At 61.2% G+C, this 125,450-nt stretch overlaps 10 protein-coding genes and 1 long non-coding RNA gene across 30 annotated transcripts; 7 read left to right on the forward strand and 4 right to left on the reverse strand.

Annotated features, from left to right (window-relative positions):
* Positions 1-27,904: 27,904 nt before the first annotated feature.
* LOC134524551 (uncharacterized) lies at positions 27,905-34,116 on the reverse strand. 2 transcript variants are annotated; one of them, XR_010073603.1, is made up of 6 exons: positions 33,541-34,113; positions 32,806-32,864; positions 31,606-31,677; positions 30,279-30,375; positions 29,724-29,852; positions 27,905-28,747 (listed from the first exon to the last, which is right to left on the reverse strand). It is a non-coding gene; the product is annotated as an uncharacterized LOC134524551 (long non-coding RNA). The 2 variants fall into 2 exon arrangements; XR_010073602.1 differs by having other exon boundaries at positions 27,905-29,852; positions 33,541-34,116.
* A 2,562-nt stretch (positions 34,117-36,678) lies between these two features.
* ASB16 (ankyrin repeat and SOCS box containing 16) lies at positions 36,679-40,058 on the reverse strand. 2 transcript variants are annotated; one of them, XM_063354715.1, is made up of 6 exons: positions 39,926-40,058; positions 39,005-39,382; positions 38,343-38,610; positions 37,241-37,733; positions 37,052-37,165; positions 36,679-36,969 (listed from the first exon to the last, which is right to left on the reverse strand). In XM_063354715.1, the coding sequence occupies exons 2-6, from the start codon at positions 39,312-39,314 to the stop codon at positions 36,784-36,786; spliced, it is 1,371 nt and encodes a 456-aa protein (XP_063210785.1). In that variant the 5' UTR covers positions 39,315-39,382; positions 39,926-40,058; the 3' UTR covers positions 36,679-36,783. The 2 variants fall into 2 exon arrangements, with proteins under 2 accessions (XP_063210785.1, XP_063210784.1); XM_063354714.1 differs by having other exon boundaries at positions 39,005-39,359; positions 39,926-40,051.
* On the reverse strand, positions 39,729-43,661 carry HROB (homologous recombination factor with OB-fold). 2 transcript variants are annotated; one of them, XM_063354712.1, is made up of 10 exons: positions 43,555-43,661; positions 43,185-43,235; positions 41,957-42,871; positions 41,744-41,827; positions 41,412-41,552; positions 41,109-41,217; positions 40,944-41,029; positions 40,616-40,738; positions 40,259-40,451; positions 39,729-40,060 (listed from the first exon to the last, which is right to left on the reverse strand). In XM_063354712.1, exons 1-10 carry the CDS (start codon positions 43,555-43,557, stop codon positions 39,987-39,989), a joined length of 1,779 nt encoding a protein of 592 aa, XP_063210782.1. In that variant the 5' UTR covers positions 43,558-43,661; the 3' UTR covers positions 39,729-39,986. The 2 variants fall into 2 exon arrangements, with proteins under 2 accessions (XP_063210782.1, XP_063210781.1); XM_063354711.1 differs by lacking the exon at positions 43,555-43,661 and having other exon boundaries at positions 43,185-43,527.
* A 1,995-nt stretch (positions 43,662-45,656) lies between these two features.
* HDAC5 (histone deacetylase 5) lies at positions 45,657-66,952 on the forward strand. 7 transcript variants are annotated; one of them, XM_063354231.1, is made up of 27 exons: positions 45,657-45,784; positions 46,927-47,058; positions 49,609-49,683; positions 51,842-52,062; positions 52,387-52,525; positions 52,765-52,879; positions 53,034-53,161; positions 53,284-53,415; positions 54,312-54,424; positions 55,401-55,532; positions 56,418-56,637; positions 56,767-56,972; positions 57,659-57,925; positions 58,372-58,528; positions 59,985-60,118; positions 60,202-60,322; positions 60,430-60,479; positions 60,568-60,675; positions 61,328-61,383; positions 61,494-61,581; positions 61,700-61,819; positions 61,911-62,008; positions 62,467-62,585; positions 62,673-62,806; positions 63,015-63,099; positions 64,106-64,259; positions 65,295-66,952. In XM_063354231.1, the coding sequence occupies exons 1-27, from the start codon at positions 45,697-45,699 to the stop codon at positions 65,335-65,337; spliced, it is 3,435 nt and encodes a 1,144-aa protein (XP_063210301.1). In that variant the 5' UTR covers positions 45,657-45,696; the 3' UTR covers positions 65,338-66,952. The 7 variants fall into 7 exon arrangements, with proteins under 7 accessions (XP_063210301.1, XP_063210304.1, XP_063210302.1 ...); XM_063354234.1 differs by having other exon boundaries at positions 57,671-57,925; XM_063354232.1 differs by having other exon boundaries at positions 55,404-55,532.
* Positions 66,953-67,130: 178 nt separating this feature from the next.
* On the reverse strand, positions 67,131-71,714 carry G6PC3 (glucose-6-phosphatase catalytic subunit 3). Its single transcript, XM_063354238.1, has 7 exons — positions 71,655-71,714; positions 70,308-70,534; positions 69,850-69,956; positions 69,177-69,267; positions 68,701-68,819; positions 68,412-68,553; positions 67,131-68,023 (listed from the first exon to the last, which is right to left on the reverse strand). The coding sequence occupies exons 2-7, from the start codon at positions 70,526-70,528 to the stop codon at positions 67,672-67,674; spliced, it is 1,032 nt and encodes a 343-aa protein (XP_063210308.1). The 5' UTR covers positions 70,529-70,534; positions 71,655-71,714; the 3' UTR covers positions 67,131-67,671.
* Positions 71,715-71,851: 137 nt separating this feature from the next.
* Positions 71,852-82,492, forward strand: LSM12 (LSM12 homolog). Its single transcript, XM_063354639.1, has 5 exons — positions 71,852-72,022; positions 76,100-76,233; positions 80,551-80,660; positions 81,116-81,242; positions 81,366-82,492. The coding sequence occupies exons 1-5, from the start codon at positions 71,902-71,904 to the stop codon at positions 81,456-81,458; spliced, it is 585 nt and encodes a 194-aa protein (XP_063210709.1). The 5' UTR covers positions 71,852-71,901; the 3' UTR covers positions 81,459-82,492.
* A 201-nt stretch (positions 82,493-82,693) lies between these two features.
* TMEM101 (transmembrane protein 101) lies at positions 82,694-84,771 on the forward strand. The gene is made up of 4 exons (XM_063354467.1): positions 82,694-82,860; positions 83,566-83,746; positions 83,828-83,974; positions 84,171-84,771. The coding sequence occupies exons 1-4, from the start codon at positions 82,724-82,726 to the stop codon at positions 84,477-84,479; spliced, it is 774 nt and encodes a 257-aa protein (XP_063210537.1). The 5' UTR covers positions 82,694-82,723; the 3' UTR covers positions 84,480-84,771.
* A 3,354-nt stretch (positions 84,772-88,125) lies between these two features.
* On the forward strand, positions 88,126-88,912 carry LOC134524442 (peptide YY-like). 2 transcript variants are annotated; one of them, XM_063354482.1, is made up of 3 exons: positions 88,126-88,352; positions 88,524-88,595; positions 88,762-88,912. In XM_063354482.1, exons 1-3 carry the CDS (start codon positions 88,126-88,128, stop codon positions 88,784-88,786), a joined length of 324 nt encoding a protein of 107 aa, XP_063210552.1. In that variant the 3' UTR covers positions 88,787-88,912. The 2 variants fall into 2 exon arrangements, with proteins under 2 accessions (XP_063210552.1, XP_063210553.1); XM_063354483.1 differs by having other exon boundaries at positions 88,135-88,352; positions 88,749-88,888.
* A 2,305-nt stretch (positions 88,913-91,217) lies between these two features.
* On the forward strand, positions 91,218-91,989 carry LOC134524325 (pancreatic polypeptide-like). Its single transcript, XM_063354261.1, has 2 exons — positions 91,218-91,396; positions 91,926-91,989. Exons 1-2 carry the CDS (start codon positions 91,218-91,220, stop codon positions 91,987-91,989), a joined length of 243 nt encoding a protein of 80 aa, XP_063210331.1.
* Positions 91,990-92,933: 944 nt separating this feature from the next.
* MPP2 (MAGUK p55 scaffold protein 2) lies at positions 92,934-102,267 on the forward strand. Of its 10 annotated transcripts, none has more exons than XM_063354632.1 (12): positions 92,934-93,056; positions 95,444-95,562; positions 96,733-96,885; positions 96,973-97,122; positions 97,477-97,704; positions 98,601-98,732; positions 99,284-99,389; positions 99,651-99,746; positions 99,909-100,070; positions 100,553-100,755; positions 100,844-100,972; positions 101,056-102,267. In XM_063354632.1, the coding sequence occupies exons 1-12, from the start codon at positions 93,026-93,028 to the stop codon at positions 101,230-101,232; spliced, it is 1,686 nt and encodes a 561-aa protein (XP_063210702.1). In that variant the 5' UTR covers positions 92,934-93,025; the 3' UTR covers positions 101,233-102,267. The 10 variants fall into 10 exon arrangements, with proteins under 10 accessions (XP_063210702.1, XP_063210703.1, XP_063210704.1 ...); XM_063354633.1 differs by having other exon boundaries at positions 95,444-95,544; XM_063354634.1 differs by having other exon boundaries at positions 92,990-93,056; positions 99,678-99,746.
* Positions 102,268-102,720: 453 nt separating this feature from the next.
* LOC134524612 (all-trans-retinol 13,14-reductase-like) lies at positions 102,721-109,231 on the forward strand. The gene is made up of 11 exons (XM_063354785.1): positions 102,721-103,490; positions 103,579-103,761; positions 104,863-105,092; positions 105,566-105,761; positions 106,258-106,455; positions 106,555-106,680; positions 107,125-107,263; positions 107,495-107,604; positions 107,812-107,978; positions 108,731-108,890; positions 109,040-109,231. Exons 1-11 carry the CDS (start codon positions 103,325-103,327, stop codon positions 109,183-109,185), a joined length of 1,821 nt encoding a protein of 606 aa, XP_063210855.1. The 5' UTR covers positions 102,721-103,324; the 3' UTR covers positions 109,186-109,231.
* The last annotated feature ends 16,219 nt before the right edge of the window (positions 109,232-125,450 follow it).

Below are 125,450 nucleotides of genomic sequence, written 5' to 3' on the forward strand. Positions count from 1 at the left end.
CTACTGCCAAACCACCAGTCCCGTGCTCCTCCTCGATACTATCTGGCTCGCCTCAAATGCGAGAGCCTAGAGCACACCAGGCTCCGACGACACCCGAACCCATCTGCAAAACCTGTCCAAGAAGGACTCATGAACCCGGCTACCTTTTCTAGCCCTCCCCCAGTGCCAAAACTTTAGAAACCCCTTCTCTTCTCCCTGAGCTGCCAGGGAAGGAGCCCCACTTCTTCCCCATAGATCCCACCCTTTATTTGCCAGCCCGAACACCCGGCGTTGGACACTTCTTGAGAGCCACTCTTCCCAGCCTCTCCCTGCGTCCCACCACCACCTCCTATCTTCTGTCTTCCCACGGACTCTGGGCTCTGCTGCAGACCCACAGAGTCAGTGAAGCCCTGATCTGACCTATACCAGGGGCCTGCCACAAGCCGCACAGGCTCCAGGGACACGGCAAAACCCTGAGCACGGTGGGGGAAGGTGACAAGGCACCCCACATCCTGAAATACGTTATGCTTTATGGCCCTGCTGCTTTCCTGAGAAATGCGGAAACTCCATCTACAGCTGCAGACAAGGTGCTCACCCAGTCCCTGCAAAGTAATCTCATCATCTGCCCGATTGAGACAAATTCTATTGGCATCTTATCTGGGATACAGCAAAGCTAGTGGGGAAAAAAAAAAAAACCACAAACAAGAAAGTTCCGTCTTCAATACAGTCAGGGATTCCAGGAAAATGCGCCATGCCTGGAAGAGAGAAAACCATACCCTTAAACTATCTCACCGCCCCCTAAGACTCATTACCAGGCGACTCACCTGAAAAACCACAAGGAAGAGAACCGGCACATGAGGCCGCTCTCTACTATACACGCTGCCAAACCTCACCTGGTCCTGAAGGTCTTGCCACCTCCAGCTTCTTACCTGCTATTCTCTAAATGGGATAACATCTCCACCCAAGGAGCTGAGCCGCCTCCAAAGCTGCAATCGACTGAAGGACAGGCAGAGCTCTGACCCTGGAGACACCTGGTAGCAGAATGAGCTGCCCCAGCAGAGGCTGTGGGTTATATACCCCGGGCCCCGCCCAACGCCCTTCCCACCAGCACCTGGGAAAGGGCCTGGCTGACCTCCACAAGGCATAGAGCCTGCCAGAGGAAAAGCTGCTCCTTTCCTCACAGGCCTGAGAAGTACAGCATGCAAAACACCAAAACGGAGAAAGCGACCCTTAGAGGAACGGACAATATGTGCTCTTTTATTACAACTACATCAACTGTGTCAGCAACAGGGCCCGGTAGGTAAGTAAACTTAATTAAACTTCTGCAGGGCGTAGACATAAAGAGAAAGACATCATCCTAACCTAAATAGGCCAGAAGATCATGAAGCACAATAACAATATTTTTATCAAGACTCAATGTGCTTTAGTTTCCTTGTAAAAGAAACCCCACAACGAGTCATACAGCATTTCTAGCAAGACGACGCATATTATCCGACTTCTGCCAGAACTGTGTTCTGGATCGGACCGACAGACAGAGTGCAAGCAGAGGCTTGTGTGCCGCCTGTAATGCAGTGGCTGAGAAAGAACCAAGGCTTGGGGCCGCCGCTCTCCTCGGCCGAGTCTGCTCCGGTGCCCTGTCTGTCATCATTGCTGTTGTGCCTTAGGCCATGCAGTAAAACAAGTGACACATGCTCCCTTTTAACTTCTCTCCTGAGGCAGAAAAGAACAAGAGAGAGAGACTTAGGGACTGAAAGATAAACTGAACTGTAATGAAATCTTAACAGCAAAATAATACCAAGAAAAGACAACAGTAACAAGAAAACAATTAAATATATACAGGACATACACAACCCGATACAGAGCTCCCAGGATGACCGCTGCTTCACTGGCAAAGTCCGGAACCAGACTCCGTGACAGACCGGAACCAGACTCCGTGACAGACCGGAACCAGACTCCGGACCTGGTTGCATAAATGCACGGATCGAGGTCAAAGGACAATGAACAGACAGAGGAGTCTTCAGAGGCCAGACAACAGGTACCGACCCCTTTGATCCCTCCGCTTTTATACTGAGCGTGATGAGGATGGGATGGAATACCCTATCAGTCAGATTCGGGTCACCGGTCCCGTCTACTCTTCACTATGGGTACAACCCCTCTACGCTTTTCTGCTTCCAACCCTCCAACAGGGCATATATAAAAGTTAGCTGGGCTGTGCTGTTGTAGGAATAAGTATAAGCAAGAGCCTCTCTGCACGGCATCCCTTCGCATTAAGTGTAAATATAAGTTCTTGGTGCTCTGAAGGCAGATACTACCTGAAAAATACGTCATTATTTTCAGAGAGTTCACTTCATTGGAAGAGACTTACTTGAAAAGTAAAGTGACTGCAAACAACACCAGTTCTGTTGTACCTCAGACCAGCACTTCCACACATGGCTACGTAACCTCACATTCACATGAAAAAAAGAAGAAGTGGCCAAATGTATTCATGGAGCCGCCGGTCACATCTTCCCTTTAAGACCTCGGGCTCAGCCACCTTTGTCCTGCGCCCCCATCAGCTCCCCTGTGTATCCCTGGCCACCTCATCTCTCTGCATCTGAAAAAAAAGCAACACACCAACATCAAACATTACCCTAATGCAGAGCAGTAGCTTAATTCCAAAGGTCTTGTTTCTACTTAGGAACCCTGTTCACATAAGTCCAACTACAGCCTGTCATCCAAAGAAGAGACGCCTGCAAACATTACACCCCACACAATGCAGGTTTACCATCTTTGAGATACTGTCCCCTTCACTAGCCATGAACACCCTCTCCAACTTGTCTCCGCTTATGCCAGCGCCCACTAATGAAACACCCGTCCACACAGCCTCTCGAAAGCTAATCAATTCGAGACGACTGCGCAACCTTTGCCTGGGTCTAGACAGATCCTCATATTCAGTACAGACTGCTGTCGTGATTCTGCCTACCCTGGACGCTACACACCCAGGCAGGGCAGCCCCAAGCCAAACACACACAGACTGACGCTACACAGAACACAACAAACGACGCGCCTCAAGGATGAGAGAAAACTCTCAGCAAGAAGGATGACACCGGGACCAAAGTCATCGTCGGGCAAGACAGCCTGCAGGACTGTCATGGAGACAATGTGAAGAGGCTCCACAGAACCCCCTGAAACAAAGTGTAGAACTTCACAGTTCCTGAGAAGGGACTGTTGAGCCTGACAAGATGGACACACAGGAAGCCTAGCTTCAAGACCTAAGAACTTAACGACACAGGGAAGAAGCCCCAGTCGCTGACGCGGGCCATCCAGAAAGTTCCAAGATGCAAGACCGATGCACGCTTTAAGATGCTAATGCAAGAAGAGAGGCAGACGGTTGGTGCTACACCCGCGGGTGCAGGTGTTCGACACCATAAGGATGGCACCCAATGCACATTCCGTGCTCCTGGAGCTTAAAGATGATCTCAAGACCCAAAAAAAGGGTCTAGGATGCAAAACACAGACCACACGAACGACACGACAACACACACAGGCTGCAACTGCCCTGCCTAGGATGCGCTAACATCACACTGGACAGTAAGCTACATTGTTTACCTGCCCAAAGGAGACTGTGCCCCAGAACAGCCCTCCCCCCTACACTAACGTCAAAGACCCCATTACACAATTGTCAGCCTCCACCCCTCTCCAGTGCTGGTCTCTCAACTTAGCTTTTGGAGGGCTAGCATCTGATTCCATCCTCGACGTAGTCCACAAAACACAACCATCCGATACGTTCCTGCAGTCACCGGCTTACTCTTCCTCTGCAAAAGGAAAAGGAAAAGAGAAAGTCATCACAAAAGCAGCCACAACACCAGCAATAAGCATCCTGAGAGGAGATGATGACCTCCTCCACAAAACCCCTCAAGCCTCCTGAATGCTGATGCAGTCTGATTGCCTGCTCCACACAGATTCTACAGTCGGATGCTGTAGCGACAGTTATTCACGGCACCTAAGATACCAAGAAACACAGCATTTGCACTGCGCTTCTGCCAAACCACCAGTCCTGTGCTCCTCCTCAATACTATCTGTCTTGCCTCAAATGCGAGAGCCTAGAGCAGACTAGATACCATCAACAACCAAACCCAATTACAAAACTGGTTTGAGAAAGACACAGGAACCCGCCTCTCTTTCCTAGCCATCCCCCTCCTGAACCATCAGGGAAGGAGGCCCACTGCTTCCCCACACCTCCTGCCCCTTATTTTCCAACTGCTCCTCAGGACCTGCTGTTCTGAGCCCTGCCCTGTGTTTGGCAGGCACCTCCTGTCTTCCGCCTTCATAGAGACTCCGGGCTCTGCTACAGACCTGGAAAGCCGGGAAAACAGTTACAGAACCTACTGGTAGCCTCCCGCAAGAGCTTTAGGGCCACCGTGATACCCTGCATGCTCTGGGGGAAAATGATGAGCCATCCCTGCTGCTTCCTCAAAACAAACAAACTCAATATATAGATACGTACAAAACACTCACCCTAAATCCTACTCCAGTATCTCATAACACACACAATTAAGACTAATAAAAACACCAACTAACATAGTGTACATCAAAATTGGAAAAAAACACAAGATTTTATCTTCAATGAAGTCAGAAATTATAGTAAAACACGCCACCTGCCATAAGCAAAAAAAAAAAAAGATACATACTATTAAGCCATTTAAACAAACCAAATGCTCCCTACAAAACTAAAGATATGGGGGGAAAAAAAAAAGATAACATACAACTCCACTTTCTATGGCAACCACCCTTACATTGAGAAGTCTTACCTCTGATGTCTTACCTATGCTAGTTTAAACGCTAAAACAAGCCTTCCCAAACAGCTGCACAAGCTCCAAAACAACACTTAAGAAGCTCCAGAGCTCTGACCCTGGAAAAGACCAGCAGCAGAACAAGGTCCTGCCCTGAAGCTGTGGCTCATATACCCCGGGCCCCACCTGAGGCCCTCAGGCCCCACCCACCACCTTTCCCACAATCCCCTGGGTAAAGGGTGGGGCCAACCCCCAGAAGCATAAAAGCACCTGAAGGTGCAGCAGGTGTTGTTATTCGCTTTAAGTTTACTATTTACAAAGTAGTGAAGAGTGACCCTTGATAGAAAAAGCATTATCTGCTCCTCCCTTGCAGCTACACCTATTGCATCAATGACGTGTCCAGGTGAGCAATTAAGTTATTTTTTTATGGAATGTAAATAGAAAAAAAATAAACATCAGACTTATCTCTATAGAAAAGTAGCTTATTCAATGCAATGATAACATTATTATTAAAATTTATGTACTTGAGTGTCCTTCAAAAAAAAAATACAAACCCAAACACAATCTATTACTATGGGGTCATTCCTTATTTCTAGCAAGACCGTGTGTACTAACGAACTTCTGCCAGAACCCCTTTTTGGATGGGAGTGAATAACAAAACAGAATCAGATTCTATGAGAAAACTTTCTCAAAAACATTTTCCTCTGTGAAATAAGTTATTTATTGTAAATTGCTAGCAATTTAAAGTCATATTGATAATCTCATTTTGACCTGTTACTCAACAGCACTACTTGAGTCCCAAAATACAGAAAGCAACAAAAAAGCATGGAATTACAAGTCATGTATTTCCTGAACCTGCATAAAGCACCCTAATTAACATCTAAGTAGCTAGAACAAAAACAAACTTATATACATAAACTCATATTTTACAATAGGTATAAAAATGAGAAATTCTTCTTTATTTCAATGCCTCATGCCCATATAGACAGGTTTTATTCCATTTTTAAACACACATTCCCCCCATGAATTTTCAGGCATTTTTAGGTTGTGAACTGCCTCTTTTGGGGGGGACCCAGTGTGACAACCCACACCCCCCCGGAAAAGGTCTTCTTTTGACTTAGAAATACCATCTGGAGTACAATTACAGCCTGACATTAAAAAAAAAAAACAAACTACACAAGCATCACACCCCACACAAAGCAGCTTTAACATCTTTGAGATGCAGTCTGCTTCACTACTGCTGAACAGCCCCTCCCACATAGCTCTGCTCATCCCAAAAAAACCCTTAATTAAAGAGCTGCCCACACCACCTGCTGATGGCTAACTTGATGGGAGTTGACTGTACCACCTTGGCCTCAACAGTCTCATTAGATCAATGTATTAACCATATACTCTTACTGCTGTTCCCCCTACCCCTGACTCTACAGCCCCAGGCAGCGCAGCTCCAAGCCAAACACACCCACGTGCAGCCCAACACCACACAGCACTAGAGACAACGTGACTCCAAGATGAGAGAAAACTCTCCACAAGAAGAGCGACTTTCAGACAAGAGACGCTGTCGGGCAAGAAGAGCGACTTTCAGACAAGAGACGCTGTCGGGCAAGAAGAGCGACTTTCAGACAAGAGACGCTGTCGGGCAAGAAGAGCGACAGGGCTGCAGCGCTGACACGACCAGGCTCTACAGCCAAGCCATAAAAGAGTCAAATGTAACGGACCATTCCAAGAAGTTCCTGTCAAAACGGAGATGACGTATGTGCAGGAAGCATGGCTTCAAGACCCGAGAACGTAAGGATGCAGGGAAGAAATCCCAGTGCGTAACAGCAGGTGGCTAGAACGGCTAGGGCTCAGAGAAGAGAGCTGCTCAGGCAGCCGGGAACGACGCTGCAGAAGAGGACCATTCAGAAACTCCTGAGAGGCAAGTCCTATCTGCACTTTAAAATTGTTATGCAAGAAAAGAAGTGCCCATTGGGCACTCTGCCAATTAGCACAGGCATTTGAGACCCTACAGGTGGTGCCCGAGGCACATGCTGTGCTCCTTGAGTGCAAAGAGAAATAAGGACACCAAAACTTAAGGAAAGTCCAAGACACAGAAGACAGAGCACACAAACTACACAACCAAAGACACAGGCCAGAACTGCCCTGCCCAGCACACGCTAGCTTTGTGCTGAAGAGTAACCCACTCCCTTTACCTACTCAGAGGAGACTGCTCCCGCATAGCCCTCTGCTCTAGCCTGACTTTAAAACTCCTCCCCGAAACTGTCAACCTTGGCCCCCCTCCAGCACCTGTCCCTCTACTTCGCTTTCAGAGGGCCAGTGGTCTGAATTCATCCTTGACAAAAAAAAACACAACAAACAGCTAACTGATGTGTTCCTGCAGTCACCATGTTCCTCTTCATCAGCAAAACAAAAAGAAATCACAGCTCCAGCAGTGACCACCATGACAGTAGATGCCAACCTCTTCCACAACACCCTCATCCTCAGAGGTGCCATGGCAATCCACTCACCTGCTTCACGTCGATTCCAGTCGGAGGCTGCAGCAACAATTATTTATGGCACCTAAGATACCAACAAACACAAAATTACCATTGCATTTCTGCAAAATCATCAGTCCCGTGCTCCTCCTCCACACTGTCCAGCTCACCTCAAATGCAAGAGACTAGAACAGACCAGACCCTGTCGACACCCAAATCCAAATGCAAAACCGATATGACAGAGACTGATGAACCCACCTCCTTTTCCTAGCCAGCCCCCAGCGCCAAAACTTTAGAAACCCCTTCTCTTCTCCTCAACCGTCAGGGAAGGAGCCTCACTTCTTCCTGACAGCTCCCATCCTGTATTTGCAACCCTGAACCCCCTACGCCGGCTGCTTCTCAGGAGCAGCTCTTCTGAGCTGTGCCCTGCGTTTGGCAGGCACCTCCTATCTTCTGTCTTCCCACAGACTCTGGGCTCTGCTATAGACCCACAAAACAAATAATGTCCTGACACAATCTATGAGGGGCCTGCTGCCCGCTGCAAAAACTCTAGGGACACCGTGGCACTCCATGGGCAACGGGGAAAGGTGATGAGCCATGCCATACCCTGAACGACGCTATGCCTTACATCCCTGCTGCTTTCTTGAGAAATGCTAGTGCCATATATGCAGATGCATACAAAACGCTCACCCTAACCCCCATAAGATAATCTCATCATCAACCCAATTAAGAGAAACAATATCAGCAATTTACACAGCATACTGCAAAACTGGTGAAAAACCCACAGTTCTATCTTCAATAAAGTCAGAAATTCTAGGAAAATGCAGTGCTCCTAGAACAAAGAAAAGCATACTATTAAACCATCTGGGCACCCCCTAAACACTCATCACAAAGTTATGACCCGAAAAAAAAAGGAGCATACCAGTCAACTTTCTACCATACAGGCAGCTGGATGTTTACTGCTCCCGAAGGTCTCAGCTCAGCCTTCTCACCTCTGCCTCCCTAAATGCCGAAACACGCCTGCCCAAACAGCTGAGCCTGTCCCAAAGCTGCAGCAAAGCGAGGGACCAGCAGAGCACCCACCCCACGGGGCCCAGCAGCAGAATGAGCTCCTGAGCCCGGGCCGGGGCTCGTGTACCCCGGGCCCCGCCCACCGCCCTCAGGCCCCGCCCACCGCCCTTCCCACAATCCCCTGGGAAAGGGGCAGGGCCAACCCCCAGAAGACGTGAAGGCGGGTGGCAGCGGGAGCAGCAGCTTCGCTTCTCCTGCCTTAAGTTCCCAGCAGGCGAAGCACCTCCCCTTTTTATTTCCATTTGGGACTAACCTCTGGTGATTCTCTTACCGCTTTTGTGTGATTTCTGTCCAGTTGTTGCTGTGGAGAAGAGAGCTCTGCAGGGGTTGCATTATTTTTGCGATCTTCAGATATTTTTGTGGTTAACTGATAATCGTGTTTTATCGTTTTGGAAGAGTGTTGGAAGCATATGATTTCCAGAAGACTTATGAGCATTTACGGGCTCCTGGAGGACTAAAGTGCCATAGAGATGCGCATCGGAGGACTGAGGGGGCACTTCCGGGGTCCTGGAGGACCGAAGTGCCACGGAGACGCGCGTCGGAGGACTGAGGGGGCACTTCCGGGGTCGTGGAGGACCGAAGTGCCACGGAGACGCGCGTCGGAGGGCTGAGGGGGCACTTCCGGGGTCGTGGAGGACCGAAGTGCCACGGAGACGCGCGTCGGAGGACTGAGGGGGCACTTCCGGGGTCCTGGAGGACCGCGAGGTCACGTAGATGGAAACCCGGAAAACTGCCGGGCACTGACGGGGCCGTGGTAACGTGTAAGAGCCGATGCGGAGGGGCCGATGGCCGCTCTGCAGGCCGGGCGGGCGGCACCGATGCCGCTCCAGGTGGCGCGGAGCTCGCCAGAGTCCCGGCGGTCCTGGTTCGCCCTCCGGCCGCCGCTCTCTTGAGACTGCGGCCGGACGGGCCTCCGCGAAGCCGCGCCTGCGCACGAGCTGCGGAACCCACGCGGCGCCGGCGGCGGGGGCCGAGGGGGGCCGGGAGGCGCGGGCACTGCGCATGCGCCGCCCCCCACCTGCAGGACGCGCCTTCAGCCGCCAGGCGGCAGCACCCGCTCCGGTATTGACACACATCTGTACGTTTAGGGAATTTACGTTGCCCATTTCCTACGTTAACGCTTTTGATACCGAATATCTATTTAGGCTGTCTGCCTACACACCTAGTTTGACACTAATATCTTTTTATAAACGCATCTAAGTATTTTTATATTCTAGGATCTTTCATATAACACAGAATCACAGAATCCTTAGAGACAGAGGTTTTTATTTTGAACTTTTACATACATAATTTATATATATGTATGTTTCTCATTCCCTATTTCAATGCATCCTGCCCATAGTTACAGGTTTTCACATTTTTTAATGCATCCCAAGAATTTTCAGACATTCTGGGGCCGCGACCCACTTCTTTTCGGGGGGCAACTCCACGTAACCCCCCCCCCATCTCCCACTCACCTGCTCCTCTGCTGCATCATCGCTGCCCCAGTGACATCGGGGTGCCCCAAATGACACCATCACCCCCCAAGACACACACACACAGACACCCTTCTATTCACCCCAAAAAAAGGCTTAAAACGCCCAGACCCAGGGCTGGCCCCTTCTCCTCAGGGGGGCTCCGCCACCGGCTGCAAACCTGGGCTGGGGCATCTCTCGAGCAGCACGAGACGCCTACGACGAGGCACCTGGAAAACAAAAATCCCCAATTATAGCTCAGCATCCCAAAAAAACAGCACAGAAGAGAGCAGAGGAATTCCGTCAGACGGAGGGACGGGACAGGAGCTGGGGAAACAGCTCAGCTCGAAATACAGCACAGCCTTCAAAAGCCAGCGCCATTTGAACTCTTAAAAGTCAGGATTAAGACTAATCAGTGCCATTTTGAACACGTTCTTAGCATAAGGGCGAACCCTCCGGCTGGTGCTGGGAAACACCTGGCCCTTTCCCTTTCACTGAGAAGGTGTGCATGAAGTTTACATCCACCCAGTGAAAATACTTACCCTGTGAAAGTACTTGGCTTTCCTTCGGCGCTAATTTAACTTGCACGGCTGTGAACGGATACTATTAAACTATCCGTCTCCAAAATACACAGCTATGATTTGACCACGGCGGGTTTTTTGTGTGCTACACGAGGAGGAGGAGGGACATCGGGGCAGCGGCGCTGCCCGAGAGAGACACTACTGGCTGCCGGGAAAAGGCGGCACTGAAAGCCAGACAGAAGTACTTCAGAGCACTCTGCCAAAAAAACGGGGGGAAAACCGTGTAACATTCAGTTGTCTCTCCTTTTAAACATTTCGAACAAATACCTAACTGCCCAGGTACACCTCATAAATTGTACACTACAGCCGTTTAGGCGGCTGCAGTTTAAACTACGCAAGTCAGTTTGTCGATTATACAACTCTCACTTTTTTTTTTTTAGCTTCATTTAACATAGAAAAATCAGTGAGAGAAAAAACTCCTCCAAATGGTTTTACTTTTGGGGGCGGGGAATCAAATCGCCGGCGCCGCGATCCGTAGGGCTACCAAAAAGGACCGGCAGATTCGCGAATGCTTTTGGCTGTGCTGAAGGCGCAGAGGAACGCGTTTTTATGGTATCTCGACTGTTCCAACCGAGAACCCAAAGGCCGGCGATGCCAGCAACTGGGGGGAGACGCGCGGCACTTGGGCCTGCGGAAGGAAATGAACTTCCTCCCGAGGTTACAGAAAAAGGACATTGTTGAAGCCGTAACTCACCAAAACCACAACCAAAACCACAGGATTCGCCGTCACGAGTTAAACGCTGCTGATGCTTCACGGCGAAGCCTGGAGAACACAGAGAGGCGATGCCCGTTTGTCCCGTTTTGTCCATGTCTCCTCTTTGACCTCAATCGCCTTTAGGACAGATGCCAGTATCTCAGTGAGGTTTTCGAGTACCGCTGTGAAATATTTTAAAGACTTATTGACTGAGAAAGCATAAAGTTTTTATCGTGAAAGCAAAGCCTGCTTCTTCTGGACATGTGAACTCTTACAAACAGTTCCTTCCCTCTTCTAGTACAGAATTATTTTCACAGTATCGTTTGACAGTGAGCACCCAGAAAGAGAAGAATATGCTTTCAGGAAGAGAAAAATAAATGGAGGGAAGTAAGCTTTGCAGAGGCGTAACGTGCTCCAGGACAGACTTTATTTTGTTTTTAGGATTGTGAGGGACGGACTGTAAATTCCCTGCCGAGGGGCAGGAGCCCCTCCAAGCCTTCAGTGGAACGCCTCAAACACTCGCAAGGAAATAAATAACGCAGGCCTGGCCTTCAAACAGCTGATGAGGCTCACACTTCTGGCGGCTGAAAGTGTGGGAGAACTGTCTTGTGAAGACAGGTCGGTTCTGCCACTCGTGCCGTGAGCTCGCTCGTTCTCAGTTCTCGAGGCCGTTGTGTCCCATGAGTGACCTTTGCTTCATTATCCGCGAAACGCACGTGAAAGCGCACGCCCTGCATGTGCTAATGAAGATTACAGAGATCACGCTAAACATGTGTGACCATGGCACTCGTCTCTCCACCCAAATCATGGCACACGTCACCGGGGAGAAGGGAGAAACCTGAGCTGAGCCCGTCCTCAGCAAGGAGGGCGGACCGTGCTGATTCAGCAAACGTAAAAGGGGAAAATAAGTGCCCCGAGGGAACAAAAAAGAAACAAAAGAAATAGATAGTGCCTGGGAAGATTCTTCCCAAGAAAGAAGAAGATTATGCCTGGGAAGAATCCCTGAAAAAGACGCTGGAACCAGGACCCGCGATCTCTTTATCTCTGTCTTTTTCTCTGTCTTTTCCTCTCTCTGTCCCTCAGTTTCTCTTTTCTCTTGGAATTGTTAAGTAACAGTTAGAGCTGTGAAGTGATGACCTTAAGATGACCTTAAGTACGACCTTAAGCACCGCTTGCCATAAGTTGTCCTACACCTGGTGTTAACTAACACAATGTACACCCCAACACCTGCCATAATTTTTTATATACCTAACCAATTATCGTGGGCTTGTTAAGATCTATACTAACCATTTTGGTAAGCTAATAAATGTTTCTGTATGGACCTTGAGATTTATCTCACCTTAGTCCGTGCCGCTGAGAATTTACAAATCTGAAGTCACTTACCCTCCCCTCTTTCCTGACAGCGGGAAGCGACAAGGATTTTGTTAAAATATTTCACAGAAAAACTATAGGAGGAGTGCTGGCACATCCTTCCCATTAACTTCAGAGTCCACACTACAAGTACCTCAGGAAAAAAGCAGACGCGCATCGCAGACGCACCTCGTACTCGCAGAGCACTCCGCATTCTTTCCGTCTGTCCTGTACCATCACGGCAGAAGGAAGGGCGACCACGGAGAAACGCTGGCAGCTGGAATTCTGCCAAGACAGGAAAAAAACTTCTGGCGTAAAGCTAGGTGGCACTCTAAAGCGTCCTTCTTTCGTGAAGGTCTGTGAAGACTGCAGCCAACGGAGGCTCCTGACGAGTGGGACACGGCCCCAAAGCCTGGGACTCACCGCAGCTCCTGCTTTCAGCGCTGCCCACAGAATTTTCCAGTTCAGGTGCCTCTCTCTTTCTCTGTCCCTTCCTCTTCTGCAGCGCTGGTCACTTGACCATCCTCCACCTAAGAGAACACAGCGGTGTCTTACAGCTCTTGCGATATGAAGCTTCCCAGATGTGCAGCCTTGCACGCACACAACCCTTCCCCATGGCCATACCGTGATTTTGGATACGCGTACGGACCCTGCGGTACATATCAGCAATCTGGTCTGCTGAGGACAACTCAGAGGGGACCCTTCCTCACCCAGAAATGCTTGGCTGTCTCTTCCCTGCCGCAGGAAGCACCTTCTGGCTCAATCACCTTGATGTTGTTCTCTGGCTGTTTCACGTTTTTCAAGCATCTTAAGCTTCACCCACAGCAGCTCCTGTTCAAAGCCAGTAAACGTCCACCAGTCCCAGGTCGCCCACACCAGGAGGGAGAACGGGGCTGAACGGAGACAGCCCAGGCAAGTCTGTGGCAAAGGCAGCCCACGACAACCCCGGGGAGGAGCGGACAACCGCGGCCTCCAGGAGAGAAAGAGAAGGGGCAGCAGTTCCCCGACCACTCGCCCCAGCGGGAGCCCCCCCTGCAGCAGGAGCTCCTGGAGACGCTGCTTTCCCCACCCGGATGCTCCTGGCACCTGCATCGAGAGGCGACCAAGCGCAGCCAGGGGCGGCCGCCGCTGTCGGGAACAGGACGGGGGGAGGACATCTGCCGGCAGTGCCTCGGCTGGGGAGGAGGGCCGGGGCCCGTCTCCTCGCAAAGGAACAGGGAGCGGGGGGGCTGCGGGCCCGGGAGCGGGGGGACGCCGGCCCGGGAGCAGGGGGGGGCCGGCCCGGGAGCCCGGGGATGCAGGGGGAGAACCGTCCCGATGGGGGGGGACGCGAGGGGGGGAGGGAGGGGGGGTCCGAGCCGGAGGACGCGGCAAGGGGGGGCCGGGGCCGGGGCCGGCCTGGGAGCCCGGGGACGGGACGCGGGGGGGGAACCGTCCCGGGAGCGGGGGGGTCCGAGCCGGAAGACGCAGGGGGGGTCCAAGCCGTAGGACGGGGCGGGTGGGGCCGGGGCCGGGCTGGGAGCCCAGGAACGCGGGGGGGGGGGACGCGGGGAGGGGGGGAACCGTCCCGGGAGCCGGGGGGGGTCCGTCCCGGGAGCGGGGGCCGCCTACCATCCTCCCGCCCGACGGAAACGTGGCCGGCAGACGCCGCTCCCCACGTGACCACCCGGAAGTAACGTACCGGAAAATACTTCGCAGGCTGGCGCGGCGGCGCAACGTGGGCGCCGATGGCGCCGAGGCTGACGGCCGCCGCAAAGCCCGCAGCCCCACGGGCTGTTTTGCCAGGCGAGCGGCTGCCAAATTGCTTTCCAAGGAGGCACGGCTTTCCCTCCTGGCTCTTCGGGCGTGGGAGCTGTGGCCAGAGCCGCGGCCCTACCGGAAAATGCTTTGCGGACAGGCGCGGCGGCGCCACGTGGGCGCCAGTGGCGCCAAGGCTGACGGCCGCTGCAAAGCCCGCAGCCCCACGGGCTGGGGGACCACGCGAGCGGCTGCCAAAGAGCTTTCCAACGAGGCACGGCTTTCCCTCCTGGCTCTTCGGGCGTGGGAGCTGTCGCCAGAGCCGCGGCCCTACCGGAAAATGCTTCGCAGGCTGGTGCGGTAGTGCCACTTGGGCGCCGGTGGCGCCGAGGCTGACGGCCGCCGCAAAGTCCGCAGCCCCACGGGCTGTGGGGCCACGCGAGCGGCTGCCAAAGAGCTTTCCAACGAGGCACGGCTTTCCCTCCTGGCTCTTCGGGCGTGGGAGCTGTGGCCAGAGCCGCGGCCCTACCGGAAAATGCTTCGCAGGCTGGCACGGCGGCGCCAGGTGGGCGCCGGTGGCGCCGAGGCTGACGGCCGCCGCAAAGCCCGCAGCCCCACAGGCTGTGGGGCCACGCGAGCGGCTGCCAAAGAGCTTTCCAACGAGGCACGGCTTTCCCTCCTGGCTCTACGGGCGTGGGAGCTGTGGCCAGAGCCGCGGCCCTACCGGAAAATGCTTCGCAGGCTGGCGCGGTGGCGCCACATGGGCGCCGGTGGAGCCGAGGCTGACGGCCGCCGCAAAGCCCGCAGCCCCACGCGCTGTGGGGCCACGCGAGCGGCTGCCAAAGAGCTTTCCAACGAGGCACGGCTTTCCCTCCTGGCTCTTCAGGCGTGGGAGCTGTGGCCAGAGCCGCGGCCCTACCGGAAAATGCTTCGCAGGCTGGTGCGGTAGTGGCACTTGGGCGCCGGTGGCGCCGAGGCTGACGGCCGCCGCAAAGTCCGCAGCCCCACGGGCTGTGGGGCCACGCGAGCGGCTGCCAAAGAGCTTTCCAACGAGGCACGGCTTTCCCTCCTGGCTCTTCGGGCGTGGGAGCTGTGGCCAGAGCCGCGGCCCTACCGGAAAATGCTTCGCAGGCTGGCACGGCGGCGCCAGGTGGGCGCCGGTGGCGCCGAGGCTGACGGCCGCCGCAAAGCCCGCAGCCCCACAGGCTGTGGGGCCACGCGAGCGGCTGCCAAAGAGCTTTCCAAAGAGGCATGGCTTTCCCTCCTGGCTCTACGGGCGTGGGAGCTGTGGCCAGAGCCGCGGCCCTGCCGGAAAATGCTTCGCGGGCTGGCGCGGCGGCGCCACGTGGGCGCCGGTGGCGCCAAGCCTGACGGCCGCCGCAAAGCCCGCAGCCTTACGGGATGTGGGGCCACGCGAGCGGCTGCCAAAGAGCTTTGCAACGAGGCACGGCTTCCCCTCCTGGCTCTTCGGGCGTGGGAGCTGTGGCCAGAGCCGCGGCCCTACAGGAAAATGCTTCACGGGCTGGCGCGGCGGCGCCACGTGGGCGCCGGTGGCGCCGAGGCTGACGGCCGCCGCAAAGCCCGCAGCCCCACGGGCTGTAGGGCCACGCGAGCGGCTGCCAAATAGCTTTCCAACGAGGCATGGCTTTCCCTCCTGGCTCTTCGGGCGTGGGAGCTGTGGCCAGAGCCGCAGCCCTACCAGAAAATGCTTCGCAGGCTGGCGCGGCGGCGCCACGTGGGCGCCGGTGGCGCCGAGGCTGACGGCCGCCGCAAAGCCCGCAGCCCCACGGGCTGTGGGGCCACGCGAGCGGCTGCCAAAGAGCTTTCCAACGAGGCACGGCTTTCCCTCCTGGCTCTTGAGGCGTGGGAGCTGTGGCCAGAGCCGCGGCCCTACCGGAAAATGCTTCGCAGGCTGGCGTGGCGACGTGACGTGGGTGCCGGTGTCGCCGAGGCTGACGGCCGCCGCAAAGCCCGCAGCCCCACGGGCTGTGGGGCCACGCGAGCGGCTGCCAAAGAGCTTTCCAACGAGGCACGGCTTTCCCTCCTGGCGCTTCAGGCGTGGGAGCTGTCGCCAGAGCCGCGGCCCTACCAGAAAATGCTTCGCAGGCTGGCGCAGCGGCCCCACGTGGGCGCCGGTGGCGCCGAGGCTGACGGCCGCCGGATACGCTTTCCCTTTACAAAGGCCGTGCATCGTTGTAAAGCTCTTTGGCAGCCGCTCGCGTAGCCCCACAGCCTGCGGGGCTGCGGGCTTTCCGGCGGCCGTCAGCCTCGGCGCCACCGGCGCCCACGTGGCGCCGTCGCACCAGCCTCCCAAGCATTTTCCGGTAGGGCCGCGGCTCTGGCCACAGCTCCCACGCCCGAAGAGCCAGGAGGGAAAGCCGTGCCTCGTTGGAAAGCTCTTTGGCAGCCGCTCGCGTGGCCCCACAGCCCATGGGGCTGTGGGCTTTCCGGCGGCCTTCAGCCTCAGCGCCACCCGCGCCCATGTGGCGCCGCCACGCCAGCCTCCAAAATTTCCGGTATCTTTCTGTGCTGTAGATGACCGAACCTGTTGCTACAGTGACGTACTACCTGTTCCCACTAGTCCTCCAGAACCGACCAAACCTCTGGCAGTAGCACTGTGTAACAGCAGTGTATGTCACACCTTGACCAATCCTTGTGAATGGTAGACTTCCCTAATCTCCTGTTGCTTAGCCAGCTTGTGTTGAGGTGAATCTGACTCTATGTACTCTATTGCAATACCTAAATGAATTAAACCCGTCACCTTACTTAATTCCTTATTAAAACACACAGCACACCAGAATTAAAATACTAGAATTAAAATACACAGCACACCGGATTTAAAACACACAGCATACCGGAATTAAAATACACAGCACACCCTGTCACCTTACTTAACTCCTTATTAAAACACACAGCACACCGGAATTAAAATACACAGCACACCGGATTAAAAACACACAGCATACCCTATCACTTTACCTAATTCCTTATAAAAACACACAGCACACTAGAATTAAAACACACAGCACACCGGATTAAAAACACACAGCACACCCTATCACTTTACCTAATTCCTTATAAAAATACACAGCACACCGGATTAAAAACACACAGCACACTGGGCCGCAGCACATGGTCTTTCAAACCACCACCGGCCTCAACAATACTCACAAGGCACAAGGATCTATGAGTCACAGTTCCACACCTAGGACACTGCACTTTTTCAGCCCTCATCGTTGTCGTTGGTATTGTGGGGTAACTCATTCGAATCCGTCTGCTCAAACCAGGGCTTTATCCACTTGGCTGGTACCCATCTGGTTCCGGCCTCTGTAACAATACAGGTATATCCTCGACCCCAGGTTAATAGTCTACACGGTCCTTCCCACTTCCCCGTCACACTGTTTTTAACTGCTACCATGCCATTTTCCTGCCTAAAATCTCCCAGGTCTCTCTGCAGGCCTGCGCCATGCCGCATGATTGGAGGTACAAGGCAGTGTTGAGGAAGGCGTAGGAAGTTCAGGACGTAAACGGCCTTGTTCAGTCGATCTACAGGACTCAGCCCTTGCTCTCCCCCTTTTTGTTTTTGAAGCAAATTTTTTAAAGACTGGTTCATGCATTCCACTATGGCTTGAGCCGTCGGAGAATGTGGTGTGCCAGTCACATGTGTAATGCCCCACAGCTGTAGAAATACCTGTGTTGAACGGGCTACGTACCCTGGGCCATTACCAGTCTTTATCACACGCGGTACACCTAAGGCCACAAACGCGGATCGCAAATGCTTTTGTACATGTTTGCTAGATTCACCAGTCTGCGCAGTTGCCCAAATTGCAGTTGAATAACAGTCTACACTCAGGTGTATAAATTTCAGTTTTCCAAATTCTGACATATGGGTTACATCAGTCTGCCAGAACTCCAAAGGTCCATGCCCTCGGGGACTGACGCCTGGGTCGAAGTTAGGTATAAATGGTTGACAATCAGCACACGTTTGCACTATACCTCGAGCATCAGACTCCAAGATCCCGAATTGTCTGCGCAGCATTTGTGCAGATTGATGGAAAAATGTATGAGATGCCCGTGCCTGTGCAAACTTATCTGGAGGTGGTGTGGCCCATGCAGGAGCCACAAGTTTACCAGCTCGTCTATTGCCCTCAGCTAAACCTTCTGGGAGCCCCGAATGGCTGCGAATATGGGTGATGAAATAAGGATCGTGCCGTTCATTAGGTAGTAGCAACAATTCATGGAGCAGGGTGAACAGCTGCTCATCTCTGACCTCCTTCAGCAAAGCACGCTCCATTCGTTGAACGATTCCAACCACATATAAGGAGTCACATACGATATTAATACCTCCTTTTGTCCACCTGCGAAACACTTCTAGTACAGCACGTAATTCTAGCTTTTGTATGGACCCTTTACAGTCCGTGATCACAATATCATGCCATTTATTGTCTGTGTACCATGTTATTGCTGCTTTCGGTGTCTTCCCCCTGGCATCTGTAAAGATTGTCAGCCCTCGGACAGGTCGTTGAGACAAAGCAGGAATTTCCTCAATGTGTCCTACTTGTAACACACTAAAAAACTTGTGCAGAGGCAAATGTACCTTAACTGTCCCAGCATAGTTCAAAAGTGCAATCTGTAACGCCCTAGAGTGTCGTAAGGCCCACTGCAAGTATTCAGCTACTAAAGGAATTACCGCATATTCAGGTTCCTGACCGGATATCTCAACAATCCTCTGACACCCCTTAATCACAAGTTGCGCCAGCGCCTCTATCCTCGGGATAAGCATACGTTTTGGTTGGAGAGACAAAAAAATCCACTCCAGAATTCGTAGCGGGTCCCTTTCCTGTACCCATTGCATTACTAAAGCGAAAGGATGTTCGTCATGATTTATAATTAATAAACCTATCGAATAATCAGGGTCCCATTGATGCACGTAGGCGTTGATGACCTTATCACTGACCATCTGCATCGCCTTCTGCGCATCCAAAGATAACTGTCTAGGGGCATCAACGCCAACACCTCCTCGCAACAAGCGCGTAAGAGGTGCTAAGTCTTCATTCGTAAGGCCACACAATGTATGAACCCAGTTTAGATCTCCTAAGAGCTTTTGAACATCATTCAGCGTCGAAATGTGTGTTCTAATCTCTAACTTCTGTGGCCTAACTGTAGTTTTAGATATATCCCATCCTAAATATTTCCAGGGTGGTTCTTTTTGAACTTTTTCTGGTGCAATTTGTAACCCTGCTTTCCCTAGTACCTGCTGCAGCTCCTCAATAGCCTTGTCACACTCTAATTGTTGTCCAGCTGTCAAGATGTCATCCATATAATGATAAATTATCCACTCAGGGTGTTTTTTTCGCACTGGTGCCAAAGCCCGTGCTACGTACATCTGGCACAAGGCGGGTGAATTTTTCATTCCTTGTGGCAACACTATCCAATGATATCTGCACATAGGCCCGTTCTTATTTGTTGTTGGCACAGAAAAAGCAAATTTCGGATAGTCATCGGGGTGCAAGGATATTGTAAAAAAGCAGTCCTTCAGATCTATTATCAGAATCTCCCACCCTTTAGGGATCATGATAGGGGATGGCAAACCTGGCTGTAAAGCACCCATGTCCTCCATAGCCTCATTGATTTTTCATAAATTGTGCAGTAACCGCCATTTGCCACTCTTTTTTGGGATGGTAAAAATAGGTGTATTCCACGGGCTGGTTGTTGGTTCTATATGCCCCTTCTCTAACTGTTCCTGTACTAACTGGTTAATGTGGGCGATTTTTTCCGAATTGAGCGGCCATTGGTCCACCCACACCGGGTCATTCGTTTTCCACTTCAATTTCAAAATAGGTCGCCCTTCCCCAATGGCCGCCCCGGAAAATCCATCCCCCCAGTCGTTAAATGAGGGCCCAGTTGACTTAAAGCATCCCGGCTGAGCAGGCATACCGGTGCTACTGTCACATACGGTCGAATTGAGCAAACTCCACCATCAGGCATTTGGCACTGAATGACCTCTTTGCTTATTTTTGTCGCCTGAGTTCCTCCGACCCCCATTATGGATATAGCTGGGTGTTCTAGGGGCCAAGAGGGTGGCCAACACTCTTGACTGATAACAGTCACATCAGCGCCGGTGTCTACAAGCATATCAAGCACACATTTTTGACCCCCTGGTGCTCTTAGGGCAACTCGCTGCAAGGGCTTTGTTTTACTGATTTCAAGGGCTAAATATATATCTGCATTACCTGTTGAGCCAAAACCTTTATTCCCCCTTATCTGATTTCCAGCCATCAGAACAGCAGCCTTAAATGGTACTAGTTGTCCAATGCGAGTACCCGCTGGGATATGCACCGGTGGAGTGGGTGTCCATACCATCATTTTAATTGGACCCGTATAATCAGCATCCATTACCCCAGGTAACACAAACAAACCCCATCTGGTAATGGAAGATCATCCTAATAATAGTGCACTCAGTCCATACCCCAGCGGCCCTTTCATATTAATAGGAATGCACTGCACTTGGGAGTCTGTAAGGGTAACCTCCTTTATTGTTGCCACGTCCACTCCGGCACTCCCTGTGGTGGCAGAGGCTGCACTACCCAAGCACCCTGACCCTGAGGCCTGGTTTGTGTCATCACGCTCGGGCCCCCCGCGCTCATCAGCCCATTTCCCAATGGTATGCCATTCTTACAAAATTTTGAGGGGCATTCAGATGCTCTATGTCCAAATTTCTGACACCGATTACATGTGCCTGTAAATCCTCCCATTCCTCTGCTCCTAACAGGCATCATATCTGTCTCTCCCCTCTGCTTTCCTGCTCTACACTATATCTTCAGATGACCAACCTTCCCACACTTAAAGCATTTCGGTCCCAAATTACGATTATTAATCAAGGGCTTGACAGCTGCAGCAAAAGCGGAGGCCAAAAATCGTGCCTGTTCTTCAGGTGTTCCTACCCTAGAGCATGCCTCTATCATGTCAGTAATGGTGGCATGTCGAGGCAAAGCTTGCAAAATACGCTTACAGGCTGAATTAGCGTTCTCTACGGCCAATGAATGAAAAACCGCCTCTTTGGCTGCCACTGGCAGTTCTCCCCGGTCTAACGCATTCCTTAGTCTATCAAGAAACTGCATATATCCCTTGCTGGGGCCCTGTTTTATCGTCGTATATGGGGGAGTGACCTTGCCATCCTCTGGCAAGGTCCTCAGTGCTTCGCGCGCCAACTCTGCAGACTGTTGTAAGATAGTGACATCTAGCCGCACTTGTAGCCAAGCATCAGTGAAAGGACCTGTTCCTGATAACATCTCCATAGTCGCCAACCGTAACGGATCCCCCTCTGCTCTACTCAAATTTGCTACAACCACACGTTGTACACCATCCTCCCACCTTGATCTCCACATTAGTTCTTGCATTGGTGTGAGGATAAGGGACAGTGTCCGGCTATCAAAAGGAGTCATAATAAAAATGAGAAATTGTTCTTTATTTCAATGCCTCATACCCATATATACAGCTTTTATTTTATTTTTTTTTTAAACACACATTCCCCACATGAATTTTCAGGCATTTTTTGGGCTGTGAACTGCATCTTTTAGGGGGAACCCCATGGACACGCACACACCCTCAAAAAGGTCTTGTTTTGCCTTAGAAATACCATCTGGAGTACAATTACAGTCTGACATTAAAAAAAAAACCACACAACATACAAATATTACACCCCACACAAAGCAGCCTTAGCATCTTCGTGATGTAGTCTGCTTCACTACTACTGAACAGCCCCTCCCACATAGCTCTGCTCATCCCAAAACAACCCCATTAATTAAAGAGCTGCCCACAGAACCTGCTGATGGCTACTTGATGGGAGTTGACTGTACCACCTTTGCCTCAACAGTCTTGGTAGATCAACAAACTAACCATAGACTCCTATTGATGTTCCACCTACCCCAGAGTTTACATGACCAGGCAGAGCAGCTCCGAGCCAAACACACACAAGCACAGACCGACATTACACAGAACACTACAAACAATGCACCTCACAAATGAGGGAAAACTCTCAGCAAGAAGGATGACACCAACATAAGCGACTGTCAGGCAAGAAGACCTGCAAGACCACAATGGTGACACAAGAAGGCTCTAGGGAAACCCCAAGAAATGAGTACAATGCAATGGTCCAGGAAAACAAGTGACTCAAACTGAGATGTACGTGCAGGAAGCCTGGCTTCAAGACCTAAGAACTTAAGGATGCAGGGAAGAAGTCCCAGTCACTGAAAATGGATGGCTAGAGAACAGAGCTGCTCACGCAGCCAGGAACAATGCTGCAGTTGAGGACCACCCAGAAACTTCCCAGATGCAAGGCCGATCCACTGTTTAAGCTTATAATGCAAGAAAAGTGGGGCCTGACTGGGGCAGTGCCGATGAGTACTGGCATTCAAGACTCTTGGGATAGTGTCTGAAGTACAGGCTGTGCTCCTCAAGTGTAAAGAGAACATCGAGACTCAGGGAAGGTTTAGGACACAGAAGACAGACCACACAAACAACACAACAGATGCAGGCTGGAACCGCCCTGCCCGGCTCATGCTAGCATTGTGCTGAAGACTAATCCACTCCCTTTACCTGCCCAAAGGGGATGGCTCCAGGACAGCCCTCTGCCCTTCTCTAACTTTAAGATGCCTCCCTGCAAATCACAAACTTTTCCCCTTCCAGCCCCTCCCCAGCCCTGGCCACTCAACTTAGCTTTCAGAGGGCTGGAGGTCTTAAATCCGATGTCGACAGAAAAAAAAAAAAACACAGCACATCGACTATCTGGGACATTCCTATAGTCACCAGGTTCATCATCATCGTCTACAATTAAAGAAAACCAAACAGTGACAGCAAAAAGTTTCAGAGAGGCCATCGCCAACCTCTTCCACAATTTCCCCTTCCTCAAAAGCACAATGGGATTCCACTCACCTGCTCCTTCCAGAGTCAAATGCTGTGGCCATCATTGCTTGAGATACCAAGAAACAAAATTACTGTTGCACATGTGAGAAATCACGAGCCACAAGCTCCTCCTCACTGCTGCCTCGGCTCACCTCTAATGCTCATCCACTTCCAAAGATGGCTCACAGGGCACCTGCAAAACCAGAAGATAAATAATTAACCAGGTTACCGTATAATACTTCACTATTAAGACACCAATGTGGCCCACAACCGCCTCACCTTCTCAGCATGCGGCTTAGTCCCTCTGAGCCTGCGTCCTGCACCTGAAAAAAAAAAAAAAAGCCAACCAAAAGACATATGCTGACATACTGCCCGACACCTCAGCCTGCCTACAGCCATTCCTGTCTCCTGCTCCTTTACCCTGGCCTCTCGCCCACCTGCCCTCCATGGTTTTGGGCTGCTGCTTTGAGGCTTACAGACTACCTGTAAAACAGACACAAAGGACACTAAAAACTTCACCCACAATATAACATCTGAGAAGAATTGCTGCTTCAGCCCACTATTCATTGACCACCTTGCCCAAGAGTCACATCCGGTGCCAATATCCTGCTTTACTCATCACTTCATACCTTCAAAATGAAAAAAAACACGCCCACACCCCACCACCAAACCATAATATAATGACATAGCCACCAGTCACATCTTCCCTCCAGCACCGTGAGCTGACCCACCTTCTTACAGGGTCCCGCTTGCCTTCTCCATGACTCTTTGGTGCACATCTTGTCCCTCTGCATCTGAAAAAAAAAAATCAGTAAACAAGTCACCCAGATGCTGATCAGTAGCTGAACAATTCCAGGGGTCTTGTTTCCATTTACGAATATCATCTAGGCTCCAACTAGAGCCTGCCATTAAAAAAAATTGGACCCAGCATTAATCCCCACATATACAAGCCTTAACACCTTCAATCTGCTTCACTACTGCCAAACAGGCCCTCCCAGGAGGCTCCAATCATCCCCATAAAACACTATGGAAATGACTGTCCCTGCCAATGGCTGCTTGATCCCAGATGACTGTACAACCTTTGGCTAAACAGTCTTGGCAGATCAACATATTACCCATAGACTGTTATTGCTATTCCACCTGCCCCTGACTCTACACCCCCAGGCAGGGCAGCTCCACACCAAACACACCCACGTGCAGCCGAACACCACACAGCACTAGAGACAACAACGTGACTCCAAGATGAGAGAAAACTCTCCACAAGAAGAATGACTTTCAGACAAGAGACGCTGTTGGGCAAGAAGACCGATGGCCACAGCACAGACGTGAGGAGGCTCTGTGGCAAAGTCGTAAAAATCATAAAAGAGTCAAATGTAACAACCCATTCCAAGAAGTTCCTGTCCAAATGGAGATGACATATGTGCAGGAAGCCTGGCTTCAAGACCTGAGAATGTAAGGATGCAGGGAAGAAATCCCAGTTCATAAAAGCAGATGGCTAGAGCTGCTATAGCTCAGAGAACAGAGCTGCTCATGCAGCCATGAACGATGCTGCAGAAGAGGACCATCCAGAAACTTCCAAGAGGCAAGTCCGATCTGCACTTTAAAATTGTTATGCAAGAAGTGCCCATTGGGCGCTCTGCCAATTAGCACAGGCATTTGAGACCCTACAGGGGCTGCCCAAGGCACATGCTGTGCCTCTTGAGTGCAAAGAGAAACGAGGATATCAAAACCTAAGGAAAGTCCAAGACACAGAAGACAGAGCACACAAACTACACAACCAAAGACACAGGCCAGAACTGCCCTGCCCAGCACACACTAGCTTTGTGCTGAAAAGTAACCCACTCCCTTTACCTACTCAGAGGAGACTGCTCCCGCATAGCCCTCTGCTCTACCCTGACTTTAAAACTCCTCCCCGAAACTGTCAACCTCGGCCCCCCTCCAGCGCCTGTGCCTCTACTTAGCTTTCAGAGGGCCAGTGGTCTGAATTCATCTTTGACAGAAAACCCACAACAAACAGCTAACTGATGTGTTCCTGCGGTCACCAGGTTCCTCTTCATCTGTAAAACAAAAAGAAACCATGGCTCCAGCAGTGACCACCCTGATAGTAGAGGCCAACCTCTTCTACAGCACCCTCCTCCTCAGAGGTGCCATGGCAATCCACTCACCTGCTTCACACTGATTCCAGAGTCAGAGGCTGCAGCAACAATTATTTATGATACCTAAGATACCAACAAACACAAAATTACCATTGCATTTCTCTGAAATCACCGGTCCCATGCTCCTCCTCAATACTATCCAGCTCACCTCAAATGCAAGAGACTAGAACAGACCAGACCCTCTTGACACCCAAATCCAAAACCGATATGACAAAGACTGATGAACCTGCCTCCATTTCCTAGCCAACCCCCAGCACCAAAACTTTTAGAAACCTCTTCTCCTCAACTGTCAGGGAAGGACCCCCACTTCTTCTTGACAGCTCCCATTCTATATTTGCAACCCTGAAACCCCTGTGTCAGCCACTCCTCAGGAGCAGCTCTTCTGAGCTGTGCCCTGCGTTTGGCAGGCACCTCCTATCTTCTGTCTTCCCACAGACTCTGGGCTCTGCATCAGACCCACAAAACAAATAATGTCCTGACACAATCTATGAGGGGCCTGCTGCCCGCTGCAAAAACTCTAGGTACACCGTGGCACTCCATGGGCAACGGGGAAAGGTGATGAGCCATGCCATACCCTGAACGACGCTATGCCTTACATCCCTGCTGCTTTCTTGAGAAGTGCTGAAGTACAATATGCAGATGCATACAAAATCCTCACCCTAACCCCTACAACATGATCTCTTCATCAACCCAATTAAGAGAAACAAGATCAGCAACTCACACAGCATACTGCAAAACCGGTGGAAAAAACCACAGGCCCATCTTCAATAAAGTCAGGAATTCTAGGAAAATGCAGCACTCCTAGAATAAAGAAAAGCACACTATTAAACCATCTGGGCACCCCTTAAACACTCATCACAAAGTTACTGACCTGAAAAATAGGAAACAAAAAAGCTGCATACCAGTCAACTTTCTACTATACAGGTGGCAGGATGTGTACTGGTCCTGAAGGTCTCAGCTCAGCCTTCTCACCTCTGCCTCCCTAAACACCAAACCATGCCTGCCCCAAAGCTGCAGCCAAGTGAAGGACCAGCAGAGCACCGACCCCAGAGGAGCCCAGCAGCAGAACGAGCTCCTGAGCGGAGCCTGTGGCTCATGTACCCCGGGCCCCGCCCACTGCCACCGGGCCCCGCCCACCGCCCTTCCCACAGTCCCCTGGGAAAGGGGCGGGGCCAACCCCCCAGAAGACAAAAAGGCGGCCACAGGAGCAGCAGGTCCTTTTCTTATGCCTTAAGTTCCCAGCAGGCAAAGCAACAGTCATTTTTATTTCCATTGGGCACTTGCCTCTGGTGATTCTCTTATCGCTTTTGTTTGAGTTCTGTCTACTTGTTGCTGTAAAGAAGAGAGTTCTGCAGGCATCACTTTATTTTTGCTATCTTCAGATATTTTCGTGGTTAATTGGTAATCGTGTTTTATGGTTTTAGAAGAGTGCTGGAAGCAGGTGATTTCCAGAAGACTGATGAGCACTTCCTGGAACCTGGAGGACTAAATCACCATGGAGAGGCGCGTCAGCCCATAGAGAGGCGCATCGGCGACTGCGGGACGTCCTGGAGGACTAAAGTGCCATAGAGACGCCCGTCGGCTGACTGAGCGGCGCCCTGGAGGACCAAAGTGCCATAGAGAGGCGCGTCGGCTGACTGAGGGGCGCCCGGGAGGACCAAAGTGCCATAGAGACGCCCGTCGGCTGACTGAGGGGCGCCCTGGAGGACTAAAGTGCCATAGAGACGCCCGTCGGCTGACTGAGGGGCGCCCTGGAGGACCAAAGTGCCATAGAGACGCCCGTCGGCTGACTGAGCGGCGCCCGGGAGGACCAAAGTGCCATAGAGACGCCCGTCGGCTGACTGAGCGGCGCCCTGGAGGACCAAAGTGCCATAGAGAGGCGCGTCGGCTGACTGAGCGGCGCCCTGGAGGACCAAAGTGCCATAGAGAGGCGCGTCGGCTGACTGAGGGGCGCCCGGGAGGACCAAAGTGCCATAGAGAGGCGCGTCGGCTGACTGAGCGGCGCCCGGGAGGACCAAAGTGCCATAGAGACGCCCGTCGGCTGACTGAGCGGCGCCCGGGAGGACCAAAGTGCCATAGAGACGCCCGTCGGCTGACTGAGCGGCGCCCGGGAGGACCAAAGTGCCATAGAGAGGCGCGTCGGCGGACTGAGGGGCGCCCGCGAGGACCAAAGTGCCATAGAGAGGCGCGTCGGCGGACTGAGGGGCCATGGAAATGGACACCCGGAAAACTGCCGGGCCCTGCCGGGGGCGCGGTAACGCGCAAGAGCCGATACTGGAGCGCCGACGGCCGCTCTCGAGGCCGGGCGGGCGGCACCGATCGCGCTCGAGGCGGCGGGGAGCTCGACGGAGTCCCGGCGGTCCTGGTTCGCTCTCCGGCCGCCGCGCTCTCGAGACCGGCCTCCGCGAAGCCGCGGAACCAACGCACAGCGCCGCCGGGGGCGGGGCACAGCGCACGGAGGAGCGCACACCTGCAGGACCCGCCTCCAGCCGCCGGGCGGCAGCACCCCCTCAGTTATTTACACAGTATCGATTTAGGGAATTTATATCACCTGTTTGCACTTATATAGAAAATATGCTTAGACTTATACATTAACATTTATGATACAGAATATCTATTTAGACTGTCTGCTTACACATCTATTTTGACACTAATATCTTTTTATAAATACATTTTTTTAAATATTTGTATATTCTAGGATCTTTTGTATAACACAGAAGAACAGAATCATAGAATCCTTAGACATAGAGGTTTTTATTTTGAACTTATTTTACATACATACTATTATTTCTCAATGTATATATTTATCATATATAAATGAGAGACTGTTCTCTATTTCAGTGCCTCACGCCCATAGTTACAGGTTTTCACATTTTTTTAATGCATCCCAAGATTTTCAGACGTTTTGGGGCTGTGAACCACCTCTTTTGGGAGACCCTCACGTAACCCCACATCCCCCACTCACCTGCTCCTCTGCCGCATCATCGCTGCCCCAATGACATCGAGGTACCCCAAATGACATCATCACAACCCTGAGACACACAGACGTCCTTCTATTCACTCCAAAAAAATGCCCAAAACGCCCAGACCCAGGGCTGGCCCCTTCCCCTCAGGGAGGCTCTGCCACCGGCTGCAAACCTGGGCTGGGGCGTCTCTCAAGCAGCACGAGACGCCTACGACGAGGCACCTGGAAAACAAAATCCCCAGTTATAGCTCAGCATCTTAAAAAATAGCCCGGAAGGGAGTAGAGGAATTCCGTCAGACCGAGGGACAGGACAGTCGCTGAGCTACAGGAGGATTCTGGGGAAGCAGCTCAGCTCCAAACACAGCACAGCCTGCAAAAGCCAGGGTGCCATTACGTTCTCAGCGTAAGGGCGAACACTCTGGCCGGCGCTGGGAAACGCCTGGCCCCTTCCTCCCAGCGCGGCTGCAGGGAGATCACCCAGCGGGGTGGCAGGAGCAGGCTGCGCTGTAACACCACAATCGATGCTGACAGACCCACCGCCGCAGGTACAGCCCTCACGCTGCCGCTGCCCACCTCGCTCGCTGGGTCAATGCAGCCGAGAAGGAAGGGTAAACTGTGAACAGCAGAAGGAACAATAAAGAACAAAGCTCGGTCATTCATGTTATGCTGAAAAGGTGTGCCTACATTTACATACACTCATTAAAAATACTTATACTGTAGAAGTATTTGACTTTCCTCTGGCACTAACTTAGCTCGCACAGCTATGAATTCATACCATTACATTATCTCTCTCCAAAATACATAGCTATAATTTGACTATAGGATTTTTGTGTGCTACACAAGGAGGAGGGACGTCTGGCCAGCTGCACTGCCCAGGAGAGATGCTACGGGACTGCTGAGGAAACAGGCCACTGAAAGCCAGACAGAAATAAAGTGCTTCAGAGCACGCCGTCTAAATAGCAGGAAAAAAAAAAACAAACGTTATATTCAGTTGCCTCTCTTTTTAAAGCGTTAGAACAAATACCTATCTGCTTAAGGACACCTCCTAAATTGTATGCTACAGCTCTACAGGCAGTTGCAGTTTAAACCATGCAAGTCAGTTTGCAAATCATACAATTTTAACTTTTTTGGTTTTCAAAGTTCCATTTAGCACAGAAAACCCAGTGAGATAAAAGATCCCCCATATGGTTTTAGGGGGCGGGGAGGGGGGGGGGGAAATCAAATCCCCGGCGCTGCAATCCATCAGGCTACCAAAAAAGACCGGCAGATTGGCTAATGCTTTTGTCTGTGTTGAACATGCAGAGGAATGTGTTTTTATGGTATCTCGACTGTTACAACCGAGAACCCAAAGACCGGCGATGCCACCAAACTGTTGGAAAATGTGCTGTGCTTGGGCCTTTGGAAGGAAATTTTTTTTCTTTTCCTTTTTTAGAAGGGAGCACAAAGGCTTGTTGCTGATGGGAATTCCATAAAATGCAACCGCTTTGAATGAACAACAGTCCCATTTTGGAAAAATCTCTTTCCAAGCAAAGCCAAAATGACACGCTGCAGGTTACAGACAAAGGACGTTATTGGAAGCCACAACTCACCAAAACCACATCAGGACTCGCCGTCAGCAGTTACGAGGCTGCTGATGCTTCGTGTCAAAGCCTGGAAAACATGCAGAAGCGACGCTGATTTGTCCTGTTTTGTCCATGTCTCTTCTTTGACCTGGATTGCTTTTAGGACAGATGCCGGTATCTCAGTAAGGTTTTTGAGTACCACCATAAGATATTTTTAAAATGTATTGACTGAAAAAGCATTAAGCTTTTATCACAAAAACAAAGTCTGCTTCTTCTGAACACGCGAACTCTTATGAACAGTTTCTTCCCTCTTTTAGTACAAAATTATTTTCACAGTATCATTTAACAGTAAGCGCACAGAAAGAGAAGATTATGCTCTCAGGAACAGAAAAATAAACAGAGGGAAGTAAGCTTTGCACAGGCATAACATGCTCCAGAACAGACCTTATTTTACTTTTAGGATTTTGTTAAAATATTTCATAGAAGAACTATAGAAGGAGAGCTGGCACCTCCTTCGTGTTAACTTCAAAGTCCACACGACAAGGACCTTAGGAAAAAAGCAAACGTGCATTGGAGACGTACCACATACTCACAGAGCACTCCGGATCCTTTCCATCTGTCCCGTACTGTCGTGGCAGAAGAAAGGGCGACCGCAGAAGAAACGCTGGCAGTTGACGTTCTGCCAAGAGAGGAAAAAACCCTTTAGCGTAAAGCTGGGTAGGAATCTAAAGCTCCCCTCTTTTGTGGAGGTTTGCAAGGACTACAGCCAAGCGGAGGAAAAAGTATTTGGCTTCATCTCTAGCACAGTTGTTGATATGGGACACTAGAGCTTTTGCATTTTTCAGACAAACCTGACTTTTTTTGACTCACTGGCAGCTTTAGTTGCCCTAGAGCCACTTTCCCAGATACACGCAGATACACGCTGCGACAGACACAGACGCCTAAGCACATTTTCTTCAGCCTATACAGAGACAGGGTTTCCTCACCCTACACATCCCGAGCTTAAGATTTTTGTTAAAGGGTACAGCAACCCACCTCTCCTTCTAAACCGCCTCCTTGCAAAAAAGCAGTGATTTCTTTCCAGGCCGTTTCTCCCAATGGTCAAGATCTTTTCAAACTGCCATTGTGCCACCAAACCTGCTCAGGGTCCCTCCCAGCTTTTGGATGCCCTTGGATTTACCGGGCACACGCTCATTTCCACCTCCCAGCAGCAAAAACACAGCACGCTCTCAGACCAGACTGCAACCCTGCGGGTGCCCGCGCACACCCGGCTGCTTTGATGAGGAGCCCCTGAGCGTCCCAGTGAGCGCAGGCTGCACGCCCAAGGTCAGCTTCACCTGCACCCATTTCAGGGCATGTGGTTTCTGAAACTGCGAACTGAAAACCGCATCTTGACACTTGGCCACAGCAGAAGTGATCCACAACGAGAACTCCACAAAAACCTAGCAACGCAAATTGCAAACCCGCATCAAGGGAGAAAAATAAAACAGCTTCACCTGGTGCACAGGAAAGCAGCAGAGGGAGAAAAGGGTCAGCGTTCATAGCCCTTACAGAAAACAGGCATTCTTCTTCCACTCCTAAACCTGTCTGTTAGGTCTAAATATCGCAGCACTACCACGGCCATACTGAGAATAGGGAAAAATGGCCCTGCTGCCAGACATTTACGGAGCAGGACACACAGACAGAGGGACTTCTTTTGCCATGCACAACCCTGAATTTCCTGAAAGTTTATGTTTAACAAAAACAACCACGTGTAACGTACTGCCAAACAATATTTAGCAATTAAACTTTGATGTGTTGGACACACAATTCTGGGGGAACTTGCCATTTGCTTCCTGCTGCTGCTGCTGTTCTTCCTTCAGAAATTCTACTTGTAGCCACGTTATTCACTACCGGTTCAAGTATTTACCTTCCCGGTATTGCCAGCACTTTTACACAGGCACGTCACTTAATTGCTCTTCTAAAATTATCCAAATGAAACCTGTAGCCACAAAAGAGAAGTGACAAAGAAAAGGAGAGGTCAGTCAGCAAAAGAGCTCTGCAGGCTGCCATGTGCAGCCAACAGTGCACTCTGGTTTTGAAAGCACACACACCCCCACAAAAGAAAACAAACAGACAAAAACCCCGGGACCTTGTATCTTTTCTGTCTGCCAGAGCTCACCCCTGTCTTAGTGTATTGTCTCGCGAGAGCACAAAGCGCAGACGATCTGTATCCCAAGGACATTTGCACGTGACGAATACGAGTTCAGAAATAGTCCAGATCTCTAAAAGTGGTGTCATTTTTCTGGTATTAATAATCATAACTCAATTTTAGTCACTGGCACGTTTGGGAGGAAACTAATTAACTCTTAAACGTAGCCTCTCCTTGGGGGGAAAAGAGCGTGTTAGAGACTGGAAAAAAAAGAAAATTACGATTCGGAGCTCCCATCCATGAGGTAGCTGTGGGGACATTAATGAAAGTAAAGAGTAACAGCAGCAACATCCAGTGAAATTTGGCTTTCATTCTGACCGTGTACTTAAGAGACCCTCCGAATCTGAACCTCAGTCCTAGGAAGGACCAGGCCTTTTCTGGAACGACAAACTTTTTTTGCTTAAAAGTCCTAGACTGAAGGCTCCACAGAACAATGTGGATTGAGCCACAGAAAAACATGCCTTCCACAGTCAATCAATAATAATAAAAAAGTGTAAAAATCAAGCAACACATCGGTTTCCATCACGTTTCATTCATTACATTTCTACTGGCCTCTAGGTGCTCAAACATTAACTAGATGGACACCACAGACTAGTAGAAATTGACTTATGCATAGGAAAAGAAAAGGCTATTTCCCACTTGCCCCTGGAATCAGTACGAACAGAAGAAAAACGCTTGACCCTAACAAAGGTAATTTACCAGAAGTGAAAGTTCAGGCTTTGATCCCAAAGGAAACCATTCCTAACTACCAAGGGACCAACTCAGGCAGGAGGCACGCTCTGTTAACTGCAACTCCTCGTCAGCTTTTCTGCACCGGCTGCAAATTTGCCTTTTCTCCGGCTTTGACAGGGAGTATCTGTAGCATCCCTGAACTCACAAATGTGTCTCCCCGCTCCCCGAGCCCCACATGTGCATTACCTGAGCCGCAAGCAGAATGAGCCGTGCAGGATTTTCTTGCCGTGCCGCAGAAGGTGACCCTGGGAAAAGAAGAGGAGAGAAATGAGCCTGTTTGTCACACACAGCCAACAGGGACGAGCCGAGGGACCCGCAACCCATACTGCCCTCGGAGCGGGGCCAGGACGGGACCCTCCGCGCAGAGAGAGGGGGCCTGGAGCAGATTTCATCTTGAATCCTGTTCCTGAGCCCAAAGCCACACAACTCCCTCTCCTTCTCAGCCCCAAAACCAGCCACACAAGCCTGTTCGCCAGACCGGGGAGCAGGAGACCTGGTCTCGGTGTCGGGCCCCAAACCGCCCCCCCCACTCTGCTTCCTCCCTCCCTCCCTCTGCAGCCCCCCTGGGCGACGCTGAGGGAGCGCAGCTACTCCACAGCCCGGCACCCCAGGGCCCCACGGGCATTTTGGGGGGAGCGCTGGGGAACTGCGGAGGGGCCGGCCCGGCGCCCCTGCGGGGCGGCAGCAGCACAGCCCGGACACTGCTTTCTTACCGCCGTTCCGGGCTTCATTCCTCCGGCATCGCCAGCACCGCACCCTAAACCCCGCAGGCGGAAGGGACCCCGCGGGGAAGCGCGCCCAGCCAGCCCCCTCCGACCCGACAATGCACCCCCTCAGGCCTCCCGCTCCCCCAGCCCCACCCAGGGCCCTCCCGGCCCCCCCATCAACCCTCGGGGACCCCTCAGGCCTTCCGCCGCTCACCTTGACGCGACCCAGCTGCCTCACGACGTGCTCGCGGCGGCCGCGCGGGCCGGGCCCGGCCCCGTCCGCTGAGCCCAGCTTTCCCCCCGGACCGCCCCGCTCCGGTTTCGAGCGGGCCCAGCCCGCCCATGGCGCACGCCTATTGGTCTTCGCTCTCCCCCCTTCCTCGGGCGGCCCCGCTCCATTGGCCCGTCGCCGCCGTCAATCCCCACCGGCGAGGCGATCCGACCAAAGGGAGCGCAGCGCCCGCGCTCTGATTGGCCCATCCTCCCGCCCATCCGCCCACGAGCGATTGCCATGGTGAAGACGCCCCGGAGGGGGCGGGGGGTCGTCACCGTGGCAACGGGGCCGTGCAGCCGGGCCCGCCGGCGGGGAATTTACCCAAACGCGGCTTTTCCTCCTTAAAAACTGTTGAGCTGTTTGCAACAGCACAAAAGAAACCCATTTCGCGGACCGGCCCCCTCCGCAGTGCTCCCTGCGGTCCGGCGTTTCTAGGGCGAGCCGGGGTCCCGCAGGTTGGCGGTGGCACCGGCCGCTGCAGCTGCGTGTGGGCCAGCACCTGCATGGCGGGGCGGGAGGCAGTTCCGGGAGGCGGGGCCAAGGGGTGGGGGCGGGACCGGGGAGGCGCAGCTGAGGGGCAAAGAAGAGGAGGGCGGAAAGACGGAGCCAGGGGGCCCGCAGGCACCTCCCCAGCTGCAGTACCGGCTTTTGGTCAAAAACTCTTGAGCTGGGACGACCAGTACCCCCAGCGCACAGCCGCACGCTGCCGCGTCCTTACGAGCATGAGGCGGCACTGCAGGCGGGGGGCCGCGCAAGCGCAGTACAGCGGGCTCCACAGCGCTCACTGCTGGCGAGCAGAAGCCAGTGCTGCAGCTCGGGGCGGGAGGCGGGACCGAGGAGGGTCCTATTTTCCCCAAACTGGTTTCCGGCTGCACAAATCGGGGTGGATTTGGCTTTCCCGGGAGCCCGAAATTGGTATATTATTTTTTTTGGCTTTCCTCCGCCGCCCAGGATGGTGCCCGGCAACAGCCCGTGCGGGGCCGGCGCTGCAGTACCGCGCTTGGGCCACGGGGGGGCAGCAGCAGCGAGCGTGCGGTGAGGCGTGGCCAGGGAGGGCCGGGGGCGTGGCCAAGACCGCCAGGGGGCAAGGCCATGGGCGTGGCAAGAGAGGGCAGGGGCGTGGCCAAGGAGGGCAGGGGCGTGGTCGAACCGTGCAGGGGGCGTGGCCAGTGAGGGCCGGGGGCGGTGATAACACGGGGCGGGAGGCGCGGCCACAGCGCGCGCGCGCTCCCCACCTACAAGAACGGCCGCCGGGCGGCAGCACCCCCTTCATTAACCCGCTCTTAGCGCTCACTGCGGTGATGAGCGCTGACCGCGCTCAACCCGCTTTAGTCCAGCCGGGGACCGGAACCACTTACCGGGCTGCGGGGCTCCCAGCTCTCGGTCCTGCCCGCACTCGCAGCCCTGGCAGCGACAGCCAGCGCCTCCGCACCAAAAACCTGCGGAACAGGGGCTTTCACCCCGGAATGACCCCAGGGACGCTGCATCGCTCCGCGCGGGGCACCAGGGCCGGGGGGGTGGCAGCAGTGGGTCCGAAGAGGACCAGGGTGGGAGGCAGGGATGGCGCCTCATCCACAACACAACACGGTGATTTTGGCTTTTCAGCATGAACATTTTTATTTATTTTTTCCTTTCTGGCTGCACAAATACATATATAGCACAGACATTTACACTCATGTATCTACTTGCACATATATATTTAGGGAATTTACATTATCTATTTACGTTTATATAGAAAACCTGTTTAGACTTAGATCTGCTTAGGCTTATACATTAACACTTATGATATAGAATATCTATCTAGACTGTCTGCTTACACATCTATTTTGACACCAATATCTTTTCAACACTTCATGCCCACAGTTAGATGTTTTAACATTTTTTTTAATGCATCCCAAGAACGTTCAGACATTCTGGGGCCGTGACCCACATCTTTTGGGGTGAACTGGATCCACTAACCTCAGGAAAACCAGCAACAAAATATCAGCGTTATGAAGGTAACATTCATTTTCTAAACAGCTCAAAACCTTTCCATCCCCTGGAGCTACTTCAAGAAATATTAATAATTAAATAAAAAGGAAATAATGAAATAGATACAATATTTACAAATACATATACAAAATCCGTCACCGGCAGGCGCTGGGGAAGCTCCAGCCTGGACTCAGGAAGGGACGGGAACTGGATTCCAGAGCAGACTGGTGGGGATGAAAGGCAGGTGAGTGGACAGGGTCTTCCACGGACGTCAGCCATTGCAGAAAGAAGGAAAAGAGGGGAGGGGAGGGGAGGGCCCCTGGAGAAGGCCCTTTACCGGCCCGGCCCGGCCCCTTCGAGCCCTCGGCTCTTGCACGCGCCGCGGCAGGCGGGATGGAGCACCCTATTGGTCAGCTTGGGTCACGTGACGCGCCCAGCCCTCCCGCAGCGGGAGCCGTCCGTGGGGCGGACGCCCGGGGCCCTGCCGCTGGCTGCCGCGGCACCCGGCCAGGGCGGGACCCTGCGGCGGAGGAGACAGCCGGCCCCGCTCCGCGCCCCACCCGGGCGCCACCTTTCTTCATTCTCCCCAGGGCCGGGCACAAAAATCGCAAACGTCCGGAGATTGCTCCCGCCCGCGCCCAAGGCGCCAGGAGGGAAAATCATGGCTTGTCCTCACGCTCTCTGGGAGCTGCTTTCCTCGCCCCACAAGCCTTGGGGCGCTGGGCTTTCCAAGCCATGTCAGCCTCCAGTCCACGTCCTCCGTTCACTGCAGTGCCCTGTCCCCTCCGAGGGCTTTGCTGTCACATCCTCCAGGTGCTGCCACCCCCCCACCCCCCGCAGGGCCTGGCTGTCACTTCTCTAGGGCCTGTCGCCCCCCTTCACAGGCCCTGTCCCCCCCGGGGCCTGTCTGTCAACCCCCCCCCACCCCTGGGGCCTGACACCTCCTCCCCAGGGCCTGGCAGTCACCTCCCTGAGGCATGTCACCCCCCCGGCCCTGTGACCCCCCCTTGGCTCTGTCCCCCCCTCCCTGGTCCCCCTGTCCCACCTGGTGCAGTGACCATTGCCCCAGCTGGTCCCTGCAGGGAAGGAGACACCCCAAGAGCCACCTCTGCCACGTCCTTTATTCACACTAGGGCGCTTGAGGGGGACACACAGAGGCACCGGCCCCCCCTTGGTCACTCCTGGCGGGAGACCTGGAGCGGGGGGCTGTTCTCAGGAGATGACCCCAGTGAGGGGCAGCTGGAGGTAGTGGCGCAGGGGGGCTGGCAGGGCCAGCTTGGGGACAGCAAGGTGACAGCGGGCGCCCAGGTGCCGCCGGACAGTACAGCGTGCCAGGTGCTGCAGGCGCCGCGGTGTGCCCGCCATGCACTGCGCTGAGGCATAGAACTCTTGGTGCTCCTGGGGAGGGGGGACACAGGGACAGAGAGGTGAGTGGGGTGTGGTGGCAATGGGGGACACACACACCGTGTCACCCCCTTACCTCCCACAGCTCCGGGGGCACAGATCCCACCCAGCTCTCGGGGGGTGGGATGCGGTCGTAGGCGTTGAGCACCATCTCCAGTGCTGGTGGGTGCCGGCAGCAGAACTTGAGCATCTAAGACAGAGAGGTGTCACCGAGGGAGGGGAGACATCGCCACCATGTCCCCATCACCCCCCCATGATTGCCCACCTTGGGGTGGACGGGGCCGGCGCCATGGTTGAGGAGGAGGGCGATGGTTTCCTCGGGGTGCTGGTGCCGATACTCCTCGACAGCGTGGAGGGCACAGTCCATGGGGGTGTACCCAGCGCAGTTGGGGATGGTGGCATCGGCCCCATGACGCAGCAGCAGCTGTGCCAGCCGGGGTTGCCCATTGCTGCAGGCATTGTGCAACGGCGTGTGGTCCTTGCGGCCAGCAGCCCCGGGGTTGGCGCCGGCAGCCAACAGCCGTTCGGCCACTCGGTAGTAGCGCTCGGCCTCCTCAGGGCGCTCAGCTGCAGCGCAGGCAGCATTGAGGGGGGTCTCGCCTTGGCGGGTGCGGCAGGAGGGGTCGGCACCATGGTGGAGGTACAGCTCCACATGGGCCACCAGCCCCTGCCGCGCCGCCACGTGCAGGGCCGTCAGCTGCTGGTCACGTGTCCCCAGGTTCACCCGTGCCCCATGAGCCAGCAGCAGCTCTGCGCACCTGGGGGAGGCGACACACGGCTGTGACACAGCTGGAGACAGCCTCGAAGACCTCTGTCACCCGCCCCGGGGACACCACCCCAGAGCCACCCCCCTGGGACTACTGGGATGAGGATGCTGGGGGGGCTCACGGCAGGGAGCCCAGGGCCTGGGAGGGGCGGGGCTTGGCTGGGGGGCGGGGCTTGTTGGTGCCCGGGACTGTATTTTTGGGTGGGGCTTGGTTTTGGGGGTGGGATTTGGTCAGGGGGAAGAGGGTGGGGCTTATCTTCGGAGGTGTGGCTTGGACGGGAGGTGGAGCCTAGCGTGGGGTGGGGCAGGGCTAGGGTGTAGGTGGGGCTTGGTATGCAGATGAGGGGGGGGTGGTTTGGTGTGTGGGCGGGACTTGGCATGCAGATGAGGCTGGGTGCGTGGCACGGTATGCAGAGCGGGGTGGGAGCAGCAAAGTATGCGGAGGAGGTGGGTGGAGCCCAGCATGCAGCTGAGCCCCACCCTTGCCCAGGGTCTGCCCAGGCAGCTGGGTGGAGCAGGGGCTGGGCATGCAATGGGGCATGGCCTTGTATGCAGATGAGGGTGGGCGTGGCAGGGCATGGCCCACGTGGGCGTGGCGTACAGAAGGCTTTCCGGCGCAGTGCAGAGGTGCAGGGGGGCCGAGCCCTCGGCGTTCAGTAGGTTGGGGTCTGCCCCAAAGGCCAGCAGCAGGCGGGCACAGTCGGGGCGGGGGGCAGCCACGCTGTCGTGCAGGGGGGCTCGGCCCCCCACCACTGCGTCCACCACCGCCCCCTGCAGCAGCAGGTGCCGGGCACAGTCGCTGTAACCCCGGCTGGCAGCGATGCGAAGGGCCGAGGTCTGCTGCCGGCGGGAGCTCAGCACCCACAGCCCTGCCAGATGGGGAGGTGTCAATGGGGGGGGCAGCGGGGGCACCCAGAGGGGCTGCTCCAGCCCTGCCCACCCACCCCTGACCCCACACCAGACCCCCCACCCACTCATATGCCAGCCCAGGGGGATGACTGTGAACCCCAACATCCCCCTGTCGCCAACCCCAGCCAGGAAAAGCCCTGGGGGGAGTAAACTGGGATCGTCCCGCCTTTCCCAGGGAAGTCCCACCACCCCCAAATGAGAGCAGCCAGCCCTCCTCCCCCCAGCCCATGAAGAGCTGCATCCTCAACCATCACTCCTCACCCTGTCTCCCCTTGGCACCCGGGGGGGGAGAAGGGGCGGGGGAGGAGAAGGGACCCCCCACACACACCCCATGCGGCTCCCCCAGTCCCGTACCCTGCTCGGGCGACCACACAAGCTCCTCGCTGACCATCTCCATGATCATATTCGTGGTGGTCTCATCCTTAAAGATGCTCTTGATGCGCAGGATGTCCCCAGTGTACAGGGCGTTGTGGACAGCGGGGTCCCGGCAGTACTTGGGCCGCCGGTGGGGGGTGAGGGGAGGCCGGGGGCTCAATGACAAGAACCGCCGCGTGGCCGATTCTCGAGCCAGGGCTCGACGGCGATCCTCCTGCTCCAGCAGCTCCTGCTGGAGCCGCAACGAGCGCAGCGCGGAGGAGCTGAAGGCGAAGGTTTCCTGGGCCATGGAGACCCCAGAAGGACTGGAGGGTCAGTGAGCTGCCTCCTGCGCCTGGGTGGGGGTTATAAATAGGGCTGTGCCCCACACACAAATGCTGAATCAAGAGCCCAGGCCAGGCCGCCCTATAAATAACTCCCACAGGGTGGTAAACAGTCACGCTAGCGCAAGGCTGCCAGGGAGTTTAACCTGTTGGTGGGTGCGAGATGGGGAGTCCCATGGGGCTGGGTTGGAGCCGGGTGCCCCCCCAACCCTGCAGGGCTCGGGCTGAGGCTGCACAGGAGCACTGCAAGAGGAGAGGGAGAGCGGGGACTCCCCCCACAAGAAGGGTTTGGGGTGCTGCAGCTCAGCAGAGAGGGGACAGAGGGGCACTGCTGGCCACGGTGGCAGAGGGGATGGTGACACACGAGCAGACAGGGTGAGGCAGGGACAAAACAGCCCTTTAATGCAGGTTTGGGAGCCGAGAGGGGCTGGCCTACCCAGAGGAGCAAGGACAGGCGCTGAGGCCATGTCCACCTGGGACTCCCCACGTCCCCGTAGCTCTCAGCTCCAGAACAAACACAACAGACATACAGAGAAAGGAGCAAGCGGTGTATCGCCTGCTTCCTGGGCATCCTCACCAGGCCATGGTGCAGCCCAGACTGTGCCAGCAGTAACCGTCTCCCTGGCCCCACGGCCATGTCAGCAGCAGTCAGCTTGGGCTGGAGCAGAGAAGAAGTCCTCAGGCAGCTCCCCCAGGAGCCCGTCCAGGTCATCTGCAAGGGCACAGGGAGGATGAAACACGAGTTTTACATGTGTATACAGAAGGAATAGACTCCACATACCGGGAATTGGATGGGATGGGATGAGACCCCTTTGGCTTTACAGGGGAGGGGAGACACTGTCCAAGCCCAGGACCTGTTTCCCATGGGACACAGAGCTTTTCCTCCCCACCTCGAGCAGGCCCAGCTCACCCATGTCGCAGCCGTCAGCTCCCACCGGCTCTTCTCGCCTGGGCCTGGGGCTCTGCGGGTGCAGGAAGAAGCCCCCAGGAGACTGTTCTGCGCTGTGGCTGCCCGTCCTCAACTGTCCCCAGTCCTGAGGTGCAGGGACACCCCGGAGGGGCTGGGCAGGGTGGTCTCGGAGTAGCTCAGCCTGGGCAGGAACCTGCAAAATCCAGCAGAGATTAATTGTTGGGGGCCCACAGGATGATTCAGCTCTCCCTCCCAAGCCTTCCCATTCCTCTTGAGGGTCCCTCCAGTCCAAACCCCCCTCGGGGGATCCCAGCATCCCTGTCCCTCCAGGGCCAGCAGCCCCATGCCCTCCCTCACCTGCTGCTGTGCTGACAAGGGCTGCGAAAAGCTGCCCTCGGGCTCCGGTGGGTAGATCTTGAGCAGGTTATTGGGAGTGACGTTGAGGTAGTGGTTGCGGTGGGATGGGGAGAAGACGCCCACCTGCGAGGACAGAACGGTCGGTCAGAGCCAGAGCTCTGGCTTCTGCTGGCCACAGCCTGGGGAGGAGCTGGCAGAGCCCCTTGTCCCACTCCCATGGGATGTGAGCCCGGCAGCTGGGCACAGTGACTGTGAGTTAGTGGCACCTGTGGCAGAACCAGCCCCAAACACCTTGCTGCTGCCAGAGATCTGCCTCCGCATCTCCTACCTGCTTCAGGAGCAGCACCGAGCCGGGTTTGAGCTCGCTCTGTCTCTCTTCCAGCAGCAGGCGATGCACCGTGCCCTGCATCTCTCCTGCAGATGAGGAGGGGACCCATTAGCCACAGGGAGCAATAGCTGGGAGCCCCAGCCTGACCCGGACAGCCACACTTACCGGTCGGGTCCCTGAACACAGCACCAGCGTCAACGTTGGTCCTGGTCAGGGTCTTGATCATTACCGCCATGCTGGGGACCTTGTTCTTGGGGAGCTGCTTCAAGGCTGCCTGCGCACAAAGACCCTCATCACACCGATGTCCCCGAGAGCAGCCCCGTGGGCCCACGTGATGTCTGCAGGCAGCCCCAGCTTGGCCCGCTCCCCACATTGATGCCCAGCTCTGGAAACAGCTACAAGTGGCAAAGGGAGAGCTGGGACACCAAATCCTTGGGACCAGTGCCCTCTGCCAGGGCCCCCCCTCACCTTCCGCAGCACCATGACCACGCTGTAGGTCCTGAGAAAGCAGCTTGGGTCTCTCTCATCCAGCCCCAGCTCCATCTTCATGGCAAGCCAGGGGCCCTTCCCGAAATCCTCTTCCGTGGGCGGTGAGGAGCTGGGCAGTCCCTGGAGTCACAGAACAACAGCGGTCACCACCCTGGTGCTGAGCCAGCGCATCCCCCCGCCCTGGCACAGCAAGGGGGGAGCCCCAGGGACCCCCTCCCCTTCCAGCATCACCCTCTGAAAGACCGGGGATTGCCTGCAGCAGCACCACCACCAGGATTCATACCCAAATCTGTGCTGCAGCAGGGGCTTACCTCTGTTCGTGGCTTTGCCACAGCCCCATGAGCTGGAGTTTGGGGAGCAGAAACCAGGATCTCCTCCAGGAGCTTCCCAGTGTGCTTGTGGGAGAGAGAACAAGAGATGTCATGGGATGCCCAGGGGAGGCTCTGAGGTTGCCCCAGAGTTTTGCATCTCTTCACCAGCTGCTCCCATCCTATCCCCTCCCCATCCCTATCCCCTGCACCCACCTGCTGGGGCAGGATCCCGGCAGGCCCTGGGAACCGGCGAGTCTTCCCCTGTGGTGGGAGTCGAGGGGTGGCCCCGGGCGCTTTGCTGGCTGCCGTCACCAGCTGCACCAGGTGGTTGGTGACCACTGGGGTCTGCAGGCTGGCCGGAGCTGGCTGCAGCGGCTGCCTCGGCACGGGCTCCACGCAGCTCATCAAGGCTGATGGGTTGGTGGGGGGCCACTGGGGTGGGGGGCAGCTCTGCCGGGGAGCCTGTGCCATGGGGGTCCGGGGCACCTGCAGCCCCACGGAGGAGCCACTCACTCCTGGCTGGTACGGGGATGCTTGGAAAGGCCTCAGGGCTGGACCCCCGGGAGTGGGGACAAAGCCACACAAGCCACCCGGCTTTCCCAGAGGGGTGGGGGGCCCAGGGGGGCAGGCACTGGCTGTGCTGGGCCGCAGCACCAGTTTGGGAGCTGCCTGTAGGGTGGGCAGGGGGTCCTGCCTGCCCTCCACCCCTCCGGAGCTGGGAGAGACCAGCTCCTCTCCCACCCGCAGCTTCTTGGGGGCTGCCCATTCCTGAGGGCTCTCCTGCCCCGTGTGTGTCTGGGGGGGCTTCTTCCACTGCCCGGGGGCTGGCCAGGCAGCACTGGTCCCCGCCGGCAGCTTGGGACCCTCCAGCTCCATGCAGGCAGCCAGGAAGAGGTCATTGTCCAGCTCATCCTGAGGGGCTGTCCCTCCGGCCGGGGTTCCCTGGCAGCCCATGGGCTGCTCCCCCTGCCCAGTGATGGGCCGCAGGCTGGGGGGATTACCAGAATGGTGACCCAGCTGGGGTCCCAGGGGGTGGAGAGGCTGCTGGCCGGGGGCCGGGGGCTGCCCATGAATTGGAGCAGGGACCATGAACTGGTTTTCTGCGTCCTCCACGGCAGAGAGGAAATCCTGCGGGAGGAGAAGGCAGCGGGCAGCCAAACAGCACCGTCTCCCCATCCCTGTCCCACCCCCACATCCCTGTCCCAATCCCACCCCACAGAGCCACAGGTGAGGTGTGCAAGCCAGCACAGGACCCTGCCCCGGTGGCCCCTGGGGATTAAAGCCATCTCTTAACGAGCTAACACCACTTAGCGAGTTACCACACCTAGATGGGTTAAAGCCTTCCCTCCCCCCCCCCCCCGCCTCATAGGGCAGCTCAGGGCATTGAGGTGGTGCTGGGACCTGGTGGTGTCCCCAGGGCTGTCACTGTCCGGTCCCTCACCTCGTCTGCCAGGTCCCCGTCAGCCCCAAACAGCTTCTGGAGGCGACAGGCCTGCGGAAGGAGGATAAAGCCAGAGAGGGGCTGGTCATGGGGGCCCCCCCCACCCTGCGGGGATCCCAGAGCCACCCTGTCCCACCGCTCCCCCCCCCTCCAGGGGACACCCCGCACCCCCATCGCCCGGCCCAGCCCGCGGGGGCCGGGGGAGACACCGAGGGCCCCATGGCGGAGACTTCGCCCCACCCCCTCCCCAGAGACCCCAAACCTCCCACTGGGCCGGGCCCACCCCACGAGGACCCCAAACGTGCGTCCCGGTCCCGGTCCCGGTCCCGGTCCCGGTCCCGGTCCCGGTCCCGGTCCCGGTCCCGGTTACCATGGCAGCAGCGCGGCCCAGGCCCCGGAGGCGGAAGTGTCCTGGGCCGGGCCGCGACCCCGCGGCCCCAGGAGAGCACGGCTCCTTTAAGGGCGCCGCGCCGCCAGTCGGAGGGCAGAAATGCGGCCGCGCCTCTTAAAGGGGAGGTGGCGCCGTCCGTCCCTCAGTCCCTCGGCCCGCCCCTCCCCAGCCCCGGGGGTCCCTCCCGCTCACCCCCCCGCGTGTGTCCCCGCGTGTCCCCTGCGCACACGCGTGTGCCCCGCGCCGCCCCGCCGGCTGACTCAGCGCCGCCCCGGCCCGCCGTGATTCATCCCCGCACGTCCCCGCGGGGGGACCGGTCCCCCATCACCACCCCGACCTCCCCGGCTGTCACGCACACGCGTGTGCAACTGCACGAGCAGTGACGGCAGCCGGCGGGGCGAGCACACGCGTGTGTGGGTGTGTCTTGCCCACCAACGCCCTGCGTGTACTCACACGCGTGTGCAGCTGCACACCAGCCCGTCACACGCGCGTGCCCAGGGGTATGTGGCTGCACACAGGCCTCCGTGCACAGAGCGCATGTGTGCCACTGCACACACATTTGTCACAGGTGCACACACACGTGTGTGATTCCCTGCCAGCATGTTCCATGCACATTCACACACATGGATTCACATACATGCAAGAGCGATCACACACCAGCTTCTGGTGCGTGCACATGTGTGTGCAGCTGCATACCAACCCGTGGCACACATGGATGTGCCGTTGCATGCCAGCCTGTCACACACACTCACACATGTGCGGCTGTTACACGCGTCTGTGCCTTTGCGCACCTACCCACAGCACACGCAGGCTCATACGTGTGTCATTGCACACCAGCCTAGGGTGCACGCATACTCAGGTTGTGTGCTATTGCACACTAATTTATCTCACACGCACATCATTGCACATTGCCGTGTGGGTCTTTGCCCACCAGCCTGCAGTGCACACACGCTCAGGTGTGTGCTGCTGCACGGTAGCTCATCACACACTCCCGCATGCGCTATTGCACACCAGCCTGCAGCTCACATATGTGCTCACATGTGTGTTATTCCACACTAGCACGTGACACAAGCTCCTGTGCCCTCACATGTGTGCCATTGTACGTCAGCCTGTAGCACACACGCTTTTACATGTGGGTCATTGCACAGTAGTGCACACTCACGTGTGTGTTACTGCACACCAACCTGTGGTGGGCACACACACACTCTTACATGTGTGCCATCGCACACCAGCACATGGTGCACGCTCACACACATGCCACTGCACACCAGTGTGTAGCACACACACTCTTACACATGGGTTATTGCACAGTAGTGCACAGTGTGCACTCACACGTGTGTCAATGCACACCAACAAGCAGTATGCACACACGCGCACACTTACCTGTATGTCAGTGCACATTAGCAGATGGCATGCACACTCACGCGTGTGCACTCCACACTGACCTATAGCTTACATACACACTCACGTGTGCCATTGCACACTAGCACATGATGCACACTCACTTGCACTTGTGCTGTTGTGCACCAACATGCCGCGTGCATACGTGCGCATGCTCACGCATGTGTCATTGCACAGTTGTATATAGTGCACACTCATACGTGTGCCGTTACACACCAGCCTGTAATGCACACACACTCTTACACGTGGATCATTGTGCAGTAGTGCACAGTGTATGCTCACGTGTGTGTGTTGTTGCACACTAACATGTGACGCACTCACAGCTGGTGCTACTACACACGAGCATACTTATGCACACGTGTGCACTATTTCACAAAAACAGATGAAACACGTGAAACGGTGGCACACGTGTTGTTGCCCACTGGTACATGACACACGCCCAGACACACACACGCATCACTGGACACACAGACACAATCACACGCGTGTGTGCACATGCACGCGGAGACACAAACACACGTACACACGCGTGTCATTGCACGCACGGTGACACAATCACACACACACGTGTGTGACACACCCCCACCCCCTCATCCCCGGCTCCTTTAAGCCCCACCCCCCCCACCCCGCGCCGCGCCCCGCCCCCAGGGAAGGGGCGGGGGGGGGCGAGTCTATTTTTAGCGCAGGGTTCCGTCACGTGATGGCGAGTGACGTCACCGAATGTTGTTGTCGGGGCGGGCGGGGCCCCGCTGCAAAGATGGAGGGGCGGCGGGGCGCGCGCGGGGCGGCGCGGCCGGGCACCGCGCAGGTACGATGGGGGGGCACGACGGCGGGGGGGAGCGCCTGTGATCGGGGGGACGGGAAATGGGGGGGGGGGGGGGACACGACGTGCAACGTGGGGGGGAGGGGAGTCGGTGCGGCGGGAGGGGGCACCGGCGGGGGGGCCGCAGCGCGGGGAGCGGGCGGGGGGGGGTCGTGCAGCGGGGCTTGCGCGGTGCAATGGGAGGGGGCCCCTGTGCAGTGTTGGGGGGCCCCGTGCAGTGGTGGGAGGATATGCCTTGGGGGGGGCTCTGTACAGTGTTGGGGGGGTCCCCGTGCAATGGGAGGTGGGGGAAATATGCGGCTGGGGGGGCCTGTGCGCCAGCCCGGCGGCGGCTCTGCAGCGCGGACCGTTTGCCGGCGGGGGGGGGGCCCCGCTGCACCGCACCGGGCTCGGGTCTGCCGATGGCTCTCCCCGAGCTTTTCCGCCACCCCATTTCCCCCCGCCGCGGGGTCTGTCGCGTCGCTGGGGAGCCGAGCGTGGGCCCCACGAGTGGCCCCTCCCGACCCCTATCTTGGGGGGAGGCGCTGCAGCACCGGGGGCCTCGCAGCGGGGGGGGCCCGGGTCAGCGCCGGGTGTCCCCCCCCTCCCGTGGGGCTGGGTCGGACATCGCTAGAAGAGGCCCTTGGGGTGGCGTGGGGGGATGCCCTTATAGGGTGGCACCGCGGGAGGGTCCTGGGCACCGGGCTCCCCCTTTGTGCCCCCCCCCCCCCCCCCTTTTCTTGCAGAGCCTTGTGTAACGCCGCCGGCCCCCCGCCCCCTCCATCTTGGTGGGGGTCCCCTTTCCCGGGGGGCAGCAGAGGGGCCGCATTCTGCCCGCAGATGCTCCAGTGCTGGGGGCGGGGAGGGGGGCACAGTGCTGGATTTGGCCCCGCACACATGTGCTGGGGTTTGGGGGGACCAAGAGGGGGGGTCACTCCATGGAGCCGGATCCGTCCCTTGGCTCTGCCGTTGGGTGGATGCTCAGGACCTTGGGGGGACACACGACACCCCCCCATGATGCTGGATCCAGCCCTTGGCTCCGGGATGCTCTGGGGGACCCCCAGTTTGGTGCTGAGGAGGGTGTGTGTGCATGTGTGTGTTTTCTCGGGGGGGGAACACTGGGTGCTGATGGTGCTTGGTCCCCGCAGGGCTCCCAGGCGGTGCAGGCACAGCCCCAGCACCCCAGCTGGTGCTGACGGCCCCCCCAGACAGCCACCTCTGCACATCCCCCCGCCTCTGCTGTCACCCACTGGCCACCATGGACCCCCAGAGTGACACAGGTGAGAGCGGGGGACATGGGGGTGGGGGGGGATGCTGTACCCAACCGGGTACCCTGCATATGGGGGTCAGGTCCCTGCTGTGACCCTGGGCACCCCGCCCAGTTCATCACCCATCGGCGGGATGGAGACCGATGTGACCCGGGACGGCACATAAATGCCGCGTGCCCGCCACTGCCACCGCCGCCGTCATTAGCACCCGTGTGGGTGTCACCGCGCGAGACGGGCGCGTGTGGAGTGGCGGCGGGCGCTGTGCCCAGCCACCCCCCCCCCCCTTCCCTGGTTACCCTGGACCCCCCCCGGCACCCACTTGCCACGGGGGGAAACTGAGGTGGGAGCTGGGGTCACCACCGTCCCCCCAGTGTGGCACGGGTCACACGCAGTGGCTCCTTTGGCTCTTTACGGGTGAAACGTGGTGGCACCACTCGGCGATGGGTCCCTGTGGACCCCGGGATGCGGGTCCCCTCGGTGACATCCCGTGGGGACAGCCTGGGTGACCGCGAGCCGCCACGAAGGCCGTGCCCGCGCTGCATCGCCTGGCTCCTCGTCAACGCCGCCCTGTAATTAGCCCGGTGGGAATTCCAGTGACATCTGGACGCGTCCCCGACGTTCAGCCGGGGACAAGTGGCTCCACCAATCCCCGTGGCCACCTGCAGCCTTGGGGGTGCTCGGGAGGGGAAACTGAGGCACGTGGCGGTGGCAGAGCCACTCCGTCCCACTGGCTGGGGCTGGGGACTCGCCGTCAGTTTAGGACGGGGCAGGGGGAGGGTGTCCCCTCTGTCTGCCCCCAGCGCTGCCGCTGCCTGTTTGCTGCCAGTTGGTATTTTTGGAGCGGCCGCAGGGCGGGAGCGGTGCCCGACCGTGCCTGGCACGGGGCTGGCACACGGCATGGTGGCACTGGGGGGTGGGGGGGACGCGACACATGGCCCCGCCACCTCTGCTTGTCCCCACCACGCTTTCCTCCGTGTCCCCTTCCTGGCTGTGGCTGAGCCTGGGGGAGGCTTTTGTGGGGATGAAGGCCTGCAGCGGGTGTGATGAGTTGGGCAGGTCTCAGCTGGGCATCCCCTGTTGGCTGTGTCCCTCACGTGTGTCATGTCCTCCCCCCCGCCCCCAAGCCTGAGGGTCCCCCTTTGGGTGCTGGGGGTCCCCCAGTGCTCCCCGATCACAACCCCTTTCCCATGGGGCTGCGCTGTGGAGGGGGTCCTGGTGAGGGTCACGTGGGTGGTGCTGCCATCCCTGGGGGCATAGGTGCCCTGCTCCTTCCATCCCTCCCCCTGCTTGGGGGGGTCCTCATCCCCCTGAGGGGGGGTGTGTGTCCCCTCATCCTAAAGATGTACCACTGCCTCTCCAAGGGGCTGCCAGCACTGGTGTGCCTGGGGCCGGGGGGGAGGTCTGGCAGCCGGGAGGGCTCGGTGCGTGCCCGGGGGGGTCCGGCAGCTGAGAGGGCTCATTCCCGTGGCCTCCTGCCCGCTGGCGGCACCAGAAATAGCTGGGCTGACGTCAAGCCCCAGAGCACCCCGGGGGGGGCGGGCAGGGGGCCACGGGGGGGTGGGGGGGGTAGCCCATAAATATCCTAGCTATTAAAAGTCTCGGCTTGGGATTAAGGTGCTGGTAAATAAACGTGGCTGCTGCCGGCGGGGGGGTTTACACACGGCTAGTGGGGTGTGGGAGGGTCCCCATCCCTGGGGGGTGGGGGCGTGTCCCCCCCTCAGCCCATTGTCACCCCCAGCCCCGCTGAGCTGCTTTGGGTCACTGATCCGGCAGAAGATGTGCTAAATTGGTGTCTGTGCCCCCCACCGGCTTAGGGACCCCCGACCCCCCTGGGGGCTCCTGGTGGGGGGGTCCCATGTGGGAGGGGCCCTTGCCTTCGCTTTCCCAGGGCAGGGACTAATCCCCCTTTGTGTATCCCAGATTTTATTCCCGGCAGTGCTGATGCGGATTAACGTCCCTGGCAATTAGGGGCTTGGAGAGGATGGGGTGGGGGGATGGGGGGGAGGTCGTGGGGATCCTAGCCCTGCTGCGAGTTGTCTCCGCCCGCCCCCCCACCCCCAGCAGGGGCAGCCCCTCTCCCCCCATCCCCGAAGCAGTTTGGGTGCAGGCGCCGTGGTCCCCGCATGTCCCCAGAGGGGGCTGTATGGCACGGGGGGGACACATGGCGCACCCCATCCCACGGGAGCCGTGGTGGCCCCCCCCGGGCACGCTGCCCTATTTATAGACGACTCCTCCTGTGCGCCAGCTATTTCCAGGCGCCAGAGAGAAGAGCCCGGCGGGAGGATGGGGGGGACAGGACGCGGGGGGGGGCTGTGGGTGGGGGGGGGGGGGGGGCACCCAGCCCCACCCTGCCCAGGATGGGGGGGCTAGATCTGCTCCCCTCACCCCCACCTCCGGAGGATGCTTGGTGCCCTCCTGGCTGGCAGCTCCCCCATCCCCCTGTGCTAAGGAGGGGGCTGGACTGGGGGCACTGAGGCTGTGGGGAAGGGGGGGACATGCCCCAGGGCCCCCCCTCGGCGATGCTGCAGCCCATTTGTGAGAGGGATGGGGGTTTTTCCACAGAGGGGGGGTCCAGCCGTGAGCCCTCGCTGGAGCTCCTGTCCCATGCCCAGCTCCACGCCACCCTCCCTGCCCCAGGTGAGTGCTGGGGGGGTGGGGGGGGCAGACCCCCTCCCCCCTCCCAAATCCGGTGGCATCCCACCTGGTCCTGTGCCCATGTGTCCCCTCGTGTTGGGACATTTTGGCTGCGTGTCCTGTACCCTCCCAGGGCTCTCCTGAACCCACGGTGGTCCTGGCTGTGCTGGGGGGGGTCATGGCATCTCCCTGCTGATGGGGGGGCATATTTGGGTGGTGGGTGCTGTTGTGGTGGCACATGGGGACAGAGGTGGGTGCAGAGAAGTGGCTGCGGTCTGTCACCGGGGGGGGAGGGCTGCGAAGGGGTACGGTGAGACAGTGTGAGGGGGGGCACACCCCCTCGTACGGGTGTGCAAGGGGGGGTACTGCTCTGCTTGCGATGGCAGTGGTGTTCCAGCCCCCCCGTGTCCCCATTACCTACAGGACCCCCCAACGTTGCACCCCCGTGGGGATAGTGCCAGCCATGTCAGGGGACATCCTACACTGGCCTGGGAGCACTTTGGTTTGGGGGGGTTTGTGGGCACCGAAGGGTTAAGCAGCCCCCGTGCATCCCAGGGGGACGGGGTGGTGGCCCCCCCCCGGCAGGGTGGTGGCCCCGGCCCCTCGCCAGCCCAAAGCCACTTCTGAGCCCCTAAGTGGAGGTTTGGCTGGGGCTGGGCTCACTCCTGCCCTGGCCCCTCCCGGGGCTATTTTTAGTCCCCCTCCCACCCACTCCCCCCAGCACGGGGTGCTGCCGACCCCTCTCCTTGCACACCAACACCCACTGGGGTGGTTTTGCAGCCCCCAAAGTGAGGGGCTGTCAGATCTTGGGGAGCTGCAGGGGCACCCCCTTCCCCCCCCCCCCGTACAAATCTGCCTTCCCCCCCCTCCCTGAGCGTGGGGCAGCCCCAGGGCCACCCCCCCAGGGCTGAATGGGGATGGTGAGGGGGGGTTGGGGGTTCCCCCTGTCCCACGGCCCCTCTTACATGTCGAGGGGGGGCTGGCACTAACTGTGGGGACTGGTACGTACTGGGGGGGCTGCTTGGTGCTGGGTGTCCTGATTGGTACTGGGGAAGGGGGCTGGCACTGGGGGGCTCTTTTTTTAAGGGGGGCTGGCACTGGGGGGACTGGTTGTCACTGGGGAGTGCAGCGTGGTACTGGGGAAGGGGGGCTGGCAGGTTTCTGGGGGGCTGGCAGTGGGGAGGGGGGGCTGGCAGAGCCGGGGGGGTTGGTGCCCGAGCTCCGCGGCTTGGTGACGTCCGCGGGTCTGTCCTGGGCACACGTCAGTGCCCGACGTGCAGCCGCGGCGTGTGCCGGGGCGGGGGGGGGCCGGGGCGCATTAGCATGCAGCACATGCCCCCCCGCCCCCGCCTTCCTGTTTGCGTGGAGATGGGATGCCCCCCCTCGGCCCCGGTACCCCTCTGTGCGGGGGGGGGGACACACAGGGGGCCTGGATGCCTGGGTTTATTTGCTACTGGAGAAGGGGATGTGTGTTCCTCCCCCCCTCCCCGTTTTCTGTGGATTCTTGGTGGATGCTGTCGGGTTTATGCCTATGTGTAGGTTGGGGCTTTAGCGGACATGCTCTGGGGGGGTGCTCAATCCTGCCCACCCCCGGCTGCCCTCTGGGCTGTTTGTTGCAGATGTGGGGGCTTGGCTTGGGGTGACTGCCCCTGTTTTTTGAGTGTGGGGGGAAACCAAAGCACAGGGACAATCTAGGGTGGCTTGGAGCTGGTGGGAGACCCCCCGGGAGCCCCCCAACTGCCCCCCGTTGCTGGGAATGCCCAGCCAGCCCCCTGAGCATGCCCCAGCTGCCCCCCCATTGCCAGGACAGCCCCCCATCTGCCCTCTAACTGCCCCCACCCCCCAATCCAGGGACACCCCCAAATTACCCACTAAGGGTGCCCTAGCTGTCCCCCATCACCTGGACAGCCCCCCCAGCTTCTCCCTAACTGCCCCCGCACCAGGACACCTCTAAACTATCCTCTAAACATGTTCCAGGTTCCCCCCGCTCCCGGGATACCCCAGACTCCTCCCTAGCTGCCTCCCATCCCTAGGCCATCCCCAAACTGCCCCTAAGCCTGCCCGGCTTCCCCTATATCTGGGACACCCCCAACCTGCTCCCAGCGCCCCCATCCCTGGGACACCCCCAGACTGCCCCCCCTGAGCCTGTGGGTGCCCGCAGGGGCGGAGGGGCCGGCAGAGGTGTGTGGGGCACCCGAAGCGTGCGGGGAGCGCCGGGGGCCAGGGCTGGATGCGGCGGCGCGGGAGCGGCAGCTGCAGCGGGAGCTGCTGGCCCTCAAGCAGCAGCAGCAGCTCCAGAAGCAGCTGCTCTTCGCCGAGTTCCAGAAGCAGCACGAGCACCTCACCCGCCAGCATGAGGTCCAGCTCCAGAAGCACCTCAAGGTGGGCTGGGGGCGATGGAACCGGTGGGGCACCACCTGTTTGGGGTGCTGGAGATGTGGGGCATCACCTGTCTGGGGTGATGGAGCCATGGGGTAAGACCTCCCGGGTGCAGGAGCCATTGGGGGCAGGTTGGGGGTGATGGAGCCGTGGGGCATCACGTTCCTAGGGGTGCTGGAGCTGTGGGGTGTCCTACCTCAGGGTGACGGAGCTACAAGGGGGGGATCAGGGTGGGGTGTCACGTACCCCCTCAGCCCCTGATGCATGGAGGGGGGTGGGAGATGGGGGGTGCCCATCCCCGAGCCCCCCCCGGCTCCGTCCCCGCAGCAGCAGCAGGAAGCGCTGGCCGCCCGGCGGCAGCAGGAGCTGGAGCAGCAGCGGCAGCGGGAGCGGCAGGAGGCCCTGGAGCAGCAGCAGCGCCTGGAGCAGCTCCATGCCCTGCGCACCAAGGACAAGAGCCGCGAGAGTGAGCTGGGGGGGGACACGTTGGGAGGGGGAGGCTGGTTGGGACCAGGGGGGCTGGATGGAACATGGGGGGCTGGATGGGACTGGTGAGCAGAGAAGGGGACTGGGGGGCAATAGGGACTATGGGGGCTGGGGTGATATGGGGCACTGGGGGGCGGATGTGTGTGTCCCAGTGGGGCTGGGGGCTGTCTGTATGTGCTGTGTGTGTCCCCCCCATCCCAGCTGTCCCCCCCGCCCCAGGTGCCATAGCCAGCACAGAGGTGAAGCTGAAGCTGCAGGAGTTCCTGCTCAGCAAGACGAAGGAGCCGGGCACCGGCCCCCCCAACCATTCCCTCCCCCAGCACCCCAAATGTTGGTAGGTCAGACACACAAACCCCCCCCCACTTCCCCCAAACCCAGACACACACACGCCCCCCTCCCCCCCAGAGTGGGGCCGGGGGGGACACGACCCAGGCGTCCTAGCGGGGTCTCTGCTGCCTTCGCCCCCCACTCCCTCCCCCCCCCACCAGGGCTCACCACACCTCGTTGGACCAGAGTTCCCCCCCCCAGACCGGCAGCCCGGGGACCCCCCCATCCTACAAACTCCCCCTCCTCGGCACCTACGACGGCCGGGATGATTTCCCGCTCCGCAAAACCGGTGGGTGCCGGAGCGCCGGCGGGAAGAGGTTGGGGGGGGCACGGGGGTGCCGGGAGCCATACCGGGGCTAACGCCGCTTCCGGGTACCCCCCCCCCCGGTGTCCCGTCCGCCCCCCCCGCAGCCTCCGAACCCAACCTGAAAGTGCGCTCGCGGTTAAAACAGAAGGTGGCGGAGCGGAGGAGCAGCCCCCTCCTGCGCAGGAAGGACGGCACCGTCATCAGCACCTTCAAGAAGCGCGCCATCGAGATCACGGGTGAGCCCCGCCCTGCGGACCCTGCCTCAGTTTCCCCAGGTTGCCGGCTGGCCCCCCCCCTCCCCCCCCAGTGATGGGGGCTGCCAGCAAGGACACGGAGTCCTCCCCTGGCTGCCGGGGCATGGACATGTTCCTGCAACATGTGTGCACGTGTGTGATTGTGTAACGTGTGCGTACATGTGCTTGTGGACAGACGTGCTTGTGCCACGTGTGCGCACACATTTGATTCTGTAGCGTGTGTGCACACATGTGCTTGTGTACAGACATGCTTGTGCCACGTGTCCACAAACGTTCTTGTGCACAGATGTGCTTGTGGAATACACATGTGCCTGTGCACAGACACGCTTATTCAACACGTGCACATGTGCTGGTGCACAGATACGATTGTGCAACGTGTGTGCGCACATCTGCTTGTGCACATACATGCTTGTCCAGCACGGGTGCACAGATGTGTATGTGCTACATGAGTGCACAGGTGTGTTTGCGCACATATATATGGTTGTGTGACATGAGTACACACGTGTGCTTGCACACATGCATGGCTGTGCAACATGTGTGCATATATATGCACACACATGGTTGTGCAATATACGTGTACGTATGCTGGTGCACATACATGCTTGTGTAGCACATGCACATGGGTGGTTGTGCACAGATGTGTTTGTGCTACACAAACGTACATGTGCTTGTGCACACATAAGCTTGCATGACAAATGCACACGTATGCTTGTGCAGCACATGCATGTGTGCTACACGTGCCCATGCTTGCACATGCCTGTGCATGGGCACACGGTTGGTTTGCAGCGGCGCAGGCTGCCCCTTCCCTGGGGCAGTGTGTGCTGGCAGGGGACACGGGGACGGTGGCGTGTCCCCCCCTCACGCGGGTGGCCCCGCAGTGTCCTCGGTGTGCAGCAGCGCCCCCGGCTCCGGGCCCAGCTCCCCCAACAGCTCCCACAGCGCCATCGCCGAGAACGGCTTCACCGGCTCTGTCCCCAACATCCACGCGGAGGTAGGAGCCGCCGGGGGCACACGCGTGTGCGGGGCGTGTGCGGTGAGTGCTCAGCGTGCACACGTGTGTGCTGTGAGCATGCTCAGGGTGCACATGTGCATTAAGGTGTGCACTGTTGGCGTGCTCATGGTGCACATGTATGGTCAGGTGTGTGCTGTGAGCATGTTTAGGGTGCACATGTGCATTCAGGTATGTGCTGTGTGTACAGGGTGTACATGTGTGTACAGGCGTGTGCTCTGTGTTCAGGGTGCACATATATGTTCAGGTGTGTGCTGTGCGTATGCTCAGGTTGCACATGTGTCCATATACGTAGCCAGGGTGTGTGTTCAGTGAGCACACGTGTGTTCAGGTGTGTGTTATTAGCATGCTCAGGGTGCACATACATGCTTGTGTATGCTGTGAGTATGTTCAGGGTGCACATACGTGTTTGGGTATGTGCTATAAGCACCCTCAAGGTGCATGTATATGTTCAGGGCGACCCCGTGTGTTCAGCTGTGTGCTGTGAGCGTGTTCAGGGTACATGCATGTTCATGTGTGCAGCCAGGGTGCGTGCTCAGGGTGCACACGTGTTCAGGTGCGTGGAACCAGGGTACTCAGTGGGCACATGTATATTCAGGTGTGTGCTGTGAGTGTGTTCAGGGTGCCCCTGTGTTCACACGTATGCTGTGAGTGTGCTCCGGGTACACGTGTGTTCAGGTATGCGCAGACAGGGTGTGTGCTCAGTGTGTGCGTGCAGGCGTGTGGTACGAGCATGCTCAGGTCACACACATGTGTTCAGATGCATGCAGGCAGCGTGTTCAGCGCACACATGTGTGCTCAGATGCGTGCAGCCGGTGTGTGCACGTTTGGGGTGCACGTGTGTGCTCGGGCGCGTGCAGCCGGTGTATGCTCCCAGGTCGTGCATGCCCATGGCATGTGTGGGCACATGTGTGCCCGTGCTCATGGCATGTGCCTGGTGTGTCCTCCCGCCCCACAGCAGCTCCTGCCCCAGCACCGAGCCCTGACGCTGGACGGCGCCAGCCAGCTCAGCCTCTACACGTCCCCGTCCCTCCCCAACATCTCCCTGGGGCTGCAGGCCACCGTCACCGTCACCAACTCCCACCTCAACGTGAGTGGGGCTGGCACGGGGACCTGCAACACTATAGCGGGGGTGTGGGGACCCCCATGGTGGGGTGGCACAGGGACCTGGAATCTCATAGTGGGGGATGTGTGGACCCCATGGGGATGGCATAAGGACCTGGAACCCCAAAAGGTCAATATGGGGGCCTTGCGCGCCGTGGGGTGGTACGTGGACCTGGAACCCTGTGGGGGGTGTTTGGGGACCCCATGGGGAGGTGGTACAGGCAGCTGGAATCCTGTGGGGGGGATGTGGGCACCCCATGGGGAAGTGGCACAGGGACCTGGAACCCCAAAGGGTCGATATGGGGACCCTGCGCCCTGTGGGGAGGCACAGGGACCTGGAACCCATAGGGTGGCAGTGGGGACCCTGCAGTGAAGTGGAATGAGGACCTGGAACTCCAAAGGGTCGATGTGGGGACCCAGCACCCCATATGGTGTCTGGGAACCTGCAGCCCTACAGGGGCCACGTAGGGACGCTGTGGGGGGTGGCACAAAGACCTGATGTCCCATAGGGGTGGCCTGGGGACCTGGCACCTCGCAGGCTTGGTGTGGAGACCCTGTGGGGTGACTGTAGGGCAGGAGGGGGGGCTCCAAGTCAGGAACCCCAGCATCTGGCCCCCCCATATCCCCCCAGGCTGGGTTTGTGCCTCAGTTTCCCTGCAGGAGAGAAGCTGAGGCTCATGGGGGGAGGACTGGCAGCGCCCCACTGTCCCCAGGTCAGGGTGCTCCCAGTCTGGGGGGCACAGGGTTGGGATGGGGGTGTCACCCAGCACCTCGAGGGCTAGGTGGCAGCATCCCTCTTCCCCCTGCAGTTGAGGGCTGGGGTGGTGGGGTTGGAGCGGGGGGGACACAGTGCCATTCTCTGTCCCCACAGGCGTCCCCCAAGCTGTCACCGCAGGCGGAGGCTGAGCGGCCAGCTGTGGCCACCCTGCGCCCTGGGGCCGCCCTCACTGGCAAGTTCCTGAGCACGTCCTCCATCCCGGGCTGCCTGCTGGGGGTGGCCCTGGAAGGAGACCCTCCCGCCGGCCCCGCGTCCCTGCTGCAGCACGTCCTGCTGCTGGAGCAAGCGCGCCAGCAGAGCACCCTCATTGCTGGTGAGTCCCCTGCTCTGCCTCAGTTCCCTTTGCTTGCAACCCTCACCCCCCGCGCCCCCCCCCCAGATGGATCTGGGGGGGACTTGGGGGGGTTCAGGGTGCCCCACTGATGATGGCCGGCTCCTTCAGTGCCTCTGCACGGGCAGTCGCCACTGGTGACAGGGGAGCGCGCGGGGAGCGTGCGGACGGTGAGCAAGCTGCCGCGGCACCGGCCCCTGAGCCGCACGCAGTCGTCCCCGCTGCCCCAGAGCCCCCAGGCCCTGCCCCACGGCGCCCTGCCCCACGGCACCCTCCAGCACCACTTCCTTGACAAGCAGCAGGTCCAGCTGGGCAAGGTGGGGCAGGGGCTGCCGTGGGGCTGGGAGAGGGAGCGGTGTAGGGTATGGGGTGGGTATGGGGCTGGTGTGGGTCGGAAATGGGGTGGGCTTGGGGCAGGGGCTGGTGTGGGGTGGCCATGGGTTATGGGATGGGTGTGGGCTGGGTATGGCGTGGCTATGGGGCACGGGGTGGGTATAGGTTGTATGTGGGGTGGGGATGGGATGGGTATAGGGTACGGGCTATATGTGCGGTGGGAATGGGGTGAATATGGGGTATGGGATGGGTATAGGGTATGGGCTCTACGTGGGGTGTATAGGGGGTGGCTATAGCATATGCGCTGTATGTGGAGTGGGTGTGGGGTGGCTATGGGGCAAGGGATGGGTATAGGGTGTGGCGTGGATGTGGGGCACAGGAATGGGTATAGGGTTTTGGCTGTACATGGGGTGGATATGGGGTGACTATAGGACATGACGTCACTGTGGGGTGCATATAGGGTGGCTATAGGGTGTGGGGTATGGGGTGGGTATAGGGTTTGGGATGTATGTGGGGTGGGTATGGAGTAGCTGTAGGGCTTGGGATGGGTGTGAGGTGGCTATGGGGTGTCTGTGGGACATGGGGGGCATGGGGCAGGGGCTGGCCCAGGGTGGCCATGGGGAGTTGGGGGATCAGTTTGGCCCCCCGCACCCACCGCCCCCCCTCCCAGCTGCTCCCCAAGGCGGGGGAGCTAGCGCGGCAGCCCCCCACCCACCCCGAGGAGACGGAGGAGGAGTTGACGGAGCAGCAGTCGCCCCCCCCAGGCGACGGGGTCCCCCCTGGCCCCCCTGTTGCCATCGCCTCCCCGGACGCCAGCGACCCCCCAGAGCGGCTGCAGGACCCTGAAATGCCTCACGAGGAGCCGGGTGACAGCGGGGACGAAGCCGAGGGCTCTGGGGTCTCCGATGTCACTGAGCTGGGGGTCACATACAAGCAGGTGAGACCTTGGGGGCCCCATGGATTGGTACCCAGGGAGGGGGGCGCCCAAATATCCCTAAATGTCCCCCCCCCAACTTTTAAACGAGCGTTGCCTTTGCACGAGCATCCCTTGCCCCAGCGCCTGGTCCCCGGCCAGCCGTTCCCCTCCGCCCCCCCCCGCCCCCCGACTACCTAGGGGCCTGCCCCCCCCCGCCACTGCCGCAGCGATGACTCGGAGGGGCCAGTGACTCATCCCCCCCCTGCTCTGGCCTCCCAGCTCCGCCACCCCCGCACTGCAGCGCCCCCCCCCCCCGGCCCCCGCCGTGACTCATCCTCCCCCCCCACAACTCGGACGTGGCCACCCCCTCCCCGGCCGGGACATGGTGACATGGCCGTGCCTCGTGCCAGGCGATGGCCAGGAGGGGGTGATGGTGTGGCTGACGGGGGGCGTCGGGGCCCCCCCAGGTGTTCCCCGAGGCGCCGCTGCAGCTGTATCCTGCCCCCACCCTGGGCATCCTGGCGCTGCCCCACCCGGCCCTCGCCCGCACCCAGTCGTCCCCCGCCAGCGCCGCCATCAAGCCCCCCGCACCTGATGGGCCCCCCAAGCATCTCTTCACCACAGGTACGGGGCCGGGGGGGTGCCTCATCGCTTGGGGGTGACCTGTGTCCCATGGCCTGTCCCCTCTCCCACGGGCTGCCCCTACCCCACAGGGTGCCCTGTCCCTCGGTAGACCCCCAAGGGTGCCCATGTCCCCCGGGGTGCCACATCCCTCAGGGTACCCAGAGGTGCCCCTGACCGTGGGGTGTCCCATCCCTCGGTGGGGTCAGGGGTGTCCTTGTCCCATGGGGTGTCCCTGTCTCTCGGGGTGCCCAGGGGTGCCCCTGCTCCCCAGGATGCCCCATCCCTCGGTGGGGTCAGGGGTGCCCCTGTCTCCTGGGGTGCCCAGGAGAGCCTTGTCCCATGGGGTGTCCCTATCCCACGGGTTGCCCTGTCCCGTGGTGTGCCCAGGGGTGCCCCTGCTCCCCAGGGTGCCCCATACCTTAGGGTGCCCAGGGATCCTCCTGTCCTGTGGGTGCTCCATCCCTTGGTGTGCCCAGAGGTGTCCCTGTCCCATGCAGTTCCCCATTCCTTGACGTGCCCAGGTTGCCTGTGTCCCACGGGGTCCCCCATCCTTCAGGATGATGTGGGGTGCTCCTATCCCATGGGATCCCCCTGTCCTGTAGGGTGCCCCATCCTTTGGGGGGCCCAGGAGAGCCCTTGTCCCGTGAGGTGTCCCTGTCCCATGGGATGCCCTGTCCCTTAGCGTGCCCAGGAGTGCCCCTGCTGCCTTGGGTGCCCCATCCCTTGGTGCATCTGTGTCCTGTGTGGTTCCTAATCCCTTGGGGTGCCCAGATATCTCTGTATCCCATGGGATCCCCCTGCTCCTTGGGGTGCCCCATGCCTCGGGGTGCCCTGGAGTGCCCATGTCCCACAGGGTCCCCTTCTCCCATAGGGCTTCCCATCCTTCAGGGATCTCTGTGTTGCATGGGGTTCCCAATCCCTTGGGGTGTCAAAGGGCGCCCCTATCCCATGGGATGTCCCATCCCTCAGGGTGCCCAGGAGCACCCATGTCCCACAGGGCCCCCTTTGCCCGTAGGGTTTCCCATTTCTTGGGGTGCCTGGAGATCCCTGTGTCTCATGGGATCCCCCTGTCCCCTGGGGTTCCCAATCCCTTGGGTTGCCCAGGAGTGCCCATGTCCTACAAGGTCACCTTCACCCATAAGCTTTCCCATCCCTCGGGGTGTGTGGGGATCCCCATGTCCCATGGGGTTCCCAATTCCTTGGGGTGCCCAAGGATCCCCGTATCCCATGGGATGTCCAAGGGTTCCCCTACCCCATGGGGTGCCCAGGAGTGCCTGCGTCTTGCAAGGTCCCCTTCGCCCATAGTGTTTCCCTTCCTTTGGGGTTCCTGGGGATCCTGGTGTCCCACGGGATCCCAGTTTCCCATGGGTTCCCCATGTCCTGGGAGGTATGTGTGTGTCCTGGGGGGGCTGTGGGGGGGCCGGTCCCAGGTGTGCCATTATGGTGCCTGGCACAGGTGTGGTGTACGACACCTTCATGCTGAAGCACCAGTGCACCTGTGGGAACACCAACATCCACCCCGAGCACGCTGGTCGCATCCAGAGCATCTGGTCCCGCCTGCAGGAGACCGGACTCCTTGGCAAGTGCGAGGTGAGGCATCCCGCCATCCCGGGGCTCCCCTCCTCGCCTTGGGGTGGGGGGCTCACCCCTGTGTCTCCCCTCCCCATCCCCAGCGCATCCGGGGCAGGAAGGCGACACTGGAGGAGATCCAAACGGTGCACTCGGAGCATCACACGCTGCTCTATGGCACCAGCCCCCTCAACCGCCAGAAACTCGACAGCAAGAAGCTCCTGGGTAGGTGCTTGGAGGGAGGGACACCCAGAGGCCTGGGTCCCCTTTTGGAGTTGGGGGGACACTATCCCCCCCTGCCCCCCTCGTCATGGCACTCTCTGCCCCACCAGGTCCCATTAGCCAGAAGATGTACGCAGTGCTGCCGTGCGGGGGCATCGGGGTGAGTACGTGGTGGGGGGGGGGGGTCCCTGGCCTGGCCCGGCCCGGCTCCGCTGACATGTCCCTGTGTGTGTCCCCCCCCACCGCAGGTGGACAGTGACACGGTGTGGAATGAGATGCACTCCTCCAGCGCCGTGCGCATGGCAGTGGGCTGCCTGGTGGAGCTTGCCTTCAAGGTGGCCGCTGGGGAGATCAAGGTGAGCGGGGAGGGCTGGCACACCGGCTGGCACACTGGCCCGCGTCCTTACACGCGGCCCCTGTGCCACCTGCATGCTCGGGGTGTGCACACCTACCTGAGGAGCAGCCCCTGTGCACGCTTGCATGCGTGTGCACCACCCATGTGCATGCTCACCGGGGGTGTCATAGCCCTGTGCGAGCTTGTGTGTGTGCGCACCACTTCTGTGCACACTTACCTCTGTGTGTGATGGTCTGCAAGCAGGCGTGCATGCACGCCTACCTGAGTGTGCGCGATGGCACTCCCGCACGCTTGCATGTGTGTGCATGTGTGCACTGTCTTGTGCATGCTTGCGCAGGTGTGCGTGGCAGCCCTTGTGTGTGCTTGCACACGTGCAGTGTCCTCATGCACGCTTACCCAGGGGCGTGATGGCTCCTGTGCAAGCGTGCACATGTGTGCACCACTCGTGCACGCTTGCCTGTGGGTGCGACGGTCCCCAAGCACGCTTGCATGCACGCTTGTCACTCCTGCATGTGTGCGCACCATGCGTGTGCGTGGCAGCCCTTGTGCGTGCTCCTGTGTGCGCTGCTCCCCTGTATGCTCACCTGGGTGTGCACGGGCGCCCTCGTGCCCACATGGGCAGGTGCCACACGTGTCCCCCTCTGTCCCTGCAGAACGGCTTCGCCGTCATCCGCCCCCCCGGACACCATGCGGAGGAGTCCACGGCCATGTGAGCATGGGGCTGCACCGGCGGGAGGGACCCCTGCCTGGGGGTGGGGACAGGGGGAGACACCAGTGACCCGGGGACACCCCGGCACTCACCCTGGCCCCCCTCCCCAGGGGCTTCTGCTTCTTCAACTCGGTGGCCATCTCGGCCAAACTGCTCCAGCAGAAGCTGAGCGTGGGCAGGATCCTCATTGTGGACTGGGTAAGGCGCACACACGCCCCCCTCCCGGGGAAAGGGAGACAGGGACCTCCCCTGGGTGACAGGGACCCCGTGGCATGGGTGCGGGGGGGGTTCCCTGATTCCGCTGGCCCCCTGGCAGGACATCCACCACGGGAACGGGACCCAGCAAGCCTTCTACAGCGACCCCAATGTCCTCTACATCTCCCTGCACCGCTATGATGACGGCAACTTCTTCCCAGGCAGTGGAGCGCCCGAGGAGGTACAGGGGGGCTGCTGCGGGGCGGGGTGGGTCACCCTGTGTCCCTCCCACCCCGCCTGTGGCGTTGGGGGTCACTCGTGGCTGTGCCCAGGTCGGCAGCGGGATGGGAGTGGGCTACAACATCAACATCGCCTGGACCGGGGGCGTTGACCCCCCCATCGGGGATGTGGAGTATCTTACCGCCTTCAGGTGGGGGTCCTGAGGGCGTCCCTGTGCCCTTGAGAGGGGAATCCCTGTGCCCTGGGGGGGTCCCTGCACCCTTGGGGGTGTCGCTGTGTCCTGGGAGGGGTGGTTCCCATGCCATTGACAGGGTCCATACACCCTTGGCGGGGGGAACTTTGTGTCCTGGCGGGGGGTGTCCCTGCATCCTTTGGGGTGTCCCTGTACCCTTTGGGGTGTCCCTGTGTCGTGGGGGGGGGGTGTCCCTGTGGTCTTGAGAGGGATCTCTGTGTCCTGGGGCGGGGGGGGGGTGCAGGTCCTGCACCCTGGGGAGTATCCCTGTGTCTTGGGAGGGGTCCCCGTGTCCTGGGGCGGTCCTTGCACCCTGGGGAGGGTCCCTGCATCCTTGGGGGAGTCTTTGTGTCCTGGAGGGGTCCCTGCACCCTGGGGGGGTCCCCGTGCCCGGCCCTGACCCTCTGCCCCCCCAGGACCGTGGTGATGCCCATCGCCAATGAGTTCTCCCCAGATGTGGTGCTGGTCTCAGCCGGCTTCGACGCTGTCGAGGGTCACCTCTCCCCACTCGGTGGCTACTCCGTCACCGCCAAATGTGAGTGGGGGTGTCCCCGGGGGTATCCCCAGGGTGGGGACCTCGGCCGAGCCGCTTGTCACCCCCCCCTCCTTTGGTGTCGCCCAGGTTTTGGCCACTTGACGAAGCAGCTGATGATGCTGGCAGGGGGCCGGGTGGTGCTGGCACTGGAGGGGGGGCACGACCTGACGGCCATCTGCGACGCCTCGGAGGCCTGCGTCTCCGCTCTGCTCGGCCTGGAGGTAGGGGGGTCACCCGTGGGGACCCCCCCTCACCCATGGGGATCCCCCTTGCCACCCCCTGGGGTGCAGGGTGTGTCAAGGTGCATGCCCTGCGCTGTGCCTCAGTTTCCCCCAGTCAAGGAGAGGGCCTCCTGTCCCTGCTGTTTAGGGGGGGTTGGGGGTGCTGGTGACAGGTTTGGGGGTCTTGATGTTGTTCCCCCCCACCCAGCTGGAGCCGCTGGATCCGTCCCTGCTGCAGCAGAAGCCAAACGTGAACGCGGTGGCCACCCTGGAGAAGGTCATCGAGATCCAGAGTGAGACCCTGCGGCCGGGGTCAGAGGGGGGGACATGGACCCTGCCAGGATCCCTGGGGCTGTCACTGACACCGGGGAACACAGAGGGGCCCCCGGGGCTGATTCTGTCATGGGGGGGCACAGAGGGGTCTCTGGAGCTGCCTTTGCCGTCGGGGGATCCCAGGGGGTCTGTCCCTGACATGGGTGGGGACCAGGGGACTGTCCTTGCCTTGGGGGGACCTGGAGGGGTCTCCAGTGCTGTCACTGGGATTCTGGGGGAGTTCCTGGGGCTGTCACTGCCTTGGGGGGGGGGCCCAGAGGTGACCTGCCATGGGGGTCCCATGGGTCCTCCTGAGTTGCCCCTGCCACGAACGTCATGGGGGTTCCCCAGGTTGTCCCTGCCATGGGGGGGGTCCCCAGGGCTATCCCCTCCATGGGGGTCTCACAAGGTCCCTAGGGTTGTCCTGGCTGTGGGTGACACAGAGGGTCCCTTGGACTGTCCCTGCCACGGGGGTCCTAGGAGGTCCCTGGGCTGTCTTTGCTGTGGGTGTCCCCAGGGCTGTCCCCTCCACAGGGGTCCCAGGGGAGGTCCCCATTGCTGTCCCAGCTGTGGGTGGCACAGGGGTCCCATAGGTCCCCCCCAGCTTGTCCCTACCATGGTGGGTGTTGTGGGTTCCCCAGGGCTGTCCACGTAGTGGGGGTCCTGGAAGGTCCCCAGGGCTGTGCTGGTTGGGGGTGACACAGCGGGTCCCTTGGACTGTCCCCACAATGCTGTTCTCATGAGTCACCCTGGCTGTCCCCACCGTGGGGATCCTGAGGATTCCCTGGATCATCCCTGGGGACCATGGGGATCCCCAGTGCTGCCCCCCTGTGGGGGTTCCAGGGGTGATCCCCAGGGCTGTCCCAGCTGTGGGTGGCACAGGGGGTTCCCTTGGACTGTCCCCACCATGGCAGTCCCATGTGTACCCCGGGTTGTCCCTGCCGCGTGGGTGCCGGGGGCCGTGCCCAGCGCTGCCGGTGCCCGCAGGCAAGCACTGGGGCTCGGTGAAGCGCTTCGCGACGGCCGTGGGCTGCTCCCTGCTGGAGGCGCAGAAGGGGGAGGCGGAGGAGGCCGAGACGGTGACGGCCATGGCCCTGCTCTCGGTGGGTGCCGAGCAGGGGAGCGCCGACCCCCAGCCCAGGTATGGCCCCCCGGGAGCCCCCACTGTGCATGGAGACACGCATGTCCCTGGGGGTGTGCATGGAGCCACCCGTGTCCTTGGGGGGCTGCATGTCCCTGGGGGTGTGCATGGAGCCACCCGTGTCCTTGGGGGGCTGCATGTCCCTGGGGGTGTGCATGGAGCCACCCGTGTCCTTGGGGGGCTGCATGTCCCTGGGGGTGTGCATGGAGCCACACGCGTCCTCAGGGGCATGTGTGTCCCTGGGGCTGTGCACGGAGCCACATGTGTTGTCGCGGGTGGTGCATGTCCCTTGGGCTGTGCATGCAGCCACGTGTGTCCTCGGGGGGATGCATGTTCCCTGGGCTCTACATGGAGCCACATGTGTCCTCGGGGGGCTGTACGTCCCCTGGGCTGTGCATGGACCCACATGTGTCCTCGGGGCGATGTATGTCCCTGGGGCTGTGCACGGAGCTACGTGTGTCCTCAGGGAGGGGCGGGGTGGGGGGGAGCTGCATGTCCCTTGGGCTGTGCATGGAGCCACATGTTTCGTCATGGGAATGCATGTCCTTGGGGGTGTGCATGGAACCATGCATGTCCTCAGGGGGCTGCATGTCCCCTGGGCTCTTTATGGAGCCACATGTGTCCTTGCGGGGCTGCGTGTCCCCTGGGCTGTGCACAGACCTGTGCATGTCCTTGGGGGGGCTGTGTGTCCCTGGGGGTGTGCGTGGAGCCACGTGAGTTCTCGGGGGGATGTCTGTGGGGTGTGCATGGAGCCACACGTGTCCACTGGGTTGTGCAGGGAGCCACGTGTGTCCTTGGGTGGGTGATGGACATGTGTGTCCCCAAATTGCCATGTCCCACCCTGAGGATGAAGGGGAACGGCGGCGGGGTGACAGTGCCATGACTTCGGGGGGGGCTGTAGGCAGCTGTGCCTGGTGCTGAGCTCCAGGTGCCGAGCTCCCACCATCGCTGCCTCAGTTTCCCCGGCCGGGGCTGGGGGCCGGGTCCCCGCTGCAGGGACCATCCCCGCTCATGCCCCGCTCTGTCCCTGGCCAGGCCCGCGGCGGAGGAGCCGATGGAGGCCGAGCCCACGCTGTGACCCGCTGGCCCCTCACCACAGAGATTTATTCCGTTTCCAAGAAAGAAAGAAACACCGAGAAGAAAAACACACACAAAAAAATCACCTTAAAAAACAAAAAAAAACACATAAAAAAAGGACAAAAAAAAACCGTGGAAGAAACCAGGAGGAGAAACAGAAAAAAGAGGAAAATATTTTCTTTTTCTATTAAAAAGAGGAGAAAAACACAAAAAAATACCCCACGCCCCCACCTGCCCTGTCCTGTTGGACCCCAGCTCCACGCGGTGTTTGCGGTCGTGTCTCTTGTGAAGCATCGGTTCCACCAGCACCCCCCGCTCCTCCCGCCCTGTCCGTGCTCCGTCCGTTGGGTTTCCCGTCGCTGCCCCGGGCTCCCCCCGGCCCCCGCTGCGGCTCCTCTCTTTAATTTTCCTTTTTTTTTTTTTTTTTTTTTTTTTTTTCCTTGAGTGGGGGGGTGTCCTTATTTTCTCCCCCCCCTTTTTTTTTTCTTTTCCCCACTCATTCCCTCCCCGGCTCCAGCGTCCGCCCCCCACCCCGGGGGGAGGCGATGGGAAATATTTGTGCCTTTAATTAAGTCAGTTGTTGGTGTTTTTTTTTTTTAATGCCTTAATTTGCCTCTGATTTTTTCGGTTTTCTCAATTTTCTTCCCCCCCTTTTTTTTCCCCCCTTGACGTCCCCGTTTCGGAGGGGGACACAAGAGGCAGGGGATGAGCCCCATCCCTTTGTCACATTGGGTCAATGGGTGATGGATCCTGGCGCCTTCGTTGGGATAAAACTTTGTCCCTTCCTAAAAGAGAGGAGGAAAAAAAGGGAAAAAAAGAAAAGACAAAAAAAAGGAAAAAACCACTTCATTTTCCTGTTACTTCACCAGCCGGAGGGGACTTGGAGCGATTTTAGCTTTAAAAGAGAGAAAAAACAAACCCACGCAAAACAAAGGTATATAATTTTATTACAGATGTATTATTTAATAGTATTTTTTTAATGGGTGGCACTGGCCGTGGGTCCCGGGGCAGAGGGCGAGGACAGCGCTTCGTGTTTTAAGTTATTGCAGCGGGGCGTTTGGGGTGGCTCCGGGGGGGGTCCCCAAATCGGGGTGGCGGTGGCAGGGATGAGCGTATGTCCCCTGTCACCTCCCCCAGCCCCAGGGCGGGGGCGGGACACCCCAGCTTGGGGCGATGGGTGGGGAGGAGGAAGGGGGGTGTCACCGAGTCTTGAGGGGACACCAGCCTGGCTGTCCCCAACACTGGGGACAACCCCTGGGCCGCAAGCCGAGGCGGGGGGGTGTCTGTTGGGTGGTGGTGGCAGTTGGGGACCCTCCCCTTTCATGGTGGGGGAGGGTGACATCCCCCAGCTGCCCCCAGCCCAGGAGGGAGAAAACGCCTCACGTAGGAACCACCCACCTCCCGGGGGGGTCGGGCGAAGGGCGCCGGCCCCCTGGCTTTGGGCTGGTGTCGTCGGCCCACCCCGCTGTGTCTCCCCCGCCACCCCTGCCCTGCCTCGGTTTCTTTTCTGTCCGTCTGCCGCCCGCTCGCGCGCTCTCAATATGGTTTTCAGTTGAGTATTTTGTAAGATGTTACCAATGTTCGTCCTTGTATAAATAAAACTGTTTCTGGCAATACCCAGTGGTGCCCCACTGCGTTTGCGGGGGTACTGGAGGGTGCCAGCACTTTTGTGTCCCCTTTTCTGTCCTCGTTGGGGCAGGACGGACATCCCCAGGGCTTCGTGGTTGCTCTGTGTGCCTCCGTTCCCCCACTTACAGTATCGGGGCTGCCCCTTTCCCACCCATCTGGTGCGACACTGGGGTGTGGAGTGGGACCAGCCCGTGGGAGTCCCATCTCCCTCCCTCAGTTACTCCCCAGCCCAGGCGCTTGCCCTGCCCCCAGGGTCCCCAGCCTGTCTCCCCTCGGTTTGAAGGACTCGGGGCCGGCAGGTTGGCAATAGTGCCTTTATTTGGTTAGAAATGGGGTGGCCGCCCCCAGCCACTGTAGCACAGTGGGGGGAAACTGAACCGGAGCAGCTGGTAGGGGAGCAAAGCAAGGGGAGAAGTGGAAACTGGTGCCATTCGTGGGTGACCCCAAGGCTGGGGCTGTCCCTACGCTGTCCCCAGACCTGCTGAGCACAGGGGCACCTTCCTGCCTGCCCCATGCTGGGGGGGTCCCACTGCCCTGGGGGGAGCGAGGGTTAAACAACTGGCCTGTGGTCCCAAGAGGGGACATGGGCGCCCTCCTGACGTGTAACCGGTGGCTGCACTCAGGCCAGGAGCCACCAGCGATGGGCACAGCCAAGGGCAAAGCTAGGAGTGGGGGCACAGGACTCACCGGGACATGGTGGGGACCCCTAATCGGTGTGGGGGGAGCCACGCGGACGGCCGAGGGAGAGGACAAGCCAGGGCAGGAGAGATGTCACCAGCCAGGGCCCAGCAGCGTACTTGAAGAAGTTGGTGGCATACCACAGGGTCACATCTGTGGGCTGGAGGAGCCGGTGGAAGACCTGCATGGCCACCAAGGCCAGCATGGCGCTGGCCACGCGCTGCCGGGGTTCCAGCTGCCCGCCCCGGGGCAGGGGGAAGGCAGCAGCTAGCCCCAGCCCCAGGGCGCTGCCAGTGTCCCGGCAGATGGAGGCGAAGGGCCGGGTGTCGAGGCGCAGCCAGGCGGGGTTGGAGCACCATTTTGTGGCCAAGCGGATGGACCTGCAGCAGGGGGAGGAGAGGGGTGAGTGGGGTCGGGGGGAATCTCTGGGCTAGCCTCACGGCAACCTGGGGAGGCAGATCCCTGGGGCTAACTTCCCCATTATCAGCCTGGGGGGCAGATCCTAGGGGCTACCCCCACACCAACCCGGGGGGAGGCAGATCCCTGGGGCTAGCCCCACGCCAACCCAGGGGAGGGGAGATCCCTGGGGCTAATCCCCCCACATGAACCTGGGGGGCAGATCCCTGGGGCTACCCCCCCACCAACTAGGGGGCAGACCCCTGGGGCTACCTCCACGCCAACCTGAGGGAGGGCAGACCCCTGGGGCTATCCCTACATCAGTCTCGGGGGCATATCCCCGGGGCTAGCGCCCCCGGCCTGGGCACTCACCAGTCGATGTCGATGCCGGCGGCGATCACCAGGCTGTGCAGGGCGAGGGAGCCAAGCAGCAGGGCCAGCGCGGCGGCCACGAAGAAGCCCATTGTGCGGGTGGCCGGGGTGTGACCCTGCAGCCCCCAGCCCAGGGCTGCCCCTGCAGGGCGAGCACAGGCAGGTTGGGGTCCCAGGATGGATGGGGGAGCTCAACAGGAGGGGAAGGTGCCCAAAACACCCTGGCCCAAGAGAGGGTGTTGGGCTCTGGGTGGAGGGACCGAATGTCTGTTCCCCCATCCCCGCTCACCTGCCAGGATGCCGCCGACCACCTGATGGGGGAAATGGGCCAGGACGAAGATCCGTGAGAGCCCCACGGCCAGCAGGAGCAGGGTGTAGGCGCCAAAGGGGCTCAGCTTCACCACTAGGCTGGAAGGCAAAGAGGATCAGCATCAGGGAGACAGCCATGGGGTCCGGCTCAGTGCTCCCCAGCGCATCGTGTCAGGCAGGGCAGGTTTGTCCCCACTTGTCAGAAGGAATGAGTAAAGCACAGGTGAAGAAGGAAAAAAAAAGCACCTCAGGTGGGCTTTTTGGGGGTCTCTGGGGCAGCCAGAGATGACAGGGCAGAGCTGTGTTCCCCAGGAGTTTCCCCACTGGGAGGGGAAGGCATGCTTCCACCCACCCTGTGCCCATGGTGTGATGGGGAAGGGTTCCGTATTACACCTACTGCTTCCAGAAAGGGCTTTGGAGGTTTCCAAGCACCAGCTTCCCTGTCCTGGGACTCACCTCCTGGAGTGTCTGGATGCCAGTGCCGTCAGTGCGGTGACAAGAGGCCAGAGGGCTGCCCCCGTGATCATGCAGTGGCCGGAGGGGCTCCCTGGAAGGGGAAGCACAGGACACTTGATATGGTGGGTCGGGGGGGAGCGTGTCCCAGCGGGGCAAGCGCCCAAGGTCACCCAGGAGAGCTGGGAACATGTCCCTCGTGCCTCGGCAGCCCTGCCCACACCCTGGGCTACCTCCTGGCTGACAGCCACGGCCAGTGCAGGGGGGCTTGGCTCGAGGATGAGGATGGAACGAGCCGCTGACCGTGGATGATGGTCACCTGCCCCAAAAAAACAGGGAGGGACGGGGGGTCTGTGGGCAGGGGAGGCCAGGCAGAAAGGGCGAGTGAGGTGCCCCAGTCCCTGCCGCCGGCAGACTCTCCCGTGGGTTTCTTGGCCCCGGAGCCACCTGCGCTGTGCGTGCCATGCCAGCAGCCATGGCGCCCGGCCCGCTCCCCGCTGCTCACTCGTTTGCTGGCTGACAAACGGCTTTCCCGCTTGGTGCGTCCTGCCAGCCCAGCGCCACCCTCCAGCCGCAGTGTTCCCATCCCAATGGAGCCTCCCAGCTCCTGCAGCCCTTCCCTACGGATCCTAGGGCCTGCTGGAGACATGGAGAAAAGCTTTTCCCAGTTACTCACCCGGTCCTGTTTCACAGGATACGGCAAACTGGCGCAGCGTGACCAGCTCCTTTCTGGTGAGCCCCGACTCATGGACCCACCAGAACGGGCGCTCCCCGAATAAGAACCTGGTGGGGAGAGAAACCACAGAACAGTGAACGTCTGACTGCAGCCCAACACCTTCGCCACCCACCCCTGTGGATTCGAGGGCTGAATCTGGCAGCGGGAGGGCAGGATTCCTGCCATTTCTTATGGCTCATGGGCTTTTTTCCGACATGAATGCCTGGCGGATGTGTTATCATGGCTTGGGTAACCTGCAGAAACTCCGCAGACTTCCAACGTGGTGCAGGCAAGGAGCAGCATGTGTCTCTGCCTGCCAAGCGAAGCCCACGGTTGTGTTTCTGCTATTGTGAATGTGCCACCACTCAGCCCTCGGGATGTCACCAGGTGTGACAGGGACTCTGTGACTCTCCCCTCACCATTTGAGGACCACGTTGAGCCACTCTGACACCAGGCCGATCCACAGCACCGACACCCCCACCTTGCGGTCGAGAAAATAGGCGAGAGGGAAACAGATGGTGAAGACGCATTTGGGATCAGCCAGGGAGGTCACCGAGATCCAGAACTTTTCTAGACAGGGCGGCCCGGCCTGCAGCACCTCTGCGAAGTGGATCCCGGTGGTGTGCAGGGCATCCATCATGCCAGGCTGGAGGGAGAGAGGGAGGTTAGAGCTCAGGCCTTGGCACAGAGCCTGCTTGACAGGTAGAGGCCTTGGGAGGTGACTCCCTGGGGCAGGTCTCACGCTGTGGCTGACTCCTGCGCTCGCTGTGACCCTGAGGGACACCTTGGCACATGATGCCGGCGCTGGCACGGCTTCAGGGAGCCGTTTGCCACCTGGAGTTTGCCCGTGAAGGACTCTCAACCTTTGTATCCTGCCTGTGGCTCAGCAGCTCCCAGTGCTGCTGATAGGCGCAGTGGGGATGGCGGTGCCAGGCAGCATCACCATGTGCCGTGGGGCTGTCTGCTGAGGGCCAGTGCCGGGCACAGCCAAGGACGATGGGTGCTCTGGGCTAAGCCAGCGCGAGCACATCCCAGGGTCCTTAATGTGGGGTTCAACAGAGCAGCCAGGCTGCCCTGAGGAGCCCTGGCCTCCCTGGAGCTGGCATAGGATAGCTCTGGGGCCTCCATGGAGCAGGCCCAGGGTCTCCCTGGGGTCTGCATGGAGAAGGCTTGGTGTTTCCCTGGGGTCTGCATGGAACAGGCCTGGGGGCTCCCTGGGGTCTCCCTGGGGTCTCCCTGGAGCACGCTCAGGGTGTCCATGGGACAGGCCTCCAACAGGCCTGAGGTCAGCCCAGGTTCTTCCTGGGGTCTCCCTGGGTTATCCCTGTGGTCTCCTCGGGTCTCCCCAGCATCTCCATGAAGCAGGCCCGGGGTCTCCCTGGAAAAGGCCTGAAGCAGGCCTGGGATCTCCATGGAGAAGGCCTAGGGTCTCCCTGCGATCTCCCTGGGGTCTCCCTGGGGTCTCCCTGGAGCACGCCTGGGGTCTCCTTGGAGAAGACCTGAGGTCTCCCTGGAACAGGCCTGGGGTCTCCCTGGGGTCTCCCTGGAAAAGGCCTGGGGTCGCCCTGGGGTCTCCTGGGGTCTCCCTGGAGCAGGCCTAGAGCAGGCCCGGGGTCTCCTGGGGTCTCCTTAGGCCAGGCCCGAGACCTCCCTGGCTCCACGGGGGGCGGCCTGTCCCTCCGGGGAACACCTGGGTGCCCGAGGTGGGGGCGTCCGTCCGTAAGCGTCCACCCCCTACCCCTCTCCCACCGCCCTCCCGCTCTCACCCGGCCTCTTCCGCCTACACTTCCCAAGAGCCCCCGCGGCACGGGCCGCCCTACGGCTCGCCGCGAGGGCCAACGGACACAGGGCGGGGCAGGCGGACCGGGAGCGTGCCCCGCCCCCTTCCGTCGCGCGCGGTGACGTCGGCGCGTCGGCCCCGCCCCCCTCAGCACCCCCCCCGCCCCCCCCCCCCCCCCACCGCCGCGCCTGGCCGAGGCTGAGCCGCGGCGGCCGCTGCGGGGCTGAGAGAAGATGGCGGCGCCGGGCGAGTACTTCAGCGTGGGCAGCCAGGTGTCGTGCCGCACCTGCCAGGAGCAGCGCCTGCAAGGGGAGGTCGTCGCCTTCGACTACCCCAGCAAGATGTTGGCGCTCAGTATCCCTTCGGCAACGCCGCCCCCGGCCCGCCGTGGCCCGGCCGGGGCCCGCTTGGGCCTCCCGCCGCCCGTCCGCCGGGGAGCGGGGGGGTCTCTGAGGGGAGAAGGGAGCGGGGGGGAGGCTTTGGAGGGGTGAGGGAGGGTCCGGGGGGGAGGTAATATGGGGGAAGGGGGGGCGACTCTCGGTGGGGAGCGCCGTGGAGGGGTTTTTGGGGGAGCGGGGAGCCCAGTAGGCAGGTTTGGGGGGAGTGAGGAGCACTGTGTGGGGATATTGAGGGGGTAATGGGGCACTCTATAGGGAGGTTTTTTGGGGGGGTGAGGAGCTCTGTACTGGGTTACTAGGGGGGAGCACGATAGGGAGCTTTTTGGGGGAGCGGGGAGCCCGGTAGCGTGGTTATTGGGGGGGCAGTGGGGTGCCCTATAAAGAGGTTTTGGGAGGGAACAATGAGCCCCGTAGTGGGTTTGTGGGGAAGGGGGGCGAGTGGGGCACTCTGTAGGGAGGTTTTTGGGGGAGTGAGGAACCCTGTACGGGGGTTACTGGGGGGTACTGTGTGGTCTGTAGGGAGGTTTTGAGAGGGAATGAGGAGTCCTGCAGTGGGGTTATTGCGGGGGGGAGTGGGATGCCCTATAGGAAGGTTTTAGGGGGAGTGAGGAGTCCTGTATGGGGTTACTGGAAGGAGAGCGGGGTGCCCTATAAGGAAGTTTTGGGAAGGAGTCCTGTAGTGGGGTTATTGGAGGGCGAGAGTGAGGTACTGTATAGGGAGGTTTTTGGGGGAGTGAGGAGCTCTGTACTGGGGTTATTGGGGGGGAGGAGGGGGGTCCCCTGTAGGGAGGTTTCTCAGGGGATTGAGGAGCCCTGTGTGGGGTTACTGGGTGTGGGGAGTAGGGCACCATATAGGGAGGTTTTTGGGGGAGTGAGGAGGCCTTTAGTGGGGTTACTGGGAGGAGAGTGGGGTGCCCTATAGGAAGGTTTTGGGGGGAGTGAGGAGCCCTGTAGTGGGGTTATTGGGAGGGGAGTGGGGTGCCCTGTAAGGAGGTTTTGGGAGGGAATGAGGAGTCTTGTAGTGGAATTTGGGGGGAGGAGTGGGGCACCCTATAGGGAGGTTTTGGAGGGGCGTGAGGAGCTCCATATTGGGGCTACTTGGCGGGGAGTGGGGTGTCATATACAGAGGTTTGGGGGGCAGTGAGAAGCCCTGTAGTGGGGTTATTGGGAGGAGAGTGGGTGCCCTATAAGGAGGTTTTGTAAGGGAATGAGAAGCCCTGTAGTGGAGTTCTGGGGAGGGGGGCAGCATATAGGGAGGTTTTTGGGGGAGCGGTGAGGATCTCTATACTGGGGTTATTGGAGGGGAGGGGGTGAGGTGCCCTTTAGGGAGTTTTCTGGGGGAGTGAGGAGCCCTGTAATGGTGTTAATGGAGGGGGGAAGCCCTGTAGTGGGGTTACTGGTGGAGAGTGGGATGCCCTGTAAGGAAGTTTTTGGGGAATTGAAGAGCCCTGTAGCAGGATTATTGGAATGGGGAGTGAGGTGCCCTATAGTGGGGTTTTGGGGAGAATTAAGAGCTCTGTTTTGGGGTTGTTGAGGGGGAGTGGGGTGGCCTTAGAGAGATTTTAGGGGCAGTGGGGCACCCTGTAGGGTGGTTTTGGGGGGATTGAGGAGCCCTTTAGTGGGGTTATTGGGAGGAGAGTGGGGTGCTCTATAGGCAAGATTTTTTGGGGGGGATTGAGGAGTCCTGTAGTAGGGTTATTGGGGGGTAGTGGGGAGCCCTGTAGTGGGGTTAATGGAGAGAAGAGTGGAGCACCCTATAGTGAGGTTTGGAGGGGAGTGGAGAGCACTATAGGAAGGTTTTCTGGGGGTGAGGAGCCCCATAGTGGGGTTATGGGGGAGCCCTATAGTGGTAATATTGTGGGTGGGTGCCATATAGGAGGGTTCCAGGGGGCAGAGTCCTACAGGGGGTTGGAGGGTGTGAGTAGCTCCATAGAGGCCTGTGGATGGGGGTCTCCCACAGGGCTGTGGGGTTTTGGGGGGAGGCCTTGGAGGCATGGGGAGGCCCTGGAGGGGCAGGGGCACCCTGTGGGGTTTAAGGGGGATAGGGGGAGGGGGCTGTGCTCTTGGGGGAGGTCCTGGGGGGGGGGTGGGTACCTTCTTAGGGATGCAGAAGCACGGTAAGGTCCTGTGCAGTGGGCAGGCCTGGGAGAATGGGATCCCGTAGAAGGTATAGGTGTAGTGGGAGTCAGGGGACCCTGGTGGGGGTTGGTGGAGGGGTGCGCCTCAATGGACATGTGGGAGTTTAAGGGGGGATGACGGAGGCAAGGCAAGGTCCTCTGAGGGTAGGGGAGGCCTGTGAGGTTTAGGAGAGATTTGGAGACCCCGTGAGAGGATCCCTATGGGGTAGACCTGCAGATGGGGAGCTCTCTAGGAGGGCAGAGGGTGTGGGGGAGGCAGGAGAAGGACACTGTGACTGGGGGAGCGAAGGGGATGGGGGTCTATGGTTGCTCCTTGCGTGGAGGAGAGGCAGAAATGCTGTGCTTGGGAGGGTTAAAATATATATATATCTATCTATCTATCTCTACACATGCTCGGTGGGGGTTAAGATATAGATATATATACATGTGTGGAAAGGAAAAAAAAAAAGGATGTGCTTTTCTTTTTAACCTGTAAGTAAGGTGAAAGCAAAGGGCTGTTGGGGAACAGCAGAGGAACTGCAGGCAATTCGGGAGGGCAGGTGCTCAGTCCTGGGATTGGCATTGGAAGGGGGCTGGAGACGTGAAGTGCCAGGAGCGGGTTCCGAAGGGAGGGAGGGAGAAGAGTGATGGAGGAGCTGGAGAGCTGTTCGTGTCTGGAGGTGAGAAATGTGATAGGAAAAGGGTGCTTGAGCACGATGCAGTTCTGGAGGTGCACTGGGGACCTTGTCCCAGGCTGAGCTCCTGTTCTGGGTGCGATTTGGGTGGGGGAAGCTCCCCAGAACCCTGTGGAGGCTGCAGGAAAGTCTTAAATGATGTCCAACAGGTTGGCTTAGTGCTGGTGTGCTGCTGCTCTGCCCTGGAGAGGGCTGAGAGCTCCCATTCTGGCTTTGGCCGAAGTCTGGCTCTTCCTCCCGAAGCTGGGATGCTCCATCTCATCCTTCTGAAGGGAGAGACCGGAGTTCCTGGGTCATCCCTCATTTTCTGTATTGAAAGGTGTTTGCTAGGGAGGACTTCACCTGCAGAGCCAGGCTTAGGGGGGGACTGGAGGAGAAGAAAAGTGACCTCCATGAGCATCTCTTCTGAGGAGGAGACGCGTTGGCTCTCTGTGCCGTGGTCTCTGCTCCTTCCAGCAGCTGAGGGAGCAGAGGGCTAACGATGCAGCCTCCTGGGGAACAGATTGCGCAGGAATTAATGTCAGCTCTGGAAGGGTTTGTGGTTTGTTTTTTTTTTCCTGGGGGTGGTACCCTGTTTGTCTCATTTACACTTTCCAGTCGTGCTGCGATACCGACCACAACAAACCTCGCTGCATTCAAGGGTGTGCGAGGATGAGGAGGCCTTTCGCAGGGTGCCGCCAAGTAGCTCCTCTTCCATCCGCACTCGGGATTGCTCCCAAGGAGGCACTGGATTAGCCGCTGCCTGCAAGAGGAAATAGTTATGGTATAAAAGGTGCAAATTTGAGGTGCAGTGGTTGTTCTGGTTCACTTCCCCTTGCAGACCAGCGTTCCTTGGCTGGTGATGGTGGTGTGCGTGGAAGCGAGCAGTGCCACAACTGGGGCCTTGCAAGCAGCACCTTTGCATCTCTGGCTAGTCGGGGCTAAATTCGTTTTTTGGAGGAGGCCATGCAGCATCCCAGGCTGTGTGTGTGCTGGATGCAGCAGTTATTGGCTGGAAAACTCGTGCTATAGTCAGGAAAACTGAATTGGCATCAAAAGAGATGGTTGATGTTGTTGGCGTCTCACGGGTGACCCTGTGTTTGGCTGAGTAAGGACAGGGGTAGTGGAGGAACTCACTGAAAACCAAATGTTCTCCTGGTTTGCTCATGCTCAGCCCTGTGCATCAGGCCAGTAAATGTCTCCATCTGGATTTGTTTTCCTTAATGTTTTTTCCCCCTCCAGAATGCCCCTCTTCCAGTGGAAAGCCTAATCACGCAGATATCCTGCTTGTAAACTTACAGTATGTCTCAGAAGTGGAAATAATTAATGACCGCACGGAAACGCCACCTCCTTTAGCTTCACTCAATGTTAGCAAGGTAAGAACCTGCCCTCCTGGGCTCTGAATTGTTTGCTCCTGGGAGGGATTTGTGTGGGGAGGTCCCTGTCGGGGACGAGGTAGCTTTTAAACTTCAAATTACCCGCTTCAATCATAACTTAATCGCGGCTCTGTTAAGGGTTTAGATGATGATATTTTGGGTGCGTTCAGTCTCCGTGACTTGCTGATGGGGTTTCTGTAGTGAGGCTGCAGCCGGCTGACCCTCTCTGCTTTGGGATTGCTCCGATGAGGTTCTGGGCAAGGGAGAGGGAGCTCCCAGCTCCATTTCATCTGGGAGACGGTCCTCATGAGTCTGAGGGAGGAGCTCGGCGCTGTGCTGGCCGGGGGACCTGATCCTGTTGCTGCCTTCGGCTCCTCTGGGTGCCTGCACACCCTTTGGTCTGTATTTATGGTGTATTTACTCAGCGTGGTCCTGCCACGTAGATTTAAGTGCCTGTGTGGCACTGCAGTCTCCAGTTAAAGCACTGGTGAGCAGCGCTGCCCTGCACCGAGCCCTGTGCCTTCCTTGGAGCCCATTGTACTACACGCTGGCCTCCTGTGGCAGGAGTAAACGTGGATTTCTACACTGGCAAGTGGGTGCAAGTTGCTGCCTGAAACACTGACTGAGAATTTCAGCCTCTGGGGTGTTTTTTAGTAACTTTGAGGCTGCAAAGCACCTTTTCACTTGGGAAAAGTCCAGTGGTCTTGGTCCTTCTGGCTCCATGGCTGCCCCGGTGCCTTTGGCAGAGGAACGTGGTGCTTCACTGGCTGGAGAGAAGGGAGGATGGAGCCTTTTGTAAAAGTGCAACAGCACTTGACAGCAAATGACTCAAATCAAAACCTTCTGGAGGAGATGGATGTGACTGAAGCTGGTACTCTGCTTACATGAGCCTGTGACGCTCCTTCTGGGTGCTCTCTCTTCCAAGATCCTGGGTTAACAACGTGCTAAAGGCTCCCATGGATGATACTAGACAAGGTTTGTGTTTTGGTGGGTGCCCTCTCTGCCCGCAGCCACATCTCCATGTGAATGTTGGTCATCTCCAGAAATAGAATGATTTTGGGTGAAGCCAAACAGCGAGGGAGTGGACAGGAGCGGTGAAGCACGCCCAGTTAGTTGAATTTTGGGGAATTGCTTTTCACATGTCCTTCTGGAAGGAGATCGCTTCCGATTCCCAGTGATGGTGTCAAAAAAAGGGAAGGTGAACCTGAGCCCTCGATGCTGGCGTGAAACAGCTGGAAGCTGGGTGTGGGGTCTGGCTGTGGGGCTTTTCAATTGTCACCTCCTTGTCCCACATGGAAACCTCCTCTCCTGGCAGGCAAGCTCTGCCTGCAGGTAGGTGTCATGAGCATGGCGCGAGCTGGGCATGCGTAGCCCCTGTGAGCTCCTTCTTGGTGGATTAGCACATTGGCAGAGGTCTCAAATGACACAACTGCCATAAACATAACGACTGTTGGTTGTAGTTGCATTGAGTGACATCGCTGGGAGCGCAGCCGGGAGCTGGAAGGGCCTTCACACAAGGGTGGAACACCTTGTGTGACTTCAAATACTTGCTTCAGTGTTTCTGGCATCAAAATAATTGCTCTGGATTTGGTGTGGGGGAAAATAATGAATCAAGTCATCTTCAGTGGATGGAAGTCGGTGTGCAGCCACCGGTGTGTCCGTGTCCCCATCTCCAGCAGGTATGTTGCTCTGACCCACATCTCCTCTCCTGTGGATGTGCAGGCAAGCTGGGGTCTGCTGGTGCTGCAGGACTGGAATATAGATAAGCTGATACTGGTTGTACTGGGAGAAGGAGCTGTTGACACCTGGGGATCCTTGTGGTGCACCGGGGCAAGCTCTTGTTGCTCTGGAAAGCCCCAGAGGGCAAGTGGAGCCCCCAGGAGATGCTCAGCCATGACTGTTCCCAAGCAGAGAGAAAATGTTGGGACCAGAAGACTTGCTGGTGAGGCACTGGGAGATCACGCCGGTGCGACGAGGGCTGGCCGTGGTACGGGCGAGATACAGCTGAGCCTGAAGCTTCCCGCTGCTGGCGATGGGTGTGCAGGGGAGATGTCACTGGAGAGCTGGGACCTCTGGGGACCTGCCCATTGGGGCTGGCACCCGCCCGGGGACCTCGGCACAGCGCTCGGTGGCCCTTACCGGCTCTTCTTGCCGTGCGCCGTGTTTACCATCATTCATACGGCCGTGAACAGGGAAGTGACTCATTCATTCATGCCGCCGTTGCACAAGGTGCGTGGAGCCGAGTCTCTTCAATAGCCTTGGCTCCTTCGGGTGCTCACTGCAGGGGAGCATGAAGCCGTGCTACGGGGGGGCTGCTCTGGGAACAAGGGGGCTATTTTGAATGCTTGGATCCTGGAAGCTGGAAGCTTGGCTTGCCCAATTAATTTCTTGTCTGGGGATAGCAGCGATGAATAGGGAGAGCACATGCTCTTGCAGGGGAAAGACAAGAGCAAAGGGACCCTAGATCTTGGCACTCGGTTAATAAACTACCCAGTGTTGGAAGTGAGTCGGCTCGAAGTGAGGGCTGATGTGCCCCAGCTCGAAGCAGGAGGATGAGGTCAGGCTTTACTGGGTGCTGTGAATCCTGGGGTCTAGGAGCACCCAATGAAGTAATGTTGGGATGCTGCCCGTGGGGACAGCATGTGAGGGGCTGCTCTTCATCCGCACCTTTCTGGCCTTTCCCGGCTCCTCACGGTAGTCTCTTGTCACTCGCCATCTTGCAGGGCTGTCCCCAAGGCTTTGGCGCAGCTGGCTGGGGACCCGTGTACAGTTGGGGACACTGACCTCAAGGAGCCATCCTGCTCAGGTGAAGTGTCAGCGTGACCCCAGAAAAGGCCGGTTGCGTGCAGGTCTTAGATGCAGGAAAGTTACTGGAGAACAGTGCCCAGTCTTACAAACCAGTTTGGAAGCTGGACTGGTGGTCTTGGAGAGAGCAATTTCTACATGGAGTGGGGCGAGTGGCTTCAGACCCAGCTTGTGCTGGGGCCAGGAAAGGATCCTGTCCCCCTGTTAAGGCTTCCCTTGCTCACCATGATGCTGAGGAGCACACGGTGAGTGGCCGAAGGCTGCTGCAGCGAGCCCAGCTTACCCGGGCACAGAGAGCAGACGCAATGGGCTGCGTCTGCCCCGTTTCAGGAAGCTGCGAGGGAGAAACCTGCCCCTTATTCGCATTATTTGCTACAAAAAGTGCCCCTGCTCAGTGGGCACTTGACCTTTTCGTACCCAGAGAATCATAGAATCATAGAATCATAGGGTTGGAAGGGACCTCTGGAGATCATCTAGTCCAACCCCCCTGCCAGAGCAGGGTCACCTAGAGCAGGTTACACAGGAACACGTCCAGGTGGGTTTTGAATGTCTCCAGAGTTGGAGACTCCACCACCTCTCTGGGCAGCCTGTTCCAGTGCTCTGCCACCCTCAGGGTAAAGAAGTTCCTCCTCATGTTTAGGTGGAACATTTAGAAGCATTTAGAAAGGGTGAAGCCGTCCAGTACGGAGAAAGCTGGGCTTGGGGAGCGCTTGCAGGCGTGAGGCCGTTCCGGGGAGGAGGAAGAGGAGGGCCGGCGTGGGTGGCAATGCTAATGTGGCTCTTCCACTGCAGCAGCTCCAGCGGGGAAAGGCAGGTGGTCCAGCATCTCCTGCCTCCACAAGCTGCAGCTCCTTCTCCTCCCATGGCCAAGGGAGGTTAACGGGGGGATGCCAGGGTTGGGGGTTCCCCTCTCTACTCCTGGACCCCGCCAGCGTAATCACACTTCCCCACATACATGGACATTGTGACTCCCAAATAATAATTCTGCTTTTTATTTTTATGGAACAGAATAACTGCTCCGGCATAAAGTTGCTCTTACTCCTGCATGGTCCATACGGAGGCAGTTACACCCCTCGAGCCCCCAGTTATTCTGGGCTTGTCTTGCCCATCTGCGTCCCTTGATTAAACAGCAATAAAATACAGTAATTAATTCAGAAAAGGTGGAGGGGAAGGTGATGCTTTGGTATCTGGCCCCAGCAGCTGATATCCTCCTTGCACTCGAATGGGGGAATATGAAAAAACGGCATCCACATCCCCAGAATATCTGTGGGGGACGCAGGCAGTGGCGACAGTGACTCAAAACGGAATTAAATGCTGGCCTGAAGTCCGTGCAGGGCTCTGGGATGTGCAGAGAAAGGTATGGTGGGAGGGTGGAAATTACAGGCGCATTGCTGCCCTGATTTAATTGTTGACCTGGACACTTGTCTCTGCAGGGGGACACACACCTTGTAGCTCTTGTGGCTGCTGGGCTGATGCTCAGCCGAGCTCCCTCTTTCTTTGTCTCCCCTCCAGCTTGCCAACAAAGCACGGACGGAGAAAGAGGAGAAGATGAGCCAGGCGTATGCAATTAGTGCTGGTGTCTCTCTGGAGGGGCAGCAGCTCTTCCAGACTATACATAAGACGTAAGTCCCCTTCTTGGTGTCACCGGCGCTCTGCCTTGGTGTCCCGCGCTGCTACCTAGGGGCTGCTTGTGGCCCTGGGTAGCCCAGGGGGACAGTTTTGTAGCCCTGGGGGGCAGTTTCATTGCCTGGTCCTTTGAGCTTGCCATGAAACGCCGCTGAAGTGCCCTGGGACGCCCTGGCCAGAGCCGCGCAGTCCTTGGGGACAGGTGATGGCACCTTGTTGCCTCTTCTGGCACACACTGGCCACGTCCCTGTGGGCTCACGCCCCTCTCTGCTCGGCTGCCCAGGCGATGCTGGGTGGCGTTTGCACGCTCATCAGCTCCTTGGGGAGACACGGACCCGAGGTGCGCCTGCGCTGGGGACGGGTGGTAGCTTCCAGGGGGGCTGGTGGGGCATGGGAGCAGAGCCCTGGAGCACCCCCTCCCCAGGCTGAGGCTTTTTCCTCCTCCCCGCAGCATTAAAGACTGTAAATGGCAGGAGAAGAACATAGTTGTGATGGAAGAAGTTGTTATCGCCCCTCCTTATCAAGTGGAAAACTGTAAAGGCAAAGAGGGAAGTGCCCTGAGTCACGTACGCAAAATAGTGAGTACTGGGGGGGGGTGTCTCTGGTGGCACTGGGGACGCTGGGAGGGTGTCACATCCCTTCACTAAACCCCTTTCTCTCTCTCTCTCTCTCTTTTTTTTTTCTTCCTTCCATCCCGGCAGGTGGAGAAACATTTTCGAGACGTGGAAAGCCAGAAGGTAATGCAGCGTTCACAAGCACAGCAGACACAGAAGGAGACCTCCCTCTCGTCCTGAGGCGCCGGGGGGGGGTCTCCCCCGCCACCCCCCACCCAGGAGGCACCACCGGAGGGCGGCGGCGGGGGGTTCCGCTTTTATTTCCTTTTTTTTTTTTTTTTTTTTTTTTCTCTCGAGCTCATTAACAGGGGAGCTCAACTGATTCCAAACCTTAGACTTTAAAAAAAAACAAAACAAAACAAAAAAACACAAAAAAACAAACAAACAAAAAAAAACCAAAAGAGAAAAGAGAATAATTTAAAAGCTCATGCATTACTTGACTAACAGACTTTCTTTTGTCCGCCATGTTTTCTTCCTTACCAGCCAGTCAGACTTTGTTAGTTTTATTTTTTGGACCTTCTCCCCCGCCCCGACTCTTCCCTTGCTGCCAGCGTCCGCCCCGCTTTACTTTTCTAAAGGGGGTCTGTCACCCTGTGTCCAAGTCCCAAAAAGGGTCTCCCCTTCACCAAGCCCCCCCCACCCCAAAAATAAAAGTAACGAGCTGACTGTGGTGGCCGAACCGGGACCCTTGTGACCAGCGCGGTCTCGTTTTAATTTTGTTTGCACAGGGCAAGGCTTGAATTAGTCTTATTTTTCTTATCTTTAAATATATATATGAATATATATTAAAATGTTCTTTAAATATTTTTCTGCTTCTAGCAGTTCTCTCCACCAGGATCGTGGCAAAAAAACCCTCCTGTGTCCCCCCACCCTCACCCCAACCTGGGGAGCCCAAGGGGGTTTGGGTGCTGGGGCAGGGGGGGCTACGGCCCCCCTTGGCCCCCCCACCCGGGGTCTGTGGTGGGGTTTCCCCCCCACTTTCCTTTAATTTTTTTCATTTTTGCCCCTTTGTTCTTAAAGTTTTTATTTTCTTTTTTTTTTTTTTTTTTTGCCATGATCCTCCCCCCTCCCCCCTTTTTTTTTGTTTTTGTTTTTAAAAAAAATAAATGGATCAAAATCAAACAATTCAAGCCCTGCCTTTAGAAGAATTAAAAATTAAAAAAAAAAACTAAAAAAAAAAAAAAAGGAAAATTTTTTAGTATTGTTTAGCAAAAACAATAAAACCCGAAATTTTTTTAACCATCACCCGTGTCTGGCGCTCTGGGGGCGGGGCTTCCCGGGGGTGGGGCCTCCTCCCTGAGTGACGAGTCGGGGCGGGGCCTCGGCGGGGGGCGGGGTTTGTGGGCGGAGCCTCTCCGCGAGCGGGACCTCGTGAGGTGGGCGGGGGCTATGGGGTGGAGCTTCCGGCGCGGGGCGGGACTTCCGGCGGGGCGGGCCTGGCAGCGATGGCGGCGGGCCGCGGCTGGCGGCGGCGGGCGCTGCGGCTGCTGACGGCGGGTGGCGGCGTCCTGCTGACCCGCTTCCCCTTCTGGCACTGCTTCAGCGGGCTGCTGCTCTGCGCCGAGCGCGCCGACGGGCGGCGGTGCGGGACGGAGGGGAGCCGGGGCGGGTGTGGGACTGGGCCGGGTGTAGGCCCGGGGCTGGGGTGGGTGGAGGTGCAGGTGTGGGGCTGGGGGAGCTGGTTAAGTGTGGGGCGGCTGGGGGGAATCTTGGGGTAAGAGGGGCTGTGAGGGCTTGCGGCGGGTGTGGGGTTTGGGGAGGCACGGGGGGCCTGGGGCTGGAATAGATGTGGGGCTGTGGGGGCCATGGGTATGTGGGGCTGGGGCAGGGGCAGGTGTGTGGCTGTGGGAGCTGGGGGGCTCCTGGGGTGAGTGTGGGGCCGTGAGGGCCTGGTGTAGGTGTGGGACTGTGAGAGTGTGAGGCTGAGTGAGCCGGTTAAGCGTGGGGTGGCTGGGGGGCCTGGGGTAAGTGTGGGGCTGGGGCAACTGGGTGGGCTGGGGTGGGTGTGGGGCTGAAGGGGTTGGGAAAGCGTGAGAGAGATGGGGAGCTCCTGGGGTAAAAGTGGGGCTGGGGGTGCCTGGGCTGGGAGTGGGGGCTGGTGGGAGGGCAGAGGAGCAGTTGTGGGGTGCTGGGGTAGTAAGAAGGGGGGCTCTGGTGGGGCGTGGAGGGCTGTGTGGGGCCAGGGGAGGGTGGTGTTGGTGTTAGGGGATAAGGGGGGGATCTGGGGGGAGTGTGGGGTGGTTATGGGGAGTTGAGGGTCAGGGACTGGAGCTGCCACCCCCTCCAGGAAGCCAGACATCCCTGTTCCCTACCTGTATGTGGACATGGGGGTGGCCGTGCTCTGCGCCAGCTTCATGTCTTTCGGCGTGAAGCGCCGCTGGTTTGCCCTGGGGGCTGCCCTGCAGCTTGCCGTGGCCACCTATGCCGCCCATGTTGGTGGCCATGTCCACTACGGCGACTGGTTGAAGGTGAGACCACCCATTCCATGACCCCCTCCCCCCCCACCCCAGCCTGGGGGGGCCGGGGGGGTGACGGTGGCCCCGGCACAGGTGCGGATGTACTCCCGGACCATCGCCATCATCGGTGGCTTCCTCATCCTGGCCAGTGGTGCTGGTGAGCTCTACCGCCAGAAGCCACGCAGCCGCTCCCTCCAGTCCACGGGGCAGGTCTTCCTCGGCATCTACCTCATCTGTCAGGTATGGGAGGGGACACGAGACACTGGGGGGGACATGGGACACCAGGAGGGCGACAGCCACCTCCTGCCCCTGCCCCGCCGCAGGCCGGGGGCTGGATCTGCTGGGGTTTTCCCTCCAAGAGGGAGAAGCGGTGTGAGTACCACCAGTGGCACTATTGTCACCGCACTCCAGCTCCCTCTCTGTCATCCCCCCCCAGGCCTACTCCCTGCAGCACAGCAAGGAGGACCGCCTGGCTTACCTGAACCACCTCCTGGGGGGGGAACTGGCCCTTCAGCTCCTCTTCATCCTCTACGGCCTCCTGGCCCTTGCCTTCCTCTCCGGTTACTACGTGCGGGCGGCGGCGCAGGTGCTGGCGGTGCTGCTGCCCCTCGCCATCCTCCTCATCGATGGCAACATCGGCTACTGGCACGACTCGCGCCGCGTCGAGTTCTGGAATCAGATGAAACTCATCGGGCAAAACGTTGGCATTTTTGGAGCTGTCGTTATCCTGGCCACTGACGGCTGAGCGGGGTGGCCACTGGCCAGGACTCGGGGGGCGGGGGACAGCAGCGAGGGGGGGCGGTTTTTTTAAAAGAATCACCGCTATTTATTATTTTTTTTTTTTAATTTGTAAATATTTGATAATTTTGATGGAGGATTTGGCAGGTGCTGCCTTGGGTGCATGGGGGAGCTGGGGGGGACTCCTGCCTGTGGAGTGCTGGCCACTGTGTGGCCAGGCCCCCTCCCCACTGAGGTCCCATGTGCCCCCCACTCCCCGGGTGTATTTTTACTGATGAAATGAGAAATCTTTTACCTGGTCCCTGGGTTGTCTCGGCTGTTGTTCGACCGTGGGGTCGGGCCCTATTGCTTTGGGGGGTTCGAGGGGGAGGGGCACTTTGGGGGAGCTGGTGTGCAGTGGGGTGGGGCGATACTGGGGGTTCCCCTCCCTTTGGTGGCAGAACCCTGGGTGTCGCCAAGGGACATGTCCTCGCGGTCCCTGTCCTGACACGTAGCTGGGCAGGCGTTTGTGTGTGTGTGCCCCCAGGTTGGGCAGGGGTGTGTGTTTGTGCCCCCCCCAAGCTGGGCAGTGCGTCCCCCGCCTGGCTGGGCAGTGGAAAAGCAAACAGGGTCTGATAAGGGCCTTCCTCCATGGGGGGGGGCCACACGTGGTCCCTAAAGTGCCTCCGGCGGAACCGGGGACCATAAAGCGCAGGGAAGCGGCAGGGCCCTGTTTGCTCTCCCTGCGCTTTTCCGTCCCACACCCCCGGCTGGGGGGGCCGGGATGGCTCCTCACCCTCCCGGGACCCCCCCATCCCTCAGGGGCTGCTGGGGGTCCAGCTGTGCACCTTCAGCCCCAGACCCTCCTCCTCCTCCCTGCCCCTGGGGGAGATGGGGACACACAGTGGGCACCCCCTGCCCCATTCTGTTTGGGTCCCCTAGGGCCACCCCTCACCCTGCCCGGGGAGGGGGGGGGGGCTGTACCCAGGGGGGGTGGCATTTGTACCCGCTGGCAGAGCCATCCTGTGACCTTTGGAAAATTGCTGTTTACTGTCACTCAGGGGAAATGGCGCAGAAAGCCCTTGTCTCCCTTCTCCCTCCCCCGCCTCATCGGGGTTGGCTCTGTGCCGGGGGAGGGGGGGCAGGGGCCACCTGGACCCCGATGCTCCGGAACATCTCTGACGGTGCGGTGACAACGCCGCTGGTGTGTGGGGTTTGGTCCCAGTGGTGGGACCATGGGGTTGGGGTCTCCCCAGCCCTGTGCCCGCTCCTCCACCCCCGTGAAGCCCGTGATGGGGCAGACCCCCCCGTCGGGGTGCTCCTCTGCTGGGGAGGGGGCTCAGCCCCCACTGGGGTGATGCTGGATTCGGCCTTGGTGTCCCCAGGGCCACGTGGCCGGGCACTGCAGGGGGGTGTCTGCAGCCCCCATCGATCCAATTAGCGCTTCCATCGACCCACGCCTTCGTTAGCAGGGACGTGAAAGGTGCTGGGCTGGGGGGGCTGCTCCCACCGCCCGAGCTGGTGGGGGGCTCAGCCCCCTCCCAGGCTGGCGTGTGGGCAGGGCAGCTTGTGTCCCTGCACACTGATGGGACACCACGGCTGCGCCACGTGGACGAGTTTCCCTAGGGCTGGGGACAGCCATGGAGCTGGGACCCCCACGGTGGCACTGCCCCGAGCCGTGCCCCTGCCACCACTCACCGGGGTGACAGCCAGGTCAGGAGCGGGGAGCGTGTCCCCTACAGCCGGACCAGTGGCATCCCGCAGGGTCCTGCCAAGCCGTGTCCCCTCCAGTCAGGCTGGTGGCACCCCACAGGGTCCTGCCAGGCTGGCGGCACCCCACAGGGTCCTGCCGTGTCCCCTCCAGCCGGGCCGGTGGCACCCCGCAGGGCCCCCACTCAGCCGTGTCCCCTCCATCTCCCGGGCTGGAGATGCGGCTCCTTCTGGGTAGGAGCATCCCAGGGCTTTTGGGGACCCCCTTGTGCCACCTGTCCCTGTCCCAGCACCCACAGGGTGGCTGTGGTGGCCCCTTACTGATGGGGACATGGAGACCCTGCTCCCAGCAGGGACGTGCTGGGTGCCTCCGTGCCTCAGTTTCCCCCCAGAGCATCGGGCTGGGTGATTGCTCCTTAATGCCAAATCCATAACGAATTAGCGTACTCCCCCAGCGCGGGGGGCTCGGAAAGGGCAGCTCATCTGTCCTGGAGGGCTGTGACAGCGGTCGATGGCAGTGACGGGGGCTGTGCCGACGGGGGCTGTGGTGGCAGCTCTGTGCTCTGCCCCGCCATCTGGGGAAACTGAGGCAGCTGCAGGCTGAGTCCCTTCCCCTGCGCTGTCCCCCATGGGTGGCTTGTGTCGGGGCTGTGGGTCATGTCCCATGTGCCGTGTCCCTGCTGTGTCATGGATGTGGCGTGTTTGTGTCCCTGTGTGCCACTGCCATGTCCTGAGGCTGTCTCAGGGCCATGCACGTGTGCCATGGCTGCATGTCACATCCATGTGTGCCGTGTCTGTGTGCTGTGCCTGTGTGTCACTGCTGTGCCTGTGTGCCATGCCCCTGTGACGTGACTGCATGCCACATCCATGTCCATGTGCCACATGCCATGGCTGTGGCCGCGTGCTGTGTCCCTGTGCCGGGGCTGCATGTCACATCCGTGTCCGTGTGCCTTGCCTGTGTGGCATTGACATGTGCCACATACCACGTCTGTGTCCTGTGGCTGCATGCCGTGTCCCTGTGCTGTGTCCCTGTGTCCCGTCCATGTCCCCCATGCTCCCTGCATGCCCTGTGCCTGCACCCCAGCCCCTCGGTGCAGGCTGGGGGGCTCTGGCGAGGGAGGGACGGTGGCAAGGTGCTGGCACGTGTCCGTAAGCCCCAGGGCTGGTGACGGGGGGGCTGCCGGAGTCCTGCCGTGCCCGTGGGTCGGTCATGGGTGAGGGAGGAGCCAGCAGCCCCCCCGGAGGATATAAAACCCCGGGCGTGTGGAGGAGCCGCTGTGTCCCCGGCACTGTCACCCCGCTGCCAGGCCCTGCCTGCTGCCTCCCGCCGCCTCCACCGTGAGTGCGGGGACAGCCCGCGGACGGGGCTAGGGTCCCGTGCGGGGTCCCTTGGGGATGCTGGGACCCCTAGGAGGGAGATGATCCCTTGGGGATATGAGGGGGTCCCTGGAGGGGAGGTGTCCCTTGGGCTGGACTGTGGTCCTTTGGGGTGGGAGATCTCCCGTGGGGAAACTGGCGGGGGGGGGATATCTCTGGGGAAGATGTCCCCTTTGGGAGATGGGTGGTCTCTGGGGACTTGCATGAGGCGTCCCCTGGAAGTGAGATGTCCCTGTGGGGAGGTGGGAGGAGGTTTCTGGGGGTCCTGGGGAGGGAGATGGCTCCCTGGGGACAGTGAGGGTCACTGGAAATCCCTGGGGGTAAATTGTCCCTTTGGGGTGGTCTCTGGAAGGGAGGTGTCTCTGTGGGGACGTGGAGGGGTGCCTGCAGGGAAGATGTCACTTCAGGGGGGCTGGGTCCCTGGCAGGGGAGGGAGGCATCTCCTTGGGGAGCAGGGGCATCCCTGGGGGGGTGCGATGTCCGCACAGGGGACAGAGTCCTTGGGGTGGGCTCGGGGGGACGAGGGCCTTGGTGGGGGGCAGAGCTGCTCTGGGACGAGATGGGGGTACCTGAGGGTGGTGGGGGTGATGCACACATGGCTGAGGCTGTCCCCTGTCCCCATGCAGATGGTGATGTCCCCGAGGCCGTGGCGCGTGCTGGTGGCTGTGGCCCTTTGCGCCCTGCTGTGCCTGGGGACGCTGGCGGCTGCCTACCCCCCCAAACCCGAGAGCCCCGGGGACGACGCCTCCCCCGAGGAGATGGCCAAGTACTTCTCGGCCCTGCGCCACTACATCAACCTGGTGACACGGCAGAGGTGAGTGTGAAAACGCGCGCGTGAGCCCAGTGACACATGTGCAAGCCCCTTTGCGCGCTCATGCCTGCTCCCCCCCACCCCGTGTGCCCTGTCGCATGCAGCCGGCGGGTCCCGTTTGCGCACTCGTGTGCGCCCCTTGGCACGTGCACCCACGTGCTCCGTGTCCTGCAGGTACGGCAAACGCGCCAGCCCCGAGGCCATAGTGTCGGAGCTGCTTCTCGGGGCCAGCAGTGACAGGTCACGGTGAGTGTCCCCTGTCCTTGTCCCCGTCCCCATCCATCCCCGTGGATGGGGAAAGGGGCTGCACCCTCTCCCACCCGCTGGGGTGGGGGTCCTGGGGGCAGTTTGGGGTCCCAAGGGGTGTTGGGGGTCTCATCCCCCTTTTTTTCACGTCAGCTCTTCTCCACAGGTACGACGATGACTCCGTGTGGTGACTGGCCTCCCTCCAGCCCCCCTGTCCCCTGAATCCTCCCCGTCCTTCCATGTCTCCCTAAGGGACCCAGGGCTCTGCCGCAGGGTGGGCCCCAGCACTCAGGGCCAGCGCGGGCCCCCCTGCCAGGAGGGCCAGGGACCCCCAGAGCCCGGCCCAGGGGTGTCCCATCGCGGGGGGCCCTGACCCCGTTCCCTCCCCACCGCTGCCGGGGGGATCCCACACGGTCCCTGCACGCCCCCGCCAGTGGCAATAAAGAGCACGATCCTGGGCACCCGTCTGGGCTGTGTGTGCTGGGGGGGGGACAGCGGACAGAGCAGCGCAGGGGGGAATGGAGGGGGGACGGAGGTGTTGGGGGGGGATGGAGGGATGCGGGGGGGGATGGAGGGATGCAGGGGGGGATGAAGGGGGGAGAGAGTGGTGCAGGGATGCAGGGGCAGATGGAGGGAGGGGGTGCAGGGGAGGATAAAGGGGTGCAGGGGAGGATGGAGGGGGGGACAGAGGGGGGTGGGGGGGGATGAAGGGGTGCCGGGGGATGCAGGGGAAATGGAGGATGGGGAGGAGTGAGGTTGGGTGGAAGGAAGTGACTTCCTGGGGTGGAGGGATGGGGAGAGGTGGGGGGTGGGTGGAGGTGTAGAGCAGGGGGAAGGGGCAGAGGGCCTGGTGGAGGGGGCAGGGAGGGAAGGGTGGGAGTGGGGTGCACTGGGGGGCTGGGACACACTGGGATTGGCGGCTGGGGTGCACTGGGTGTGGGGGTGGTGAGGGACACTGGCGGTGGGTTCTGGGGGGGATACACTAGTAATGGGTGTTGCGGTACGGGGTGGGGGGGGGGGGATACGCTATTGATGGGTGTCGGGGTGCAGGGGGTGTGCTGGGCATGGGGCTGCCATGATGCTGGGGTTCATGGGGCACAGGGGTACATTAGCGGTGGGTGCTGGGGTGCATGGGGTGTGAGGGTGGCAGGATGCCCTGGCAATGGGTGCTGGGGTGCACGGGTTACTGGGGTGCAGCTGGTGCTGGGGCACGCTGGGCATGGGGGTGTGGGGTGCACTGGGTGTCGTAGCTATAGGGGTGCATCAGCCGTGGGTGCTGGGGTGCACTGGCCGTGGGGTGTACGTGTTACTGGGGTGCACTGGGTGTGGGGTGCACTGGTCCTGGGTGCTGGCATCCACCGTGGGGTCCCTGCAGGGGTGGCGGCCACTGGGGGCTGTGCCAGGCTGGGCCAGAGGCCCCACGGGCTGGGGAGCCCCCAGCCCTCTGACCCCCCAGGCCTCTGACCCCCCAACCCATGGTGGGAGCTGGGGGGATAGTTGTGTCCTTGGTCATGACTGCTGTCCCCCACCCCCCACCTGCTGCAGCCACTGCTCCTCCTGTCCCCTCTGTCCCTCCATCCCACCCCTCACCCTGGTGTTGGACCCTTCACCCATCTGCCCGCACTATCCAATGTCCCTCTGTCCCACTCCCTGTCCCTCTGTCCATCCCTCGCCATCCCTCTGTCCTGCTGCCCCCCCTTCCTGACAGCCTGCCACAGCTGTCCCTCTGTCCATCCGCAGGGACAAGATGCTCTGGGGACGCACACCAGACACCCCCCCAGCCCAGGGTCAAACATTAACCAGGGCTGTGCGAGAGGCCAGGTGTCCCTGTCACCTCCCTGATGGCCCCTGTCCCCCCCTAACGGCCCCTGTTCACCCCTGGACACGTTGCCACCTGGCCACAGGTGCTGCGTGGCGGGGTGACATCAGCAGGGGGGACAGGGGGGATATAAGGGCCAGCACCGTGGTGGCAGCAGTGTCACTGAGGAACCGGGGAGTTGCTGGCGGCGTCCCCCCCGTCTCGCCGTGTCCCCTCGTCTCGCCGTGTCCTTGTGCCACTACTTGTGGAAGCAGGTGAGCGGGGACAGGGCTTCGTCCTGGCGGGGGGACAGGGCTGGGGACGGGGGTGGCAGTGGGGACGAGGGGCTGAGGGGTGGGTGGGGGTGCAGAGGGCCAGCAAACATGGCGTGTGTCATGGGGGGTGTGGACGTGTGCAAGGCCGTCTGTGTGTGCACCTGTGTGCGCAAGGCTGAGCGTGCACATCTGTGCGTAGGGGTGTGAAACGGGGTGTGCGTGCCCATGCGCGTGCTCTGTGAGCGGCGCTTTGCCTGGGAGCAGAGTGTGTGTGCACGTGTGTGTGCGTGCACACTGACTTGTAGTGTGCACACCGACGCGTGTGCAGCTGGGTGGTGCGCATGCACGTGTGCGTGTGCATGCATGTGTAGGTGTGCATGCACACGTGTATGTGCTTGTATGTGTGCATGCAGCTAGGTGGTGTGCATGTATATGTGCATGCCTGTGTGTGTGCCCGTGTGTGTGCCCACATGCGTGTGCATGCCCATGCCGGTGCGTGTGCCGTGCGGTGCCCTCGGCGCAGGCTAATGCTGTGGTGTGGGGGCAGCCATGGCTCCCCGCTGGCTGTCCCTGCTGCTCCTGGCCTGCGCCCTGGCACTGCTGGCCGGGCGCTCGGCCACCGCGGGCCCCGTGCAGCCCACCTACCCTGGGGACGACGCGCCCGTCGAGGACCTCGTCCGCTTCTACAACGACCTGCAGCAGTACCTCAACGTGGTCACCCGGCACCGGTGAGCAGGGATGTGGTGGCAGGGACAAGGCTGCGGGACCCCTGCCACGCGCTGCCTGATTGCCGTGTGCTCCCCGTTGCACTGTGCTCCCTGCAGCAATGCGTGGCCCGATCGCAGCATGCCCCCTGTTGCGACGCATTCCCTGGTGCAATGCATTCCCTTTACCTGCTGCAACCAGATCTTTGTTGCAACGTGCTCCCGGTTGCAGCACACTCCCCATTGCAGTGCACTCCCCGCTGCAGCACACTCCCCGTTGCAAGTGCTCTCCTGCTGCAACCGTCTCCCTCCCTCAATGCGCTGCCCGTTGCAGCACCGGCTGCACCCCACTGCCTCGCTGCACCCCGCGCGGGGCCGCAGCCGCCTCCCTGCTGCAGCTCCCGCTGCAACCTGCTGCTGTCGCAGCGTGTTCCCCATGGCCACGCTGCTCCCCTGCGACCCGCTCCCCCCTGCACCCCGCTACCCCCCCCCGCTACCGCCCCCGCTCCCCGCTGCATGTTGCCACCCCCTGTAACGTGCTCCCCCCTCGCAGGTACGGCAAGCGGTCGGGCAGCCGGGCGCTGTGTGAGGAGCCCTTTGGCGCGGAGGGGTGCTGAGCCCCCCAGGTGAGAGGTGGCAGGGGGTGTGTGTCACAGAGACCCAGCTGGTGGGGCTGGATGCTGGGTGAACCCCCCCAGCGCCACCTGTGCCTCAGTTTCCCCAGTGGTGGAGGTGGGGGTGTCCCAGGGCAGGGGACACGGGGCAGGGGGAGCTCGGGGGGCGCACTGCGGGGTGCTGACCCCTTCTTGTTGCAGAAACATCGCTGGGGCCCAGTGGGTGAAGAGGAGCCTGGGGGGCTGCACCTGCAGCACCCGCAGCACCCGTCAGCTGGGGGCCCAGCTGGCCCCCCCACAATAAACCCCCTTGCATCCACCTCCTGCCTCTGCCTGCTCAGGGGGTGTCTGGGGGGACACCGGGGCTGGGAGGGGTGGGGATGCTGCTACTGGGGACACTGGGGGCGCTGGAGCTGGGGATGCTCGTACTGGGGACGCGGGTGGCACTGGTATTGGGGGCACTGGGGGCACTGGGACTGGGAGTACTGGGGGCACTGGGGCTGGGGACACTGACGCTGGGGACAGGGACCTTGGGGACACTGGTGATGACTGTGCTGTGGACACTGATGCTGGTTGTGCTGGGCACCGTGGAGGTACCGGTGCTGGAGACACTGGGAATACTGGTGCTGAGGGCATGGGGGACACTGGGGCTGGCTGTGCTGGGGACAGCAGGGATGCTGATACTGGAGACGCTGGGAATGCTGGTGCTGAGGGCGCTGGGGACACCGGGCATGCTGGTACTGGGGACACTGGTGCCGGGACACGGCGTGGGGTGCCCCACTGGGGGGGGTCAGTGCCAGCGCTGGGGGTTCCCCCCCGAGCGTGGGGCACAACGTGGGGCTGGGGGAGCGCGGGGTCCTCGTGTGTGTGCACATGCCTGTGGTTCACTCGCACACACGCACACGCGTGTGTAAACATGCGCCCATGTCCATGGGGGTGGCCGAGCGTGACAGGCCACCGCACGCCTGCGCAGCTGTCCCTGTCTCCGTCCCCATCGGTGCCAGTCACGCGTGCCCTGCTGTGCCCGCAGCGTGCCGAGATGCCGGTGGCCGCCCCCAGCTCCGCCACAGGTGAGTGTTCACCAGGACGGGGCTCGCACACACGCACGGGGCTTGCACGCGCACCTGGGGCTCGCGCGCACATGGTCACACGCGTGTGCAGCCCCACCCGGGTGTGCGGGTGCGAGGGGGTGGTGGCTTGTGCTGGGCCCACAGGGTGCGTGTGCCGGGGGCTGTGGGGCTCGCACAAGCGTGTGCACGGGGCGCACTCAGGCCTGGTGCCGCGTGTGCAAGTGTGGGGGGGTCGTTCCTGCGCGGGCGGTGTGGGGCGGGGGGGCACTGCGCGGGGGGAGGAACCGGCGTGCGCGTGTTCACGCGTGTGCGTGTGTGTGCACACGAGCGGGACGCGGTCCCTTTAAATCCGCGCCCCCCCAGCGCTGTGCTCCCCGGCCGCCCCCCCCGGTTGCCATGGCAACTGCGCGGACCCGCGCCCCCCCCTTAAAGGGGCCGACCCCCGTTGTCGCCCCCCCCTCCTTCCCGAGCGCCGGGAGGCTGCGTGGCGGCGTGCGGGGGGGTCCCACTGGTGAGCACGCACGGGGGGAGCGCGTGTGAGTGTGCAAGCGGGGGGGGCCGTGCCCGTGGGTTTGCACGCGAGTGTGAGCACACCCGGGGGGTGCGTGCGGTATCGGCACGTGTGCACGCGCGGGTGCGGAGGCGCGCGCGGGGTCTGCACACGCGTGTGCAAGCGCGCAGGGGTGTTGCGCGTGCCCGGGGGTGCGCAGGGCTGTGCACGCTCACGCACACGCGTGTGCACAGAGGTGCGTGGCTGTGCACGTGTGTCTGCCCCCGCGCGTGCATATGGTTGCTCACACGCGTGTGCACGCAGAGGCGCGTGCGTTAGCTCGCGTGTGAGCGCACCCCCAGGTGTGCAAGGGGGGGGCTGCGCACGCGTGGGCCGACACGCGCGGCTCACGTGCGCAAGGCCAGCGTGCACACGCGCGTGCAAGGCCCCGGGCGATCGGGGCCGGGGGTGGGGGGGGCCCACGCGGGCCGGGGGGGGCCGCGGGCGGGGGCGGCGGTACCCGGATCTGGGGGGGGGGGGGGGGGGGGGGGGCGGGAGGCCCGGCTCTGCCGCCCGCAGCCATGAGCGGCCCCGGCGGAGGGTCCCCGCCGCCCGCCACGGCCCCCCCCGTCGCCCCCCTGGGCCCCCAAGGTACGCGGGGGGCGGACGGGACGAAACACGGGCGTGGGGGGGGAGGCGCCGGGGGGGGGGGGTGTGATGCCTCGCCGGGGGCTGGGGGGTGTTTGGGGATGGGGTGGGGGGAGATGGGGGATGGGGGATGGGAGGGGGCTCTTGGGTCATGTCGTGACCCCCCAGATATGGGGGGTGGGGGGGTGTCAGGGTTGCGTGCGTGTGTCTCCCCCCGGCTGCGTCTCGAGCATCCCCCGCCATTGCAGCGCAGCCTCTCGCAGCGCAGCGGCTCCCGGATGCAGTGCACCCCCCCCAGTTTTATTGCACACCCCCCCCCAGTTTCATTGCACGCACCCCCGAATCGCGTGGCAACCCCCCCACAAGTGCATTGCAACCCCCCCCCCAATCGCGTTGCAACCCCCTCCCCCCCCCAAGTGCACTGCAACCCCCAATTTTATTGCAGTCCCCCCAGTGGCATTGCAGGCACCCCCCCCTCAATCGCATTGCACACCGCCCCCCCCCGCCTTGGAGTGCGCAACCACCCCGGCGGTATTGCACCCCTATTTCCATGGCACCCCCCCAGCTGCTGCATGTAGCGGATGTGGGGAATATCCCCCCTCTCCGGGGGGCTTCAGAGGACACCCCCCACCCCCAAAGTGGACAGCCTCCCCAGAGTGCTGGCTTTAGGGGGGGCTCTCTGGGGGTGCAATGCGTCTCCTGGCAGGTACCGGGGGGGGAGACCCGGGGGTTGCCTGGGGGGGGTGGATTTGAGGAGTCAGCAGGTCCCTGTGCGGGTGGGGTCTTTGCACGGGGTGGGGGGGTGCTCCTCAGCTGGGGAAACTGAGGCACGGGGGGGGGGGCTGTCGTCCTGAGCAGCCAGGATTAGACCTTATCCCCCCCCCCACCCCGAGGTGTCAGGGGGCTCCTGCTCCAATGGGGGGTGCGATGCCCCATGGCCCCCCAGCCTGGCAAGGTGGGGTGATGATGCTGGGGGAGGGCGGGGGGCACATCCAAGTGTCTGTCCTTCCTGTAGAATCGGGGGGGGTCCCCTGCTCCCAAGGCCCCCCCACGCCACCCCCCCCATTCCCCGCCAGGTCCCGTAACCGGGGGGTGAGGGGGGCAGGATGGGAGGGGGGGAACGACGATCACCCCCTGGGCTGTGTGTGACTTTCACCCACGTTGCTGCTCTCTCCTGCCGTGTCCCCCCCACGCCCTCCGTGCCCCCATGTTCCCCCCCCGCCCCCGTGTCCCTGCGCCTCCCCCCCAGCCATGCAGCAGGTCCTGGACAACCTGATGGGGCTCCCCGGCGCCCCGGGGGCGGCCGACCTGGACCTCATCTTCCTCCGCGGCATCATGGAGAGCCCAATAGTAAGGTCCTTGGCGAAGGTACAGTGGCGCGGGGGTGGCACCGTGTCCCCTCCCCGGCCCCTGCTGCAGGTGGCAGCGAGTGGGGACACGGGCGGGGGGGGATGTGGGAGCAAGGGGGGGTGTGCGTGGGTGGGTGGGCACGTGTGTATGAATGCACGAGCGTGGGGGTGTGTGCACACGTGTGCCTGCGTTGCGTGGAGGAAGATGCACATGTGTGTCGATGCGTGTACGTGTGTGTGTGCATGCACATGTGTGTGCAGGCATGGATATATGCTCGGACATGTGTGTGTGTGCGTGCGGGGAGGTGTCTGCACGCTTATACGTGTATGTATACGCACGTGTATGCATGCACGTACATGGGTGTTTGCACGCGTGTGTCCACACATGGATATGTGCTCACAGGTACATGTGTGCATGCAGGTGGGTGTCTGTGCATGATTGCACGTGTGTGTGTGTACATGCCTATGCACGTATGCACGTACATGTTTGTGGGCGCACACATGCACATGTGCGTGCATGCATCAATGTGCACACGTGCGTATGTGTGCATGCTTGCATGTGGGTGTGCATGCAGGGAGGTGTGTGCAGACGTTTGCACACACGTGTATGTGCATGCATGGAAGTGAGCATGCATGTTTGCACATGCATGTGTGCACACCCGTGTGTGTGTGGGCCGTGTTTCAGCGTGGGGGAGAGGGCAGGGGCTGGGGAGGGTGCTGGGTGTGCGCGAGTGTGTGTGCACGTGTGTGTCACCCGCTGGCTGTGCTGGGGGGGTGCGTGTGGCTGGCCCCACATCCTGTGTGTTTACCAGTGTGTGTATTTGCACGTGCACGCAGTTGTGCAATGGTATGTGTGTGCATGGGTTGGCATGGTGATGTGTGTGCACATGTGTGTGCACAAGGGTGCACGCGAGGGTGTGCACGTGTGTGCATCCGGAAGGGCAGGATTGCACGTGTGTGTGTGTGCAGGATGCTGTGTGTGTGCAGAGGACACGCGTGTGCTCGTGTGTGTATACTTGTGTGTGTGCTCGTGTGTGCTCATGTGCGTGTGCTCATGTTTGCACTCATACATGTGTGCTCATGTGTGTGCTCACGTGTGTGTGCACACCGGGCCGTGCCAGACCCCTGCCCCGTGCCAGGGGGTATTACCGGCGAGGGGAGTCCCTAATCCCCGCCACGGCCCCCCCAGGCGCACGAGCGGCTGGAGGAGACGAAGCTGGAGGCGGTGCGGGGGGACAACCTGGAGCTGGTGCAGGACATCCTGCGGGACATCGGGCACCTGGCGCGGCAGGACAGCGCGGCCGCCGAGCTGGCCCGCATCCTGCGCGAGCCCCACTTCCAGGTGGGTGTGCGAAGCTCCCCCCGCCACACGCGTGTGTGAGGGGGTGGCTGACACGGGCGTGACAGTCCTCCCCCCCTTGCCCTGCAGTCCCTGCTGGAGACCCACGACTCGGTGGCCTCCAAGAGCTATGAGACCCCCCCGCCCAGCCCCATCCTGGACCCGGCCTTCAACAACCAGCCGGTGCCCCCCGACGCCGTGCGCATGGTGGGCATCCGCAAGACGGCTGGGGAGAACCTGGTGAGCCCGAGCCCGGGGCGCAGCGGGGTGCTGGGGGTGTCGGAGGGGGCTGGGGACGTTGTGGGGGGCTGGGGACATGTGGGGCATTGTGGGGTGCTGGGGACGTTGGGGACGTGGCAGGTTGCTGGGGTCATGCGGGGCATTGCGGGGTGCCGGGGTGTCGCGGGGTGCCGGGGGAATTGCTGGGTGCTGGGGCACCGCAGGGTGCTGGGGACATTGGTGGCATTGCAGGGTGCTGGGGACATCGCGGGGTGCTGGGACGTTGCTGGGGGCACGTGCGGGTGCTGGGTGGGTGGCATGGGACGCTGCGCTGGGGACAGCAGCGTGGAGCTGACGCGGGGCCATGCCCCCTAGGGGGTGACGTTCCGGGTGGAGCGGGGGGAGCTGGTCATCGCCCGCATCCTGCACGGTGGCATGGTGGCACAGCAGGGGCTGCTGCACGTGGGAGACGTCATCCGGGAGGTGAACGGGCGGGAGGTGGGCAGCGACCCGCGGGCGCTGCAGGACAGCCTGCGCCATGCCAGCGGCAGCGTTGTCCTCAAGATCCTGCCCAGCTACCAGGAGCCCCACCCGCCCCGGCAGGTACCCCCCCACTTCTGCGCCCCCACATCCGCACTCCGACATCTGCGCCCCCACGTCTGCCCCCAGCACCCTGCCCGGGGGTCACCCTGCTCTGTGCCTGTGTCCCCCCATCTCTGTGTCCCCATGCCTGGGTTGTCCCCGTGCCGCCCTGGCAACATCCCCATGCTCATGTGCCCCACCTCCCCCTGTCCCCTTGCCATGTGCCTCATCTCCTGATACGTCTCCCGGCACTGGTGAGGGCACCCGGCTGCGGTGGCACCTGCCCTGTCCCCATCCCTGCCCTGTCCCCATCCCTGCCCTGTCCCTGTTCCCATCCCCATGGTAGGATCTGGGTGGCAAAGGGTGCCCTGTCCCCCCCCTTCCCGTGCCAGCCCAGCGCATCACCCTGACTCTCTGGGGACAAAGCAGTGCTGTCACTGCGTCCCCTGGCACCGCGTGTCCCTGTGCCAGGCTGACCCTGCTGCCGCCAGTGCCGGATGGGGGTCCCGTGTGCCAGCACACGCGGTTGTCCCCGCACTCTCCCGCACCCATGTGTGCCATCGTGGGGGCGGCGGCGGCGGTGCTGGGCGTGTGCGTGTGCCTGTGTGTGGGCGTGGGGCTGTGTGTGGGTGCTGCTGTGGGTCTCCTGTGGGGCGCAGCTGCCGCTGCCGCCACCGCCTGCGTGTGCGCAGGTGCCGTCCGTGCCTGGCTGCACCGGGTGGCAGGAGAGCACCGGGGCGGGGGGGGTGCCTAGCGGGGTGCACACGCATGTGCGTGTGTGTGCATGGCACGGCTCCGGCATTCCCCACGGGCATGTTGGGGAAACCGAGGCACAGGCTGGCACCAGCCGGGCGATGCGGAGCGGGGAACCCAGGCGTCCCGCGGCTGCCCCCCCTGGTCACCCCCCGGGTCCCCAGGTCTTTGTCAAGTGTCACTTCAACTACGACCCAGCCACCGACAGCCTCATCCCCTGCAAGGAGGCCGGGCTCAAGTTCACTGCCGGTGACCTGCTGCAGATCGTCAACCAGGATGACCCCAACTGGTGGCAGGTCAAGGGGGGTCCTGGGGGCAGGAGGTGGGGGGGTCCTGGCCCTTTGTCCCCCTCCTGGTGGTCTCCCTGGTAGTTGGGGTCCACGGAGGGTCAGGGGGATCTCTGGGAGCTGGGGGGGGGTCCCTGGAGCTCGGGTGGTCCCTGGGAGGTGGGGAGGGTTCGTGGGGCTGGAGGTGTCCCTGGAGGTGAGGGGGAGGTCCCTGGGGTTGGGGGTGTCCCTGGGAGCTGGGAGGGGTCCCTCGGAAGTGGGAGAGTCCCTGGAGCTGGGGGGTAGTGTCCCTGTGGCTGGGGAGGGGTCCCAGGAGCTGAGGGGGGGCATCTCTGGGAGCTGGGGGGGGGTCCCTGGAAGAGGGGAGGGTTCTTGTGAGGGTGTGGAGTCCCTGGAGCTGGAGGGTCCCTGGGGCTGGGGAAGGTTCCTGGGAGCCCAAGGGGGTCCCTGTGGGGCTTGGAAGGCTGGGGAGGGTCCCTGGGAGCTGGGGGGGCAGTCTCTGTGGGGCTAGGGGGGGACCCGTGGGGCTGGGGTTCCCATGCATGGTACTGTCCCCCCAGGCATGCCACGTGGAGGGTGGCAGCGCGGGGCTGGTGCCCAGCCAGCTGCTGGAGGAGAAGCGCAAGGCCTTTGTCAAGCGGGACGCGGAGGTGGCCCCCACCTCCGGTACGGAGCCCCCGGCCCCCGGCGGGGATGTGGCCCCAGGGGGGCGGGGGGACAGGTGGTCACCTCCCGAGGGGGAGCACGGCGGGTCCCCTGTGCCCCGTGGCAATATCCCCATGGCCTTGTCCCCGTGCCCGTGGTACTGCCCGCGTGGCAGGTCCCCAGCTCCCCAGGTGATGTCCCCATGGTGCTGCCCCGGTGGCAGGTCCCAGCTCCCATGGCACTGTCCCTGTGCCACGGCACTGTCCCTGTCCCCGTCCCCAGCTCAGCCAGCCCCCGTGCCCTCGGCAGGGGCCCTGTGTGGTAGCCTCAGCGGGAAGAGGAAGAAGAGGATGATGTACCTGACGACAAAGAATGCTGGTGAGTGTCCCCCAGTGGCATTCCCGCAGGGAAGGGGAGACGGTCCCCAGGCCGTGCCCGTGGCAGGCTCGCAGTGGCTCCTGACAGGGTGTGGTGCCCTGGGGTCCCCATGGCACCTGGTCTGGGGTCCTGCCATGGGTGACAACCCTGTCCCTTGCCCAGAGTTCGACCGCCACGAGCTGCTGATCTACGAGGAGGTGGCCCGCATGCCCCCCTTCCGCCGGAAAACCTTGGTGCTCATCGGCGCCCAGGGCGTGGGGCGCCGCAGCCTCAAGAACAAGCTCATCATGTCGGACCAGGCGCGCTATGGCACCACCATCCCCTGTGAGTGTCCCCGTGTCCCCGCCACCATCACTGACCCCGTGAGCATCACCATCCCTCACCAGCATCACTGTCCCTTGCAGTCATCATCGTTCCCACGAGCGCTGTCCCATCACTATCCCCTGTGCCCTGTGACAGTCACCATCTTCATGAACATCACTATACCCAAGAGCATCCCTGTCCCCACCAGCGTCCTTGTCCCGTGCAAGCATCCCTGTCCCCCTTGAGCATCCCTGTCACTTGCGAGCAACCCTGTCCCCACCAGCATCCCTGTCCCCACCAGCATCCCTGTCCCCACCAGCATCCCTGTCCCCTGCAAGCATCACCATCCCCCATGAGCGTCACTGTCCCCGGCACCTCCCAGTCTGCACAGCACCAGGGGATTGCACCCCTGGGCGTGCGGGCGCAATGTTGCAGCCCTGTGGCCGTCCCCGTGGGCTGTGAGTGTCCCCGGGGTGGGACACTGACGGGCCGTCCCCGGGCAGACACGTCGCGGAAGCCGAAGGAGACCGAGAAGGACGGGCATGGGTACCGCTTTGTGTCACGGGGGGAGATGGAGGCGGACATCAAGGCCGGGCGGTACCTGGAGCATGGCGAGTACGAGGGCAACCTCTACGGCACCAAGATCGACTCCATTCGTGCTGTGGTGGAGGCCGGCAAGATGTGCATCCTGGATGTCAACCCTCAGGTAGGGGACCCGGCGGGGGGGACACACATCAAGGGGGTGGCTGGGGCTGCCCCATTGCCAGGGCTCAGCGCCGTCCCCTCCCGCCTAGGCAGTGAAAGTGCTGAGAACGGCTGAATTCGTGCCATATGTGGTCTTCATCGAAGCTCCTGGCCCTGAGACACTGCGGGCCATGAACCGGGCAGCGCTGGAGAGCGGTGTGGGCACCAAGCAGCTCACGGTGGGTCCCCTCCCCAGGGTGGGTGGGACAAGGTGGGGTGGGGGGAACGATAGGGAAACTGAGGCAGGGTTTGTGCGGGGCAGGAGGCAGACGCCAAGCGGACGGTGGAGGAGAGCGACCGGATCCAGCGCGGTTATGGCCATTACTTTGACCTCAGCCTGACCAACGACGACCTGGAGCGCACCTTTGGGCGGCTGCGGGAGGCCATGGACCGCCTGCGCGCCCAGCCCCAGTGGGTGCCCGTCAGCTGGGTCTACTAGTGCCCCCCCCCCGTCCCAAGGGGCTCCCCGCCACCCTCGTTTTCCACCCCCTAGAAGGGCTGCAGGGAGAGGAGGGCGGTTGTGCCTCTGCCGTCTCACTGGTGTGATGAGCTTGCTGTGCTCAGCACCGGGGGGGCAGGGGCTGGCTTTCTGCAGAGCCTCGCCCCCCCTTACCCAAACCGGGCCTGTCTCTTCCTCTTACTCGGACCCAGATTTAGGGGGGGGAGGCAGAAGCGGCCGGTGGGGTCCCATTGGGGGGGACAGACCCCCCCCAACTGTGCCCAGCACTCACACAGCTATTCACTGCCAAAATCTCACCCCCTCCTCGTTTTGTCTCTGGGGAATGTGCCCCCCGCCCCCCCAGCTGGGGTCACTGTGAGCTGGGGGGCACGGGGAGGGTGGGGGTCCCCTGGCACCGCGCAGCTCTGGCCCCTCGTAGCCTCGTGCCTCAGTTTCCCCATGGGGAAGCAGACCCCATCCTGGGGCGTGGGTTGGGACCCCAGGGCTGAGGTGGGGGTGTGTGATGGGGGGGGGTCACACCCAGCTGGAGCCCCACAAGCTGCTGAGGACCCAGGTGTCCTGGGTTACCCCACCCCCGGGCTGCAGCCCTCCCCCCGCCCCTGGGGACCCCCCCTTCACCTTGACTGGGGTCGGGGTCGCTCTCTGTCCCTTGTGCCCCCTGTCACCCACTCCCAGGTAGCAATAACCCCCCTGAGACCACCTGCCCATGTGTGTTCCATCTGTAATTAACTCTTAATTAACCCTGTAATTAACCCCGGGGGAGGGAGGGGCTGTGGCTGGGGGCTCACTGGGGTACTGCTGGAGGTTTTGGCGGGGGGTTGCCATGGGATGACCCCGAGGGACGGGGACACGGGGAGTGCAGGGCATACACATGCAGATGTGTGTGCACGCATGTGCCCCCCTCCCTCCTGCCCCGGGGCCCCCCTGCCACAGCCACCCCCTGTTCCCGTCCCCAGGTTGCTCCTTTTTGGTACTTCGCTGTGACTTTTATTAAAGATAAAGGAGAGAAAAGCAGCGGGTCTGTCCCTTGTGGCTGAATCCAGCTGGGGCTGGGGCACCCCTTGGGGGGGGACATGGTGTCACTGCTGTCACCGGTGTCACCTCTGCCCCACCCCGGCCCTCTCCCACCTGGTCCTGATGTGGGTTTTTTTCTCTGCAGATCAGTGTTTTGCACCAGTTTGGTGCTTGGAGGGTGTTTGTGGGGCTGGGGGGGGGTGTGAGCGTGAGAGAGTGTGTGTGTGCTCGTGTGCGTGCACACACGTGCGTGCGCACACGTGGCTCTATTTGGGGTTGGTGGTTGTGGGTGCTGGGGGATTTGGGTGTTGGGGGTTCGGGGGGGTGTGTGTGTGTGTTGCACACACAGCCCTTCCGCGGAGCTGCCGGGAGAGGTCAGCAGAGCTGCAGGCAGCAGAGCTGGGGGGTGCGGGGGTGTGCACACGCGCGGGGGGGTCTGTGTGTAGGGGCTTGTCTGTGGGGAGGTGCGTAGGGGTGTGCAAGCGTGTGTTTGCACGGCGGTGTGTGTGTGTGGTGTGCAGGTGTTAGCCTGTGTGTGTGTGTGTACAGCTTGCTTGCACAGGTGTGTACGTGTGCGTGTGTCACACCAGCGTGAGCGTGCATGCATTTGCACAGCTGCATGTGTGCACGCACGTGTGTGTGTGCGCAACACCCAACACACCCCAGTATCTCACCCCCCCCCACCCCATGCACACGTGTGTGCACCACCCGTGTGCGTGCACGCGCCCTGCCACCCCCGGGCCTGGCCCGTGTCCCAGCACCGCCGCTGAGGAGTGAAGGTGGGGGGGGACCACGCCTGCCCCCGGGACCCTGCTCTGTGCCCCCCTCAGCTGTGAGCTGCCGTGGCCATAGGGAGCCCTGGCTATAAGGTGCCGTGACTATAAGGTGCTGTGGCTTTAAGCTGCGGCGGCTGTAAGCTGCTGCAGCTCGAAGGCGGCGTGGCTATAATCTCCATAAGCTGCCGTGTCTATAAGCTCCCGGGCTATAAGGTTCCGGGGCTGCACGGTGCGGGGCTGGACGGTGCGGTGTCTCTAAGGTGCTGTGTGTGGCGGCAGCCATGTGGGCCACGCTGCTGCTGCTGCTGGCCCTGGGCACGCTGGCGCTGGGGCTGGTGGCCCACCGGCTCTTAGCCCCAGCCGGCAACCCCTTTGCCCGGCCACCCCCGGGGCCACCCCGTCCGCTGGTGACGGACACACGCGCTCGCGACAAGGTCCTCAAACGGGGTGAGTGCTGGGTGCCGTCTGTCGGTCCCGTTGTCCCTCGGCACACGCCCGTGCGAGGAGGGCGGCTGAGGCACACGCGTGTGCGCAGGGTTCAGCGCCCAGCGGGTGCCGGCGCAGCTGGACGCGGTGGTCATCGGCAGCGGCATCGGGGGCCTGGCGGCGGCGGGGACCCTGGCCAAGGTGGGCAAGAGGGTGCTGGTGCTGGAGCAGCACGACCAGGCAGGGGGGTGCTGCCACACCTTCCAGGAGCACGGCATCGAGTTCGACGTGGGTAAGGACCCCCCGGCACCACCGGTACCCCCGGCACCCCCAGCTCGGCACCCTGGCGCCACCAGCACCCCCGCCTCGGCGCCCAGCTGCCTGCCTGTGCCTGAGCGCGCAGGTGTGTGCATGTACCGTGTGTCTGTGCACGCAGGCAGCGTGCGGCGTCTGCAGGCAGCGTGTGTGTGGACAGGCAGCGTGTGGGTGCGTACAAGCAGTGTGCGGGTGTGTGCAGGCAGCGTGTGGGTGTAGCTCCGCGAGTGCAGGCACGACGGGTGTCACCCACCCTGCCGTGTGTCCGCGGGCTGGTTGTCCCCCGCACATCCCTGTGCAGTGGGGTTGCAGGGTGTGTGTGCGCGGTGCGTGCATGCAGCGCCTGTGTGCACGCAGTGTGTCTGGCCTGCCCTGTTTGCACGTTCAGTCAGCGCGTGTGCACACGCGTGTGCGTCATGTGCACTGTGCGCACACACGTGTGGTGTCTGTGCGTGTTTACAGCGTGCGCCATGCAGGTATGGCAGTGTGTGTGTGCAGTGCCTGCAGTGTTTTTGCAGTGCACGCACCGTTTGTGTGCAGCGCGTGTGCCTGCACTGGTTGCAAGCGGCGTGTGTGCACGCAGCACCTGCGGTTCTTGCAGTGAGCACGCTGTTTGCACACCATTGGTGTTCGCAGTGTGCAGTGTGTGTTGTGTGCACAGCCCACAGCGCATTCACACTGTGCACATGCAGCGTGCGCGCAGTGAGTGGCAACGCACATGCTGTTCGCATGCAGCATACGTGCATGCAACGCCCGTGCAATTTGCACGCAGTGTGTGTGCGTGCAGTGTGCACATGCAACATGCGTGCTGTGTGCATGTAGTGTGTGTGCAGTGCGTGCATGCAATGCTCATGCTGTTCGCATGCAGCGTGTGTGCAGTGCGTGCGTGCAGTGTGTGTGCCACGCTCGCAGCCCACCCCACTGCCTCTCGCAGTGACCCACAGCGACCCGCAGCAGACGAAGGTTAAACCCTTAATTCCCCCACCTGCCACTCCGGGGGGCTCCTGCCGCGTGTCCCCTGGGGGCGGACAGTCCAGCCCCCGAGCCCCCTGTCCCGCTGACCCACGGGGGCCCGCAGGCATCCACTACGTGGGGCAGATGCACGAGGGCAGCATGCTGCGTGTGGCGCTGGACCAGCTGACGGACGGGCAGCTCTGCTGGCAGCGCCTGCCCGACCCCTACGACGAGGTGTCCCTGGGTCCCCGGCGCTACCAGCTCCGTGCTGGCAAGGTGGCCTTCGCCACCGCCCTGGAGGAGCAGTTCCCTACCGAGAAGGCAGCCATCAAGGAGTTCATGAGGCTCTCCAAGGTGGGAGTCACTGGGGACACCCTCCTGTGGGTGGTGGCGTGTCCCCAGGGTGTGGGGCTGGGATCCCTCCGGCTTGGACTGGGCAGCCTGGGACGTGTGGGGATGGGGATGGTGGTGGTGGCACTGGTGGGTCTGGGTGGGGGCGTGGTGGGGACGTGGGTGATGGGTGGACGTGGGTGATGGTCATGGTGGGGAAGGGGCAGTAGGAACGTTGGGGTCAAGAGAGATGGGCATGGTGGGGACACAAGTGATGGGCATGGAGGGAAGACAGGCGATGGGCTTGTTGGGGATGCAGGCATTGGGCATGATGGGGACAGTGGGGACATGGGGGGTGGGCACGGTGGGGATGGGTCCTGGGGACACGGGTGGTGCTGGGGTCCCGGCAGTGACAGTCGTGAGGACATAGTGGTGGCAGTGGTGTGGCGGTGGCCATGGAGGTGGCCGGGGGTGACGTGGGGCCGGTCCCAGCGCAGATGGCCTCCCGACACGTGGCGCTGCTGGCCGTGCTGAAGATGGTGCCGCGGTGGCTGGCCACCTTCCTGGTCCGCACCAGCCTCATCTACTGGATCTCGCCCGTCTTCCGCATGGCGGCCACCAGCCACAGCGAGGCTGTGGCCCGGCTGACAGGCGACCGTGACCTGCGTGCCCTGCTCAGCTACCTCTTCTACGGTCAGGGGGCTGTCGCGATAGAGAGGGCACCGTTGCAATAGAGGAGGATCATGTCGTGATAGGGGAGCACACCATCGTGACAGGGGAATGCGCCGTCGTGATGGAGGAGGGCTGTGTTGCACTAGGGGACTGTGTCACGATAGAGGAGGGCTGTGTCACGATAAAGGAGGGCCATAGGGGATGGCACCATCATGATAAGGGAGGGCTGTATCGTGACGGGGAGAGCCATGTCGTGACAAGGGATGCTATGTCGTGCTAGAGGAGGGCTGTAACGTGATAGAGGACAGCTGTATCATGATGAGGAGGGCCGTGTCACAATAGGGGAGGCCATGTCAGGATGGAAGAGGGCTGTATCATGATAGGGGATGGCTGTATCATGATAAGGAGGGCCATATCGCGACAGGGGAGGCCATGTCACGATAGGGAAGGGCTGCCCCACATTGAGGCAGGGTCTGGCTGTGCCCGCGTTCCCCCTCATTGTCCCCGCTGTCCCCAGGCACGGCCCCACAGGACTCCAGCTTCATGGTGAACGTGCTGATGGTGCACCACTACCAGCGGGGGGCCTGGTACCCGCGGGGGGGGGCCAGCGAGATCGCCTTCCACATCGCGCCCCTCATCGAGCGCGCGGGGGGGGCCGTGCTGGTGCGCGCCCCCGTCACCCGCATCCTCGTCTCCTCCGCCGGCACCGCTGTGGGTGAGCGCTGACCCCCGGCCCCCTGCCCTAGGGGGGACACTGGACGGGGACAGGGTGGCAGTGCCCCGCGCCCGCCCTTACCCCCCCCACGCCTCCCAGGGGTGGTGGTGCAGAAGGGGCCGAGCGAGGAGGAGGTGGAGATCTTCGCCCCCCTCGTCATCTCCGACGCCGGCGTCTTCAACACCTTCAGCAAGCTGCTGCCCCCCCAGCTCCGCAGCCACCCAGGTACCGTGTCCCCATGTCCTGCATCCCTGCTGTCCCCAGTGTCCCCAGCATCCCTGCATGCCCAGCATCACCAGTGTCCCCAATGTCCAGGGCATCCCCAGAGTCCCCGACATCCCTGCATCCCTGGTGTCCCCAGCATCCCCAGGTCCCCATGTCCCCACCACCCCCATGTCCCTCACATCCCCACATGCCTGGTGTCCCCAGCATCCCTGCGTCTCCAGCATCACCGGTGTCCCCAGCATTGCCTTGTACCTCATATCCCCGGTGTCCCCAATATCTGTGTGTCCCCAGCATCCCTGGTGTCCCCGGCATCCCCACATTCCCAGCATGCCTGTGTCCCTAGCATCACCAGTGTCCCCAGCATCCCCATATCCCTGTCACCCCCGGCATGCCCTCCGCAAGGACGGGACATCATCTCCCATGTTGTCACCCGTGTCCCTGCAGGCGTCTGCTCCCGCCTGGCCATGGTGCATCACGGCATGGGCTCCTTCCTGGTGTTTGTGGGGCTGCGGGGCAGCGCGGCTGAGCTGGCCCTGCCGGCCACCAACTTCTGGATCTACCCCCACAACGACCTGGATGGCATGTGAGGGACCCCCCGGGCACCCCGGGGTGGGGGCGCGGTGGGTGGGGCGGGCGCCTGGTGGGTTGGGTGCACGATGGGGGGGGGGTGCATGGTGGGTGCAGGGTGGGTGCACGGAGGTGAGGGTGGGTGTATGGTGGGTTGGGGTGGGTGGTGGGTGCACGGTGGGTGCGTGGTGGGTGGGTTGGGTGGATGGTGGGTGCACGATGGGTGCGTGGCCGGCTCTGCCCGCAGGATGACCCACTACGCCTCCCTGAGCCGCGATGATGTCCCCGACAACCTGGCCATGATGTTCATCACCTTCCCCGCTGCCAAGGACCCCACCTATGAGCAGCGGCACCCAGGTACGGGGTGGGGGGGCCCCCTGCGTCCCCCCCCCTCTCTGCAGCCCTGATCCACTCGGCTTTGCGGGCTCAGAGGCTCCTTAATCCCAGCGGCTGGGATTACGGGGTGGGTACTGCCACCACCGCCATGTCCTGGGCTGACACCGGCACCGGGGTCCCCCACAATGGGCCAGGGGTTGTCGCCGATTGTCACCCCCATCCTCGCAGGCCGGTCGTGCATGACCATCCTGACCATGGCGCGGTACGAGTGGTTCGAGGAGTGGGCTGGGACCCGCGCCAAGCACCGTGGCCCCGATTACCAGCAGTACAAACTGGCCATCGCCCAGCGGCTGCTGGAGCGGGCACTGCAGCGCTTCCCCCACCTCCGCGACAAGGTGACGGGGGTCCCCACGGTGTCCCCTGCCACGTGGGGTGCCCGGGAGGGAGGGTGTGCAGTGGAGACAGGGTGTTCTGCAGGAATGGGGGGATGTGTAGGGATGGGGGGCCTCAATGCCCCATGGGGTTGGGGTCCCCCTTCGGAGCTGGGGTACCCCACAGGGATGGGTGCACAGTGGAAATGGGGTGCCCAGTGGGGACCAGGTGTCCCGTGGGAACAGGGTGCCCTGTGTGGGTGGGATACCCCATGGGAATGGGGTGCCTGGTGGGATGGGGTGCCCCACAGGGTTGGGGTGCCCCATGGGCATTGGGCGCAGAGTGGACATGGAGTGCCATGCGGGATGTGGTGCCGCATGGGATGGGGTGCCCCGTGGGTTGGGGTGCCTGGGGGGACAGGGTGCCCCGCAGGCATGTGCGTGGTGGGCACAGAGTGCTCTTAGGAGTTGGGGTGCCCGATGGGGATGCCCCCAACAGCATGGGGTGTCCTGCAGATTGGGGTGCCCAGGGGGACAGGGTGCCCTGCAAAGCCACGGGGCATCACAGCCCCCAGGACCTTTGCGTGGGGTGGGTGACCCCAGGTAGGCTTGGACCTGGTGTGGAGGGTCCTGCTGCTTGGTGGGGTTGGTCTACCCGTGCCCCCATGTGCTCCCGTGCCCTGTGCCCCCCACCCCCACCCCGTGCCCTGTGCACCCCTGGGTGTCTTGTACGCCCCGACATGCCCCGAGCCCCCCCCGTGCCCCTGCCCGGGCAGGTGGAGTTCGTGGAGGCGGCGTCGCCGCTCACCAACCAGCACTACCTGGCGGCTCCCCGCGGGGAGATGTACGGCACCGAGCACGACGTCGCCCGCTTCAGCCCGGCCGTGGTGGCCGCCATGAGAGCCGACACGCCCGTGAAGAACCTCTACCTGACGGGTACAGGACCTGTGTCCCCATGTCCCCACGCCCAGCTCCAGGCTGCAGACGGTGTCCCCAGGGGACTCCCTGCAGCAGGGGGTGTCCTCCCATGGTGGTGGCCATGTCCCCCACGGGGGTGGCTGTGTCCCACCATGGCTTGTCCCCAGGGCAGGACGTGTTCAGCTGCGGGCTGGCGGGGGCCCTGCACGGGGGGCTGCTGTGTGCCTCCGCCATCCTGGGCCGCCTGCTCTACCTGGACCTGCTGCTCCTCAAGAAGAAGATCAAGAGGCGCCGGGGCCGGCAAGCGGCGTGAGCGGACGGGGATGTCCCCGAGCTGGGGAGCGTGGTGCCCACTCAATAAACCCCCACGTCCCACCAGCGTGGGGCCGTCTCTCGGGATGGGAGGGGATGGGGATGGAAATAGGATGGGATGGATGGGGATGGATGGGGATGGGGTGGGATGGGGATGGGAATGGGAATGGAATGGGGTGGAGATGGGGTGGGGATGGGGATAGGGATGGAGAGGGAATGGGGTCGGGGATGGAAAAAGGATGGGATGGGGGGGGATAGGGATGGGGATGGGAATGGGGTCGGGGATGGAAAAAGGATGGGATGGGGGGGGATAGGGATGGGGATGGGAATGGGATGTGATGGAGATAGGATGGGGATAGGGATGGAGATGGAATGGGGATGGGGGTAGAAATGGGATGGGATGGAATGGGAATGGGATGGGATGGGGGTGAGAAGGGAATGGGGATGGGATGGGGATAGGGATGGAGATGGAATGGGGATGGGGGTAGAAATGGGATGGGATGGAATGGGAATGGGATGGGATGGGGGTGAGAAGGGAATGGGGATGGGATGGGGATAGGGATGGAGATGGAATGGGGATGGGGGTAGAAATGGGATGGGATGGAATGGGAATGGGATGGGATGGGATGGGGGTGAGATGGGAATGGGGATGGGATGGGGATAGGGATGGAGATGGAATGGGGACAAGGATAGAAATGGGATGGGATAGGAATGGGGATGGAATAGGGGTGGGGATGGGGATAGGGATAAGGATAGGGCCCCGGCTCACACACGCTCACATTCCCGCCTGGCACGGTCCACGCAGTGCCAGGGTGCACTCGTAGCGGGGGGGCACAGTGTGGCGTGCAGGACACCCCCCTCGAACCTTCCCCCTTCTCCCCCTGTACCCCGAGCCCCCCAGCCCCCCCCAAACCAGCACGGCAGGGAGGTCTTTTACACTTTTTAAAACAATAAATAGAGAAACCAACACCGCCCCCCCCCACTCCAATGGCATGGTTTGGAGGGGGGTGTGGATCCAGGCATCCGGGGGGGCGCATGGACCCAGGCGTCCGGATGGCCCCCGGAGGGGCCATCCGGACGCCTGGGTCCATGCCCCCCCCACCCAGGTGAAGGGTAGTGTTGCCACCAGGCTGTCCATGGTGGGGGGGGGTCACTCCTAGAAGTTGGTCTGGGTGGCGAAGGGGGGCTGACCCCCAGGGCCACGGCCACATTCGGGGCACGGCCCCTGCGGCAGCGGGTAGAGGAAGGGCTTCGCCGTCACCTAAGGGTGAGTGGGGGTCAGTGGGGGGGGGGGGGGTGCATGTGGCACGGATGTCGGGGTCCCCAGGGGAAGGAGGACGCCCCCGCTTTAGGGCTGAACCCAAGACATTGGAAGTGGGTCCCCACTTTGAGGCACGGGAAGGCAGGGTGCATGGGAGCAGGGGAGGGGGCATGAGGGGGGGGCTCGTGTGTCCCCCGGTGCCACCACGCTGAGCCCAATAGCCCCAGCACCCACCACCCCACACCCCCATCACCCCATACCCCTATTACCCGTCACCCCATACCCCCAGCATCCGCTATCCATCGCTCCATCGCCTGCCACCCCACAGCCCCAGCACCCCGTACCCCCATCACCCCATAACCCCACCACCCACCACCCCATGGCTCCATCACCCATCACCTCATGCCCCCATCACCCCATAGCCCCATAATCTTGTACCCCCAACACCCCATAGCCCCATCACCCACAGCCCACCCATTCCCCCCACGCCAGGCCCAGCTGGGCACCCAGCACCCACTGCCAGGTGGGACCCACCTCGCTGTAGGGTGGGGGCTCCAGGCCCACCGGGATGGCCCCACTGGGCAGGCTGGGGAGCGCGGGCAGCGGGGCCAGCGGGGGGGGCATGGGGCCCTGGGGGTCCCCATAGGACGGGGGGGGCACAGGGTCTTGGCAGAGCTTGTGGCAGACGTGGAAGATCATGATGAGGAAGGTGATGGCTATGAAGATGATGATGATGATGAAGAACATGATCCTGGGAACACCGAGAGGCGTGTGCTGGGGGCTGGCAGGTCCCCCTCCCGGGCACCAGGGGTACTTGCCCCCCTCAAGACCCCCCCCCAGCCCTATCCCCACACCCACAGGGGCCTCTCCCAGGTCCCCGACCCACAGCCCCCATCACTGGGGACCCTTCCTGGGCAGGACACCCTCTGAGGGGTGACTCCGGCTTCTGTCCCCCCCCGTCAACGAACCCAGGCGTCCTGGCATCCCCCGGCGCCACTGCACCACCCTCCTTGTCACAGCTGGACTCTGGAACTGGGTGTCCCGGGCACCCCGCTCCCTGCACCCAGCACCCAGCTGCCCTTTGCACCCTCCCTGCCCCACGGCAGACTTTGGCCTGGGTGGGGGCTCAAGGCAGACCCCTGCGGTGGGGCAATTTGGGGTGAGTTGGGCCACTTTGGGGGCTTTCTTAAGGGTGGCACCAGGCCGAAGGGTGCTGGCACCCTGCTGTGGGCTGCTGCCCCCCAAACTGGGGGTGGGGAGCGGAGGTTGTGCCGCTACTGGGACGGGGCTCCCTGAGGTGCTGGGCATGGGGGGGGCTCTGTCCTGGTCTGTCTGAATGTCTGTCCTCTGGTGCTGCACATGGGGGGGATTCATGGTCCCCCCCGGGGTGTCCCGCTGCCAGCCCGGATGCCTGGGTTCCTTGGTGACGAGGGTCCCACACTGAGGGGGTGCAAGTGGGTCCCCAGGGACTGGGTGGTCCTGATGTCCCCCCCGGGGGTGGGCTGGGGGGATGGGGGGGGCTCATAACGCCATCCCTGCCCTGGCTCCTCTCCTTCCTCCAGCCCGCCATCCCTCCTGCATCCCCGCTCCGTCTCCCCTCATCCCCCTCTGTCCATCCCCCCTCCTCTGCCCTGTCCCTCTGTCCACCCCTCTCTCCTCAGGCCCTCCCTCACTCCTCCTTCCATCCCTCCTTCCCCCATTTCGGGGCGCTCGGGGGGACCCGGCTCAGCTTGGGGTCCCCGTGCCCTCCCTGGGTGTCCCTGGCCTGGGGGACGCGTTGGGGCTGCCCTTCCCCACCCCATCTGGCTCCCAGCTGCGGGCTGGGTCCCTTCCCCGCTGCTGCTGATGTGGCAGCCAGCGCTGCTCCGTGTCCCCATGTCCCCAGTGCCACGGCCACCCCGGCCCGTGGGGCTGCACTTCCCGCCGCTGCTCCCTGTCTGGGGCTGGTGTTTTCCCGGTCCTGCCCCACGGACCCTCTCCCTGTCCCGGGGGTCCATGGGGCGCGGGTACCCCCCGTCCTGCCCACAGCCCCTTTGGGGAGCGGCTGGGGGGCGGTCGGAGGGGTGCGTGTGTGTGCAGTACACGCGTGCGCGTGGAACATGCACGTGCTTGTGCACAGTACCGGGGGGTGTGCACAAGGTCCGGGGGTGCAGAGCTTGTGCCGGGGGTGTGATGTGTGTGTGTAGTGTGTGTGTGCAAGGTGTGTGACGTGTGTGTGCAGCGCACACTCGGTGCGTGGGGAATGGGCACAGGGGATGCCCGAGGTGGCATATGGGGTGGCACATGGGGTGGCACATGGGGTGCCCAGGGTGGCACAGGGGTTGCTTAAGGGTGGCTCACAGGGTGCATGGGGTGGTGCGGGGGATGCCCAGGGTGGCCCAGGGGACACCTGGCATGGCATGGGGGTGCCTGGGGTGGCACAGAGGACACTTGGGGTGGCACAGAGGATGCCTGGGGTGGCCCAGGGTATGCACAGGGTGGCTCAGGGGATGGCTGGGGTGGCCCAGGGGACGCCTGGCCTTGCAGACCCTCTGGCCGTGCCCTGCTGCCGTGCCAGAGCTGGGTGCCCGGGCGGAGGTGAAGGTGAGGAGCGGGCGGCGAGGCCGAAGGCGGGCTGGTGTCGCAGGTGTGAAGAAGCTGCCGAGGCGCCGGCTGAGGGCCATAAGCCGCCCAAAGCCGATCAGTGCCCTGAGCCCTGCACCGGGGCGGCTGCGGGTGCTGCTGGGCTGTGCCGGGGGCTGCCTCAGGCTGTGCCCCCCCGGCACCGAGGCGGTGGGCGGCAAGCGGGTGAGTTGCCCAAAGGCCGGTGGTGGCGGAGGGGACGCTGCAGGGGGACACAAGGGGAGGGTGCTGGGGGAGAAGGGGGGCTCGGAGGCGCGGGGTGCTGGGTGTGATGGGGCCATGGGGCACCGAGGCGCTGCCATAAGCAGGATCATCCCCGTAAGGGGTTTATGGTGTCCGGGGCACAGGGGCTTCGCTGCACGGGCCATGGGGCGGCTCCAGTGGCGTAATTGGCTCAAGGGCTTAACGAAGGATTTGCTGCCATGCGTCCTCCTGTGCCCCCGGTGGGTCCCACATTGGGGACCCCCAAAAATCAGCCTCCTGCTGAGGCAGAGCCCCCCCAAGCCAGGTCAGACCCCCCCCCCCAACTCCAGCCATCCCAGCTGCACCGAGTTTGCCAGGTCTCTGCCATGGGGCTCCTTCACCCCCTCAGGGCCAGTGAGCGGGGACCTGCGCCCCATGCCCACCCCGGGGCCAGGGCACTGCGTGTGTGCCCACCCCCGGGGGTGAGAGGGCTCCTGGGGCTTTTTTTGGGTTCCTAATTACATGCCTGATGCGGACAGGATGGAATTAAATCCAGGCTGGAGGCAGAAATAGCCACGAATCCAGGTGGGTGCCGGTGGCCAAACCCATCTGGGCAGGCGGGCACCAAAACCAGGGAGGGCTGCACACTCACACGCGTGCACACACATGTGCACGTGTTCCCCGGCACATGGAGTCCCCCCCGTCCCCATCGATGTCTCCCTGTACCTGCAGGGACTGGAGTGCCAGCCCTGTGCTCGCTGCCAAGGCTGCCACGGTGCCACCGGTCCGGCGGGCACAGCCCTGCACTGGCAGCGGGGACAAGCGTCGTTCCCAGCTGCTGTCCCCAGATGACCCCGTCTCGCCGTTGCCTGTTTCCCAGCCCAGGATGGCGGCGGCAGGGGGTGGTGTCACAGGGCAGCCGGGCACTGGTGCCACCCTGGCGCAGCCACGCCAGGGTGGGGACATGCCACCATCCCCCCCAAATCACCATGGTGCCATGAGGCGGGAGGAGCCGGGTGGACTCTGGGCTCCCCGCTCCCCTCCCGCGCTCCCCCCGCTCGCTTTTGGTTGACTTGGCGGCACTGCCGGCGCTCCCAGACACGCCGTTGCGTAACAGCTCTGCCCAGGGTCCCCCAAAAACGTGAGAACTGGCGCCGGCTGTGGCAGCCGGAGCCTCCCGAGGGGCACGGCCGGGGCCCTCCTCTCTGCGCCTGCCGCCGGGCACACGGGTGCCTCAGTTTCCCCAGTGGAGCAGGGGGCTGGGGGGGCCGAGACGCCGCCATGCACATGGATGTGCCCAGCCGCGTGTCCCTGTTGTCCCCTCCCTGGGAATGCTCCTGCCATCGGGTGCACGCACACGCTGGGCTCGCCGGCCCCGTACACAAGTGCGCATAAGCGTGCACAAGAGTGCACAAGCACACGCGTGGCTGAGCTCCCCAAAATGGACCTGGCCGCTGCTCCCCGGGGACAGGGACACTGCAGAGGGGACCGTGTGTGTCTCCATCCCTATCCCTGCACCCCGTCCAGGCCAGCGTCCCCCCGACCCCCTCCCTGCCCCCTGCCTGGCCCTGTGCCCCCCTTCCCCACCGCGGCCCCTCTCCCCTCCCTCAGCCCAGCCTTTTCCCTTCCAGCTCTGCTGTTTGAAGCTATTTTTTCCACAGCTCCTGCCAAGAGCCGCTAATGAGAAACAAACGGGCTCCTCCGACCACTGCTGCTCCCAGCCCACACACCTCTGGCTGCCCGTCGGACGCGGACGGGGCACTGCTGTCCTGCCCACCCGGCACCATCCCTGGGCATCCCCAGCCTTCCCAGCTGGCACCATCCCAGGGTATCTCTGTCCTGCCCACGTGCCACCATCCCTGGGTATCTCCATCCTTGTCAGCGGGCACCATCCCTGGACACCTCTGTCCTGCCCATGTGCTGCCGTTGCTGGACATCTCCACTGTGTCCAGACACTGTCCCAGGCATCTTCATCCTGCCCATGTGCCACCATCCCAGGCATCTTCATCCTGCTCATCCACCATCACCCCTGGGCACCTCCATCCTGTCCATGTGCCACCATCCCAGGCATCTTCATCCTGCCCATCCAGCCACCATCCCTGGGCATCTCCATCCTGTCCATGTGCCACCATCCCTGGACACCTCCATCCTGCCCTTGTGCCACCATCACTGGGCATCTCCATCCCACCGCAGTGCAGACATGGGCCCAGGAAGGGTCTCAGCAGCCCCCAAGCACCGCGTGTCCCCACAGCAGCCTCCTCCGCTGTGTCCATCCCCACAGGGACGCGGCGGTGGCCGGGGCCGGGCGCAGGAGCGATGCAGGAGGCAGGAGGGAGCGAGGCGCGAGGGAGTCCCGAGCTGTCTCCCCCGCCGGGTCCCCCGGCCCCCCCGGCGGCCGCGGGCTCAGCCGGGGCTGCAGCCAAGCCCGTGCTGTTCCAGTTGGCCCCGGCCAGACCTCGAGTTATCTGCAGCTCCGCGGCGGGTCACATTTTCCACTGAGCTCTGTTTGTGTTTGAAAGACGGCCGGGAGGAGGGGAGGGAGCGCGGGAGAAGGGCAGATACCCCCTCGGATTCCCACCGCAGGGAGGGGGACAGTGCGGGGGGGGGGAAGGTGCATTTATGGAGGCGGGGACGGGAGCAGGATTTGCGCCCAGGGAGGGAGCGTCGTCCGGGGACGGGAGCAGCAACCGGAGGTGGGAGCGGTACGAGGGGATGGAGAAGTACCTGGGATGGGAGCATGGGTCAGGGTGGGAGTGTCACCTGGCGATGGGCACTGTACCCAGGGACAGGGACATTACCTGGGGACGGGAGCGTGACCTGTGGGTGGGAGGACAATTTGGGTGGTGGGAGCATTGCTCAGGGATGGGAGCAGTGCTGGGGGATGTGAGGGGTACCCAGGGGTGCGAGTGGCAACCAGGGACAGAGCGGTGCCCATGGATGGAGTGGTGCCGGGGGACGGAGCGGCACTCGGGGATGGAGCAGTACCCGGTGACGGGAGCACCACGCAGAGAGACGGCGCAGGTATCACGTGAGCCAAACCCTTCTGCTCCCCTCCATTGTGGCGGAGGCTCCTGAGGTGGCAACGGCCGAGCAGGTGCCTCCCCTCGAAGGCCCCTCCTCATCCTCAGGCTCTCCAGGCCCCAGGGGAGGCAAAATGCCCCCATTTGGGGCTCACCCCACAGATGGGGCTGTGGGGCTGAGCCGGTTCCTCGAGCGAGCAAGCAGTGGCCAGGCGCGGGCTCGGCTGGCGCGTGCCGTGCGCGCCGGAGGGGACGTCACCGGGGCCGGATCCTCGCCCTGCTTCCTCGAAGGAGCTGGCCGTTGCCTGCCAGGGTGACGCTGGCGGCTCGGGGCTGACCTGGTTTCTCTTCTCCAGCCCTTTCTCGCTCCGGCCTCCCTCCGGCCCGGCCTGGCCCCGGTGCAGAGTGAGCGCCGAGCGCGCCGACGGCTTCCTGTGGGGGTGGAGGAATTTGGCACCCGGCCGGCGGGGCTGGGAGCCGGACACCGCGCACCGCCCGGCAGCACGGCCCACCCAGCACCGCCAGCACCCACCATCGCGGCATCCGTCACCCCAACGAGGACAGGTCTGGGGGTCGAGTCCCCCCGTGGTGGAGGGGGAACGGAGGTGGCGAGGGGTGGCCCATGTGGGGCTTGCTGTGCGCGCAACTTCACGTGTGCACACGCATGACACAGGCACGTGAACCCGGCTGCTGACCCCTGGCACGTACGTGTGCATCGGCAGGGGTGCACACGCAGGGGTGACACACTCAGGGGTCACACACTCAGGGGTGCACACGCAGGGGTCGCACACGCAGGGGTGCACACGCAGGGGTCACACACTCAGGAGTGCACACGCGGGGGTGCACACGCAGGGGTCACACACTCAGGGGTGCACACGCAGGGGTGACACACTCAGGGGTGCACACGCAGGGGTTGCACACAGAAGGGCCATAGTGCGAGAGTTGCACACACAATTTGCTCACGCAGGGCTTGCACACACAACCCCCCCCCCAGCCCCTCTCCGTCCCCTTCCCCCCTCCCCTGCGGTGGCTGGAAGCAAAATGTCCCACTCAGCCTGGGGGCCACAGATGTGTCCCCCCAGCCCCACTCGCAGACCTGTGTCCCTTTGGGATGTCCCTGTGTCACCAGGGGAGTACACTCAGGGATTGCTGTGACCCCCGTGGTACCAGAGCATCCCAGGTGGGGTGGGACGGGGACTCTTGTCCCACCTCGCTGCCCCGGGGACCTCGAGGGAAGCCCCGGGGCTCTGGGAGATGCTTTTCTCTGCTCTCAGCTGGGCTGATCCCGACACAGCCCTGGGAGCAGGGAGGAGACAGTGTGGCACCCAGGGACCAGGCATCTCTGCCAGCCTCCAGACAGCCAGTGGTGGCAGAGAAAGGCAGCAGCGTCCTGCCCCGTGCCGTGACCCGCCTTGGTCCCCAGGGAGATCTTGGACATGGCAGAGGCTCCAGCTGCCCCCAGGCTCTGGCTGGGAAACGCTTGGGAGCAGAGACACCGAGTTTCCCAGTCTGAGATGCTCCATGGCCTGCGGGAGACTGGGTCTGGGGCCAGGGGGATGGGGGGTGGCGGGTGCTTGAGCCCCTGTTAGGTATCAGAGAATCCCCACCACCTCTCCAGAAGCAGCCACATGGCAGCGAGGGCTGAGTGGCTGCGCTGGTGGGACGGGACTGTCCCCTTCCCTGTCCCCATCCCCGCCATCCTGGCCAGTGACCGGAGGAGGAATGCTCGGGGAGCTCAGCCTGGGCGAGCGCCCAGCCGGGAGCTGACAGCTCCCCGGGGACGGGAGCCAGGGGCTGCTCCAGCTGGAAGCACCCCAGGGTGCTGCCGTGGGCAGGGTGACGGGGACCCCAGGGGATGCACGACCCGGGGGGGGCTGGATGTGGAGAAAAGGGGATGGAGGGGGTGGACGGAGCGGCTGGTGGAGGCACCGATGGAGGAGAGGGGACGGATGGAGCAGAGAGAGGGAGGGAGAGGATGAGTGTGTGGGTATGGAAAGGGAGGGAGGGCGAAATAAAAAAAGGAATAAACATGTGGTAGGATGGATGGAAAGACAGGAGGATGAAAGAATGGAAGGATGGAAGCATGGATGGACGGATGGACGGATGCAGGAATGGAAGGAAGGAAGGAGGGAAGGAGGGAAGGAAGGATGGGAGGATGGACAGACATGGTGTGAGGGACATCTGCACAATGGCCAAGGGGGACATTTAACAGTGTGGCACCAACAGACCCTAAAAGCAAAATGCCACTTCTGGTTTCACTGCAAAACCCTTTTATTCTGCCTCTGCCCCCAAACCCCCTCCCACTAGTGCAGGGCAGCACTAAATCCCCCCCCTTGCCCCGGGGATGTGCCCATGGGTGCCGCAGGTGGCAGTGACGTCCCGCTGGCTCTCGGGGACAGCACCCAGCGTGTCCCCACGGTGAGGCCCTGCGTGCCCGGGCTTGCAGGGACTGACATCCCCAGGCCGCTGCCCACGGGACGCGCTCGCTGCCCGCCATGCCCGCAGGCAGGGGTGGGGGACGCTCTTTAATCTCACCCTGACCTACATGGGGGGGGCCGAGCAGCACCTGCGGAGCCGGGACCGGCTGCCCCGGCGTGTCCTGCCCCGCGGCCGGCGGCACCGTCCTGTGCTGGCACCGGGGACGGGCACAGCCGGGGCAGGCAGGGCAGGGGAGGGGGCTCTGCCTGTGGCACGGCTCGGGGTGCAGCCCCAGGCTGCCCGCCGTGCGGTTTCGGTGCTGGTCATGGTACGGCCCCATGTGCCCACGGTACAGCTCCAGCACCACCCACGCTCTGTCCCCAGGGGCTGCCCGTGGCACCATGGAGCACACCCCAGCCCTGACTATGCCACTGTGGGGCACACTCCCAGCCCTGCACGTGGCACAGCATGGCACATCCCAGCCCGTGGCACAATATGACACATCCCAGCCCTGCCCGTGGCACCGCGGGACACGGCACGTCCCAGCCCTGCCCGTGGCACAGGGTGTCACACACCAGCCCTGCCCGTGGCACGTCCCAGACCTGCCCAGGCTCCTGCTGGCACCTCGGGGTGATGCCCAGGCAGATGGGCCCCGGGCTGCAGCCCCCCCAAGGGGAGATCAGGGTGAGGACCAGCCTGGCACAGGGCAGGGGGCCCTCCCCCAACACTCCCGGCTCCCGGCACAGCCCGTGGGCCCCCCCTCTGCCTGCCGACGTGGAGGCTGTGCCGGAGACGTGTCAGCAGTGGGGTGGGAGCCAAGGGCATCGCCTGCGCCTGCCCCCAGTTTCGGGGGGGCGAAGGCTGTCAGCAGCCGCCCCGCCAAGGGAGGAGGCACCGGCCGACGGGGGCCAGAGGAATGTGCTGGGCACCGGAGCCACTCGCCGGATCCCCGCCAGCCAGCATCCATCGTCCCCATCGCCGTCCCCGTGTGGGGATGTGTCTGCTTCCAATTAGGGCTTGTGGTACGGGGCCACGCTGGGTGGGCTGGGGGGAAACTGGGGTGGGGGGTCCCCCCTGCACCCCACTGCCGCCTCTCCTCGGGGTCTGCGTGGGCACCAAAGGGTGTCCCGGTGCTGGGCGCAGCCTGTGACATGGCACCATCGTGGGGACACTGTGAGCTCCATCACAGCCCCTCTTGCCCCACCGTGCCTCAGTTTCCCCTCCTGGACTGGTGCACACGTGTGCATGGGCAGGAATGGGACGAGGTCGGCGGCGGGGGTTGGTTTTTTTTGGGGGGGGGGGGGATGGAGAGGGGAAAGGACATTTTTACTTTTCATGGCTTTGCCCCAAATTCATCCCTTTGAAATCCTTTTGTTGAACGGCCCCGCCCCCCCGCACAGGCCCCGCCCCCGCGTACCGGCCCCGCCCCCTCCCCGTCCCTCCCCCCCCATCAGGCCCCCCCGCTGTATTTCCACGATGGACGGATCCTGCTGCCAAACCCCCGGCGGCTGGGGATGGGACGTGGCGGGGATGGACGGGGGGCGGTGGGGATGGGGGGACAGAGTGGCGATCGGGGGGACACCGTGGGGATGGGGGACACCGTGGAGATGGGGGACATGGAAGGGGTGGGAGGAGAACCCCTGGGGAGCAGCAGGCTGCTGGGGAAGAGTTAACCCCCCCTTGTCCATGCTGGTCCCCCGGGCAGGGAACTGGGATGAACTGGGGGGAGCGGGGAGGGAGGGCTGGGAGGAAAGTGCTGACGTGGGGCTGGGAAGTGGCTGGGGAGGAGGAGGAGGAGGAAGAGCTGAGGCTGGGCTGGAGCATCGCTGCTCCTTGGGCCGAGCTCCAGCTGGAGGGACCCCTTGTCAGGGGCGGTGGAGCTGGAGGGGCCGGGCTGGCGGGGGGGCCAGGCTGGGGGCACCCGTCCCAGCTCCCCCTGCCAGGCCCCAGCTGAGCCCTGCCTTCCTCTGGGGTGGACGGATCCTGCCCCCACAGCTGGGCCAGGCCTCCCACGCGCCCGAGCCTCCCATCCCCATGGACTCCGGGACCCCCAGCTTTGGGGAACCTCCCCCTCCGCAGGGACCCAGCGCCTCCCTGGAGTGGGGGGTGCCCATGGCTGGGGCTGGGGGGGTGGAGGTTGGGGGACCCCCTGGGCTGTGGGACCTCAGAGCGCTGGTGTCCTTGCACTTCCTGGGGACATCCACTACATCCGTGCCCTGCCTGGCCTCCAGCCGCCCACCCATCCATCCTGCCACCCATCCACCCACCTCCCATCTCTGTGGCTGGAGGACCCCAGCCCCCGATCTAAACTGAATCACTCCTAATGAGACAGACCACCAAACCACACCCCCAACAGCCCACCCCCAGCCCAATGACATCAACCCCAACCCAAATACCCCAGCCACCAACCCAAATGCCCCAACCCAACAACCCCAAGAACCAACCCAATAACCGCAACCCAACAACCTCAGCCACCAACCCACCAAGCTCAACCACCTGACTACCCCAGCCCGACAACCCCAACCCCAAAACCTCAACCCAACAACCCAACAGCCCCGACCCCAAGCACCAACCCAACCACCCCAAGCACCAACGCCACCACCCCAACCCAACAGTCCCAACCCAACAACCCAACCACCAACCCAACAACCCCAACCCAACGGACCCAGCCAGCTCCCGACTCCCCACTGGGAGTGAGACCCCCCCAGAACTAGCAGTGGGGGGGAGTGGTGCTGGGCATGGCCGATGTCCTTTGGGAACTGGGGACCTGCCACCCCTCTTGCTGGCAGGGGAGACCCCACAGTTCTGTCCTCTAAAAGCCATCAAACCTTCAGCCTCGTGAGTGCTGGGGCTCCCCCCATCCCTCCTGGGGTGCTCTTGGGGTTTGCACCACCCCCCCACCCAGACTTTGGGGTACGGCAGCCCCCAGGGTGCCCCCCACACGCCGGGGTCCTGTTGACTGGGGGTGGTGGAGGGTGCGAGGTGGGTTCCCGCAGCCCCACGCCCCGGCCACGTGGCACCGGAGCCACCGTCCCAGCCAGGTCCTGGGCACCCGTCCAGCCCGCGGCGGATGAGGTCACTCGGAGGAGCCGCGCCGGGAGAAATCCCAGCCAGGCTGCGGTGCCGGCCGGCAGCACGGGGAGCCCTCGTGTCCCCATCCCCGTCCCAATCCCTGTCCCCATCCCTGGGAAAATGAATCCAGCAGCCCCTGGGGATACTTGCCCTGGGGGTGCAGTGATGGGAGGCGGGGGGGACCCCCTCCAAAGGGACCTGGGGGGCTGTGGGGAGGCAGGGGGTGGGTGCTGGGTGTACCCCCACATTCCTCCCAGTCCCACCGTCCAGCTGGGATAGGGCTGGGGAGCATCGCCCCATCCCCAAGCTGCCCTGGGGGGTGCGGAGGGGCCCGCGGGCAGGAGCAGCAAATTCTTCAATGAAACTGAAGAGGCGAAAAAGGAGGGGGAGAAAAAAAAAGAAATAAAGAAAAAAAAAGAAATAAAGGAAAAAAAAGAAAAAAAGAAAAAGAGCGAGCAGAGAAGCAAACTGGCAACGGAAAATGTTCGGCGTGGAGCTCGGCCCTCAGAGTTTCCATGCCGGCTCTGCGAGCCCAGACGGCAGGGGCCCGGGCTGGGCTGCTGCTCCCCGCCCAGGAACATCCCCTCCCCAAAGCCCCCCACCTCCAAAAGCCCCTCTGACCCCCGGGGGTTGCCCCCCTCCATCCCTCCATCCCCAGCTCCGCTCCAGACCCCAGCCCTGGGATTTGGGGGTGCAGATGTGGAATGAGCCCCCCAGGAGGGACCCAGCCCTGGGATTTGGGGCTGCAGATGGGGATCGAGCCCCCAGGAGGGACCCGGTCCTGAGATTTGTGGGTGCAAATGGGGTGGGGTGAGTCCCCCAGGAGGGACCAAGTCCTGGGATAGGGAGATGACCTCCCCAGGAGGGACCCAGCCCTGGGAGGGGGCAAAGCCGAGATCCCAATCCCCCTGCACCCATCCCAGGCAGAGGGACCGCTGAGCAGGGCGAGTTTGTCACCTCCATGTCCCCCGCTCAAGCTGGGGGTCCCCGTGTTGCCGCCGCCGTGGGGACAGGAGCATCCTATTTTGGGACCCTCCCGGCAGCCAGTGCCCCCGCCGAGGAGCGGCGTGGCGTTGGCAGCCCAAAGGCCAATTAAGCAATTTGCCCTGCCTGCTTTGAGCGGCTGGAAATAGCCGGGGGAGTCGGTGCCCGTGATTACGGGGTTTTGCCCTGCCTGCCACAATTGAGGGTGCCGAGGGCCGGATGGCCACCAGGAATAGCCGGGGCGGTGCCGGGCTGCGGGCTGCGGCCGGGCCGGGGGAAACTGAGGCACCAAGCTCCCATCACGTCCCCATGGAAGGGGGGGTGGGGGTGAGAAAGGGGGAGCAACATGTTTTGGGTTTGAGAGGGGTGGGGTGACGGGGAAATACACCCCCCCCCCCAAAGGGCTCCTCAGTGCTGGCACGGTGGGTCTGGGGACACTGAGGATGCCTGGGTCCCTTTGGAGCGAGGGGGTTCCTGCAGCGGGGACCTCAATGGGGTCAAACCCCCGCCATGGGGTCAAACACCTGCGTGTGACCACCTTGCAGGACACCGGCTGCCACCGTCCCCTTCCTGGCCCGGGGCCACCACCCCGGGCGAAGCCAGCGAGCCGGGGGGACCCAGGCGTGCGGGTGGGGACCTCGGGGACCAGGGCTGGGAGCGGGACAGGGAGCGGGGTGCTGGGAGGGGTGGGGGGAGAATGGACCCGGTGCGGGGCTGGCTGCTGGGGCTGCCGAGTGGGGAACGGGGAAAAGAGGGGGGAGAAAAAAAGGGAATTAATCCGATCCATGTGTCCGCGCTGTCGAGGGGAGTTAACTCACACCAGATGCCGGCGTCTGCTCCAGCTCTTCTCGGCGCAGGCAAACAAACCCCAGCGCCCTCCTCCCCCCAGCCCCCGGCCCCAGCAGCTCTGTTTTTCAGTAGGTCCTACCCAAAAGGGATTGGGGGGGGCTATGGGGGGTGGCTGCCCTCCCCTGCCCTCGCCCCCCCAATCCATGGGGCAACCCCTGCCCTGGATGTGGGCACTGACTTTGTGGGGCATCCACCAACTTTTTGGGGCAGCCACTGAATTTTTGTGGATGACCATTGTCTTTTTGGGGCGGCCGCCTCCCTTCCCACACTGCCAGTGGCAGGTCCAGTTGGCACCAGTAAAACCAGTGCGGGGTGTGCGGGAAAAGGTCTCGGAGACCCCCCCAAAGGCTGGGGCTGGCGGGAGGTGGCTGCGGGTGACAACTCCCCCATCCCAATGTCCCCAAGGAGCGGGATGGTCCCGAGCGGGTACCACCACCCTGGGGCAGCATCCCGGGCATCCCCCGTCCCGCACCCCGTCCCCGGCCCAGGCCTACGCTTGGCGTCTCCCATTCTGCTTCCTAGGATCCTAATGACTTTTCCAGGCTTTTTTTTTAATTCTTTTTATTATTTTTTTTTTTTTTTAAGTAGAATTTCTTCCCTTTCCCCTCCCAGCCCCCAACCCCTGCACCGAACCCTCCTGCATTCCTCGGGCGGGCGGCCGGGGGCTGATGAGGTGGCATCGTCCCGTTCCCCCCCCCCCTTTTTTTTTTCCCCTCCCTCTCCATGCATATAAAAAAAAAAAAGAAAAAAATGACATTCTTTTCTTTTCTGTCATGCTGCAAAAATTAAAGACACATCTTCAGGCTGGAGCCCGGCCAGGGGTTTTCGAGTCGCCGAGGCATGATTGGAGGAGTCTTCGCCTGCAACGTGTCTCGGATGCATAGATACAGGGCTTGAAAAGCCGCCAGCTGCTCCCTGCGCGCGCACGCGTGTCCCCGTGTGCACGCGTGTGCGTGTGTGTGCAACCCGCACAGATAACTCCTCCTGGGCTGGTTTTTTTTTTTTCTTTGCATTTAATTGCAGCCTGGAAAAAAAAAGACCTGGAGAGGTCACTGGTGCGAGGGTGGGTGTTTTTTGTGCTCTTTCGACGTGTCTCTCCCCCCCACCCCCAAGCCCCGTTATTTCATTGTTAAATTGCATTGATTTATTTTTTCCTGTTAAAAAAAAAAAAAAAGAAATAATAAAGAAGTAACTTGGTGGGAGCTCCCGCTCGGACGTGGTTTCCCTCTGCAGCAAACCCAGTGCTCCCAGTGTGCTGTGGGCCCGCACGGCGAGGGGGGGCAAGCAGAGGTGTGAAGGCTTAACCCAGCTCTTTGCTCTTGCCCTCCACCCCCCCAGCAAGACCCCAGCCCCATTTCCCACCCCTTTCCCTAAAAGATCACCCCTTAAAACAGGGGGTGACCCCCCCCCAGGTGCCACATTGCCCCTGCAGGGCTCCTTCCCCCCCGCTCCACCCCTGAGCTCCAGGCGGCTGCCCCGGCCCTGGTAAATACGTATATTTTTTTGGCGTGTAATTACACCCTCCCCAAATTGCACGGTAGATTGTGGATTATTGTCAACGAGCTTTTGCTTTTTCCAACCAACGTGGCTCCTTCAAATGTGGAAACGGCCGTGGAGGCGTGCCAGGGGGGGAGAGAGGGGAGCGGGACGGCCGGGAGGGAGAGGATTGAGAAAAGAAAGGGAAAAAGGGGAAAAAAAGGGAAAATCCCAATAAAGCGAGTGGTTCTTGGGGGCATTCTGGGGGTGTCTGTGGGGATCCTGGCCCAAGGGATGCTCGGGGTGCTCATGCCCTTGGCCTTTGCACTGTGCTTGGGGGGTTTGGTCCCACTGCGTGAGGGTCCTGGTGGGGACAGGTGG

This window comes from Chroicocephalus ridibundus, chromosome 17, assembly GCF_963924245.1.
Source record: "Chroicocephalus ridibundus chromosome 17, bChrRid1.1, whole genome shotgun sequence".
Taxonomy (NCBI): Eukaryota; Metazoa; Chordata; class Aves; order Charadriiformes; family Laridae; genus Chroicocephalus; species Chroicocephalus ridibundus.

Bases quoted from the DNA above. Each gene is read 5' to 3' on its own strand.
- ASB16 (XM_063354715.1), bottom strand. From the start codon at position 39,314: ATGGCCCAGGAAACCTTCGCCTTCAGCTCCTCCGCGCTGCGCTCGTTG. The intron at 37,734-38,342 runs GTACGCCACGCC...CGCCTCCCCCAG, and splicing joins ACTGCGCCGGAAAGCCTTCT to GTGCGCAGAGCTGCTGCTGG. The intron at 37,166-37,240 runs GTGGGCAATCAT...TCTCTGTCTTAG, and splicing joins CCGGCCCCGTCCACCCCAAG to ATGCTCAAGTTCTGCTGCCG.
- HROB (XM_063354711.1), bottom strand. From the start codon at position 43,358: ATGGGGGTGCGGGGTGTCCCCTGGAGGGGGGGGGAGCGGTGGGACAGG. The intron at 42,872-43,184 runs GTGAGGGACCGG...CTCCTCCCGCAG, and splicing joins ACGGGGACCTGGCAGACGAG to GATTTCCTCTCTGCCGTGGA. The intron at 41,553-41,743 runs GTAAGCCCCTGC...CTGTGACTCCAG, and splicing joins TGGCAAAGCCACGAACAGAG to GGACTGCCCAGCTCCTCACC.
- HDAC5 (XM_063354231.1), top strand. From the start codon at position 45,697: ATGTTGTTGTCGGGGCGGGCGGGGCCCCGCTGCAAAGATGGAGGGGCG. The intron at 52,063-52,386 runs GTGGGCTGGGGG...CCGTCCCCGCAG, and splicing joins AGCTCCAGAAGCACCTCAAG to CAGCAGCAGGAAGCGCTGGC. The intron at 62,586-62,672 runs GTGAGTGGGGGT...GGTGTCGCCCAG, and splicing joins CTACTCCGTCACCGCCAAAT to GTTTTGGCCACTTGACGAAG.
- G6PC3 (XM_063354238.1), bottom strand. From the start codon at position 70,528: ATGATGGATGCCCTGCACACCACCGGGATCCACTTCGCAGAGGTGCTG. The intron at 69,957-70,307 runs GTGAGGGGAGAG...TCTCCCCACCAG, and splicing joins CTCAACGTGGTCCTCAAATG to GTTCTTATTCGGGGAGCGCC. The intron at 68,554-68,700 runs GTGAGCGGGGAT...CTCGCCCTGCAG, and splicing joins GGTCGGCGGCATCCTGGCAG to GGGCAGCCCTGGGCTGGGGG.
- LSM12 (XM_063354639.1), top strand. From the start codon at position 71,902: ATGGCGGCGCCGGGCGAGTACTTCAGCGTGGGCAGCCAGGTGTCGTGC. The intron at 72,023-76,099 runs GTATCCCTTCGG...TTCCCCCTCCAG, and splicing joins CAGCAAGATGTTGGCGCTCA to AATGCCCCTCTTCCAGTGGA. The intron at 80,661-81,115 runs GTAAGTCCCCTT...TCCTCCCCGCAG, and splicing joins TTCCAGACTATACATAAGAC to CATTAAAGACTGTAAATGGC.
- TMEM101 (XM_063354467.1), top strand. From the start codon at position 82,724: ATGGCGGCGGGCCGCGGCTGGCGGCGGCGGGCGCTGCGGCTGCTGACG. The intron at 83,747-83,827 runs GTGAGACCACCC...GCCCCGGCACAG, and splicing joins ACTACGGCGACTGGTTGAAG to GTGCGGATGTACTCCCGGAC. The intron at 83,975-84,170 runs GTATGGGAGGGG...ATCCCCCCCCAG, and splicing joins GCATCTACCTCATCTGTCAG to GCCTACTCCCTGCAGCACAG.
- LOC134524442 (XM_063354482.1), top strand. From the start codon at position 88,126: ATGCACACATGGCTGAGGCTGTCCCCTGTCCCCATGCAGATGGTGATG. The intron at 88,353-88,523 runs GTGAGTGTGAAA...CGTGTCCTGCAG, and splicing joins AACCTGGTGACACGGCAGAG to GTACGGCAAACGCGCCAGCC. The intron at 88,596-88,761 runs GTGAGTGTCCCC...TCTTCTCCACAG, and splicing joins GCCAGCAGTGACAGGTCACG to GTACGACGATGACTCCGTGT.
- LOC134524325 (XM_063354261.1), top strand. From the start codon at position 91,218: ATGGCTCCCCGCTGGCTGTCCCTGCTGCTCCTGGCCTGCGCCCTGGCA. The intron at 91,397-91,925 runs GTGAGCAGGGAT...CCCCCCTCGCAG, and splicing joins AACGTGGTCACCCGGCACCG to GTACGGCAAGCGGTCGGGCA.
- MPP2 (XM_063354630.1), top strand. From the start codon at position 94,128: ATGAGCGGCCCCGGCGGAGGGTCCCCGCCGCCCGCCACGGCCCCCCCC. The intron at 97,705-98,600 runs GTACCCCCCCAC...CCGGGTCCCCAG, and splicing joins AGCCCCACCCGCCCCGGCAG to GTCTTTGTCAAGTGTCACTT. The intron at 99,747-99,908 runs GTGAGTGTCCCC...TCCCTTGCCCAG, and splicing joins CCTGACGACAAAGAATGCTG to AGTTCGACCGCCACGAGCTG.
- LOC134524612 (XM_063354785.1), top strand. From the start codon at position 103,325: ATGTGGGCCACGCTGCTGCTGCTGCTGGCCCTGGGCACGCTGGCGCTG. The intron at 105,093-105,565 runs GTGGGAGTCACT...GTCCCAGCGCAG, and splicing joins AGTTCATGAGGCTCTCCAAG to ATGGCCTCCCGACACGTGGC. The intron at 108,891-109,039 runs GTACAGGACCTG...GCTTGTCCCCAG, and splicing joins GAAGAACCTCTACCTGACGG to GGCAGGACGTGTTCAGCTGC.